Here is a 128033-nt window from a genome sequence, read left to right as displayed (position 1 = left end):
AATTTGTCTGTTCTCTCTGAGAGAACGCAGCGACTCAGAACATGCTGTCCCATTGTGCAGATCAGGATTTTTGACCAATGACATTTCGCTTTGAAACACGGCTACAGGTTGCCAGAAACCAAGAAACAAATAAAACGTTTCACTTGTTTCAGTCACACCTGGTTACGCAAAAAAATACCCAGATTTACACTGAGATTTAGCTTCTCATTTGTCACTTTATCTCATTGTGCCAGATTAAAACACTGTACAGCCTTGACTGCCTGACAGTCATCTAATCAGGTTTGCGGTTTTTATTTTAAAAATGCTTAAATGTCTTGGTTATTTACTTTGGTTATTTAAATACACATGCAAAAAACTGAAGCCAGCTCCTTAGTTTAAGAGTCAAGGGTGTCCAATTCTTCTCCTGAAGAGTTGAGCTCTGAATTGCTCCGACACACTTGCCTGAACTTTTCTAGTGTTTCTGAAGACCTTGAAAAGCTAGTTCAGGTGTGTTTCATGAGAAGTCTGCAGTTTAGTTGTCCTCCAAGAACAGGGGTCCGTTCTTTGTACCTTGCATAATACATCTAAGATGATTTGACAGATGCCAGATCTACTAATCGTGATAACTGATCTCTGGCGAATTGGTTTCTTCAAACGAATTTGCAGATTTGATTAAAATATCTGGATTAAACAAGAGTACTGCACGTTCTTGTGTTCATTGGAAAGGGCAGTATATATCGATACTCGAAACCATGATCGGCTATGCAGCGAATGGCTGGTGGCAACTTGGCAAGACAACGTAATGACATCATATTGAAAAAGACACCTGACGAAAAACTTTGCGTTTCTGGACCTTTATGAGGAAACAGCCAAGCGACCAAAACGACATAAGCCTTTTCCCGAGCAGGTTTGAGTTTACGGACCTGTTGCCATGGCAGCAACTCCGGGATGAGCTTCGGCGAACCAAACAATCCTGGATCATGTAAAATCATCAACAGTAAAATCCAGATAACGGAGTAATCCACTTACGGAGAATGGCGCCAAGAGTAGACACCCCCGATTTAAAACCGTAGTAATAATATACTTGTAATTATTAACGGTAACGTGTATTGAATTAGGATTTGAGTTAAACTCTGCAGGAAGGTTGTCCTCCAAGAGCAGGATTTGAAATCAATGACCCCTGCAGAAAATAAAACTCCACAAATGCCAGTCTTTAGAACAACCATTTTATTAAATTCTCTCAAGAGTGTACAATGTATAATATGTCAAGATATGCAATGCATATAAGGTACAAGTTATATTTTCCACTATGGAAAAGTTTTTTCTTCGAAAAAAAAAAAAAAAAACTAAGAAAGACCTAAATCTTGGATAAATATTCTGTTGAAGATTGTAATACATTTTCTGTGCCTGATCTGTCTGATTTGGATGATTGTTTTTCCACAATCATCCAAAAGGTACAAGTTATATTTTCCACTATGGAAAAGTTTTTTCTTCGAAAAAAAAAAAAAAAAAACTAAGAAAGACCTAAATCTTGGATAAATATTCTGTTGAAGATTGTAATAAATTTTCTGTGCCTGATCTAAAGAGCAGCATCTCCAGTAGATTATCATTTGTAACATACATAATATTCTGTTCCAAGAATAAGAACTAGACTTAGTTCTAATTTGTCCATCAAGAAATCATATTATTATCACACAAGTGTTTTTGGTAATGAACAGTAACTCTTGTTCTCCTCAAACATGTAACCTAAAGTACTGGACATTGCAGTGAGGTGACCTAACTGGTTCTTTGCAGGTTTTGGCGTGTAACGGTGGTGCAGCGTTGGAGTATCTCCTGAGCTTGGGGTCTGGGTGGCATCTTGGGGGTGGAGGGCATCTTGTTGAGACTGGGGTCTGATCGGCTGCTGATCATCTTGCCTTCTGTGGGACTTTCAACGCTCAGGCTGCGAGAAGACTCAAGCGTAGGGGTGCGACTCCGGCGGAATTGCTGTTCTGCGTCCAAACGATTTAGCGAATCGCTGCCGGAGAAGCTGCTTTCATCGCTGAACTCTTCGCTGTCCTCACTGAGACTTCTTTGCTGACCGTTCTCTGCAAATTGGACTCGGATTGATGGAGTCAGCCATGTCATACGAGCATCCGGCAGCCTACCCATTGAACGTGACATTAGCTTATCTCTAGGGTCCAGGGTGCTTCCTGGAACTAGATGCAGATTGCCCTGGGATTTGCTGAGCTTACGGTCAGAAGCCTGCAGGGAATTGTCTCCAATAGGTTGAAGCCGTGCCAAGTCAAGAGAGGAGCTGGTCATCTCCCTCTGAGCAGGCATCATGCGAATCCTTGGGTTATTGTACGGTTGCAGGTACATAGATGGTGCAAAGCCCGCCTTTCGATTGTACCTGAGGGATAGAGAAAAACTGCTGTTAATCATTGAGGAATGGGTAAAGGGTAGGTAAATTTCATTCAGTGGAAATGAACAAGGAAGAAGCATAGGCAGGGGTAGGCAACGTCGCTCCTAGAGAGCCACTGTCCTGCAGAGTTTAGCTCCAACCCAGAAAAAAATACTCAATGGCCTGTAGCCTTAGTAATCCTGAAAACCTTGAATAGCTTGTTCAGGTGTGTTTGATTAGAGTAGGCGGGCGCTAAACTCTGCAGGACAGCAGCTCTCTAGGACCGACGTTGCCTGCCCCTGGTCTGCACAAACTGCCAAAACTAGTCTGCAAAAATGAGAATGTAAAGCAAGTGCCAAGTTTCCCCAAGCTTCATCTACACGACACACGAGCAGATAAAACATTCCTGCCCTTTAGATAACTGGTGTTTATTTCAGCTGGTTATATCTGCTCTTTTTCAGGAGTAAACAATATTGAGATTTAGATTTACCTTACTATCCACCAGCCATTGTCAGACTTCTGTAACACCTCCACCACAGACCCAATCTCGACTGATATTTCATCACTGTTTATGGCTTTGAAACTTTTGGCAGCAACATAGAAAACACCTGAAAAAGGGAAACATAGTAAGATTTGTTAAAGAATGTCCTGGTCAACAAATGAGTCCATTATTAATATACAACAGCAAGGGTTTCCAAGAGAGTTTCCATGAGAATCCTGCAGAGTTTAGCTCCAATCCTAATAAAACACACCTGAACCAGCTAATCAAGGTTTTAGGATCCTTAGAAACTTCCAGGCGAGTGTGTTTGGGGGCATATTGGAGCTAAAGACTGCAGGATTTTGGCCTTCAGGAGCAGGATTGGACACCCCTGTACAAGGGTTATTTTTTTAGGCTGTTAGTTTTTATGTAAAGATGCATTCCCAGTGATTTCCAACAAGCAAGCGACCACAATTCAGTGGTCAATTTTCAGTGAGACTTAGCGGTGTACGCATAATTAGGTCAAATAAACTGTGGTTTCCAAAGAAATGTTGATTCAGAGCAAACAGAAGAATGCGAAACATCCACACTGCGGCAAAACCGGTTTTATTTCCAGATCAGTGTAGCCAGAACACACTAGAAACCACTAAACCATTTCTTACTTTCGCCATCCATCACATCAGGACCGTCATCAGCCATCTCGGCTCTCTGTAGATACGGAGCAGGAAACCAGGCGAGACGTTTGGCTTCGTTCTCCACCAGCCACCATCCTGACAAAAGTCAAAAACAACAAGGTCAGCAAACAACGAAGAGTATTCTTAGAAAACTCCCTTGCTTCTAGATGCTGTCTGTGTGGTTCGGCCAAATGAGTTCTCACCTTTTTGGTCTTTAATGAGGACATCCAAAATCTCATCCACTTCAACCTTGAAGGGGTGATTCTTGGTGTCCTTGGTCTCATAAGTAGCTACGCAGCGGTATGTTTCAGTAACAAAAGGTTGAGTAACCCCATTGTTCATTCCAACTTTACTACTGTCCAGAGTGGTCTCTGATGGCATGATCACGATACTGCAGAACAAAACAGAATCTTTAAATATCTTTGTAGTTTTGAAAATGATTATATGTATTTATTTTCTGCTTTGCTTGTTTTGCAGTATTAGCTTACCTGTTTTTTGCAAAGTCCGCATTGAGGTCCTGGGATTTGGGAAGCAGGAACTGGATGAGCTCCGGGCTCTGGCAGATAAGGGGATCGCTCTTCAGCAGTTCACTGCAGTATTCGTCCAGGGTCTTCAGTCTGAGCACCGACTTACTGGGACTCCACTTCTGCATGTTTTTCCGCAATCTTGCAGCTGCAAATGCATTTTTGTTTATTATTACTTAACAATGAGTACTTGAATTTGCATTGTTTAAGGGGAAACTAGCAGAGTATTTACCTTTAAATTTGGGAACAATCCTTGTCGACCTTTTAATGAGATTTGAAGGAGGGAATTTCTTCTTGAGTTGTCTCTGCAGAAATAAGCATGCTTATGTTATTCTACTCAACTAAAGTCAACATATATACTGTATTTATGCAGTAAAATAGGCCACACAAATTGTTTTCAAATATGATGGAGACTTACATGCAGTGTCTTGAAGTCTTCAAGCGATCTGTACACCGTGATCTCATTTTGATCTGACCAGAGAACAGTGGTCATGTACAACTGGGAAGAATGGGAAGAATGTGATTAGATGAATTTCAGTGCTTCTCTTTACATCAAAGCTCTCACTATACATTAGTCTGCATGTTATTGTGTATTTAGTTAGGTAAGGATGCCTACTGAATGAATTACCTACCATACATAAGATAGTCTATCTAGAAGCTGCTTTGATACAATCTGTATTGTAAAAAGCGTTTTATAAGTAAAGGTGACTTGACTATCCCTATTTCTATCTGATGTGACCCTTAAAAATGACATATTCCAATTTTAATAAGCCATGTTATCATAACTTACATTGGAAACACATGAAGCGTATTTTAGGTTAACTGACATAAAAAAAAAGTTTTCAATGTGAATTACTTTTAAATGTTTCATGGAGCTGATTGTAATTCCACATTATTTTTATGTTATTATTTCTCCAGTATATAAGTAAATATACTATTAAATCAATTAATTATACGATAGGCCTACTGAAACGTTTTATTAATATGTAAAATTGTAATATATTGGAACATTCTCAAACATCATCGAGAATTTCATTCAAAACAACGGTAATGTAGCTTTTTAATAATGCATGCAAAATGTAAAAAAAAAAGAACATGTCTTACTTTCGCTTCTTCTTTTTGCATCACTCCAACAAGCTGAATATTGACAGGATGTCTTTGCTCCTCCATATTGATCAGGTACAGGTTGCTGTTGTAGATGTGTTGTCTGTAGCTGTTGCTCTGATGTTTGACTGACTGCTGCTCTCTGTTGCGCTCTTTCTATTTATTACATCTCCAGTCAGAGGCGGAACATGCGCGGCGCGCGCGCTCCCGCTGCAATTTCACAAACCGGATAGTCCGCTATTACATCAACAATATTGCTTGAAAAAGAGCATGGAATCTCCAGGTAAGTGCCACGTCCTTATCATACGTTCAAATAACAGACCTCAATCAGAGGCACACCTACTGAGTGGGGCCCTAGGCAAAATTAATCAGTGATGCCCTTTTTTAAAATATATTTTATATAGGCCTATACGTTTTTTTTATAAAATATATTAATATATAATATGCTTTTTTGTCAATATATCTTTTATTAGCCTACCTAGAGATATGATTAAACAAAAAGTAGTCAAAACAAATCTAACAGAGCATAAGTTATTTCTTTTTTTACATTATGTTCTTATTTTTTTAATTAACTAAATGTTAATCTTCATCTTTATAACAGAAGATACAATACAATACAAAAATCTTCAAGATACAGTACAATATTCACATAACGGATTATACACCTTAAAAACAGTTATTGTGGTGGAACAAGCAATGCTAGATGGTTAGCATCTTAATAGTTATGCCAACTCAACTAATTTAATGTAAAGAGCTAGATAATTACTAATCAAATAATGTCAACTATAAATGTAGGCTATTGATTAGAGTTGCGGTAGACTAAAGATTTTTCTAGTTGACTAGTCATTAATTTAAGCGATTAGTCGACTAATTGCACGTTTATATTAATTTCTGCTTTAAATATTGGGTGCATGCGCTCAAGCACATGCATAAATCTGGCCGCAAAGCACCGGCAAAAGTAGGCTAATGATAATAAATGTGTCTGAAAAATTAAGGAACCATTTTAATTGTTTATTAATTAACTAGTGTTTTCTAAATCAGTGTAGGCTGCAAACACATCTCCATACATCTCCGCTGTAAAGTAGATGCACCTTTTATACGGACAGGATTACATAATCAGATGGTACCATATTTGCTTTCAAATCGATGTTTTTCGTTGGTGGACATTTCAAGCTTTATATTGGTATATTTCTCATGTCTGTGAGGCTAGTCTATACGCTGTTTTATTTATTTATTTATTTTCATTTTCGAGATGCGCTCCAGTTCACGAAAACCATGAAAGCGCCCGCTGTTTGTTTTCTTTTGATTTTACAAAAGCACAACGTTTTCTTGTTATTGTGAGTTTACACAAATAAAAGTAGTTGAATGATGTATTATTCTTACCGTAGTTTAACGCCATCTATAAATAATGCAATATACTTTTCCATTGCTTCACAAATAATGTTTGAAATACTCATTGTGGCCTGCTCAACACACTAATAGACAGTGTGAAGAGATAAAATGGTCACTTAAACACTGTAAAAAATTGCCAGGTAGGGGGGAGTGGGGTAAGATGAGCCAGTGGGTAAGTTGACCCACAACCTTTATCTTGGCAACTGTATACTTTTATTGTCGTGTGACGTATGTAATGTTATGGCTGTTACATCAAAGCAAATTTGTCGAGGTCTAAAAAATGTATATGATTCATAATGGCGATTTAGCAATGTAGCTACAAAACTTACTACGATACTTTTTTATTGTACTTTGTCTTAATTTTCTCCTATCTTGAGGACCACATAAGTGTTTTAAAAATGGCTCATCTTACCCCTCTCTCCCCTAAATGTGCTTCATATGAAAACATCTAAAGACTAATGAAAACACTTTTTACAGTGGATTTTATAGCCAATTTAATAGTTTAAGCCCTTCTCCACATCAAACGTCAACATCACTGTGTCATAGAACAATGTTGACATATTCATAAATCCCTGTTTGATGAGCTCGTACAAGGAAAAACCCTCGACATTCCAGGAAATAGAAGCTAATGTTTTATGTTATGGTTATAAGGAAGCGTAGGCAGGTTTCTTCTCAGAGGTGTGTCCAACACCTTTGTTTTCCTTTACATTTTTTCACACCTAACCCTGCTGTCAGTATTGACTCTCCAGTGTTGACTGACTCACTGAAAAACCCATTATTGAAATATCAGATTTTATTTTATGCAAATAGGCTTGTCTGTGCTGATGTTGTTTATTAAACTTCTTCATGACTCATGGTATTTACTAAAACCCTTATTGCTCGTATTTAGGAATATTTGAGGAAAAACAAAAACCTAATTCCACACTGTTTGTGCTAATTGATACCTTAATTCTGGTGGCTCATTAAAAAAAATGTGAGCTATTACCTATGATCAGATATGCTATTTTTTCCTGGCAGACATCAAAAATGACATGAGCATGAACCCGAGCTCTGGAACCACAATAGCCACATCCATGAGATCATTTAAAATAATGTTCATAGAGGGTCATAGGTCTGTTACGGCTTTCCACTAAGCCGCTGGTGTTGCAGGAGTGAGCAAGTATTTGACAAATACAAATTGAATCCATAAACACAGATGTAAAATGCAAATAGTGTCTTTCTTTATTGTGCTCCAATTAAAAAACATTGCTTTCGATTAGCTTCCTGTGGTGTCTCATTCTTTCAAGTTCATAGCATACAAATATGAAGTCCATACCTTGCAGATACTGCACACTCACAGTCCATATTGTTTCTTGAACATCACTCTTTACCAATCAAACATGATGAAATAACACCCAATAACAAAATCCTGCAAAAATTGTGTACTTCTCAACTATCAATACACACTTCTCCTTTCTTACAATGTCAGAACGCCACCTAATGGACAAATATATAATTGAATGAAAATGGCTCCTACAGGTCAGTTTCAAATGAGTTGAGCTGTTGAGCTGAGCTGAGCTGTTTTTAATGAGCTGTTTTTAATTCCAGAAGTATTACACTGATTCTTGAGATAAGGGACAAAACCTGTTTTAGATGTTAGTTTTTATTAATTAATAATACATCATTACTAATTGATATATTTATAAACAACGGTCTCAACTGATGCATGTAAAGGAACAGGTTTTTCTGATTTTTTTTTTTTTAATGTACATGTATTCACTTCATAACTTAAATGGTCAACTCCGTCAGACGCATTAAAAAGCATGCTATTTTAATTTGATTCATCCAAACACCGTGTAAAGTCTTTAATGTAATAGTGGTGTTCAGTAAAGGAGCTAAGTGAACAAAATTTATTCATTCAGAGTTTTTTTCCTGGGTTAGGGTTATTATGAACAATCGAGTTCCTAAATTACTTAATTCTCGATACCCTCCTTTTTAATATTAAACATGTAACTAATGCTCTTAAGTAAATCAGACATCATGTAGTTCAGTTGATGTTTTAATATTTTAACACAATAAATGGAAAAAATAGTCAAATATTTCTTTCAAAATGATCAGAAACCTGTATCTGACAGTGTTAAATATTCACAGAGTGGATAAAGGTTGAACTGAGGTTCCAACAACTGATTGACAAGACAACAAACTAAGTCAACTAACTAATTTTTAAGCTAATATTTAATTTAATACAATAATCCTTCCAGTGGTTTGTTTGTCTCATTTTAGTGGTACAGTACATCTCGTTCTGGGTCAGCTCACAGAATATAAGAAGCGTATGTTAGGTTGAGTGTAATGGTAAGCATTATTATGTGCTGCCTTGCAGCAACAGAAATGTTCCCAATGTGAATACAAAGGATCTGTAGCTGTACATACATTTTATTTGTGCCTGACATGCATAACTTAAGTACTGGGAAACTGCCGTCAGGCATGTTTGCTGTCTATAAATTCCATTATATCAGGGTTTACTATTGTTGTTATCTCATGTGAGTAACAGGTTGTAAAAAAAAAAGAAAAGAAAAAAAGTGCACAAATTAATTATTTATAACAGGGACTGCAATATTCCAAAAAAAAAAATAAGAATGATAGTAGATGTAAAGATGCTATAAGGCATGTACATCTGGCCAAATATGTAAATCATATCATGAATAAACATTACAATAATTCCCCATATGCAATCACTATATAAAGAGTTTTGTGAGCACTTGTCAAATCCATCAGTTTACAAGTCAACTTGTTCAGACATAAAACCTGATGGAGTTGACGTCTGACGGAGTTGACTAAACTTGAGTCCACCTTAACCACAATTTATACAGTGGAGCAATTTCTGTTCGCAGAGAACCAGGGTTACACAAGTAACCTAACATTTGCTAATACTGTGCATATTTACAGATTTTAAGATTATGACGACAGGAGTGAATGAGATGAAATATTATTGAGAGATGACAGAAATGTTGCCGTTTATGATGGATATATCCAGAAACATATACGTTTCCAAGGTGCAAGATCTATGGTCTTGTTTATTGAATGTGATTTTTTGGAAATGGACAATATAATTAAAATTCTTATTTTAATTGGGAAATATAATATACACAGAACAAATTATGTCAACTGTACTGAATGGTAGACAGTTCCCTTTCGAGAGGTTCCTCCTATTGCGTAATAGCTTACGCTATGGGAAAACTCCTTTTCTCGAGAAAATTGAAGTCTTTATGTAAAACGCATTGCAGCTGCACAGCATACAGCAATAAGCGAGGCAGCTCGGTCATTGGCTGTGCTGCGGCAACTGCACGAACCTATGACGGGGCGACTCTGAACCCGCTTCCAATGAGCGTGCTTCGCGCCCACGCGCGTCAGAGCCCACCAAGATGGGCGTGGCCAAGGGCTATATATTGGGCGCCCCGTCGTCTGAGTTCTTTAGATTTAATCTCCTTCAGCAAAGACCTTCTCTTCGCTGGATCCTCCAGATTTCTTGGAGTCTTTTCGCCGCCGCCGTCGACAAGCCTACAGCAGGACTGCTTCGAGGACGCCGGCGCCTTCAGCCGCCTTCGATCACCTTCTGCTAAGCCATCCGGCGCGCATCATCTTATATCCTTTTTCAAAGCTTTCAGTGTTCGCCCCCGCGACACTTTCTAAAAGAGCAAATTAACAAGGCGTTGTTTCAAATGCCTTCCTGCGCCTCGTGTCGAGGCCCTCTTCAGGACGGGGATCGTCACATCATCTGCGCCCGCTGCCTGGGACCGGACCACGCAGAGGCTGCCCTTACTCGAGGCGGATGTCCCGAGTGTGACGCCCTGGGCCTCACCGAGCTGCGCGCTCGCTTCGGCGTTTTCACCGCGAAAGAGCCCACCTCCTCCGTGCTGCCATCTCCTCTGGTCGAGCCGCACAAGAAAAAGCGCCGCTCACAGAGGCCGCCGGAGCACGCGGTTTGCAGTGATGTCACGCCGGGCCAATCCCCGCATGCTTCACCACCAGCCGAAGACTCCCCGCTGCCAGTCCAGTTCACACAGGCGGACCAGCACCCCTCCAGCGGAGCGATGGGGCTCGTCTCGTTTGACGCGTCAGGGGATGACGATGACAAGGATGACAGTTTTTCTGGTGATGCTGCATCCGACGACTGGCCGGGTTCGTCCTTCGACCCCGCGCCATCGACATTAGCGGGCACGAGCGTGGGCTCCAGCATGGACTCGGAGATCGTCCGCATCCTGTCTAAGGCCGTGGAAGACCTCGGGCTCGATTGGTCTTCCCCGGAAGAACCCGCACGCAGCCGACTGGACGAGTGGTTCCTGCAGGGGCGCTGACAGGCCCCTCGACAAAGACCCTCCCCCTTGTTCCCGGAAGTTCACGACGAACTCACGAAGTCGTGGAAAGCCCCGCACTCCGCTCGCCTGAAGCCTTCTTTTTCTTTGTCGCTCTCCTCTGTGGACGGCGTGAAAGAAAGAGGCTATGAGGGGACTCCGCCCCTCGAGGAGGCTGTGGCCAATCATCTGTGTCTACCCTCCAACGCTGGATGGAAAGCTAAAGCTTCTCATCCCTCGAGGCCTTGTCGGTCTACTTCAGCTCTCGCCGGTCGCGCAAACGCCGCCGCCGGCCAAGCTGCATCAGCGCTTCACTCTATGGCTGTCCTCCAGGTGTTTCAAGCTAAACTTCTCTGCAGTATGGACGAGTCTGGACCCGATCCTGAGGCATTCAAGGACCTGCGCAGCGCCACTGACATAGCACTGCTAGCTACAAAAGCCACCGCCCAATCCATCGGCCGTGCTATGGCTAACCTGATTGTCCTTGAGCGCCATCTGTGGCTGACGCTAACAGAGATGAAGGATGCAGATAAGGCGTCATTTCTCGACGCACCTATCTCCCAAAGCGGACTGTTTGGACCAGCGGTGAAGGAGTTCGCCGAGCGCTTCACCGAAGCCCGTAAGGATTCGCAGGCTATGCGTCACTTCCTGCCCAAGCGATCTAGCTCATCGCAGTGCCTCAGCAGCAGCGAGCTAAGATGGCGCCTCCCGTCTCTCAGCCCAGACCTGAAACGGATTTTCGACGCCGCTCGCGCTCTGCCAACAGGAAGCAACCGCCCGAGCGACGGGGACCTCGGCCCAAGATTGTGCTGAACCCAGAGCCTCGTAAGTCCTCCTAGCTACAGGGAGAAAAAGGGAGAGCGCGTGTCTCGCAAGAGCCGGACCGTTCTCTCCAAAACGTTTAAAACATTACCCAGTCCCCTTACAGGCGGCTGGAAATGTCTATACAGCAGCCAATGTGCCAGCCACACAGCTCGCCCACCTGCAAACAAACGCCGTTTTTACGGCGACACACAGAAATCACATAAAGAGCCATTTTCTGCCTGTGTCATTAAAGGGTCACGTGTCCACACCAAAGTGCGCATTCCCACATATCAAAACTGTCAACGCAGTGCCAAATGTTTTCCCAGCTCAGGCTGGACGCCCCATAAATGTAGATTGTGTGCCAACTGTCACGTATGCACCACTACACATAAGCACTGTTCCCACAGTTATAAACACTTCCCCAGTAAAAGCGGGAAGTTCTATAAGAGTAGCGCGTGTGCCCGCTGTTATGCACGCACCCCAACTCACAAACACTGTTTATATGGCCAAAAACCTCCCGCCACGAGCGGGAAGTTTTATGAAAGTGGCGCGCGTGCCTACCACAGTCTATGCACCCCCACCCATAAGCACTGTCCATACAGTGTTAAACATTTCCCCATCTCACTCTGTGAGCATTACGGCGAGCGTGCCTGTAATCTCACACGCACCCCTGCACTCCGCATTCAGCAAAGCTGCTCAGCGCGCGCCCGCGCCACTGAGAGCTGTAAGCTCGGTATTAGCACAGGGCGATTCGCTGGCGGGAGCCATACGTCACTGCGACACGCCCCCAGCCAGCATTCAGCCCATATCTGTGCGAGCGAAAGCTTGGGAAAATATCCCCGACATGCCGAAATGGGTTTTGAACATAATAAAACACGGTTACTCGCTTCAATTCGCTCGCAGACCACCCCGCTTCACAGCAGTGGTCGAGACGAAAGTGAGAAAAGATGTTTCACATGTTCTACGCACCGAGATGCTCAAACTGATAGAGAAAGGCGCTATAGAGACAGTCCCTCCCTCTATGAGCGAGGCAGGTTTTTACAGCCGCTATTTTCTCGTCCCGAAAAAAGGATGGCGGTCTCCGCCCCATTCTAGATCTCAGACATCTGAACAAAGCTTTAATGATTCGCTCGTTCAGAATGTTAACAACCAAGCATATCCTCGCGCAAGTTCGCCCGGGGGATTGGTTTCTATCAGTGGATCTGAAAGACGCTTACTTTCACATTCCGATAGCGCCTTATCACAGGCCTTTTCTGAGATTCGCTTTCGAGGGACAGTCATACCAGTACACAGTACTACCATTCGGCCTGTCACTGGCACCCCGTACATTTACGAAATGTATGGATGCAGCACTTTCCCCCCTGAGGCAGCGGGGAGTGCGAATACTAAATTATCTCGACGATTGGCTAATCCTAGTACATTTAGAGAGCCAGTTAGTGACACACAGGTCTTGGATTATCAGTCATCTAGATTGCCTGGGTCTAAGAATCAATTTTGCAAAGAGCGTGCTATCCCCCAGCCAGAATATTTCTTTTCTGGGAATAGTGCTAGACTCAGTGCAGATGATGGCCCGCCTCTCATCAGAGCGCGCGCTTACTATCCGGCGCCTTGCAACATCGTTCAGAGCGGGTGCGCGCGCCCCCGTCAAGCGATTTCAAAGGATGCTCGGTCTCATGGCCTCAGCATCAGCTGTACTCCAGCTAGGGTTGTTGCACATGCGTCCTCTCCAACGCTGGCTCAAAAGCCGTGTCCCCACTCACGCGTGGCGCTCGGGCCACTTTTTAATCAGAGCAAATCACGGCTGCATGAAAGCCCTGACGCCCTGGAAAGCTGTCGACTGGTATCAGTCCGGCGTGAGTTTGGGCGTGAACACAAGGAGAAAAATGATCACGACAGATGCCTCCAAAATAGGCTGGGGGGCCCTTTACGAGGGCAGGCCTGTCTCCGGCTTGTGGTCAAACCCGGAGAAGTGCCTACATATAAACTGTCTGGAATTGAAAGCGGTCGCTTTGGCTCTCAGAGCCCTGCTCCCGTACCTGAAGGACGAGTACGTCCTAGTCCGAACGGACAACATGACGGTAGTCTCGCATATAAATCGTCAGGGTGGACTCAGATCGAGCTCCCTGCACTCGATGGCCAGGGAGCTCCTCCTATGGTCCCAGCGCAACCTGCGCTCGCTGAGAGCAGCGCATGTGCCAGGTGTTCTGAACCAGGGAGCGGACATGCTGTCCAGAGACAAAGTTCTCCCAGGAGAATGGTCTCTCCACCCCCTGACGATTCAGTGGTTATGGCAAACCTTTGGCAGAGCAGAGGTCGACCTCTTTGCCTCCAAGGAAAATGCGCACTGCCCTCTCTTCTTTTCAAAGAGCACAGACGCGCTCGCCCAAATCTGGCCGAGCCGCCCGCTGTATGCCTTCCCTCCGGTCGCGATGCTACCTCAGGTCATCAGTCGGATCAGGGAGGAGAAATGTGCAGTGCTCCTAGTAGCCCCACTCTGGAAGAACCAGACGTGGTTTCCAGAACTGATGCAGATGATGCAATCTGCCCCATGGCCGATTCCACTGAGGCTAGACCTCCTCAGGCAGGCCAACGGGATGATCCTCCATCCCCGCCCCGATCTGTGGGCCCTCCATGCGTGGCCCCTCAACGGGAGCCTCCCCAGTGGAGTGTTGAGAACCATCACTGAGGCGCGAGCGCCCTCTACGAGGCGCTTATATGCCCAGAAATGGAAGGTGTTCAGTGACTGGTGTAAATCCAGGAACCTGAACCCTGAGACATGCGAAGTACCGAGTGTGCACGTTTTCTTACAAGAGCTGTTGGAGGCAGGCCGCACCCCCTCCACGCTCAAAGTATATGTGGCTGCCATAGCGGCATCACACGACCCTGTAGAAGGACGCACACTAGGAAAAAACTACCTAGTTGTTCGTTTCCTGAGGGGCGCCAGGAGGATAAATCCCCCACGCCCCCCCTCGGTGCCGATCTGGGACCTGGCCACGGTCCTGGACGCACTCAAGAGTGCCCCGTTCGAACCCCTCTGAACTGTGCACCTTAAACAGGTCTCGCTCAAAACTGCTCTCTTGCTGGCTCTCGCCTCGGTCAAGAGAGTGGGCGACCTGCGCGCGCTGTCATCAAGCGCTGCCTGCCTGGAGTTTGGACCTAACAACAGTAGGGTTGTCCTCAGGCCAAAACACGGGTATATTCCTAAGGTGCTCTCTACACCTTTCAGAGCACAGGTGATATCTTTGGCCGCGCTATCGTCACCAGCAGACGAAAGCGACGCTAATTTACTCTGCCCGGTCAGGGCGCTCAGAGTATATTTGGAACGTTCTGCCCTGTTCAGACAGACAGAGCAATTGTTCGTATGCTTTGGCGGCCGCACCAAGGGTCTCGCTGTTTCAAAGCAAAGAATATCGCGCTGGATAGTTGATGCTATAGCGCTGGCTTATGAAGCCAAGGGCCTTCAGTGCCCCTTGGGCATCAGAGCTCACTCTACAAGAGGCATGGCCTCCTCGTGGGCATGGTCGAGTGGGATACCCATTCAAGATATTTGTGCGGCAGCAGGCTGGGCCTCACCGTCAACATTTATCAGGTTTTATAACCTACAGGTCCCCTCAATGCACTCTAACATACTGTCGGTCTAACTATGCATAGGCTGGAGTGTGTACATTCTGAGCATTGTCTCCTCCCTCATAGAATCCGTCTCTGACTGATGTAGAGGATTTTTCATGCATGTCAGTACATAAAAATGTGCTTGTGTGTTTCTCTGGACGCCCATTGGGCCGTTCCACGTTGTCCTTTATAAAGCCCGCCTTCGGCTGGCTCGTTGGATAATTACTTTGCTTAAAGGCTCAGGCATCTGCCTCCGGCTTAATAGAGCGAAGTCAGCACGCACGGCGTTTTACATGGCGTTCCCATAGCGTAAGCTATTACGCAATAGGAGGAACCTCTCGAAAGGGAACGACTCGGTTACTAGCGTAACCTCGGTTCCCTGAGAGGAGGGAACGAGTATTGCGTAAGCTGCCGTGCTTGTGCTTGGTCAGTTTGCTTCAGTCGATTGAACCTAAAGAACTCAGACGACGGGGCGCCCAATATATAGCCCTTGGCCACGCCCATCTTGGCGGGCTCTGACGCGCGCGGACGCGAAGCACGCTCATTGGAAGCGGGTTCAGAGTCGCCCCGTCATAGGTTCGTGCAGTTGCCGCAGCACAGCCAATGACCGAGCTGCCTCGCTCACTGCTGTATGCTGTGCAGCTGCAATGCGTTTTACATAAAGACTTCAATATTTCTCGAGAAAAGGAGTTTTCCCATAGCGTAAGCTATTACGCAATACTCGTTCCCTCCTCTCAGGGAACCGAGGTTACGTTAGTAACCGAGTCGTTTTCCACTGACTTAAAAATCTTTTACCATTCCCTAACCTCAACAGAGGACATTAGTAAAGCTGTTAAGACATCTAGGCTGTTGAAAAGATAATTTGTGTTTTAGATGTATGATTTTGATAAGATGCAAAAATTGGATTTCATTGTTAAGTGTTTTTATGGCTCTTTATTTCCCTATTGTTAACTCAACAAAAAAAATTAAACCTAAATTCAATTTGTTCATCATAAAAATATTTATATATTTTTTTAAAGTGGCGTTGATATAAAAATAGCTGTATTCCCTAGTTGCTTGAAACATTGTTGTTAGTCATAATTACTTGGATCCGCATTGCAATCAGCAATTGACAAATTCGGTTTCAAATTCTAGACATGCCCCTGTGTCTGTGTATGCTGTGTCTCTTCATATTCTACACAGATTTTTGACAGTAGAGATCCACTTTCCTGTAGAGTTTAGGTGTAAGAGGTTATTCATAACTACAACTTGTAGACTTGGAATTTTCGGAGAGCTCCGACTTGTACCACATGATCGCTGTACCACCTGACCCTTGTCGTTGATAGTGTTGCCATAGAAACACTCAATCATCTTCTAATTATGTCATCTGGCGTGAACGCAGCTCCACTCCTCCAAACCTAATCAAACACACCTGAACAAGCTAATCAAGGTCTTCAAGATTAGGCTAGAAAGCTACACGCAGGTGAGTTTCATCAGGGTTGCCGTTACCCAGACTTCCTTGGATCTATAAATCTTTAGACAGCAATTTATCTTAAGGGATTCAGCAGCACATCTTTTCAGTGTAGTTTTGTGTGCCTCACTGTCTCCCCTGGCTGACTAATTCAGTGCATCTTCTAGCAGAGTTGATTGTTGTGAGATCGCAGGTCGAGAGGATGACATCTCGAGTGTACTGCTCGTTGAGTGTTGTTTTATTGTGTCTGTCTGCATGTTTGAGCACAAACCACGCTGGAGTCGTAGGTGAGAAGATCTTTTAGCTTCATTACACAGCCCGAATAAATGCATAAATAAGTTCCTTACAAAATATGATGTACAATACAATTAGTTGTAAAAGTAAACTTATGAACAACATATTAACTGGATATCTTCTATCTGCATTGTGCTTCTATAACACCTCACCAGTAGTGGGGTAGGTTGTAACGACACTCTGTCTTGAAACTAATCGACCATTTAGTTATAGGCCTAAATGGTACTTGATTTGAAGCAGATAAATACACAAATATGTTCAAGTTTGAGACGCACATTGCAAAACACCTGATTTACAAATACTGAAAATTACAAAAACACTCCTGTAGTGTCTGGTAAAGCTGACGGTCGGGCCGTGGAGGATGTACTTGTGATCGAGACTGCTCTGGAGGACAATGTTAACTAAATGTGAAGCTATAAAGTAGAAAGACTGAACTAGTATTTTCTTGTAAAACCTATTCTGATCTTTGACCACTTTTTTTCATATCACTGAATGCTGAAAGCCTCATTTACTGTATGTTTCTGTTATTTGTCTGTATCACAGCAAAGCAGGGACAGTGTCCAAGCACAAAATCTGGTGGAGGAAACTGTGCTGAGTTGTGTTCCTATGACCGTGATTGTCCCAACAATGAGAAATGTTGCAGCAATGGATGTGGACGTCAGTGTATGGCTCCATATACAGGTATTTATGTACTATTAGTGTTTGAGTCGGCTTTCTCGTTATATCAGTTGGTCTTATTTTCTCGTTATACGTGTCAAAAGTATTGAGCCGATAGCAACGTTTCAAGCAAAGGATTGCTTTACAAATTTAATAGATGAATAAGACTTAAAATACAATTCTTTCTGTAAGTAAAACTTACTGTTCATGCTTTGCGTGTTATGTGCTGTACATCTAAGACCTAAATGTTACTAAACGGACTGACTAAAGCTGACTATCTGAATCTCTGCAGTGAAGTCGGCAGCTGAACCGGCAAAGCCTGCAGTTTGTGCTGAAAACTGTCAAAAAGCTCACCCTGATGCCCAATGTTTTGGCCCTAAGGGGGGTCCTCCAGAGCCTGTAGTGATGCCTGCGGCCGAACCAGTGAAGCCTGCAGTATGTGCTGAAAACTGTCAAAAAACTCACCCTAATGCCCAATGTTCTGGCCCCAAGAGGGGCCCTCCAGAGCCTGTAGTGATGCCTGCGGCCGAACCAGCAAAGCCTCCAGTGAAGCATGTGGCCGAACCAGCAAAGCCTCCAGTGAAGCCTGTGGCCGAACCAGCAAAGCCTCCAGTGAAGCCTGTGGCCGAACCAGCAAAGCCTCCAGTGAAGCCTGTGGCCGAACCAGCAAAGCCTCCAGTGAAGCCTGTGGCCAAACCAGAAAAGCCTGCAGTATGTGCTGAAAACTGTAAAAAAACTCACCCTGATGCCCAATGTCCTGGTTTTAAGGGGGGTCCTCCTGGACATAAAGAAAGTGGCCATGCATGCAGTTAACAGTGTTGATTTTTACCAGTGATGTTTTCCCTGTTTAACAAATAAAAATAAAAAAGATAAACAAATTAATTTGCCTGAAGAGTTTCATTTATATAGCACATTTAATGCAACAGCTGTTGCCCAAAGTGCTTCACAATAACTAAACCCAAATAAGAGTACAGAGAAAAAAAAACAGACAAGGTAATGATCAAACACCCATCATATGAAGATGCCCAGGAAGTCTTTAAAAGATGTGCTTTGAACATGGCCTTACATTTCAATAGTGACTTTACTGACCTTACATAAATAGGGAGGTCATTCCAAAGTTTGGTTCTGACATGGGAAAATTATTTGTCGCCCTTATGTTTGTATTTTGTTTTGACAACACAGAAGATTTTTCTTTACGGATCTCAAAGATCTAGATGGATTCTACAGTTTCTAGCATACTAGAAAGATAAGTGGCAAAATTGTGTAACACTTTAAAAACAATCTTCTAGATAATTCTATCAAACCAGCAGCTATTTTAAAAACGGAGTAATTGACTCAAATTTCTTGGCTGATTTGAGAATTCTCGCCACATCTTATTTTTTTAAGATGTGCCAATGCTTTGTTAATTCCAAAGTAAATAGTTACAGTCGTGTGTAGCGTCTGGAGTGGACCAATCAAACACACAAATTATTCATATGTAATGAATCCAGCAAACTCACTCTCCCATCAAAGGTCTGTGGAACTTCACCCCAAAACTAACATCACAAATGAAGTCTATCCACTGGCAGAACCTGGTGTCCTGTTACAGGACACATTAAGACTGATACGTTTTACAACCCCAAAGGAATTTTCAGAGTTGTGACTCTCACTTAATTCTTGAGAAGGAAAAATTAACCCTGTTAATCCTATATATTCTATATATATCCACTTGAGAAATGCATAAACATGTATCTAATTTTCTCATCTCATGATTTTCCTTTATGTTGTTTGGTTAATGTTTCAGACTTTGCATACTGTGGTTAACCAAAATCATATGTGTGGCATGTTTGGTCTCTATAAACTCCAATCTTCGTCCCCCATTTGTTAATTTACATTACATTTTGCTAACTTTATGACGCATTAGAATTATAAGAATTTTGAAGATTCTTTTCTTAAAAACCCAATGAAATTAAACATTCAAATGGTCGTAAAAACTCCCTCCAAAGGGAACACTTCTTATTGGCTCACACACCTCCAGAGGGTCTGACATCTTCACGCTTTAAAAAAATCACTGATCACAAGATTAGCTGCTCTTGCTCTTAGCACTCTTAGCTTGCTTAACCTCTTGCTCTCTTGGCTTGGTCCTTCCTGAGAAGTCCTAATGTGAAGATGATGCTGAACTAGAAGTCCCCCAAGGACCCCCAAGCTTGCGCCAGGCTGCGGCCTTGTCTTTCCATACACCAAAGATCCTCTGACTCCCACTGGTCCTCTCTCATCAAGACCACATCAGCAAAGATCAACTGGAGCCTCAACAAATTGCATCAGGACAGTTTAATTCAAATGGACGAGACGTGCAAGTATCAAACTTAGTCTCATTATTTGATACATTAAGTATCCTTACCCCCTTTTAAGAAGGGCATGTTAGAACTAAACTGGTGGTTTGCTCAGGCTGTTGATCTGCTGAACATCAAACAACGCTATAACTTCTTGCTTTCCTGTATTCTGCTTCAGCTCTCTTTCCCTTAGTAAACTTAATGTAACTAGACTAAGTTTAAATGTTTAGTCTAGTTAATAAAGTCTTGTTCATATCACACGTAAAGTTGTCCGTGTCTCAAGGTCATATCTGGAGTCACTAATCATAGATTTCTGGCTACAGGCTCTGAATAGTACTCTACAGTAAGAAAGACATTGCCCATGCCCTGGAAATGTAAATATCTTAGAATTAATAACCAATATTGAGTGTTCACAGGATGAACCGAGTAATTGGTTGTCATGTTAATGTAGCTACATCAAGTTAACCCGATTAACTGATCCAAATATTCATAATCAATTATAACAAGTTTTATTAACAAGCTAATTTGCTACACAAAGAAAAATTTGATCAGAAAAATGGTTGGAGATTATGACATCTGGTTCCAAGCCTCTCACTTTAAGCTACACCAGCCAGCCTCAACAACCCCACACAGCATGAAATGAAGTGAGGGATCAAGGGCGTGTACTAGTAACGGACCTCCCTCACCAATGAGGGAAAGCCCATTGCAACGGATCACAAAGAGTCACCCTGGTGAAGATAGAAGGTGTGTTCGACTTCATGCAGCTCTGCGCAGACCGATCGGCGGCTGACGCATGCCGGCTGTGCATGCCGGTAAGAAATTTTGTCCGACTTGATGCAGCGCCGACGCCACATGACTGTGACGTACGCCATCAAAGTACCGCGAGAGTGTTTCGAGAGTAGCCGGAGGACTCAGCCAGCGCAGCTTCTCAAGAGCAGCTGCACAAGCTCTGATGACGACACAACTGTTCCACGATTGTCCGGATTCACCTCATGACAACGATCACGTGCGTTTCGTGTTTATTCTCACACCTTTAGTTCCACTAAAGCTCACAAATCAGTTTTTTATAACAGTAAACAGTCTTTTCATGTAGTCGCGATGTTATATTGTGTCATGTTTATCAAAATAAAACTGATTAAAAAACATTGACTCCACTTCATTGATATAGGCTTATTTTGAACTTTATTCTTGTTCAAACAGATGCTGTATGAAGCAGTAAAGTATTGAATGAAAATGTGTCTGAAATATGTTTATTTGGCAAATATAGCATTTATTTCACTTCAGCTGTGGTAAAGTATGCAAACACCACGTGAGCGGTCACTACGGGAACCAGAAATTGTCCGACTTCACGTCTCCGTTTGCAGCTCCTCCCCGCGGCAACTCTCGCCAATCGGTTACATCCAGCCGCAGCCGATGTTGAACACACCTAGAATGTCCATGGGGCGAACGAGATGATCAACACACCTGGTAGAAGATGTGAACTAACTAATGGTTTAAGTTTAGCAGAAATCTGCATTATAGGTCTATATACAAGGACAGGGAATACAGGACAGGGCAAAGCAATTAAAAAGGATTGCAACTTGAAACCACTGATTTGGAAAAGGAAAATTCCACATACAAACCTTCTGGCATTTTTCAACAGACCCTACCAGATTTATTTGTTAAATCCAATCTGACTTAGTCGCTATTGAGTCCATGTGCTGTCCTAACAATGATTTGAACTGATCACTTGATTTCTCAGTGGTTGGGGATTAACATAGTATTCCTTTGTGATTTTTCCTGACACAGGATAAACCACCTTAACATGAACTGTAAAAGCAGTTCACTCTCCCTGTTTGAGCAGAGAATAAATCTTCCTTACTATACAGAGAATGACTCTCTGGCATTGCAGGGAATAACGTTAACACAACCTTCCCTGATTAGACAGGATAAATCAACTTCCTTGACTATACGAAGGATGAAACACTGTCGACACAGGATAACCACATGTACTCCACAGAAATTTATTTTTGTACCAAAAACTCCAATAGATCAAAAACATTTCATTAAATATAAGATTTATTTGGTGATAAACAGGGAACATTCTATACGAATAAAGCACTGAATTGATCTGTAAAAGATCTTCAGCATGAGTTCCGCAAAAAGCAATGTCACGGCTTTTCGGCTGCAGGCTTTGGCGGCTCGGCCGCAGGCTTCACTGCAGGCTTTGGCGGCTCGGCCGCAGGCTTCACTGCAGGCTTTGGCGGCTCGGCCGCAGGCTTCACTGCAGGCTTTGGCGGCTCGGCCGCAGGCTTCACTGCAGGCTTTGGCGGCTCGGCCGCAGGCTTCACTGCAGGCTTTGGCGGCTCGGCCGCAGGATTTGGAGGCTCGGCCGCAGGCTTCACTGCAGGCTTTGGCGGCTCGGCCGCAGGCTTCACTGCAGGCTTTGGCGGCTCGGCCGCAGGATTTGGAGGCTCGGCCGCAGGCTTCACTGCAGGCTTTGGCGGCTCGGCCGCAGGCTTCACTGCAGGCTTTGGCGGCTCGGCCGCAGGCTTCACTGCAGGCTTTGGCGGCTCGGCCGCAGGCTTCACTGCAGGGATATAGATAGTCATCTTTAGTCGGTTCTTTCAGTGGCATTCGGCACAAAACTCAAATCATGAATAGCAAGTGTTTCAGAGTGAATTGTATTTTAAATATTCATCATTCATTTTGTAAAGCTATTCTGTGAAACTGTGCTACGTGTGCTAAATTGCAGTTATTTTTGTCATGGAGTAGGATGACGAGAACAGAATTATAAAAGACACACTGGGGTGGGGAGCTGACCCAAACACTCCATAAACAAGTATAATACAACTACCTGTATATGGAGCCATACACTGACGTCCACATCCATTGCTGCAACATTTCTCATTGTCCGGACAGTCACTGTCATAGTAACACAACTTGGCACAATTTCCTCCTCCAGTTTTGGAGCTTGGACACTCTCCTGGCTTTGCTGTTATGAAGACACGACAGAACACATCACTGAATGCTGAAGGTCTCATTTACGGTTTGAATATAAATATATATATTATATATATCAGTCTTTCTACTTCAAAGTTTCATATTTAGTTCAATGCATTACTTGCAGCTTCTTTGCAATTATTTGTGAAGTTCACTAGCAACATCTGAGTAAAAACTTTCAGTGTTTCTTTTGGGAGACCTCTAGCATCCATCATTAATTAAAACTCACTGAAAACAGGTGGCACACATGCAGGCCCACAGGAAAAATTGACAGCATTTATGTCCTCCAGAGCAGTCTCTATCAGAAGTACATCCTCGACTGGATGGCACGACTGTCAGCATCACCGGACACTGACCGGACTCTACAGAAGAGGATTCAAGAGGATTGGTAAAAGGGACCAGGGAGTGTTGTAATGGTTTCAGTATTTATAAGTCAGGGGTTTTGAAATATAGGTCTCAAAACTTGAAAATATGCATATCTGCTTACAATCAAGAATAAATTCCATTTAATCACTAAACTGTCAATCAGTTTTAAAGACAAAGTGCTGTTACAACCTACCCCACTACTGGTGAGATGTGTAATATAAGCACAATGCAGATAGAAGACATGGACAGTTAATGTGTTTCATAAATTTACTATTGCAACTAAATGTACTGTAGCTACATGTTCAAAAGAAGTCATTTTGTAAGGCACTTAATGCATTTCTTCAAACTGTGTAATGAAGCTAAAAGATCTTCTCACCTGCGACTTGTGTTGTGCACAAACATGCAGACAGGCACAATAAAACGACACTCAACGAGCAGTACACTCGAGCTGTCATCCTCTCGACCTGTGATCTCACAATGAGCTCTGCTGGAAAACGCGCTGAATTAGTCAGTCAGAAAGGACAGTGAGGAACACAAAACTACAATGCAAACATGTGCTGCTGAATCCCGCAACATAAATCGCTGTAGGGTCAATATATAATTGAGGGAGTTTTCATGTCCATGAGATTTATCTCGCAAACATGCTTATTAAAATAAAATTTTAAAAGTCTTCAGTGTTCTTCATGATCTTGTCTTTACAGATTCCATAGTTAATTATTATGGAAATAATCATTTATTTATAAAAATTTACTAGATATCCCTAAAATGTCAACTAAATAACCGTCCGAAAGGAATTACAACCACAATCTCATTACCTAAAAAAACATTTAAAAAACTTATTCAAAAACAGTTTTAATTATATTATTTACATTAAGTTGAGGTAATTGTGAACAATGTGTCTTTTTGGGCAATATGTCACATTTTCAATAGAAATTGACAAACTGAATATGTGTCCGAGAAGTCGCTGTCATCTAAGTTACCCATAGCAAATACACCCCTCAAGGAAGAGTGTGTTTTCCAAATCACATGACCTGCTCCACATGATGTCATTTCCTCCTGAAGAGAAAACTAGCAAGACTCCAATGTATGTTCTCCCTCCACATTTTCAGTTATTTCACCTAAAGTAGTGCTTGGGGCAAATGTGTACTTATCATATGTCAACAATGTTACTACAATGAATTCATAAATAACTTTGAATTTCAATTTTACTCAGTTGTACATATAATATTCAGAAGAACCTCTCCGTAAAATGCCATGTGGTGTCTGGTGCTAGGCAACCATTTTGATTTTATCCCTAAAAACAGCAAAAATGTCAACTAGGTTACCAGTCACCTATGTTACTCTGCAAAGGTAACTTAGTTGACCAAGAGTAACATAGTTGACATTCATGACATGTTCTTATAGTTTTCAGGAGTTCATTTAATATTCTAATTGTACAGTAACTATAAAATACTTTGCAATAAATATTATAAAAGTAAACTTGTTTTCAGGCAAATGCCACGATTATCTGCTGCAGAAAAGCAGCACCGAATTCGCCATTATAGCAGGTTCCCCTACGTTAGGCGACCAGACCCAATCAGTGTGTCAAGCCCTAGCCACACGGGTTCTAGCCTGGCAAGCTATCCCCGATGTGTCGAGTTGGGTCATAAACACTATAAAGCGAGGTTACTCGCTCCAATTCGCTAGCAGACCCCCGAAATTTCAGGCGGTTCTCGAGACTTCGGTGAGAAGCAACGTGGGTCACGTGCTTCGCACCGAAGTACAGAATCTATTAGCAAAAGGGGCGATAGAATTAGTCCCCCCCGCGCTAAAAAATATGGGTTTTTACAGCCGCTATTTTCTGATTCCGAAAAAAGACGGCGGTCTCCGACCCATTCTAGATTTAAGACATTTGAACAAAGCTCTCATGAGACGGCCATTCAAAATGTTAACGATCAAACATATCCTCATATCCCCTTAGTGACTGGATCCCCCTTGGATCTACCACCAAAGCAGATAAAAAGCTGTTCTGATTGTCTAAAAGACGCAGAACGCTCCCGATAGATTCTCAGCGCTCAGACAGGGCAGAGAAGATTAACCTCTCCATCCTCTGCAGAAGGAGGGAGGGCTGATAATGTCACCACCTGTGCTCTGAACAGTGTTGAGAGCACTTTAGGAACGTAACCATGCCTGGGCTTGAGGATGACTCTGGAGTCATCTGGACCCAACTCCAAACATGCAGGGCTCACAGAGAGCGCCTGCAGATCTCCCACTCGCTTGATAGATGCCAACGCCATAAGGAGAGCGGTCTTCAGCGAGAGGGTTTTTAGATCAACCGATTGGAGCGGTTCGAAAGGTGGACCTTTCAGAGCCCCCAGGACCGTGGAGAGGTCCAAAGGCGGCACAGACGGAGGTCTGGAGGGGTTCATTCTCCTCGCACCTTTCAGGAATCTTACGACCAGGACTTTTCTTCCCAGTGACTGGCCAGCCGTCAGAACATGATGTGCTGCTATGGCTGCCACATACACTTTGAGCGTGGACGGGGAGCAACCCGCGTCCAGCAGCTCCTGTAAGAATGAGCGAACCACAGATATCTCACATGACTCTGGGTCAGCCTGATTTTTCGAGCACCAGCTGGAAAAACCTGACCATTTTGAAGCATACAGGCGCCGAGTCGATGGGGCCCTGGCTTCAGATATAGTGCTTAAAACCTTCTTAGGAAGGTCCTTGGGTACCCGTTGAGGGGCCAAACATGGAGGGCCTATAAATCGGGTCTCGGATGCCACAATGTCCCGTTCGCCTGTGTGAGGAGGTCTTTCCTCAGTGGGACAGGCCATGGGATTGTGTCCGATAACTGAACCAGTTCCGGGAACCACGGTCTGCTTTTCCAGAGAGGGGCCACCAGAAGGACTGGGCACCCGCTCTCTCTGACCCGTTTGATGACTTGTGGAATCATCGAGACGGGGGGGAAAGGCATAAAGGGAACGGTTGGGCCAGCGCGTCCCTGTTCTCCGAGAAGAACAATTTGCAGTGGGTGTTGATTCTCGAGGCGAAAAGGTCGATTTTGGCCTCGCCAAACACCTTCCATATCAGACTGACCGTCTGTGGGTTCAGGGACCACTCGCCGAGGGGAGTGTTGCCCCGTGAAAGCATATCCGCGCCCACATTCTGGACGCCCGGGATATGCGCTGCTCTCAGAGAGCTCAGGTTGGTTTGTGCCCATATAGAGGAGGTCTCTCGCCATCGCATGCAGGTTCCCTGACCTGATGCCCCCCTGGCGATTCATGTAGGCCACCACTGACGTATTGTCTGTGCGGACTAAGACGTGGTGACCTCTGAGGTTCGACAGAAATGCCTTCAGGGCCAACCCAACTGCTTTCATCTCCAGACAGTTGATATGTAAGCTCTGCTCCGTGCTCGACCAGAGGCCGGATGCAGGCATGCCCTCGTGCAGCGCTCCCCAACCCAGGTTGGATGCATCTGTAAGAACCACTTTCCTCCTGGAAATTGTTCCCATTGTCACCCCCACGTGGTGCCAGTTCTGAGCCCGCCAGAGAATTAGGGTTCTTAAACAACCGTGATTCACCATATGCATATGAACCATTGCATGCGCGTGTAAGCTGCCTGACTGCCATGCATGAGTTGGCACATGGCGTGTCAGCCAATGCTGCATCGGGCGCATGCGTAGTAATCCCATGCGGAGTACTGGCGATGCTGCTGCCATGAGACCAAGCAGTTTCTGAAATTTCTTCAGTGGCGCGCGCTCGCGCAATCTGAAAGTGCCTGCAAGCACTTGCACCGAGAGCGCGCGCTCTGGTGTGAGTCGCGCTGTCATAGCTCTCGAGTCTAAAACTGTGCCCAGAAAGATCACGCTCTGGCTGGGGGTTAGTTTGCTTTTTGAAACATTGATTGTGAAACCCAGGCATTTTAGATGGCCGAGAATCAAATCCCTGTGAGCTAATAGCTCGATTCTCGACTGTGCCAGCACCAGCCAGTCGCCGAGATAATTTAACACGCGCACTCCCTGATGTCTCAGAGGAGAAAGCGCTGCATCCACACACTTCGTGAATGTACGGGGTGCCAACGATAGACCGAACGGCAGAACGGTGTATTGATAATCCCGGTCCTCGAAGGGGAATCTCAAGAATGGCCTGTGACGAGGATTTATTTGAATGTGAAAGTAAGCATCTTTCAGATCCATTGTGACAAACCAATCCCCCTGGGCGCACTTGCGCGAGGATATGTTTGATCGTTAACATTTTGAACGGCCGTCTCATGAGAGCTTTGTTCAAATGTCTTAAATCTAGAATGGGTCTGAGACCGCCGTCTTTTTTTCGGAATCAGAAAATAGCGGCTGTAAAAACCCATATTTTTTAGCGCGGGGGGGACTAATTCTATCGCCCCTTTTGCTAATAGATTCTGTACTTCGGTGCGAAGCACGTGACCCACGTTGCTTCTTACCGAAGTCTCGAGAACCGCCTGAAATTTCGGGGGTCTGCGAGCGAATTGGAGCGAGTAACCTCGCTTTATAGTGTTTATGACCCAACTCGACACATCGGGGATAGCTTGCCAGGCTAGAACCCGTGTGGCTAGGGCTTGACACACAGATTGGGGCTGGTCGCCTAATGTAGGGGGACCTGATACCCTCATATTGTGATTTGTGCACACATTGAGTATTGGACTGACTGTACAAGCATTTGATATATGTGCTTGTTAATAAAGTTGTGATTGATCCTTGTAAACTGATGTGTGTCTGTATTTCTCCTTTGTCATGAAGGCTATTCAACAGGTCTTGATTAAATGCAATAAAAGATTAGCTAACATATAATAATTGATATAGTTTAGGATTGTTTTTGTTAAATACATCATCCTACTTTGTCATGTCCAGTCAACTATGTTACTTTTGTCAACTATGATACTGGGCTGTCAATTAAGTTACCATTGTGTTTTTTAAAAAATATATGTATTTCAATGGTTCCGTAATCTCCAAGTAAATATTTAGAAACTGAGTAGCTGTCAAATATATACCTCAGCATAATTTCATCAAGAAAATTATCATGAATCAAGCAGTTTGGAAACAAAATATACAGACCGGTTACTTCAGTACTTGAATTTTGGGGTTTCAATTGAACAAAATGTGTATTTTCTTAATTAATTGGGTATTTTAATTGAAAAGGTAGGTAAATAGACACATATTCTTCCAAGAGTAATGATTTTTTTAAATGTCTGCCATTTACTTAAAGTTAAAACTTATAGGTTTTGTCCGTAACATAGTTGACCAAATAATGAGTAAACTTCTTGTTTTTAAAACTAAATATCTGAAATCAATTATGCCTGAGCTTGGCAATGACTAAAAACAAAATATTTCAGGGATGATTTATCAGGGAAGATAATAATATTTTGTAAATAAATATATTTTTTCCCAGAATTATTCAAACTCAAAATCTCCCACAATTATATATTGACCCTGTATAAAAGTTTTCTGAAAACGCGTTTTTAACGACCCAAGGAGGTCTGGGTAACTCCAACCCTGATCAAACTCACCTGCCTGTAGCTTTCTAGTAGCCTTATCTTGAAGACCTTGATTAGCTTGTTCAGGTGTGTTTGATTAGGTTTGGAGGAGCAGAGCACTTCGTTCACGCCAGATGTCGTAATAACCGTAATTAGTATTAGGCTATGATTAATACCTTGTCCAAATACCCACACTTGCTAGAAAAGAAGAAGATGGTGACATTCATTGCAGGAGTGATAAATGCAACATATGAGATCAAATCTAAAACTGGAGTGGGTTGGCTCCTGAAAATGGCTGAGTTGAGAGGAATGAGGTGTGATCCGGGAGGTGCAGGAAGTGAGGTGGATGAAGGAAGTGAGATTGAGGTAGACACGGGTAACGAGGGAAAATCAAACAACGAAGAATGGAGGATAGTGAATCGAAAAAAAATGAAAAGAAAGCAGAGAGAATCTGATGGAGAAAAAGGAGAGGAAGAACAAAGTTCTGAAATTAAAGTCATTCTGTGATTTCAATCCCCTTGTACATCAAATCCCTTGAAGGTTAGTGATGCAATATACAAATTGGTAGGTGAAGTACAGTTTGTTAAAACTCTAAGAGATGGGAATCTAATGATTATATGTAGAGATAGAGTTCAGCAGCATGGATTAATGAAGTGTAAATCATTGCTTGGGAAGGAGGTTAAACCACAAGTATGGGAAGACAGAAGGAAGGTTATGGGAGTAATATCTGGAGTATCAACTGAGATCACTGAAGAAGATATCAGGGATAATGTAAGAGGAGTGAGAGTAATGAGAGTTAAACGTTTACCTTTTACAAGAGATGGTGTTAAGGGGCCCAGCCTGTCTGTATTGTTGACTCTAGAGGAAGATAAAATTCCTGAAAGAATCAGAATTGGGTATGTCAGCTATATAGTAAGACCATATATCGCTCCCCCTATGAGATGCTTTAAATGCCAGCATTTTGGGCATATTGCAGCAGCTTGTAAGAGTAAACTACGTTGTGCCAAATGCGGAGGGGAACATGAATACGGGAAATGTGAGAGAGGAGCTAAAATCAAGTGTTGTAACTGTGGAGGAGAGCACAGTGCTGCTTACAAAGGATGTGATGCACATAAAAAAGCAGTTCAAATTCAGAATGTGAAGGTAAAATAAAAATTAACGTACGTTGAGGCAATTAGAAAGGTAAAATCTAATGAGGATAATAGTAGATTAGCACCTGTGACTCAATCCCCAGTTCAAAACTTGCATAAGTGTTGCAATATTACCAAGGATACACTTATAGTGGAGAAGAAAAAGTTCGTAGCATTTATGGTGGAAATCATTAACTGTTCTGCCCAAGCATGTAGCCGAACAGAGAGAATTAAGATAATTGCAAAAGCTGCAGAAAAATATTTTGAAATGGAAGAGATGTCAGTAGAGATCATCAATGCAACAATTAGAATGGTGATATCAGATTCACAATCAACATGTGGTGGTGGAGATTAATAATGATGCTAAGCATTCTACAGTGGAATGCGAGGAGTCTAATTGCGAACGGACAAGAATTAAAACAGCACATTCAGGAGCAATCTGTCAAACCTAACATAATTTGTATTCAGGAATCATGGTTAAAACCTTCACTTGATTTTATATTGTATGGATATACAGCAGTACGTAAGGATAGAACCCTTGCTATGGGTGGTGGAGTTATAACCTTCATCCAACATGGTGTTAATTATAGAGTTATCAACAGTCGTGAAGAGCTTGAGATAATTATAATTGAAGTATGGGTGAATAAAACAAAAAATAGAATAATAAATTTTTATAATCCTTGTAAAAAAATAACTAGAGATATGTTGGAGAGTATATGTGATGTGGAAAAATCCAAAGTTATAATATGTGGAGATTTTAATGCAAATAATACCCTGTGGGGAAGTGCTAGAACAGATGGAGATGGGGATATCATTGAGGAGTTTATGGATGATAATCAGTTAGTGTGTTTAAATGATGGAAGAGGCACTAGATATGATGTAGCTCATGGTGTAGAATCTGCAATTGATCTTACTTTTGTATCAAAACAACTAGCAGGTACTTGCATATGGGATGTGAGAAGTGATAATACAATGGGTAGCGATCATTATCCTATCTGGGTAAAGATAAGGAGTCAAAATGTTAATTTTGAAGAAAATTGGATTCCAAGATGGAGAATGAAAGAGGTCAATTGGGGGCTGTATAATTTTAAAACAAGCAGCAAATTAATTGAAATGATGCCAAATTTGAGTGAAGATATTGAGGAATTAAATAATTTGATTGTTAATATAATACATAAGTCAGCTGAGGAAACAATAGGTAAAACATCTGGAGCAAAGAAGAAGAAAATGGTACCATGGTGGTCTGATGAGTGTAGAGAGGCTGTTAAAAACAGGAATAAAGCTTTTAAAGTAGTTAAATCTAATCATTCTTTTGATAATTTAATGGAGTATAAAAGAACACAAGCTAAAACTAAAAGAATTATAAAAGAAACTAAAAGGAAATACTGGAGAGATTTCTGTAGTAATATTGGGACAGGAATTAAAATAAATGATATATGGGGAATGGTTAGAAAGATGGGTGGGATAAGAAGGGACTTTTCACTACCAATATTAAGAGATAGTGGTATTGAGGCAGTAACTAGTAGAGAAAAAGCTGAGATGCTAGCAAAATCTTTTGTTAAAATACATAGTTCACAGAACCTTTCCAGTGAAGAGCTAGATCTAAGAATGAGGACCATTGAAGAGAATAAAGATATGTTGGGGATGAAAGTGGTGGGGGAGAGCTCACTAGATGTAGATTTTACATTGTTTGAACTAAAAAGAGCATTGATTGGTGTAAAAAATACCTCACCAGGGAGAGACGGGATATGCTATAAAATGATTGAAGAAATATCTGATGTGGCAAAAAATGTGATACTGATTTTATATAATAAAATTTGGGAGGGAGGGAAATTGCCCACTGGGTGGAAACATTCAGTAATAGTCCCTATAGGGAAACCCGGAAAGGATAAAACGAATGTCAAAAGCTACAGACCAATAGCGTTAACGTCTAATTTATGTAAACTCATGGAGAGGATGATTACTAAAAGGTTAGGGTACACATTAGAAAGCAGAGGGCTGATCACACCATATCAGAGTGGTTTCCGTACTGGAAGAACAACTATGGATCCTGTAGTCTGACTAGAGAATGAGATACGTAAAGCACAGGTTAACAAAGAATCTGTGTTGGCAACCTTTTTTGATATAGAGAAGGCCTATGACATGCTGTGGAAAGAAGGACTTTTAATTAAGCTGAATAAATTGGAAATAGGAGGTAAAATGTTTAACTGGATTAAAGATTTTTTAAAGGATAGAACCATAGAGGTAAGGATAGGATCAGAGTTATCAAGTACATACACAATAGATAATGGCACCCCACAAGGTAGTGTATGCAGTCCTATTCTTTTTAATATAATGATTAATGATGTGTTTGATGGAGTGAATCAAAGGATAAACAGGGCATTATATGCAGATGATGGAGCATTGTGGGTGAGGGGCCGTAATATAGATAATTTACAGCAACGGATGCAAACAGCAATTAGTCAGGTTGGAAAATGGTCACTTGAATGGGGGTTTCACCTCTCAGTGGAAAAAACGCAATTCATCTGTTTTTCTAAGAAAAGGGTAAAACCAACAATAGATCTTAAGATATATGGGCAATCTCTCAAACAGGTTAATGAATTAAGATATCTTGGTGTGTGGTTTGATAGTAAACTCACTTTTAAAAATCATGTACAGAAAATGGTGGAAAAATGTAAGAAAGCAATTAATCTTTTAAAGTGTCTATCAGGTTATAATTGGGGGGCATCAGGCTCTTCTTTGAAAAGAATTTATATAGCAATAATCCGATCAGTGTTTGATTATGGATGTACAGTATATAAAACGGCAGCTAAAACTACATTGGCTGAATTGGACAGGGTGCAGGCCAAAGCTCTCCGGCTGTGTAGTGGAGCCTTCCGAACATCACCTATCCCAGCGCTGCAAGTAGAAGTAGGGGAGATGCCTTTAGATCTTAGGAGGTTAAAGCTCTCTCTAGCATACTGGGTAAACTTACAAGGGCATGAGAATATACATCCTACAAAATTGGTGTTAGAGGAATGTTGGGAATATGGACGCATTGTGGAAAATAGTTTTGGATGGAGTAGTAAAAAAGAGGCAGATGATATGGGAATCAGTATTATATCCTGCAGCAAAACTGTTAACTTGAGCATAACTCCACCTTGGTTTTTCTGCTATCCTGTAGTTAATATAGAAACTAAAAACATAGTTAAGACGGGATTGTATCAAAGTGTACAACAGTATATAGAAGTAAGATATAATGATACAGTACAAATATTTACAGATGCATCCAAAGAACCAGCAGGTAAAACGGGGGTGGCTGTATACATTCCTAAATATAAAGTTACAATACAAAAAAGAACCTCAAATCACCTCTCAATCTTCTCTGCAGAAATGATGGCCATCATAATGGCACTACAGTGGGTAGAAGAAGTGAAGCCATATAAATCGGTTATTTGTTCAGACTCTATGTCCTCCTTAACTAGCATACAGACTGGGAAATCTGAATGCAGGCAAGATCTTTTAGACAAAGTTCATCAGATGATATTCAGAATAACGCAACAGAAGCTAATAACACAGTTCACTTGGGTTCCAGCGCACACAGGTATTGAGGGGAATGAGAAGGCAGATGAGTTGGCAAAAGAAGCACTTAAAGCAGAACAAGTAGAAATACAGGTTCCACTCAGCAAATCAGAAATTAAAACAATAATTAAAGATTGTATTCATAAACTCTGGCAAGATAAATGGGATAAGGGGGAAAAAGGTAGGCATTTATATAGTATTCAACAAAATGTAACAGTTAAAAAATGAGTTCATTATCAAGACAGGAGGAAACATGGTTCACTAGGCTAAGGCTAGGACATACAGGCCTGAACAGCAACTTATATATAATAGGGAAACATGAGACGGGAATGTGCCCATATTGTATGGAAATTGAAACTGTGAAGCATGTACTTTTGACATGTAGGCAGTACCTTGAAGAGAGAGAAAAAATTAAGAGGGTAACAAAATCTGTTAATTTAAGCAACCTGTTGAAGCTACCAGGAACACACTCTACAATAAAAGCAGTGATAGAATTTCTTAAAAAAACACAGTTAGCAAGAAGACTTTAGTTTTAAGTTTATTTATTTATTTATTTATTATTATTTTTTTTTATTTTTATTTTATTTTATTATTATTATTTTTTTAAATTATTTATTTATTTATTATTATTATTTTTTTTATTTTTTCTATGGAGGTTGAGTTGAGGTTGAAGCTGGAGGAGCTAAACACGTAGCGCCAGCTGAAGCTTGGGCTCTAATTCAAACAGTTTATAGTTAGTAGAGGGGAAAAACCTGACATTGTGTGTATACAAGAATCCTGGTTAAAACCAAATTTGGATTTTGTTCTACATGGGTATGTAATTGTGAGGCAAGATAGGATAGGGGGGGTAGGAGGGGGATGTGTCACTTTTATAAAGCAGGGCATTCCTTACAGGATTTTAGGGATAGGAAGGGAACAAGAGTATGTGGTAGTGAAAATTTGGGCAAAGAAAGAAGTAACAGTTGTGAATTATTATAACCCGTGCAAGAAACTAGAATTAATGAAGCTGGAAGAGATAGAAGGGCAGGATAGTAGTAATATTGTTTGGTGTGGAGATTTTAATGGACATAACACATTATGGGGTGGTGATAGAACAGATACAAATGGGAAGGTGATAGAAGAGTTACTTGATGAAAAGAATTTAGTATGCTTAAATGATGGAAGTAACACTAGGATAGATGTAAATACAGGAAAATAATCTGTACTAGATCTTACTTTGGTATCAAATACCATGGCATCATTATGTGATTGGTCAGTGTATCATGAAGGAACTATAGGGAGTGATCATTATCCAATATGGTGCAAGATAAATATGGAAACACCACTGGTCATAGAGAATACAGGGGGGAAATGGATATTTGAGAAGGCTAATTGGGAGAAATTTCTTGATGTAAGTGATAGATATTTAAGTCAGCTTCATGAAGGGATGAATATAGAAGCAATGGACAGTAAATTAAAGCAAGGTATAATATTGGCTGCAATAGAATCAATTCCTAAAAGCAAAAGCAGAGCAAGACAGAAATTAGTACCATGGTGGGATGATGAATGTAAGGTAGCAGTGAAAAATAGAAATAAGGCATTTAAACTAGTTAAAAGAACTCATAATTTTCAACATTTGATTAAGTACAAGCAGGCACAGGCAGTAGTAAGAAGGACAATAAGGCAGGCAAAAAGAGTAAAATGGAGGGAGTATTGTAATTCTATTGGAAACTCAACTCAGGTTGGGGAAGTGTGGGGGATGATAAAAAAGATGGGGGGGGACAGGAGGGAATGGAATTATCCGGTTCTGTTTGAGGGAAATAAGACAGCAGTGACAAATAGGGAAAAGGCAGAGTTATTGGCAAAAATGTTTGTTACGATACATGGATCAAATAATTTGCAGGAAGAAGGTAGAAGAAAACAAAATCTGAAAATATGGAGGCTTTGGGTAGGAAAAGTAGTATGGAGAATGTTCAAAATGTCCCCTTTAGAATAGGAGAGTTAAAAAGGGCACTAGACAAAGCAGGACAAACAGCGCCAGGGAAAGATGAAATATGTTATAGTATGATGAAGCATCTAAGTGTGCAAGGTATGGAAAAATTATTGATGTTGTACAACAGAGTATGGATAGAGGGAATAATACCAGGGAGTTGGAAGGAGGCTATAATAATTCCAATAAGGAAGCCAGGAAAAGATGCCAGCAAACCTGGAAGCTATAGACCAATTGCTTTGACGTCCCATATCTGTAAGATAATGGAACGTATGGTGAATGAGAGGTTAACATACTTTTTGGAGAAAAGAGAAATGGTGGCTTCATATCAAAGCGGTTTCAGGAAGGGAAGGAGTACTATAGATTCAGTGATTAGGCTAGGAGATGAAATAAGGAAAGCTCAAATGAATAAAGAGACAATGGTTGCAGTATTTTTCGACGTGGAAAAGGCATATGATATGTTATGGAAGGAAGGATTGCTAATTAAACTGAATCTAATGGGTGTTGGAGGAAGAATATTTAATTGGATTATGGACTTTTTAAATGAAAGAACTATACAGGTGAAGATAGGAGCAGAATTATCAAGTCAATATACGGTAGAGAATGGGACACCTCAGGGGAGTGTAATAAGTCCAACTTTATTTTCCATTATGATAAATGATGTATTTGTAAACATTCCAAATGATATGGGGAGATCATTGTTTGCAGATGACGGAGCATTATGGAAAAGAGGGAGAAATGTGGAATATGTCATTAAAAAAATGCAAGATGGAATTAATCAAGTCGAGAAGTGGGGGACAGAATGGGGATTTAAGTTTTCAGTGGAAAAAACAAAAGTTATGTTCTTCACAAGAAAGAAAGTCAGGGAATGGTATCTGAAATTGTATGGGAATAAGTTAGAGAGAGTTGAAAGTTTTCGTTTTTTTGGGAGTATATTTTGATGTGAGATTAACATGGAGGGAGCATATCAGATATGTAATTGATAAGTGTAAAAAAGTTATAAATGTCATGAGGTGTCTTGCAGGATTGGAGTGGGGAGCGGATGTAGCATTGCTAAAATACATATATATAGCCTTAATAAGATCAAGGTTAGACTATGGAAGTATTGTATATGGTTCAGCAGCCAAATCTGTGTTGGCAGATCTGGATGTTATTCAAGCTCGGGCTTTAAGAGTGTGTGTAGGAGCGGTTAGAACTTCCCCAGTATGTGCTCTCCAAGATGAAGCAGGTGAAATGCCATTGTGGTTGAGGAGGAAGCAGCTGGGGGCTAATTATTGGGTTAATTTAAGAGGGCATGGAGATAGTCATCCAGCAAAAAAGGTGCTGCAGACATGCTGGGAGAAGGAGACAAATCAAAAAACAAGTTTTGGGTGGACAGGGGATCAAATGGCAAAAGATACAGGGGTTTATGATAAAGAGTTTGGCGCAAATGTGGTGTGGCCTATCAGACCTATCTGGGAATTAGAAATACCATGTGTAGATTTAGAGCTGCTTGAGATTAAACATAATAATAAGAATGCTGATTTAAATAGTGTATATTATAGTTATAAGGAATGTAAGTATAAGGAAAGTATTCAGATTTTCACAGATGGGTCAAAGGACATGCAAACATAAGCAACAGGGTCGGCAGTTGTTATTCCTAGATATAAAGTGGAAATTAGTAAAAGAACATCGGATTGTCTGAGTGTATTTGCAGTTGAAATGTTTGCCATATTGATGGCGTTAGAATGGACAGAACAAATTAGTGATAAAGAAATATTAATATGTAGTGACTCTGTATCAGCTCTAGTAAGCATGAAGACAGGTACATCTAGAAGTCACCTGGACCTGCTGTATGAAGTTTTATTTATGAACTCAAGAATAAATAGGCAGGGGAAAAATGTCATATTTATGTGGGTCCCTGCACACTTGGGAATACAGGGGAATGAGAAAGCAGATAAAGTGGCAAAAGAAGCAGTTAAAAAAGGAGAAGTTGAAGTAAATATTAAATTGTCTAAATCAGAGGGGAAAGGCATAGTGTGGAGAAGTGTAAATCAACAATGGCAACAAAGTTGGGATAATGCAACAAAAGGGAGACATTTATACGAAATTCAAAGAAAAGTAGGTATATCAAGAAGTAGGGGAACAAAGAGAAAAGAGCAGGTGATAATAAGCAGGTTGAGAATTGGGCATAGTAATCTTAATAGTACACTTTTAATTATAGGAAAACATCCTACAGGAATGTGTGAACAATGTCAGGAGGCTGAAACAGTAGAACATGTTCTTATAACATGTAGGAAATTTAATCAGGAAAGACAAGAAATGATAACACAGTTTAAAAATATAGGAAGGGTAGATGATACAGTAAAAAGTTTATTGGAGTATGGAGAGAGTGTGGGGGGTAGGAAATTGTTATTTGATTTTTTGAGGGGGACTGGATTAGATAGACGGATTTAGTATGAGTGAAAGTAAAGGGTAGATAAAGCCTGAAGATGGCAGTAATGCAACTCAATGGATGCCAACTGCCGTAAAAATCCAAAGAAGAAGAAGAAGAAGAAGAAGTACCCACACTTGCGGTCTTTGCATTCGACCACTTGTCTACTTGCATGACGTCTACTTGGCGCAAGTGTTCAAGTAGGCGTAAAGACTACAAGTGTAGAACTTTTGATTACTCGATTGGACACACTTATAGTCTTGCAAAAAATGCAAGTGTTTACAGAGCTTTTATTTATTATATTTTCAATGCTTTGCTTTTTTTTTTTTTTTAAACGTACACATGTCTGTTCAGTAGTCGGACGTTTCTTCAACTAGGGGCACTTTTAGCTTTGTGAAGTTGAATAAAACAAAAACTTGTTCAAAAGTCACGTAACACAGTCTCATAAGATTAAATAATTTTTCTAGTTTTAAGGTCTGTAAGATGACAAACTTAGATTACAAGAGAATTTTTTTATTTTTTTTCCGATCTGCCATGAACAAATGTCATTTCCACCACATCTCAATATACAGCTGTTATGTAAAAATAGAATAACTTATGCCACTCAAGAATTGTCAAAGATCATTTTTGTAACTAGTTTTCCACTATGTACATTTGTCAATGAGATAAATTAAATGCCCTAAGGACCAAATTCTGAACTGTACACTTGTCACACTCTAAAATGTAATATTGGTTTGGGCATGAGCTTATTAGAAAATACTTGAAAATATAGAACTTGAATTTCTATATTAAGTAGAGCATGATCTCATAAATTGTGGATACATTTTTAATGTGTGATGAGAACTTTTTAAATATTTAAAAAAAATGTGTGTGGTGATGGAAATGACAGGGTGTTGTGGAAATGACATTGAATTAACGTGAACGTATAAAAACAGTAGAGATATTTATTAGAAAAAAAATTAAACTTATCACACTCATTAAACTCTATTCACAAAGTCATTAAACATAACCACCTGTTTTTAGTGTACTGCTGAGTTTGATGTATAAAACTGATTTGTCTCACAGATGAATGCTTACAATGCATACTTAAATAAAAATAGATACAAATTAAATCAATTAATATTAAAAAAATAAAATTTAGAAATAAAAATAATATCATAATCCATCCATTCATACATCTTCTTCCGCTTATCTGGGGCCGGGTCAGGGGGGCAGGAGTCTAAGCAGAGACGCCCAGACTTCTTCCCTCTCCCTAGACACTTCCTCCAGCTCTTCCGGGGGGAATACCGATGCGTTCCCAGGCCAGCTGGGAGACATAATCCCTCAAGTGGGACGCGCCCGGAACACCTCCCCGGGAAGGCGTCTAGGAGTCATCCGGAACAGCTGCTCGAGCCACCTCAGCTGGCTCCTCTCGATGTGGAGGAGCAGCGGCTCTACTCTGAGCTCCTCCCGAGTGACCGAGCTCCTCACCCTATCTCTAAGTGAGCGCCCAGCCACCCTGCAGAGAAAGCTAATTTCGGCCGCCTATATCCGTGATCATGTCCTTTCGGTCATTACCCCTGGTAAATCGAGAGCTTCGTCTTGCAGCTCAGCTCTTTCTTCACCACGACAGGCCGGTACATCGACCGTGCTACTGTAGAAGCTGCACCGATCTGTCTGTCAATCTCCCGTTCCATCCTTCCCTCACTCATGAACAAGATCCCGAGATACTTGAACTCTTCTACCTGAGGCAGGAACTCTCCACCAACCTGAAGCGGGCAAACCACCCTTTTCCGACTGAGAAGCATGGGCTCAGAAGCTGCACCGATCCGTCTGTCAATCTCCCGTTCCATCCTTCCCTCACTCATGAACAAGACCCCAAGATACTTGAACTCCTCTACTTGAGGCAGGAACTCCCCACCAACCTGAAGCGGGCAAACCACCCTTTTCCGACTGAGAACCATGGGCTCAGACTTGGAGTTGTTGATTCTCATCCCAGCCGCTTCACACTCAGCTACAAACCGTCCCAGTGCATGCTGAAGGTCCTGGTCTGATAAGGCCAACACGACAACATCATCCACAAAAAGCAGAGACGAAATCGTGTGGTCCCCAAACCGGACACCCTCAGTGCCCTGGCTGCGCCTAGAAATTCTGTCCATAAAAATTATGAACAAAACCGGTGACAAAGGGCAGCCCTGCCGGAGTCCAACATGCAACGGGAACAAGTCTGACTTACTGCTGGCAATGCGAACCAAGCTCCTGCTTGTACAGGGACCGGATAGCCCTTAGCAAAAGGCCCTGGAACCCATACTCCCAGAGCACCCTCCACAGGACGCCACGAGGGACACAGTCGAAGGCCTACTCCAAATCCACAAAGCACATGTGGATTGGTGCAAACTCCCATGCACCCTCCAGCACCCTGGAGTGGGTATAGAGCTGGTCCAGTGTTCCACGACCGGGACGAAAAACCTTACTCTTCCCCTTGTAGTTGGAACACACCCTCCGGTCTCCCTTCTTGAAAAGAGGGACCACCACCCCGGTCTGCCATTCCAGAGGTACTGTCCCCAAACGCCACGCAATGTTGCAGAGGCGTGTCAGCCAAGACAGCCCCACAACATCCAGAGACTTCAGGTACTCAGGGCGGATCTCATCCACCCCCGGTCCCTTGCCACCGAGGAGCTTTTTCTTAACTACCTCGGTGACTTCAGCTTGGGTGATGGATGAGTCCACCTCCGAGCCCTCGGCCTCTGCTTCCTCATTGGAAGACGTGTCGGTGGGATTGAGAAGATCCTCGAAGTATTCCTTCCACCGTCCGACGATATCCCTAGTTGAGGTCAACAGCTGCAAGATTCCTCTTCGTAAACACCCAATGAAATTAAACATTCAAATGCCCTGCTAGAACACAAAGGGTCATAAAAACTCCCTCCAAAGGGACAGCTTCGTATTGGCTCACGCACCTCCAGAGGGTGTGTCATCTTCACGCTTTAAAAATCACTGATCACAAGATTAGCGCTCTTGCTCTCTCTTAGCTCTCTTAGCCTCTTGCTCTCTTACTCTCTTGGTCCTTCCTGAGAAGTCCTAATGTGAAGATGATGCTGAACTAGAAGTCTCCCAAGGACCCCCAAGCTTGCGCCAGGCTGCGGCCTTTTCTTTATCACCATTGAGTGTTCACAGGATGAACAGAGTAATTGGTTGTAATGTTAATGTAGCTACATCAAGTTAACCCGATTAACTGATCCAAATATTCATAATCAATTATAACAAGTTATGATTGATTATTAATATTTCATAGAGCAAATTCGCTGCACGTGAGTACAATGCTCTTGCACAGTCTGCGGGGGCGATCTCGAGGAAGCTTACTTTCATATAAGCATCTATCCTGCGCACAGGAAATATATCAGTTTTTTTCTTTCAGAGCGAAGTGTACACATTTTTTACTCTTCCATTCGGGCTCAGCCTAACTCTGCACGGGTTCAGCATGTGCATAGAGGCAGCTGTATCAGTGCTGAGAAACAATGGGCTCAGAATATCTGCTTATCTGGACGACTATCTTATATGCGCTCACTCACGGGTGTGTGCGGAATGGGACACCGAGATGCTCACTTCTCGTTTCACGAATCTGGGGACCAGAATCATCTACGCCAAAAGCCAGCTGATTCCATCTCAGGAGAGAACCTGGCATACCGCGCTATGCTCTTGGAAAGAATGATAATGGCGTTTTATCAGTGCCTAGCCCAGTTTCGCTGATTTTGGGGAACCTTGGTATTGTTCAGGACCTGACTCTTTTGGGCATGATGGCTTTTTCGCTGTCTGTGGTCCCGATGGGCTTGCTAAAAATGAGAGACTTCCAGCGATGGGTAGCAGCGAGGCGTCTGGGTCCTCGTCTGCACCTCGTGCGCAGAGTGAGAATATCCGCGGAGTGCGGGACGGCTCTTCATCAGTGGAGAGACCCCCGCTTATTCCAGACCGGGGTTCTGCTCGGGGGCGTTTCTCTGAGAAAAAAGGAGTTACAACGGATGCATCCCTGACGGGCTGGGGGCTGTTTTTCAGGGCAGATCGGTAAATGGTAGCTGGATGTCCCAGCTTCGCAAACTTCACAGAAATATGTTGGAGTTAATCCCAATCATTCCTGAAACATTCTTGAAAGGGTTTCATGTTCTGGTCAGGGAAGACAACACAACAGTGGTGGCATATATTAACAGCCAAGGGGGAACGCGTTCGTTGCAACTGCACAACTTCAGCTCACTGTGCACAACGCACATACCGGGAGTCCTAAAATTTAGGAACGGATATTCTTTCAAGGGGAAACTCGTGATAGGGAGAATGGGTACTCCAACCGCAGTTGGTGGATCGGATTTGGGGGATGTACAGCAGGGCTGCCGTAGATCTCTTCGCCTTGCAGGCAAACGCAAAGTGCCTGCTGTAGTGTACAGCTCGTGCTCGTTGAGTGTTAATTTATTGTGTCTGTCTGCATGTTTGAGCACAAACCACGCTGGAATCGTAGATGAGAAGATCTTTTAGCTTCATTACACAGCCCCTGCGGCCGAACCAGCAAAGCCTCCAGTGAAGCCTGTGGATGAACCAGCAAAGCCTGCAGTATGTTCTGAAAACTGTCAAAAAGCTCTCCCTGATGCCCAATGTTCTGGCCCTAAGAGGGGTCCTCCAGAGCCTGTAGTGATCCCTGCATCCGAACCAGAGAAGCCTGTGGCCGAACCAGCAAAGCCTCCAGTGAAGCCTGTGGCTGAACCAGCAAAGCCTGCAGTATGTTCTGAAAACTGTCAAAAAACTCACCCTGATGCACAATGTTCTGGCCCTAAGAGGGGTCCTCCAGAGCCTGTAGTGATGCCTGCGGCCGAACCAGTGAAGCCTGCAGTATGTGCTGAAAACTGTCAACAAACTCACCCTAATGCCCAATGTTCTGGCCCCAAGAGGGGCCCTCCAGAGCCTGTAGTGATGCCTGCGGCCGAACCAGCAAAGCCTGCAGTGTGTTCTGAAAACTGTCAAAAAACTCACCCTGATGCCCAATGTCCTGGTTCTAAGGGGGGTCCTCCTGGACATAAAGAAAGTGGCCATGCATGCAGTTAACAGTGTTGATTTTTACCATTGATGTTTTCCCTGTTTAAAAAAAAAAAAAAGATAAACAAATTAATTTGCCTGAAGAGTTTCATTTATATAGCACATTTAATGCAACAGCTGTTGCCCAAAGTGCTTCACAATAACTAAACCCAAATAAGAGTACAGAGAAAAAAAAAAACCTTGGACAAGGTAATGATCAGACACCCATCATATGAAGATGCCCAGGAAGACTTTAAAAGATGTGCTTTTAACATGGCCTTACATTTCAATAGTGACTTTACTGGCCTTACAGAAAGAGGGAGGTCATTCCAAAGTTTGGTTCTGACATGGGAAAATTCTTTGTCGCCCTTATGTTTATATTTTGTTCTGACAACACAGATTTTTATTTTCGTATCTCAAAGATCTAGATGGATTCTAAAATTCCAGCATATTAGAAAGATAAGTGGCAAACTTGTGTAACACCTTAAAAACAATCTTAAGGCCTGTTCACACCGGGACGAATTTCGCGCGATATTCGCCGACGGTTAACGCCTCGTGACTAAACAAAGGGCGCCAATGTGAGTGTGCACACCGACACGAAAAACGGCACGCGTAAAAGCGTCATTTAAAAAAAAAAAACGCCTCGGGTTAGTTTTTTTAGTTTGACGTGTCGCGTCAAAAACTATCCGACCAATGAGATTGGCGCTTTTGCTCACGTGTCTGGTGCTTCTGAAGTTACAGTAAAACACAACTTGGGGGCGCTCAAACACAAAACGGTCTTGCCGAGCACACATACGTAACGGCGAAGAAGATATACGCCAAGTAGCATCTACACTGCCGGAAAGAAATAAGACGAGGAAGATGCAAGGCAAGATGAATGTAGAGCTGCTGGTCTCGTTGGTGTCGGAACATTAAGAACTATATGACAAACACAACAGCGACTACAAAAATCTTTATAAAAGAGAATGTTATGGAGTGGTATTGCAGAGCAAATGGGCGCCATCTAATGTCAGGGAATGAATTTGCATGTTCACTCGGCTCATCGTCAGTGAAAATCGCTTGTGTGTGAACACAAAAAACGCGTTGAAAAACGCTGCCGAATAACGCGCGCCGATATTCGTCCCGGTGTGTACGAGCCTTTATAGATAATTCTATCGAACCAGCAACCATTTTAAAAACGGCGTAATTGGCTCAAATTTCTTGGCTGATTTGAGCATTCTCGCCAGCATTCTGGTTTTTTTTTTTTTAAGATGTGCCAATGCTTTGTTAATTCCAAAGTAAAGAGTTTCAGTCGTGAGCACAATGCTCTCGCTCACACAGTCTGCGGGGGTGATCTCAAGGAAGCTTACTTTCATATAAGCATCTATACTGCGCACAGGAAATATATCAGTTTTTCCTTTCAGAGCGAAGTGTACACATTTTTTACTCTTCCATTCGGGCTCAGCCTAACTCTGCACGGGTTCAGCTTGTGCATAGAGGCAGCTTTATCAGTGCTGAGACACAATGGGCTCAGAATATCTGCTTATCTGGATGCCTATCTTATATGCGCTCACTCACGGGAGTGTGCGGAATGGGACAACGAGATGCTCACTTCTCGTTTCACAAATCTGGGGTCCAGAATCATCTACGCCAAAAGCCAGCTGATTCCATCTCAGGAGAGACCGTGGCATACCGCGCTATGCTCTTGGAAAGAATGATAATGGCGTTTTATCAGTGCCTAGCCCAGTTTCGCAGGGGAACCTTGGTATTGTTCAGGACCTGACTCTTTTGGGCATGATGGCTTTTTCGCTGTCTGTGGTCCCGATGGGCTTGCTAACAATGAGAGACTTCCAGCGATGGGTAGCAGCGAGGCGTCTGTGTCCTCGTCTGCACCTCGTGCGCAGAGTGAGAATATCAAAATAGCTGTATTCCCTAGTTGCTTGAAATTACTTGGATCCGCATCGCAAGTCAATCAGCAATTGACAAATTCGGTTTCAAATTCTAGACATGCACCTGTGTCTGTGTTTGCTGTGTCTCTTCATATTCTACACAGATTTTTGCCAGTAGAGATCCACTTTCCTGTAGAGTTTAGGTGTAAGAGGTTATTCATAACTACAACTTGTAGACTTGGAATTTTCGGAGAGCTCCGACTTGTACCACATGATCGCTGTACCACCTGACCCTTGTCGTTGATAGTGTTGCCATAGTAACACTCAATCATCTTCTAATTATGTCATATGGCGTGAACGCAGCTCCACTCCTCCAAACCTAATCAAACACACCTGAACAAGCTAATCAAGGTCTTCAAGATTAGGCTAGAAAGCTACACGCAGGTGAGTTTCATCAGGGTTGCAGTTACCCAGACTTCCTTGGATCTATAAATCTTTAGACAGCAATTTATCTTAAGGGATTCAGCAGCACATCTTTTCAGTGTAGTTTTGTGTGCCTCACTGTCCCCCCTGGCTGACTAATTCAGTGCATCTTCTAGCAGAGTTGATTGTTGTGAGATCACAGGTTGAGAGGATGACATCTCGAGTGTACTGCTCGTTGAGTGTTGTTTTATTGTGTCTGTCTGCATGTTTGAGCACAAACCATGCTGGAGTCGTAGGTGAGAAGATCTTTTAGCTTCATTACACAGCCCGAATAAATGCATAAATAAGTTCCTTACAAAATATGATGTACAGTACAATTAGTTGTAAAAGTAAACTTATGAACAAATTAACTGGATATCTTCTATCTGCATTGTGCTTCTATAACACCTCACTAATAGTGGGGTAGGTTGTAACGGCACTCTGTCTTGAAACTAATCGACAATTTAGTTATAAATGGTATTTCTACTTGATTTGAAGCAGATAAATACACAAATATTTTTAAGTTTGAGACGCACATTGCAAAACACCTGATTTACAAATACTGAAAATATTACAAAAACACTCCTGTAGTGTCTGGTAAAGCTGACGGTCGTGCCGTGGTGGAGGATCTACTTGTGATCGAGACTGCTTTGGAGGACAATGTTAACTAAATGTGAAGCTATAAAGTAGAAAGACTGAACTAGTATTTTCTTGTAAAACCTATTCTCATATTTGACCACTTTTTTTCATATCACTGAATGCTGAAAGCCTCATTTACTGTATGTTTCTGTTATGTGTCTGTATCACAGCAAAGCCGGGACAGTGTCCAAGCACAAAATCTGGTGGAGTAAATTGTGCTGAGTTGTGTTCCTATGACCGTGATTGTCCCAACAATGAGAAATGTTGCAGCAATGGATGTGGACGTCAGTGTATTGATCCATATACAGGTATTTATGTACTATTAGTGTTTGAGTCGGCTTTCTCGTTATATCAGTTGGTCTTATTTTATCGTTATGTGTCAAAAGTATTGAGCCGATTGCACCGTTTCAAGCAAAGGATTGCTTTACAAATTTAATAGATGAATAATACTTAAAATAAAATTCTTTCTGTAAGTAAAACTTACTGTTCATGCTTTGTGTGTTATGTGCTGTACATCTAAGACCTAAATGTTACTAAACGGACTGACTAAAGCTGACTATCTGAATCTCTGCAGTGAAGTCGGCAGCTGAACCGGCAAAGCCTGCAGTTTGTGCTGAAAACTGTCAAAAAACTCACCCTGATGCCCAATGTTCTGGCCCTAAGGGGGGTCCTCCAGAGCCTGTAGTGATGGCTGCGTCCGAACCAGCAAAGCCTGCAGTGAAGCCTGTGGCTGAACCAGCAAAGCCTGCAGTGTGTTCTGAAAACTGTCAAAAAGCTCACCCCGATGCCCAATGTTTTGGCTCTAAGGGGGGTCCTCCAGAGCCTGTAGTGATGGCTGCGTCCGAACCAGCAAAGCCTCCAGTGAAGCCTGCAGTATGTGCTGAAAACTGTCAAAAAACTCACCCTAATGCCCAATGTTCTGGCCCCAAGAGGGGCCCTCCAGAGCCTGTAGTGATGCCTGCGGCCGAACCAGCAAAGCCTCCAGTGAAGCCTGTGGCCGAACCAGCAAAGCCTCCAGTGAAGCCTGTGGCCGAACCAGTGAAGCCTGCAGTATGTGCTGAAAATTGTCAAAAAACTCACCCTGATGCCCAATGTCCTGGTTCTAAGGGGGGTCCTCCTGGACATAAAGAAAGTGGCCATGCATGCAGTTAACAGTGTTGATTTTTACCAGTGATTTCCCTGTTTAACAAAAAATAAAAAAGATAAACAAATTAATTTGCCTAAAGAGTTTCATTTATATAGCACATTTAATGCAACAGCTGTTGCCCAAAGTGCTTCACAATAACTAAACCCAAATAAGAGTACAGAGAAAAAAAAAGACAAGGTAATGATCAAACACCCATCATATGAAGATGCCCAGGAAGTCTTTAAAAGATGTGCTTTTAACATGGCCTTACATTTCAATAGTGACTTTACTGACCTTACATAAATAGGGAGGTCATTCCAAAGTTTGGTTCTGACATGGGAAAATTATTTGTCGCCCTTATGTTTGTATTTTGTTTTGACAACACAGAAGATTTTTCTTTACGGATCTCAAAGATCTAGATGGATTCTACAGTTTCCAGCATACTAGAAAGATAAGTGGCAAAATTGTGTAACACCTTAAAAACAATCTTCTAGATAATTCTATCAAACCAGCAGCTATTTTAAAAACTGAGTAATTGACTCAAATTTCTTGGCTGATTTGAGAATTCTCGCCACATCTTATTTTTTTAAGATGTGCCAATGCTTTGTTAATTCCAAAGTAAATAGTTACAGTCGTGTGTAGCGTCTGGAGTGGACCAATCAAACACACAAATTATTCATATTTAATGAATCCAGCAAACTCACTCTCCCATCAAAGGTCTGTGGAACTTCCCCCAAAACTAACATCACAAATGAAGTCTACCCACTGGCAGAACCTGGTGTCCTGTTACAGGACACATTAATACTGATACGTTTTACAACCCCAAAGGAATTTTCAGAGTTGTGACTCTCACTTAATTCTTGCTGAGAAGGAGAAATTAACCCTGTTAATCCTATATATTCTATATATATCCACTTGAGAAATGCATAAACATGTATCTAATTTTCTCATCTCATGATTTTCCTTTACGTTGTTTGGTTAATGTTTCAGACTTTGCATACTATGGTTAACCAAAATCATATGTTTGGTCTCTATAAACTCCAATCTTCGTCCCCCATTTGTTAATTTACATTACGTTTTGCTAACTTTATACCGCATTAGAATTATACGAATTTTGAAGATTCTTTTCTTAAAAACCCAATGAAATTAAACATTCAAATGCTCTGCTAGAACACAATGGGTCGTAAAAACTCCCTCCAAAGGGAACACTTCTTGTTGGCTCACACACCTCCAGAGGGTCTGACATCTTCACGCTTTAAAAAAATCACTGATCACAAGATTAGCTGCTCTTGCTCTTAGCACTCTTAGCTTGCTTAACCTCTTGCTCTCTTACTCTCTTGGCTTGGTCCTTCCTGAGAAGTCCTAATGTGAAGATGATGCTGAACTAGAAGTCTCCCAAGGACCCCCAAGCTTGCGCCAGGCTGCGGCCTTGTCTTTCCATTCACCAAAGATCCTCTGACTCCCACTGGTCCTCTCTCATCAAGACCACATCAGCAAAGATCAACTGGAGCCTCAACAAATTGCATCAGGACAGTTTAATTCAAATGGACGAGACGTGCAAGTATCAAACTTAGTCTCATTATTTGATACATTAAGTATCCTTACCCCTTTGTAAGAAGGGCGTGCTAGAACTAAACTGGTGGTTTGCTCAGGCTGTTGATCTGCTGAACATCAAACAACGCTATAACTTCTTGCTTTCCTGTATTCTGCTTCAGCTCTCTTTCCCTTAGTAAACTTAATGTAACTAGACTAAGTTTAAATGTTTAGTCTAGTTAATAAAGTCTTGTTCATATCACACGTAAAGTTGTCCGTGTCTCAAGGTCATATCTGGAGTCACTAATCATAGATTTCTGGCTACAGGCTCTGAATAGTACTCTACAGTAAGAAAGACATTGCCCATGCCCTGGAAATGTAAATATCTTAGAATTAATAACCAATTTTGAGTGTTCACAGGATGAACCGAGTAATTGGTTGTCATGTTAATGTAGCTACATCAAGTTAACCCGATTAACTGATCCAAATATTCATAATCAATTATAACAAGTTTTATTAACAAGCTAATTTGCTACACAAAGAAAAATTTGATCAGAAAAATGGTTGGAGATTATGACATCTGGTTCCAAGCCTCTCACTTTAAGCTACACCAGCCAGCCTCAACAACCCCACACAGCATGAAATGAAGTGAGGGATCAAGGGCGTGTACTAGTAACGGACCTCCCTCACCAATGAGGGAAAGCCCATTGCAACGGATCACAAAGAGTCACCCTGGTGAAGATAGAAGGTGTGTTCGACTTCATGCAGCTCTGCGCAGACCGATCGGCGGCTGACGCATGCCGGCTGTGCATGCCGGTAAGAAATTTTGTCCGACTTGATGCAGCGCCGACGCCACATGACTGTGACGTACGCCATCAAAGTACCGCGAGAGTGTTTCGAGAGTAGCCGGAGGACTCAGCCAGCGCAGCTTCTCAAGAGCGGCTGCACAAGCTCTGATGACGACACAACTGTTCCACGATTGTCCGGATTCACCTCATGACAACGATCATGTGCGTTTCGTGTTTATTCTCACACCTTTAGTTCCACTAAAGCTCACAAATCAGTTTTTTATAACAGTAAACAGTCTTTTCATGTAGTCGCGATGTTATATTGTGTCATGTTTATCAAAATAAAACTGATTAAAAAACATTGACTCCACTTCATTGATATAGGCTTATTTTGAACTTTATTCTTGTTCAAACAGATGCTGTATGAAGCAGTAAAGTATTGAATGAAAATGTGTCTGAAATATGTTTATTTGGCAAATATAGCATTTATTTCACTTCAGCTGTGGTAAAGTATGCAAACACCACGTGAGCGGTCACTACGGGAACCAGAAATTGTCCGACTTCACGTCTCCGTTTGCAGCTCCTCCCCGCGGCAACTCTCGCCAATCGGTTACATCCAGCCGCAGCCGATGTTGAACACACCTAGAATGTCCATGGGGCGAACGAGATGATCAACACACCTGGTAGAAGATGTGAACTAACTAATGGTTTAAGTTTAGCAGAAATCTGCATTATAGGTCTATATACAAGGACAGGGAATACAGGACTGGGCAAAGCAATTAAAAAGGATTGCAACTTGAAACCACTGATTTGGAAAAGGAAAATTCCACATACAAACCCTCTGGCATTTTTCAACAGACCCTACCAGATTTATTTGTTAAATCCAATCTGACTTAGTCGCTATTGAGTCCATGTGCTGTCCTAACAATGATTTGAACTGATCACTTGATTTCTCAGTGGTTGGGGATTAACATAGCATTCCTTTGTGATTTTTCCTGACACAGGATAAACCACCTTAACATGAACTGTAAAAGCAGTTCACTCTCCCTGTTTGAGCAGAGAATAAATCTTCCTTACTATACAGAGAATGACTCTCTGGCATTGCAGGGGACAACGTTAACACAACCTTCCCTGATTAGACAGGATAAATCAACTTCCTTGACTATACGAAGGATGAAACACTTCTGTCGACACAGGATAACCACATGTACTCCACAGAAATTTATTTTTGTACCAAAAACTACAATAGATCAAAAACATTTCATTAAATATAAGATTTATTTGGTGATAAACAGGGAACATTCTATACGAATAAAGCACTGAATTGATCTGTAAAAGAACTTCAGCATGAGTTCCGCAAAAAGCAATGTCACGATTTACATTTGCCATCATGGTGATCGTGACCGTCATGGTGACCGTGACTGTCGTGGTGATCGTGACTGTCGTGGCCATCGTGACCGTGGCGGCCATCGTGACCGTGGCGGCCGTGACCATCGTGGCGACCGTGGCAGCCATTGTGACCGTGGCGGCCATCATGACGATCGTGACCGCCGTGGCCATGACCAAGGTGTCCGGCACACTCAGGGTGCCTTGGCAGTTCGGCTGCAGGATTTGGAGGCTCGGAGGCAGGCTTCACTGCAGGCTTTGGCGGCTCGGGCGCAGGCTTCACTGCAGGCTTTGGCGGCTCGGCCGCAGGCTTCACTGCAGGCTTTGGCGGCTCGGCCGCAGGCTTCACTGCAGGCTTTGGCGGCTCGGCCGCAGGCTTCACTGCAGGCTTTGGCGGCTCGGCCGCAGGCTTCACTGCAGGCTTTGGCGGCTCGGCCGCAGGCTTCACTGCAGGGATATAGATAGTCATCTTTAGTCGGTTCTTTCAGTGGCATTCGGCACAAAACTCAAATCATGAATAGCAAGTGTTTCAGAGTGAATTGTATTTTAAATATTCATCATTCATTTTGTAAAGCTATTCTGTGAAACTGTGCTACGTGTGCTAAATTGCAGTTATTTTTGTCATGGAGTAGGATGACGAGAACAGAATTATAAAAGACACACTGGGGTGGGGAGCTGACCCAAACACTCCATAAACAAGTATAATACAACTACCTGTATATGGAGCCATACACTGACGTCCACATCCATTGCTGCAACATTTCTCATTGTCCGGACAGTCACTGTCATAGTAACACAACTTGGCACAATTTCCTCCTCCAGTTTTGGAGCTTGGACACTCTCCTGGCTTTGCTGTTATGAAGACACGACAGAACACATCACTGAATGCTGAAGGTCTCATTTACGGTTTGAATATAAATATATATTATATATATATATATATATATATATATCAGTCTTTCTACTTCAAAGTTTCATATTTAGTTCAATGCATTACTTGCAGCTTCTTTGCAATTATTTGTGAAGTTCACTAGCAACGTCTGAGTAAAAACTTTCAGTGTTTCTTTTGGGAGACCTCTAGCATCCATCATTAATTAAAACTCACTGAAAACAGGTGGCACACATGCAGGCCCACAAGGAAATTGACAGCATTTATGTCCTCCAGAGCAGTCTCTATCAGAAGTACATCCTCGACTGGATGGCACGACTGTCAGCATCACCGGACACTGACCGGACTCTACAGAAGAGGATTCAAGAGGATTGGTAAAAGGGACCAGGGAGTGTTGTAATGGTTTCAGTATTTATAAGTCAGGGGTTTTGAAATATAGGTCTCAAAACTTGAAAATATGCATATCTGCTTACAATCAAGAATAAATTCCATTTAATCACTAAACTGTCAATCAGTTTTAAAGACAAAGTGCTGTTACAACCTACCCCACTACTGGTGAGATGTGTAATATAAGCACAATGCAGATAGAAGACATGGACAGTTAATGTGTTTCATAAATTTACTATTGCAACTAAATGTACTGTAGCTACATGTTCAAAAGAAGTCATTTTGTAAGGCACTTATTTATGCATTTCTTCAAACTGTGTAATGAAGCTAAAAGATCTTCTCACCTGCGACTTGTGTTGTGCACAGACATGCAGACAGGCACAATAAAACGACACTCAACGAGCAGTACACTCGAGCTGTCATCCTCTCGACCTGTGATCTGGTGATCTCACAATGAGCTCTGCTGGAAAACGCGCTGAATTAGTCAGTCAGAAAGGTTAGTGAGGAACACAAAACTACAATGCAAACATGTGCTGCTGAATCCCGCAACATAAATCACTGTATAAAAGTTTTCTGAAAACGCGTTTTTAACGATCCAAGGAGGTCTGGGTAACTCCAACCCTGATCAAACTCACCTGCCTGTAGCTTTCTAGTAGCCTTATCTTGAAGACTTTGATTAGCTTGTTCAGGTGTGTTTGATTAGGTTTGGAGGAGCAGAGCACTTCGTTCACGCCAGATGTCGTAATAACCGTAATTAGTATTAGGCTATGATGAATACCTTGTCCAAATACCCACACTTGCGGTCTTTGCACTTGACCACTTGTCTACTTGCATGACGTCTACTTGGCGCAAGTGTTCAAGTAGGCGTAAAGACTACAAGTGTAGAACTTTTGATTACTCGATTGGACACACTTATAGTCTTGCAAAAAATGCAAGTGTTTACAGAGCTTTTATTTATTATATTTTCAATGGTTTGCTTTTTTTTTTTTTTTAAACGTACACGTCTGTTCAGTAGTCGGACGTTTCTTCAACTAGGGGCACTTTTAGCTTTGTGAAGTTGAATAAAACAAAAACTTGTTCAAAAGTCACGTAACACAGCATAAGATTAAATAATTTTTCTAGTTTTAAGGTCTGTAAGATGACAAACTTAGATTACAAGAGAAATTTTTTTTTTTTTTTGATCTGCCATGAACAAATGTCATTTCCACCACATCTCAATATACAGCTGTTATGTAAAAATAGAATAACTTATGCCACTCAAGAATTGTCAAAGATCATTTTTGTAACTAGTTTTCCACTATGTACATTTGTCAATGAGATAAATTAAATGCCCTAAGGACCAAATTCTGAACTGTACACTTGTCACACTCTAAAATGTAATATTGGTTTGGGCATAAGCTTATTAGAAAATACTTGAAAATATAGAACTTGAATTTCTATATTAAGTAGAGCATGATCTCATAAATTGTGGATACATTTTTAATGTGTGATGAGAACTTTTTAAATATTTTAAAAAAATGTGTCTGGTGATGGAAATGACAGGGTGTTGTGGAAATGACATTGAATTAACGTGAACGTATAAAAACAGTAGAGATATTTTTTAGAAAAAAAATTAAACTTATCACACTCATTAAACTCTATTCAAAAAGTCATTAAACATAACCACCTGTTTTTAGTGTACTGCTGAGTTTGATGTATAAAACTGATTTGTCTCACAGATGAATGCTTACAATGCATACTTAAATAAAAATAGATACAAATTAAATCAATTAATATTAAAATAATACAATTTAGAAATAAAAATAATATCATAATCCATCCATTCATACATCTTCTTCCGCTTATCTGGGGCCGGGTCATAGGGGCAGCAGTCTGAGCAGAGACGCCCAGACTTCTTCCCTCTCCCTAGACACTTCCTCCAGCTCTTCCGGGGGAATACCGATGCGTTCCCAGGCCAGCTGGGAGACATAATCCCTCAAGTGGGACGCGCCCGGAACACCTCCCCGGGAAGGCGTCTAGGAGTCATCCGGAACAGCTGCTCGAGCCACCTCAGCTGGCTCCTCTCGATGTGGAGGAGCAGCGGCTCTACTCTGAGCTCCTCCCAGCCACCCTGCAGAGAAAGCTAATTTCGGCCGCCTATATCCGTGATCATGTCCTTTCAGTCATTACCCCTGGTAAATCGAGAGCTTCGTCTTGCAGCTCAGCTCTTTCTTCACCACGACAGGCCGGTACATCGACCGTGTTACTGTAGAAGCTGCACCGATCTGTCTGTCAATCTCCCGTTCCATCCTTCCCTCACTCATGAACAAGATCCTGAGATACTTGAACTCTTCTACCTGAGGCAGGAACTCTCCACCAACCTGAAGCGGGCAAACCACCCTTTTCCGACTGAGAAGCATGGGCTCAGAAGCTGCACCGATCCGTCTGTCAATCTCCCGTTCCATCCTTCCCTCACTCATGAACAAGACCCCAAGATACTTGAACTCCTCTACTTGAGGCAGGAACTCCCCACCAACCTGAAGCGGGCAAACCACCCTTTTCCGACTGAGAACCATGGGCTCAGACTTGGAGTTGTTGATTCTCATCCCAGCCGCTTCACACTCAGCTACAAACCGTCCCAGTGCATGCTGAAGGTCCTGGTCTGATAAGGCCAACACGACAACATCATCCACAAAAAGCAGAGACGAAATCGTGTGGTCCCCAAACCGGACACCCTCAGTGCCCTGGCTGCGCCTAGAAATTCTGTCCATAAAAATTATGAACAAAACTGGTGACAAAGGGCAGCCCTGCCGGAGTCCAACATGCAACGGGAACAAGTCTGACTTACTGCTGGCAATGCGAACCAAGCTCCTGCTTGTACAGGGACCGGATAGCCCTTAGCAAAAGGCCCCGGAACCCATACTCCCAGAGCACCCTCCACAGGACGCCACGAGGGACACAGTCGAAGGCCTACTCCAAATCCACAAAGCACATGTGGATTGGTGCAAACTCCCATGCACCCTCCAGCACCCTGGAGTGGGTATAGAGCTGGTCCAGTGTTCCACGACCGGGACGAAAAACCTTACTCTTCCCCTTGTAGTTGGAACACACCCTCCGGTCTCCCTTCTTGAAAAGAGGGACCACCAACCCGGTCTGCCAGTCCAGAGGTACTGTCCCCAAACGCCACGCAATGTTGCAGAGGCGTGTCAGCCAAGACAGCCCCACAACATCCAGAGACTTCAGGTACTCAGGGCGGATCTCATCCACCCCCGGTCCCTTGCCACCGAGGAGCTTTTTCTTAACTACCTCGGTGACTTCAGCTTGGGTGATGGATGAGTCCACCTCCGAGCCCTCGGCCTCTGCTTCCTCATTGGAAGACGTGTCGGTGGGATTGAGAAGATCCTCGAAGTATTCCTTCCACCGTCCGACGATATCCCTAGTTGAGGTCAACAGCTGCAAGATTCTTTTCGTAAACACCCAATGAAATTAAACATTCAAATGCCCTGCTAGAACACAAAGGGTCATAAAAACTCCCTCCAAAGGAACAGCTTCGTATTGGCTCACGTACCTCCAGAGGGTGTGTCATCTTCACGCTTTAAAAATCACTGATCACAAGATTAGCGCTCTTGCTCTCTCTTAGCTCTCTTAGCCTCTTGCTCTCTTACTCTCTTGGTCCTTCCTGAGAAGTCCTACTGTGAAGATGATGCTGAACTAGAAGTCTCCCAAGGACCCCCAAGCTTGCGCCAGGCTGCGGCCTTTTCTTTATCACCATTGACTGTTCACAGGATGAACAGAGTAATTGGTTGTAATGTTAATGTAGCTACATCAAGTTAACCCGATTAACTGATCCAAATATTCATAATCAATTTTAACAAGTTATGATTGATTATTAATATTTCATAGAGCAAATTCGCTGCACGTGAGTACAATGCTCTCGCTCACACAGTCTGCGGGGGCGATCTCGAGGAAGCTTACTTTCATATAAGCATCTATCCTGCGCACAGGAAATATATCAGTTTTTTTCTTTCAGAGCGAAGTGTACACATTTTTTACTCTTCCATTCGGGCTCAGCCTAACTCTGCACGGGTTCAGCATGTGCATAGAGGCAGCTTTATCAGTGCTGAGACACAATGGGCTCAGAATATCTGCTTATCTGGACGACTATCTTATATGCGCTCACTCACGGGTGTGTGCGGAATGGGACACCGAGATGCTCACTTCTCGTTTCACGAATCTGGGGACCAGAATCATCTACGCCAAAAGCCAGCTGATTCCATCTCAGGAGAGAACCTGGCATACCGCGCTATGCTCTTGGAAAGAATGATAATGGCGTTTTATCAGTGCCTAGCCCAGTTTCGCTGATTTTGGGGAACCTTGGTATTGTTCAGGACCTGACTCTTTTGGGCATGATGGCTTTTTCGCTGTCTGTGGTCCCGATGGGCTTGCTAAAAATGAGAGACTTCCAGCGATGGGTAGCAGCGAGGCGTCTGGGTCCTCGTCTGCACCTCGTGCGCAGAGTGAGAATATCCGCGGAGTGCGTGACGGCTCTTCATCAGTGGAGAGACCCCCGCTTATTCCAGACCGGGGTTCTGCTCGGGGGCGTTTCTCTGAGAAAAAAGGAGTTACAACGGATGCATCCCTGACGGGCTGGGGGCTGTTTTTCAGGGCAGATCGGTAAATGGTAGCTGGATGTCCCAGCTTCGCAAACTTCACAGAAATATGTTGGAGTTAATCCCAATCATTCCTGAAACATTCTTGAAAGGGTTTCATGTTCTGGTCAGGGAAGACAACACAACAGTGGTGGCATATATTAACAGCCAAGGGGGAACGCGTTCGTTGCAACTGCACAACTTCAGCTCACTGTGCACAACGCACATACCGGGAGTCCTAAAATTTAGGAACGGATATTCTTTCAAGGGGAAACTCGTAATACGGAGAATGGGTACTCCAACCGCAGTTGGTGGATCGGATTTGGGGGATGTACAGCAGGGCTGCCGTAGATCTCTTCGCCTTGCAGGCAAACGCAAAGTGCCTGCTGTAGTGTACAGCTCGAGTGTACTGCTCGTTGAGTGTTAATTTATTGTGTCTGTCTGCATGTTTGAGCACAAACCACGCTGGAGTCGTAGATGAGAAGATCTTTTAGCTTCATTACACAGCCCCTGCGGCCGAACCAGCAAAGCCTCCAGTGAAGCCTGTGGATGAACCAGCAAAGCCTGCAGTATGTTCTGAAAACTGTCAAAAAGCTCTCCCTGATGCCCAATGTTCTGGCCCTAAGAGGGGTCCTCCAGAGCCTGTAGAGATCCCTGCATCCGAACCAGAGAAGCCTGTGGCCGAACCAGCAAAGCCTCCAGTGAAGCCTGTGGCTGAACCAGCAAAGCCTGCAGTATGTTCTGAAAACTGTCAAAAAACTCACCCTGATGCACAATGTTCTGGCCCTAAGAGGGGTCCTCCAGAGCCTGTAGTGATGCCTGCGGCCGAACCAGTGAAGCCTGCAGTATGTGCTGAAAACTGTCAACAAACTCACCCTAATGCCCAATGTTCTGGCCCCAAGAGGGGCCCTCCAGAGCCTGTAGTGATGCCTGCGGCCGAACCAGCAAAGCCTCCAGTGAAGCCTGTGGCCGAACCAGCAAAGCCTGCAGTGTGTTCTGAAAACTGTCAAAAAACTCACCCTGATGCCCAATGTCCTGGTTCTAAGGGGGGTCCTCCTGGACATAAAGAAAGTGGCCATGCATGCAGTTAACAGTGTTGATTTTTACCATTGATGTTTTCCCTGTTTAAAAAAAAAAAAAAAAGATAAACAAATTAATTTGCCTGAAGAGTTTCATTTATATAGCACATTTAATGCAACAGCTGTTGCCCAAAGTGCTTCACAATAACTAAACCCAAATAAGAGTACAGAGAAAAAAAAAAACCTTGGACAAGGTAATGATCAGACACCCATCATATGAACATGCCCAGGAAGTCTTTAAAAGATGTGCTTTTAACATGGCCTTACATTTCAATAGTGACTTTACTGGCCTTACTGAAAGAGGGAGGTCATTCCAAAGTTTGGTTCTGACATGGGAAAATTATTTGTCGCCCTTATGTTTGTATTTTGTTCTGACAACACAGATTTTTATTTTCGTATCTCAAAGATCTAGATGGATTCTAAAATTCCAGCATATTAGAAAGATAAGTGGCAAACTTGTGTAACACCTTAAAAACAATCTTAAGGCCTGTTCACACCGGGACGAATTTCGCGCGATATTCGCCGACGGTTAACGCCTCGTGACAAAACAAAGGGCGCCAATGTGAGTGTGCACACGGACACGAAAAACGCCACGCGTAAAAGCGTCATTTAAAAAAAAAAACGCCTCAGGTTCGTTTTTTTAGTTTGACGCGTTGCGTCAAAAACTATCCGACCAATGAGATTGGCGCTTTTGCTCACGTGTCTGGTGCTTCTGAAGTTACAGTAAAACACAACTTGGGGGCGCTCAAACACAAAACGGTCTTGCCGAGCACACATACGTAACGGCGAAGAAGATATACGCCAAGTAGCATCTACACTGCCGGAAAGAAATAAGACGAGGAAGATGCAAGGCAAGATGAATGTAGAGCTGCTGGTCTCGTTGGTGTCGGAGCATTAAGAACTATATGACAAACACGACAGCGACTACAAAAATCTTTATAAAAGAGAATGTTATGGAGTGGTATTGCAGAGCAAATGGGCGCCATCTAATGTCAGGGAATGAATTTGCATGTTCACTCGGCTCATCGTCAGTGAAAATCGCTTGTGTGTGAACACAAAAAACGCGTTGAAAAACGCTGCCGAATAACGCGCGCCGATATTCGTCCCGGTGTGTACGAGCCTTTATAGATAATTCTATCGAACCAGCAACCATTTTAAAAACGGAGTAATTGACTCAAATTTCTTGGCTGATTTGAGCGTTCTCGCCAGCATTCTGTTTTTTTTTTTTTAAGATGTGCCAATGCTTTGTTAATTCCAAAGTAAAGAGTTTCAGTCGTGAGTACAATGCTCTTGCTCACAGTCTGCGGTGGCGATCTCAAGGAAGCTTACTTTCATATAAGCATCTATACTGCGCACAGGAAATATATCAGTTTTTCCTTTCAGAGCGAAGTGTACACATTTTTTACTCTTCCATTCGGGCTCAGCCTAACTCTGCACGGGTTCAGCTTGTGCATAGAGGCAGCTTTATCAGTGCTGAGACACAATGGGCTCAGAATATCTGCTTATCTGGACGCCTATCTTATATGCGCTCACTCACGGGAGTGTGCGGAATGGGACAACGAGATGCTCACTTCTCATTTCACAAATCTGGGGTCCAGAATCATCTACGCCAAAAGCCAGCTGATTCCATCTCAGGAGAGACCGCGGCATACCGCGCTATGCTCTTGGAAAGAATGATAATGGCGTTTTGTCAGTGCCTAGCCCAGTTTCGCAGGGGAACCTTGGTATTGTTCAGGACCTGACTCTTTTGGGCATGATGGCTTTTTCGCTGTCTGTGGTCCCGATGGGCAGAGCCGGACAGTAACGGAGTACATTTACTTGAGTACAGTACTTAAGTACAATTTTGAGGGATCTGTACTTTACTCGAGTATCATTTTTGGGGAGTACTCATGACTTTACTCAAGTACATTTGAGAGGCAAATATTGTACTCTTTACTCCAATACATTTCTATCCATAACCGTGAGTACCCGAGTAAAAAAAAAAAAGAAAAATCTCGGACACCCTCAATTTGTTGTTTCCCTCTCAAACGTGATTGGATTGTGCAGGCACACTGATTGGGACAGCCTATCAGCAATCACTTTCAGCTTTCCGCCAAAGTCAACTCCATGGTCAGATTTTATATTACACATTAATGTAAGCCAAGCATTTGGTTTGATGTTCTTGAGTATGTGGTGTGTTTAACACAGATGTGGCAGTGGTGTAGCCACGAGGGATTTCTGATTTCTTAAAAAAAAAACTTTAGGAGGCAAAATATATTTTTACTGATTATGTGAATTACACTGCGAAAACCAAAGTAGGCTACTACCCAGCGAATAAAGAAGGGTTGGCGCTCAGTCTCCACAGTACATAAAATATTAATTTTGTTTTATTTTATTTTTCGGGTTTGCATTTATGAGGAAAAAACAATGTTATGGATGTGTTCTCCGTTACGGACGTGAGCGCTCTGAAAGCGGCATAAAAAATGCTTTAAAGGGTCACTTCACCCATTTGCATTAAGGTTTGTATTGTTAGAAACCCAGTCATATATTATAATGATGGTGGAATTTTGCTTGTTTTTTTTCTGAGATGGGAGAAAAAAGGAATTAAGTGTTTTACTTCCGTCCTATCGTGACGTAAATATCGTCATTTTGCGTCACGATAGGACGGAAGATAAATTTCATTGCATATTAAGAAAACTACAGCCTTTAGCTCATTATTATTCAAGGGCGTGGGACCCACTCACCCCACCGGCCTATTACAGATCACTGGGTGGGACTAAACCTGAAGAAACTAAACTATTAATCCGCCATCTTGCTTGGAAGACAGCAAGCTAAGCTAACAAGCGCTCAAGGAGTTAGATTTACCATAATGCCTGAATTTACGACACACGATATGGAAGACGAGGATTTTGAAAATCTTTTGCTCGAAACTGATGTTCGTGGCTATTTATACGAGCCACAATATAGTGAAGAGCAGCTGAGGCTGATGGAGGAACAAGAGGCGGCGGCGGCTGCGGCAGCGGCCGCCACAGGAGACCAGCCCGGCGCAGACGAGAAGCCCGGGCTTGCTCGCGCTGTAGCGAATTGGTGGTGCTCGTGCTGTAACTGTGCGCCTATGGACACCGAGCTAGAGTCTGTCTGCTGCAAAGAATCTCTAAAATGCCAATTCATTCTAGAAGAAATGTCAGAGGCAGACACGGACATGGAGTTTTGTGCACACGGACGTTTGTGTTGTGATGTGAACCATCCTAGTGTCGCACCCCATATGCAGATTCCAGGTATCATGCAATAATTCACCATATAGAAAGAAATACAAACGAGGAGTAGCTGCTAATTCGCTAATGAGTTTGCCAATGTAACGGGGTTCGTTGTTGTGGGAAGAATGAGACGGGAATCGGCGAACATTTAAACATTTTAATAGTAAAATAAACAAATACAAAACAAAAGTATAAGCCAGCAGCCCCGCACTGCTGGCCACACACAACAGAAACAAAACACACCATAAAATCAGGCCTGTTCCTCTCTCGATCTGCCCTGTCGCTCCTCGTTTTATGCGTCCGCTCCTCGGTGAGAGACGCGAGAGAGACCAGTGCGTCTCACAGGTGTCGTTCATTATCACTCACGCCACCGGCCTCGCGCCGCTCTCACGTCCCTCGTCCTGCTCGCCACAGCCAACTAACTATACATTTTGTGTGAAATGAATTTCTAACTCTGTTGGCAGCTAACGTTAGCCCCGTAGAGTAGACGGAAAAGTGATTTCTCTGATGTTTGCGACTTTGCGCTGTTCTAGATTAGTGGGAGTGGCTTGCGGAGCTGTGCAACGTGGTGCATTCTGGGAGTTGTGGTCTTACACACAAATGCGCCCTAAAGTTATTTTCTGTCTTTTCTCGGTCAAGAGGGGACCAAATTCAAAATTTCTTTTACATTTCGACTACATATATGACTCACTTTCAATAAAGATTAATGTTGAAATGGGTGAAGTGCTCCTTTAAAACGTTCACAGAGACATCAAACAGAAAACACAAAACCTTTCTTTAACCTGAATTTTGTTTTGCATTAATTGTATCTTAATTTTAATCAATGTTTCATCAACCAATTGCCTGGGTTTAATAAATAAGAAGTAAATAGCAGACGATAGATAAGAAACGGAGGCGCCGGCCTGTGAACTGGATCTCGTCTCATAAATGAACCGAAACTCAGTGTATAAGGTAGCCTACTTGCCTCTCACAGACATGTCTACTTTTAAACAGAAAAATTCAAAACGAAAGAAAACAGACTACAGACTGCTCTCTGCTCATGTAATCCGTATGAAATGTGCATTTCTCTCTGGCGCGTTCACTACTGAAGATCGCGAGTCAGCATCGTCAACTTCATCTAGCCGACACTGACAAAGAAAACACCTGTTTATTTAACAAGTATTTATTAATAAACAATTAAAATATCTCCTTGCTATATTTTACATATTCATAATCATTCCTTTTGCCGGTTCTTTATGACAGCTTTTAGGTGCTTTATTGGCAGCGCCACCCTTACATGTGGTGTGTGTGTGTGTTGTCCCCGCATTTAAAATGGGACCCCCCAAAAAATTAATTAAATTAAATAAAGCAACATGGTAAAAAGATGAAAATGACTTGATTTTACTTTCAATTCCTTTTACATTCTCCAAGGTATTAACATTAACATTTTTCATAACTCCATGTAGGACGTTTCTGTGCATAAATGTAAGCACTGTGGCAGTAGATTAGTATGCAATATTTAGAAAATTTACTCTTGTACTCTTGATACTCAAGTACTTTTAAAAACAAGTACTTTAGTACTTTTACTTAAGTAGACATCTGAATGTAGTACTTTTACTTGTACTTGAGTAAAATTTAGCAAGGGGTATCTGTACTTTTACTCAAGTAACAAAGCTCTGTACTCTGTCCGCCTCTGCCGATGGGCTTGCTAACAATGAGAGACTTCCAGCGATGGGTAGCAGCGAGGCGTCTGTGTCCTCGTCTGCACCTCGTGCGCAGAGTGAGAATATCAAAATAGCTGTATTCCCTAATTGCTTTAAATTACTTGGATCCGCATCGCAAGTCAATCAGCAATTGACAAATTCGATTTCAAATTCTAGACATGCCCCTGTGTCTGTGTTTGCGGTGTCTCTTCATATTCTACACAGATTTTTGCCAGTAGAGATCCACTTTCCTGTAGAGTTTAGGTGTAAGAGGTTATTCATAACTACAACTTCTAGACTTGGAATTTTCGGAGAGCTCCGACTTGTACCACATGATCGCTGTACCACCTGACCCTTGTCGTTGATAGTGTTGCCATAGAAACACTCAATCATCTTCTAATTATGTCATCTGGCGTGAACGCAGCTCCACTCCTCCAAACCTAATCAAACACACCTGAACAAGCTAATCAAGGTCTTCAAGATTAGGCTAGAAAGCTACACGCAGGTGAGTTTCATCAGGGTTGCAGTTACCCAGACTTCCTTGGATCTATAAATCTTTAGACAGCAATTTATTTTAAGGGATTCAGCAGCGCATCTTTTCAGTGTAGTTTTGTGTGCCTCACTGTCCCCCCTGGCTGACTAATTCAGTGCATCTTCTAGCAGAGTTGATTGTTGTGAGATCGCAGGTCGAGAGGATGACATCTCGAGTGTACTGCTCGTTGAGTGTTGTTTTATTGTGTCTGTCTGCATGTTTGAGCACAAACCATGCTGGAGTCGTAGGTGAGAAGATATTTTAGCTTCATTACACAGCCCGAATAAATGCATAAATAAGTTCCTTACAAAATATGATGTACAGTACAATTAGTTGTAAAAGTAAAGTTATGAACAAATTAACTGGATATCTTCTATCTGCATTGTGCTTCTATAACACACCTCACTAATAGTGGGGTAGGTTGTAACGGCACTCTGTCTTGAAACTAATCGCAATTTAGTTATAAATGGTATTTCTACTTGATTTGAAGCAGATAAATACACAAATATTTTTGAGACACACATTGCAAAACACCTGACTTAAAAATACAGAAAATATTACAACAACACTCCTGTAGTGTCTGGTAAAGCTGACGGTCGGGCCGTGGAGGATGTACTTGTGATCGAGACTGCTCTGGAGGACAATGTTAACTAAATGTGAAGCTATAAAGTAAAAAGACTGAACTAGTATTTTCTTTTAAAACCTATTCTGATATTTGACCACTTTTTTTCATATCACTGAATGCTGAAAGCCTCATTTACTGTATGTTTCTGTTATGTGTCTGTATCACAGCAAAGCCGGGACAGTGTCCAAGCACAAAATCTGGTGGAGGAAAGTGCTGAGTTGTGTTCCTATGACCGTGATTGTCCCAACAATGAGAAATGTTGCAGCAATGGATGTGGACGTCAGTGTATTGATCCATATACAGGTATTTATGTACTATTAGTGTTTGAGTCGGCTTTCTCGTTATATCAGTTGGTCTTATTTTATCGTTATGTGTCAAAAGTATTGAGCCGATAGCACCGTTTCAAGCAAAGGATTGCTTTACAAATTTAATAGATGAATAATACTTAAAATAAAATTCTTTCTGTAAGTAAAACTTACTGTTCATGCTTTGTGTGTTATGTGCTGTACATCTAAGACCTAAATGTTACTAAACGGACTGACTAAAGCTGACTATCTGAATCTCTGCAGTGAAGTCGGCAGCTGAACCGGCAAAGCCTGCAGTTTGTGCTGAAAACTGTCAAAAAACTCACCCTGATGCCCAATGTTTTGGCCCTAAGGGGGGTCCTCCAGAGCCTGTAGTGATGCCTGCGGCCGAACCAGTGAAGCCTGCAGTATGTGCTGAAAACTGTCAAAAAACTCACCCTAATGCCCAATGTTCTGGCCCCAAGAGGGGCCCTCCAGAGCCTGTAGTGATGCCTGTGGCCGAACCACCAAAGCCTCCAGTGAAGCCTGTGGCCGAACCAGCAAAGCCTCCAGTGAAGCCTGTGGCCGAACCAGCAAAGCCTCCAGTGAAGCCTGTGGCCGAACCAGCAAAGCCTCCAGTGAAGCCTGTGGCCGAACCAGCAAAGCCTCCAGTGAAGCCTGTGGCCGAACCAGCAAAGCCTCCAGTGAAGCCTGTGGCCGAACCAGCAAAGCCTGCAGTATGTGCTGAAAACTGTAAAAAAAACTCACCCTGATGCCCAATGTCCTGGTTTTAAGGGGGGTCCTCCTGGACATAAAGAAAGTGGCCATGCATGCAGTTAACAGTGTTGATTTTTACCAGTGATGTTTTCCCTGTTTAACAAATAAAAATAAAAAAGATAAACAAATTAATTTGCCTGAAGAGTTTCATTTATATAGCACATTTAATGCAACAGCTGTTGCCCAAAGTGCTTCACAATAACTAAACCCAAATAAGATTACAGAGAAAAAAAAAGACAAGGTAATGATCAAACACCCATCATATGAAGATGCCCAGGAAGTCTTTAAAAGATGTGCTTTTAACATGGCCTTACATTTCAATAGTCACTTTACTGACCTTACATAAATAGGGAGGTCATTCCAAAGTTTGGTTCTGACATGGGGAAAATTATTTGTCGCCCTTATGTTTGTATTTTGTTTTGACAACACAGAAGACTTTTCTTTACGGATCTCAAAGATCTAGATGGATTCTACAGTTTCCAGCATACTAGAAAGATAAGTGGCAAAATTGTGTAACACCTTAAAAACAATCTTATAGATAATTCTATCAAACCAGCAGCTATTTTAAAAACTGAGTAATTGACTCAAATTTCTTGGCTGATTTGAGAATTCTCGCCACATCTTATTTTTTTAAGATGTGCCAATGCTTTGTTAATTCCAAAGTAAATAGTTACAGTCGTGTGTAGCGTCTGGAGTGGACCAATCAAACACACAAATTATTCATATGTAATGAATCCAGCAAACTCACTCTCCCATCAAAGGTCTGTGGAACTTCACCCCAAAACTAACATCACAAATGAAGTCTACCCACTGGCAGAACCTGGTGTCCTGTTACAGGACACATTAATACTGATACGTTTTACAACCCCAAAGGAATTTTCAGAGTTGTGACTCTCACTTAATTCTTGAGAAGGAGAAATTAACCCTGTTAATCCTATATATTCTATATATATCCACTTGAGAAATGCATAAACATGTATCTAATTTTCTCGTCTCATGATTTTCCTTTATGTTGTTTGGTTAATGTTTCAGACTTTGCATACTATGGTTAACCAAAATCATATGTGTGGCATGTTTGGTCTCTATAAACTCCAATCTTCGTCCCCCATTTGTTAATTTACATTACGTTTTGCTAACTTTATACCGCATTAGAATTATACGAATTTTGAAGATTATTTTCTTAAAAACCCAATGAAATTAAACATTCAAATGCCCTGCTAGAACACAATGGGTCGTAAAAACTCCCTCCAAAGGGAACACTTCTTATTGGCTCACACACCTCCAGAGGGTCTGACATCTTCACGCTTTAAAAATCACTGATCACAAGATTAGCTGCTCTTGCTCTTAGCACTCTTAGCTTGCTTAACCTCTTGCTCTCTTACTCTCTTGGCTTGGTCCTTCCTGAGAAGTCCTAATGTGAAGATGATGCTGAACTAGAAGTCTCCCAAGGACCCCCAAGCTTGCGCCAGGCTGCGGCCTTGTTTTTCCATTCACCAAAGATCCTCAGACTCCCACTGGTTCTCTCTCATCAAGACCACATCAGCAAAGATCAACTGGAGCCTCAACAAATTGCATCAGGACAGTTTCATTCAAATGGACGAGACGTGCAAGTATCAAACTTAGTCTCATTATTTGATACATTAAGTATCCTTACCCCTTTTAAGAAGGGCATGCTAGAACTAAACTGGTGGTTTGCTCAGGCTGTTGATCTGCTGAACATCAAACAACGCTATAACTTCTTGCTTTCCTGTATTCTGCTTCAGCTCTCTTTCCCTTAGTAAACTTAATGTAACTAGACTAAGTTTAAATGTTTAGTCTAGTTAATAAAGTCTTGTTCATATCACACGTAAAGTTGTCCGTGTCTCAAGGTCATATCTGGAGTCACTAATCATAGATTTCTGGCTACAGGCTCTGAATAGTACTCTACAGTAAGAAAGACATTGCCCATGCCCTGGAAATGTAAATATCTTAGAATTAATAACCAATATTGAGTGTTCACACGTTGAACCGAGTAATTGGTTGTCATGTTAATGTAGCTACATCAAGTTAACCCGATTAACTGATCCAAATATTCATAATCAATTTTAACAAGTTTTATTAACAAGCTAATTTGCTACACAAAGAAAAATTTGATCAGAAAAATGGTTGGAGATTATGACATCTGGTTCCAAGCCTCTCACTTTAAGCTACACCAGCCAGCCTCAACAACCCCACACAGCATGAAATGAAGTGAGGGATCAAGGGCGTGTACTAGTAACGGACCTCCCTCACCAATGAGGGAAAGCCCATTGCAACGGATCACAAAGAGTCACCCTGGTGAAGATAGAAGGTGTGTTCGACTTCATGCAGCTCTGCGCATACCGATCGGCGGCTGACCTGAAGCTGTGCATGCCGGTAAGAAATTTTGTCCGACTTGATGCAGCGCCGACGCCACATGACTGTGACGTACGCCATCAAAGTACCGCGAGAGTGTTTCGAGAGTAGCCGGAGGACTCAGCCAGCGCAGCTTCTCAAGAGCGGCTGCACAAGCTCTAATGACGACACAACTGTTCCACGATTGTCCGGATTCACCTCATGACAACGATCACGTGCGTTTCGTGTTTATTCTCACACCTTTAGTTCCACTAAAGCTCACAAATCAGTTTTTTATAACAGTAAACAGTCTTTTCATGTAAGCCGCGATGTTATATTGTGTCATGTTTATCAAAATAAAACTGATTAAAAAACTTTGACTCCACTTCATTGATATAGGCTTATTTTGAACTTTATTCTTGTTCAAACAGATGCTGTATGAAGCAGTAAAGTATTGAATGAAAATGTGTCTGAAATATGTTTATTTGGCAAATATAGCACTTATTTCACTTCAGCTGTGGTAAAGTATGCAAACACCACGTGAGCGGTCACTACGGGAACCAGAAATTGTCCGACTTCACGTCTCCGTTTGCAGCTCCTCCCCGCGGCAACTCTCGCCAATCGGTTACATCCAGCCGCAGCCGATGTTGAACACACCTAGAATGTCCATGGGGCGAACGAGATGATCAACACACCTGGTAGAAGATGTGAACTAACTAATGGTTTAAGTTTAGCAGGAATCTGCATTATAGGTCTATATACAAGGACAGGGAATACAGGACTGGGCAAAGCAATTAAAAAGGATTGCAACTTGAAACCACTGATTTGGAAAAGGAAAATTCCACATACAAACCTTCTGGCATTTTTCAACAGACCCTACCAGATTTATTTGTTAAATCCAATCTGACTTAGTCGCTATTGAGTCCATGTGCTGTCCTAACAATGATTTGAACTGATCACTTGATTTCTCAGTGGTTGGGGATTAACATAGCATTCCTTTGTGATTTTTCCTGACACAGGATAAACCACCTTAACATGAACTGTAAAAGCAGTTCACTCTCCCTGTTTGTGCAGAGAATAAATCTTCCTTACTATACAGAGAATGACTCTCTGGCATTGCAGGGGACAACGTTAACACAACCTTCCCTGATTAGACAGGATAAATCAACTTCCTTGACTATACGAAGGATGAAACACTTCTGTCGACACAGGATAACCACATGTACTCCACAGAAATTTATTTTTGTACCAAAAACTCCAATAGATCAAAAACATTTCATTAAATATAAGATTTATTTGGTGATAAACAGGGAACATTCTATACGAATAAAGCACTGAATTGATCTGTAAAAGAACTTCAGCATGAGTTCCGCAAAAAGCAATGTCACGATTTACATTTGCCATCATGGTGATCGTGACCGTCATGGTGACCGTGACTGTCGTGGTGATCGTGACCGTCGTGGCGATCGTGACCGTGGCGGCCATCGTGACCGTGGCGGCCGTGACCATCGTGGCGACCGTGGCAGCCATTGTGACCGTGGCGGCCATCATGACGATCGTGACCGCCGTGGCCATGACCAAGGTGTCCGGCACACTCAGGGTGCCTTGGCAGTTCGGCTGCAGGATTTGGAGGCTCGGGCGCAGGCTTCACTGCAGGCTTTGGCGGCTCGGCCGCAGGCTTCACTGCAGGCTTTGGCGGCTCGGCCGCAGGCTTCACTGCAGGCTTTGGCGGCTCGGCCGCAGGCTTCACTGCAGGCTTTGGCGGCTCGGCCGCAGGCTTCACTGCAGGCTTTGGCGGCTCGGCCGCAGGCTTCACTGCAGGCTTTGGCGGCTCGGCCGCAGGCTTCACTGCAGGCTTTGGCGGCTCGGCCGCAGGCTTCACTGCAGGCTTTGGCGGCTCGGCCGCAGGCTTCACTGCAGGGATATAGATAGTCATCTTTAGTCGGTCCTTTCAGTGGCATTCGGCACAAAACTCAAATCATGAATAGCGAGTGTTTCAGAGTGAATTGTATTTTAAATATTCATCATTCATTTTGTAAAGCTATTCTGTGAAACTGTGCTACGTGTGCTAAATTGCAGTTATTTTTGTCATTGAGTAGGATGACGAGAACAGAATTATAAAAGACACACTGGGGTGGGGAGCTGACCCAAACACTCCATAAACAAGTATAATACAACTACCTGTATATGGAGCCATACACTGACGTCCACATCCATTGCTGCAACATTTCTCATTGTCCGGACAGTCACTGTCATAGTAACACAACTTGGCACAATTTCCTCCTCCAGTTTTGGAGCTTGGACACTCTCCTGGCTTTGCTGTTATGAAGACACGACAGAACACATCACTGAATGCTGAAGGTCTCATTTACAGTTTGAATATAAATATTATATAGCTCAGTCTTTCTACTTCAAAGTTTCATATTTAGTTCAATGCATTACTTGCAGCTTCTTTGCAATTATTTGTGAAGTTCACTAGCAACGTCTGAGTAAAAACTTTCAGTGTTTCTTTTGGGAGACCTCTAGCATCCATCATTAATTGAAACTCACTGAAAACAGGTGGCACACATGCAGGCCCACAGGGAAATTGACAGCATTTATGTCCTCCAGAGCAGTCTCTATCAGAAGTACATCCTCGACTGGATGGCACGACTGTCAGCATCACCGGACACTGACCGGACTCTACAGAAGAGTATTCAAGAGGATTGTTAAAAGGGACCAGGGAGTGTTGTAATGGTTTCAGTATTTATAAGTCAGGGGTTTTGAAATATAGGTCTCAAACTTGAAAATATGCATATCTGCTTACAATCAAGAATAAATTCCATTTAATCACTAAACTGTCAATCAGTTTTAAAGACAAAGTGCTGTTACAACCTACCCCACTACTGGTAAGGTGTGTAATATAAGCACAATGCAGATAGAAGACATGGACAGTTAATGTGTTTCATAAATTTACTATTGCAACTAAATGTACTGTAGCTACATGTTCAAAAGAAGTCATTTTGTAAGGCACTTATTTATGCATTTCTTCAAACTGTGTAATGAAGCTAAAAGACCTTCTCACCTGCGACTTGTGTTGTGCACAAACATGCAGACAGGCACAATAAAACGACACTCAACGAGCAGTACACTCGAGCTGTCATCCTCTCGACCTGTGATGTCACAATGAGCTCTGCTGGAAAACGCGCTGAATTAGTCAGTCAGGAAGGACAGGGAGGAACACAAAACTACAATGCAAACATGTGCTGCTGAATCCCGCAACATAAATCGCTGTATAAAAGTTTTCTGAAAACGCGTTTTTAACGATCCAAGGAGGTCTGGGTAACTCCAACCCTGATCAAACTCACCTGCCTGTAGCTTTCTAGTAGCCTTATCTTGAAGACCTTGATTAGCTTGTTCAGGTGTGTTTGATTAGGTTTGGAGGAGCAGAGCACTTTGTTCACGCCAGATGTCGTAATAACCGTAATTAGTATTAGGCTATGATTAATACCTTGTCCAAATACCCACACTTGCGGTCTTTGCACTTGACCACTTGTCTACTGACGTCTACTTGGCGCAAGTGTTCAAGTAGGCGTGAAGACTACAAGTGTAGAACTTTTGATTACTCGATTGGACACACTTATAGTCTTGCAAAAAATGCAAGTGTTTACAGAGCTTTTATTTATTATATTTTCAATGCTTTGCATTTTTTTTAAAAACGTACACATGTCTGTTCAGTAGTCGGACGTTTCTTCAACTAGGGGCACTTTTAGCTTTGTGAAGTTGAATAAAAAAAAACTTGTTCAAAAGTCACGTAGGCCTAACACAGTCTCATAAGATTAAATAATTTTTCTAGTTTTAAGGTCTGTAAAATGACAAACTTAGATTACAAGAGAAATTATAATTTTTTTCCGATCTGCCATGAACAAATGTCATTTCCACCACATCTCAATATACAGCTGTTATGTAAAAATAGAATAACTTATGCCACTCAAGAATTGTCAAAGATCATTTTTGTAACTAGTTTTCCACTATGTACATTTGTCAATGAGATAAATTAAATGCCATAAGGACCAAATTCTGAACTGTACACTTGTCACACTCTAAAATGTAATATTGGTTTGGGCATAAGCTTATTAGAAAATACTTGAAAATATAGAACTTGAATTTCTATATTAAGTAGAGCATGATCTCATAAATTGTGGATACATTTTTAATGTGTGATGAGAACTTTTTAAATATTTTTAAAAAATGTGTGTTGATGGAAATGACAGGGTGTTGTGGAAATGACATTGAATTAACGTGAACGTATAAAAACAGAAGAGATATTTATTAGGAAAAAAATTTAACTTATCACACTCCTTAAACTCTATTCACAAAGTCATTAAACATAACCACCTGTTCTTAGTGTACTGCTGAGTTTGATGTATAAAACTGATCTGTCTCACAGATGAATGGTTACAATGCATACTTAAATAAAATGCATACATAATCCATCCATTCATACATCTTCTTATTAAGTTCTCAGATCCCGTCAAACGGACTGCTGGTCCTTGTCATAGAAGAAGAAAACGTGGCATTTCTCTGTCTTCTTCTTCCCCCTCTCTTGTTGAAATCCGAAAGCGTTGCCGTCGCCATTCTCCCCTTGGTGTTTCCGGCCGTGAGAGTGCCTTTCTCATGAAACATTATCCGGGAGAAAAATCGGCTTCTATACATGCTTCCTCGTCAAACACCCCGATGATGACTGATGACGTCATACACCTGGATTTCCCTTCAATATTACCAAACCCGATGGCAATCATCTCTGGGGAGACACTGCCCTCTGGCCTTCTGGAGACAAAACCCCCTGGTACTTTTACTCTTTCTGCCAATCTTGCTGTTTTTTTATATAAGGACACTTTTTCTCCACAACTTCTCTTGCTTGGGGACTCAATAGTTAAGGAAATTAGACTCCCAGAAGCCATCACATACTCGCTCAGTGATGGAAAGGTCAGTGATTTTGTCCTTCTTTTACCTAAACTTCTTAATCTTCACCCTTCTGTAAAATCAGTTATTGTACATGCTGGAGCAAATGATGTAATGGACAGGCAGTCAGCAAAACTGTACCAAGACTTTGAGAACCTCTGTATTAAAGCTGATTCCCTTGGTAAACAACTCATCAAATCAGGTCCCATTCCATTGCCCTCTAGGGGATGTGAGTTTTTTAGCCGCCTTTTTGGATTGCACATATGGTTAAAAAAAATTTGTATTGCTGCTGGTTTTAATTTCGTTGGGAATTTTGATTATTTTTGGACTAGATATGATCTGTTTGGAAGCGATGGCCTTCATCCAAATAGAGAAGGAGTCAAAAAATTTACTTTTATCCTTCTAAATTATATAGCCTTTGGTATACATTGACAGTTTTTCCAGCAAGACACTATTTCTATGCCCTCAGATATTTCTCAATCTACAAGTTCTGAAGGTCCTGCTGGAAATGAATATTCCTTCTCTCTCTGTCCATCCATTCAGTTTGTGTCATCTTGTGCTAGTGTCCCAAACAGCCCTATCCCAGTAATAATAAGTGATAGAAGGAATCGATTACATCCAGCCCATGGGGTAAATCCGGCAAATCTTCAAAGAGTAACTATACAAACTCAGATTTCTAAACCAGATCATATCAAGATAGTTAAATTTGCTCTTTTAAATATCAGATCCTTACTTAATAAGTCCTTTTTAATAAATGATCTCATTTGTGCATATAACCTTGATTTCCTATTTCTAACTGAAACCTGGTTAGACTTGGCAAATAATGTGCCTACCCTCATTGAATCAGCCCCTCCTAATTATAATTTTATGAGTGCCATTTGTTCTAACAAAAAAGGAGGTGGAATAGCCACAATTTTTAATTCATCTTTTGAATGCAAACAGTTATCCTCTGGCGAGTTTGTTTCTTTTGAGTATTTGAGCGGAATTATTAAGGGTTCCCCTCAAATTCTACTACTGGTCATCTACAGACCACCTAAGCACTCTCCTAGAGTTTTTCTTGATGAACTGGGTGAACTATTGTCTTTTATTTGTTTAGATTTTGACTGTGTTTTAATTACTGGGGATTTCAATTTGCATGTTGATAATCCAGATAACAACTATGCTAGTGAACTACTTTCACTGTTTAATACATTCAACTTAACTCAACATGTACAGGAAAAAACACACTTCCTTGGTCATACACTTGACCTGGTGATCACAAGGGGTATTGATATTTCTGTGACTGTAAAGGACTTAGCATTGTCTGATCATTTCTGCATTTTCTTTGATGTTTTTATGTCTCCTCATAAGTCTAACACCTCTGTGATGATAGAAAAAAGAATTATTAATGATCATAACAATGCTCTCTTTGAACAAGTTTTTTTCTCTCAATTTTTGAGCCACACATCTAAATCAGTAGATGATTTGATGGATCATTTTAATTCACAAATGTTAGATATTATGGATAATATAGCACCATTCAAACTTAAGAAAGTCAGTAAAAAACAGAAAGCCCCATGGAAGCTTAATTCAGCAGTTAAGCTCTTAAAGAGAGAATGTAGGAAGACAGAAAGACAGTGGCGAAAAACCAAACTCCCAGTACATTACAATTTATATAAGGAAAAGCTTAAAAATGTTAATACTGAAACTGGTAAAGCTAGACAGTTGTTCTTTTCTAACATTATCAATCAAAACATAAATAATGCTCGAGTTCTTTTCTCGACAGTGGAAAAACTGACAATTCCTCCACAAAAACTGCCACCTGAATTCATCTCGACCATAAAATGCAATGAGTGTGCGTTATTTTTTAAATCTAAAATTGATCAAATAAGACTGAATATAATAAATCAAAAGCATTTCACTATGCAACCAGAACAAATAACTACAGGAACATTAAACAGGATGGCTAACTTTAGTTTGATTGATACTGAAATACTTAATAATACAGTACAAAACCTCACCTCTTCCACTTGTACACTAGATATTTTACCTACCACTTTTTTAAAATCTGTTCTTCATACTCTAGCACCAGAACTGCTTAACATCATAAATTCATCCTTACAAATGGGCACATTTCCTAAATCTCTGAAGACTGCTGTTATAAAACCACTTCTCAAAAAGAATAACTTAGACACATTTATATTAAGCAACTATAGGCCGATTTCAAACCTACCGTTCATTGGCAAAATCATTGAAAAGATAGTTTTTAATCAACTGACATCTTTTTTAACACTTAACAACTGCCTTGACAATTTTCAGTCAGGTTTCCGGACCCACCATAGTACAGAAACAGCTCTTGCTAAAGTTACAAGTGACATCCGGTTAAATGTAGATGCAGGCAAGGCATCTATCTTAGTATTATTAGATCTTAGTGCAGCCTTCGACACTGTTGACCATTATATATTGCTTCATCGATTGGAACATTGGGTTGGTTTCACTGGTGTTGTGATTAGCTGGCTAAAATCGTATCTTAGTGATAGGAGTTTTATTGTTAAAATTGGAAATTGTTCCTCAACACTAACATCTTTGTCCTGTGGAGTTCCCCAGGGCTCAATTTTGGGTCCTTTATTATTCAATCTTTACATGCTACCACTTGGTAAACTCATAATGAAAAATTCAATCTTCTACCACAGTTATGCTGATGACACACACATTTATTTACCTCTAATGCCTAATGACTATACCCCCATTGAAACTCTCTGTCAGTGCATTGAAGAAATAGATACTTGGATGTCACAGAACTTTCTCCAGCTTAATAAAAATAAAACTGAGGTTATCGTGTTTGGAAGAAATGAGGAAAAATTTAAAATCTCTACCCTGCTCGAAAAAAAGGGTTTGGAAGCAAAGGAAGTGGTAAGAAACCTTGGTGTCTTAATAGATAATAATCTAAAATTTGATAGTCACATAAAAACAATCACAAAATCAGCATATTTTCATCTTAAGAATATCAATAAACTTAAAAAATGTATGTCTAAGGAGGATCTTGAAAAGATCATACATGCTTTTATTTCTAGTAGGATTGATTATTGTAATGTGCTTTTAACTGGACTCCCCAAAAAGACTTTAAAACCTCTCCAAATGGTACAGAATAGTGCAGCCAGGATCCTTACAAAAACTAAAAGAATAGATCATATAACTCCAATTTTAAAGTCCTTACACTGGCTCCCAATTAGATACAGGATTAATTTTAAGGCACTCTTATTAGTTTTTAAGTCAATAAAGGGGATGGGACCTAAATATCTTCATGATATGTTTCAACAGTATACTCAACCAAGACCCCTTAGATCACAGCATAAACAGCTTCTACTAAAACCCATTGTTAGAACAAAACAAGGGGAAGCTGCTTTTGAATATTTTGGTGTCCATCTCTGGAACCAGCTTCCAGAAAACATAAAAAATGCTCCAACTATTACAATTTTTAAAAATAGATTAAAGACCAAGCTTTTTTCAGATGCTTTTTGTAGTTAATGCATAATGAATGCATGTGTGTATGTGTATGTGTATGTATATGTATATGTGTGTATATGTATGTATATGTATGTTGGTTCATTATTTAATATTTTTGTGTATTAATCTTTTTAATGTCTTTTGCTGGTGTTTTATATATATATATCATTTTAACTATTTATGCCAGTGGTCTCAAACTCGCGGCCCGCGGGGTGATATTTTGTGGCCCCCTACTTGACATTAAATTTTAATGTTAGTGCGGCCCGTCGTTGCGTGTGCCGCGTTTAAATTTTTAATTTTTTTTTTTATCCCTTATGGGCTACCATAGATAGTCTCGTGACAGCTTACGGTGGGTTTGTTGTCAATAGTTGTCATAGACAACCGCGAAGTACAAACATCTGCGCCTGGAAAAAATGAGCGCGTCGCTTCAATTATGAGGGCGCTTGCCGCGCGCCTACATTTGAAATAACGAACTTGAGCGCGCAAAATATGTGAGCGCGATATGCGAACGGCCCCTTGTCGAGCTACCACCAATCAGGCCACGAGCTACTGATAGCTCGCGAGCGTCGTGTTGGAGAGAGACCCTGCTCTAAAACAATGTGAGAATAATCATTTTGAGCTTGTAATATGTGTCCAACAGGTTGATAAGAAGGTTTGCTTTGATTTGTGCAGTCAGTAATTTGAGACACTATACATGTGTAGAAAGAATTCAATAAGACGGGCAGACATGACTGCAAATATTTGTATTTCAAAAGCAATAATTGTTTTTCTAAGTATAATAAAAGGAAATGTGCCTTCCAAAAAAAACATTCAATATCATTAATGTGTTGTATAAAGAAAATAAAAAGGACATAAGCAAATATAAATATCACAAATATGTGTTATAGACAAAGAAAGTTTGTAAAATGAACTTCAACTGTCAGAAGGACAGCTCATGAAGAACCAATCATGTACAGAAAGGAATGTTCAAATTCAGAGGAACAGTTCAGAAGAAACGTTAATAATAAAGATTGAGAAGATTGGATCAGTTGTGCTCCTTTTTTGGAATACTTGAATACTATTTTTTGTGGAATACTTGATGCGGCCCAGCCTGACCCCAACTCTACCTCCAGCGGCCCCCAGTTAAGTTGAGTTTGAGACCCCTGATTTATGCCATATTGTGTGAAGCGCATTGTATTGCTGCTATGTATGAAATGCGCTATACAAATAAAATTGCCTTGCCTTGCCTTGCCTTCTTCCGCTTATCTGGGGCCGGGTCACGGGGGCAGCAGTCTAAGCAGAGACGCCCAGACTTCTTCCCTCTCCCTAGACACTTCCTCCAGCTCTTCCAATAGTGGGGTAGGTTGTACCTGCACTCTCTGTGTCTTGAAACTAATCGACCATTTAGTTATAAATGTTATTTCTACTTTGAAGCAGATAAATACACAAATATTTTTAAGTTTGAGATGCACATTGCAAAACACCTGACTTACAAATACTGAAAATTTTACAACAACACTCCTGTAGTGTCTGGTAAAGCTGACGGTCGGGCCGTGGAGGATGTACTTGTGATCGAGACTGCTCTGGAGGACAATGTTAACTAAATGTGAAGCTATAAAGTAGAAAGACTGAACTAGCATTTTCTTGTAAAACCTATTTTGATTTGATCACTTTTTTTTTTCATATCACTGAATGCTGAAAGTCTCATTTACTGTATGTTTCTGTTATGTTTGTATCACAGCAAAGCCAGGACAGTGTCCAAGCACAAAATCTGGTGGAGTAAATTGTGCTGAGTTGTGTTCCTATGACCGTGACTGTCCCAACAATGAGAAATGTTGCAGCAATGGATGTGGACGTCAGTGTATGGCTCCATATACAGGTATTTATGTTATTCTATTAGTGTTTGAGTCGGCTTTCTCGTTATATCAGTTGGTCTTATTTTATCGTTCTACGTTTTAAAAGTATTGAGCTGATAGCACCGTTTCAAGAACAGGATTGCTTTACAATTTTAATAGATGAATAATACTTAAAATACAATTCTTTCTGTAAGTAAAACTTACTGTTCATGCTTTGCGTGTTTTGTGCTGTACATCTAAGACCTAAATGTTACTAAACGGATTGACTAAAGCTGACTATCTGAATCTATGCAGTGAAGCCTGCAGCTGAACCGGCAAAACCAGCAGTGTGTGCTGAAAACTGTCAAAAAGCTCACCCTGATGCCCAATGTTCTGGCCCAAAGAGGGGTCCTCCAGAGCCTGTAGTGAAGCCTGTGGCCGAACCAGTGAAGCCTCCAGTGAAGCCTGTGGCTGAACCAGCAAAACCTGCAGTGTGTTCTGAAAACTGTCAAAAAACTCACCCTGATAGCCAATGTCCTGGCTCTAAGGGGGGTCCTCCTGGCCATAAAGAAAGTGGCCATGCATGCAGTTAACAGTGTTGATTTTTACCATTGATGGTTTCCCTGTTTAACAAATAAAGTAAAAATGGAAAAACAAATTAATTTGCCTGAAGAGTTTCATTATATAGCACATTTAATGCAACCGCTGTTGCCCAAAGTGCTTCACAATAACTAAACACAAATAAGAGTACAGAGAAAAAAAAAAACATAGACAAGGTAATGATCAAACACCCATCATATGAAGATGCCCAGGAAGTCTTTAAAAGATGTGTTTTTAACATGGCCTTACATTTCAGTAGTGATTTTACTGACCTTACAGAAAGAGGGAGGTCATTCCAAAGTTTGGTTCTGACATGGGAAAATGCTTTGCCGCCCTTATGTTTGTATTTGGTTCTGACAACACAGAAGATTTTTATTTTGGTATCTCAAAGATCTAGATGGATTATAAAATTCCAGCATAAACATAAGTGGCAAAATTGTGTTACCCCTTAAAAACAATCTTATAGCTAATTCTATCGAATCAGCAACTATTTTAAAAATGGAGTAATTGACTCAAATTTCTTGGCTGATTTGAGCGTTCTCGCCAGCATTTTTATAAAAAAATTTTTAGGATGATGCTTTGTTAATTCCAAAGTAAAGAATTTCAGTCATGAGTACAATGCTCTCGCTTACACAGTCTGCGGTGGCGATCTCAAGGAAGCTTACTTTCATATAAGCATCTATCCTGCACACAGGAAATATATCAGTTTTTCCTTTCAGTGCGAAGTGTACACATTTTTTCAAGTCCTCCAACCCATACGACCATTTAGGTCGTTTGTAGTCTCGCGTAGCCAGACCTTCAGACTGACGGCTGAAGGTCTGGAATTCATAGCAGCTTTCGTTGGCCAAGGCCCGCCCATAAGGCCGTTTGACCGACATGTAAAACAACCAATTACAGTTCGTTTCGTTCAGCGTCACGTTTCGGGGCGTGGAAATGTCCCCACAACAACAGACCTGCGTGCAACAAGTCAGTCAGCATAGAAAATCAAAGAAGGAAAAGAAAACTTCAAGAGTCTATGCCGTGAACCTCGCATACTTTTGAGAATCCTACGTTTAGCTGATCTTGATAAATGCTCATTGTCACTCATGTAAACACAACAGTTTTTCTTCCGCAATCACACGTCTGCGCTTTGTTTCCCGGCGGACCGAAAACAAACGCGACACTCGCGCCCCCCAGAAATCCGATAAAATTCAACCAATCAGATGACGACTTCGACATTCCTGAAGTGTTTCCAGTTAAGTGTACCATATGCATCAGACGTTTAGCCAACGTTCCGTGGGCGTGTCGTCTGAGGCTGAGACTAGGTCGTTTGTGACTACCTTCAAATACGACACATATTGAGCGTTTCCTAAATTTGCGCCCCTACCGGCAGCTGGAGATATGGAGAAATGCATTATAAACTTTGACTTTCGCCTCAATGCATTATGGGTTTTTTTATTATCTACCTGCTAACGTTACCAGTTTACGTCAAACTCTCACAGGTATTCAAAGTAGTTTATTGCTATAAAAATATATATTTTTGATGACTTCATCACACGTACAGGTAGGGTTTCCTTTTTTATTGTGTACTATTGTAGTTAAAGCACAGTAACACAAGACTTAACATGTTTTTTTACCAGTTACTGTAGTTGCAATGTGTCATTTGTAATTAAAACACAGTAATTTACCATGATTTTGTAGGTAAAGCACAGTAACCACAGCACTTGCCATGGTTTTACCACAGTAACCATAGTTTTACCGTTGTGTTTGTAGTTGAAACAGTAACACAACACTTACCATGGTTTTACCACAGTAACCATAGTTTTACTGTGGTGTTTATAGTTGAAACAGTAACACAACACTTGCCATGGTTTTACCACAATAATCACAACACTGGCCATACCTTTAATACCTTTTTGTAATGTAAATGTAAATGTAATTGTAATTCAATATTCTTTTTCTGTCTTGCAGTTACTTCAGATCACATACTCCTCCATCTCCCACAACAACCTTTAATCCAACAGCTCTTTTAAGAGGCCATCTCTCGCAAAAACTCTGTCTCTCTCTCTCTCTCTCTGTTTTTTTTTTTACTGTAATTAATTTACACATTTTTTTGCTCTCTTTCTTTCTCTTCTTCATCATGGAATATGTTTAAAAATCAAAATTTGATCAATTCTGTCAGAAAGCTGCTATTAACAGGGAACTTGAACTCAAAGCTCCCAGTGCTGATCTTGAAGAAGCTGCCAGGGAGGCTGAACAGGTCCTTCAAATTAGGTAATGTTGAACACATTTAGTTATAGCTGATTTGCTTTCATGAATGTATCCTTATTGTATGTTTTTTTTTAACTTTCCTTAAAGTCCTTCCTCTCAAATAATTTGGTCACGGATCATTTTTAACACACTGTCTCAACATGTATATATTTCTCTTTGTTTCAGCTGAAAAGGAAGTGCTGTCAAGGGCTTGTTAAACCTGTCTTCGTGGAGAGGGATGAATTCGGCCATCTTGTGCGTTTATGGAGAAGGAAAAAAGCTGCAAAGGCAAATGTTTCCAATGGTATGTCTGTGTTGGTCTTAACCCTTGATTGAACATTACTGCAGTTACGTTTTGCACAGCATTTGATGTTTCTTAAACTTTGTTTTACATACTACACTACCCCATCAGTAAGAACCCACAATAAAGCGTCATGTTGATGTAGTAATAGTTCATACAATTGACCAAGTCAGCAAATTCATATGATATTGTGCAAGTGCACTCGTACAAAATTCTATGACTTTTACTCCAGCTGCTGTCATTGGCCATTGCCTCAACTCTCTTGCAGATTGTGCCCATTGTAAGTAGTCGGGACGTTTATATCAGAAAGTTCATATCAAGTCCATTGTATTCTTTATTAACCTTTACATATTGGCGCCGTCTCTTCTCGTACCAACAGTACATGATATCTTTCCACATGTTGATTTTTATTGACCACATCTGTTTAAGAAGCAAGAGTCTGGAAATGCTAGTTTAACAAGTTACGTGACACATCAGATCTTCAAATAACTTGTCCTAATCAGATCACTTAAACGATTAGTTCACCCAAAAATGAAAATTCTGTCAGTAATTACTCACCCTCACCCTCATGTTGTTCCAACCCCGTAAGACTTTCATTCATCTTCAGAACACAAATTAAGATATTTTTGATTAAATCTGAGAGCTGTCTCACTCCTCCATAGAAGCTAAGGGATCGAAACTTGCCAGCCTAGAAAGTTAGAAAAGACAATGTTTAAAATAGTCCAAGTGACTACAGTGGCTCAACCTTGAGTTTATCCAGCGACGAGAATACTTTTTGTGCGCAAAAATAACGACTTATTTAACTCTTCATTTTCTTCTCTGTGGGCCTCTGAGTGAGTTTACGTAGTGTAACAGCGCAGCGCTTCTGTGTTGCACATCAGAACGTAGGCTCGCTATTGGCCGACGCAGGTCATGTGTGTGATGCGTGTGACGTACAACACAGAAGCGCTGCGCTGTTACAATACGTGGCTCACTCAGAGGCCCACACAGAAGAAAATGAAGAGTTGAATAAAGTCATATTTTTGCTTGTTTTTGCGCACAAAAAGTATTCTCGTGGCTTGATAAACTTATGGTTGATTGACGAAAGTCTTACAGGGTTGGAACTTGGAACAACATGAGAGTGAGTAATTACTGACAGAACCTTCCGACCTTGTGACGTCACAGGCTCGAACGGCTCGATTTGAGGCAGGGGAAAACATATAAGGAGATTAAAACAAAACCACTGGATGGATTTTTATCATTATATGATGGTTGTGTACAGGCACTGCCAACACACATTTCAGTACAATCAACTTGTAAAAGTGCATGTACCATTATATGACCCCTTTAACCCCTAGTTGCTCCAGAGGCGTGCGACCTCTGACATATATAGCAATTGTAAGTCGCTTTGGATAAAAGCGTCAGCTAAATGAATAAATGTTAAATGTAAATGTATTCTACTTTAATCACCAATAAAAACCTAATTTCTAATAAGTAGAAAAAAACAATGGTCAGTTTCTATACGGGACGTCCCATACAGTGTGCACACCTCATATCTAACCATTTTACTGTAGCATTTTGGAGAAATGTCACATTATTCGACTTCAGAGGCCCATAAATACGTCATTTCTGATAAGTAGAAAAAAACTCATGGTCAGTTCTTATAGGGGACGTCCCATACAGTAAACACACCTCATATCAAACCATTTTACTGTAGCATTTTGGAGAAATGTCACATTAATCGACTTCAGAGGCCCATAAATACGTCATTTCTAATAAGTAGAAAAAAACGAATGGTCAGTTCTTGTAGGGGACAGTTCCCTGGCAGCCTTGTCTGTTTTGTTGTGGTTTCATGTTTCTGTGTTTGTTTTGTGTTAGAGCACATGGCTCTGTCTTGGTCTGTGTTTGCCATGTGCTCCTCATGTCCCGCCTCCTTGTTTCCTGTTACCACGCCCCTTTTTTTAGTCCACGTCTTGTCCTCGTTTCACTAATTGTGCTCACCTGATCCTCATGTTCTCTGGTCCCTTTATATTGTGCCTCCCCTCATGTCTTTGCTGGTTTGTCTTGTGTGCTTTGTGGGTTATGCCTGTGTGTATGGTTAATCCTAGTCCTTGTTGCAATTAGTGATGGGCAGATCGAGGCTTCGTGAAGCAATGAAACAGTTGAACCAAATGGTCCATATTGTTTCGAGGCTTCGAATCAATCCGACACCCGTCTCCACTGTGACACCTAGTGGTCACTTGCAGGTGTTGATCTGAAACAACCTTGACGAGCCATTAAAAAATGTTTTTTTTTTATTATTGTACTTTTCTAATATGTGAATCTTGCAACCTATAGCCTCCTCACTGTGCATAATGTTATTTTGGTCCTGCAAAATGAATATTAATAAAATAAATCTAGCCACAATGTCTCACTTTTTTACATATTTTTATTCAAAAATATTAATTTCTCTGCTGTGGAAGGACTTAGCCTACTTCTTTTTTTACAGATAATTTCTCCAGCCTTTAAAAAAATCCTCTCACAAGGGACACTTGTTGCTGGCATGCAAAGATATTTTTTAGCGAATACATACAAATGAGGAAAGATTACTGCTCTCTCTTTCCAGTAAGTTAGTGGATCATGAGTTCTGGGCAAATATGCATCGTTGATGTATTTTTTCACTTCCACTGTGGCATCAGCTGTAGCATTGTGTATCATCTGGGTTTGATGGATACGAGTATCAAAAAGTTCCCATAAACTGTCCTGTGTTTCTACTGGATGATGTATTGTTGCAGTAGGCGAGCTGCGATCACAATACACACATGTCACTTTATTTGGAGTTTCTAAATGGAAATGCTCCCACACCACAGATGTACGGCATCTCTTCTGGGGAGCCTCCATTTTATCTATACGTATATCCAAATCTATCTAGATATGTATCTCTAATCTATCTATGTAATTAGATATATGTATCTACAATCTATCTATGTATTTAGATATGTATATATAACATGTATCTATAAACTATGTATCCATAATCTATGTATTTAGATATGTATCTATAATCTATGTATTTATATTATGTAGCCTACCTTTAATCTATCTGTATCTATCTATCTATTAATCTAGCCGTCTATATATATTTATATCTAATGTGTCACTATATGTATACTCTGTGTCTCTAGCCTGTTAGTCAATGTGTTGTGTACATTTAAGCCTAAATATAACTAAACAAATCGCACTATAAATGTCACTATATCACCAAAAATCCGCTATCTCAAAATCAAACTCCTCTCACAAAAACCCACGAGGTCAATATGCGTTGATTTCACTTTTATACAGATGTGCGATTGTGTGGTCTGTTCCCAACCGTGTCAATCAAACGCTGATTCGGCGGATCACACCTGATGAAACACTTAGTGAAACACTTCGAGGCTTCGTTTGGCCATAGTCACGTGACATGGGTGTTTTGAATCACGCTTCGAATCAGTGTTTCGAAACATCTGCGCTTCGGGATCTCGCAAAGCTTCGGAACGACTGTTTCGCGGCAGCCATCCCTAGTTGCAATATTGACCTTTCTAGCTCTAGTGTATCATTTTGCCTTTTTCCTTGTCTTGTTCTAGGTAGTATTAGTCTTTTGTTTTTTATCTTTTGATTTTATTTGTATTCTAGATTATCGTGTCTAGTTCCCTGTCAGTTTGTTTTACCTTTTTTTTTTTATTGCTGGTTTCAGTCATTTTATTCCTAGTTCTTTTGTTTGGCTTCACTAGTCATTGTTTTGCTTCAGTCTTTATTTAATATTTCCTGTTTAATTACTTTCTTGTCTTGCTCTGTTATCTTGTTGTGTCTTGTTCATTGTGACTTGTGAGTCTTGTGTTTGTCCCTGCCCTGCATCCTGAGCCTTCCAGACCACTGACATTCACTACATGGCAGTTTGACTGGTGTTTCAGCTAACAGATCTACAAGCCTCTGGTTCTTAGTGTTCCTGCCTGGTCTTCCTCACCATCACTCCACCTGGTGCCGCCTTCTCTTCTGCTGCCCTCAAGCCTGTGTCTCCCAGGACTGGTTTCAGTGGTCTTCCTCCTCCCCTGTCTTCGCGTCGTCAGCCTGAACTGTTTCTCACCTCATTCTCCTTGTTGTGCCCTGTCTATAGTCTTGTCAATAAAACCCCTTGTCTGCTCTTTTGCATCTGGGTCCTATTTCTTGCAGCATCTGACACATACAGTATAAGCACCTCATATCAAACCATTTTACTGCAGCATTTTGGAGATATGTCACATTATATTACTTCAGAGGCCTATAAAGACCGCATTTCTAATAAGCAGAAAAAACTAAAGGCCAGTTCTTATAGGGGATGTCCCATACAGTATAAGCACCTAATTTAAAACCATTTTGCTGCAGCATTTTGGAGTTATGTCACATTTTACTTCTTCAGAGTCCTATAAAGATCTATTTTCTAATAAGTAGAAAAAAGCAATGGTCAATTTTTATATGGGACGTCCCATACAGTATACACCTCATATCAAGCCATTTTACTAGAGCATTTTGGAGATATGTCACATTAATTGACTTCAGGGGTGTATAAAGACCTCATTTCAAATAAGTAGAAATTCAGAATTCGTGGAGTGGGTGCTGGCGTCTTGTGGATTGCTACTCACCATCGGAACTGTGGACAACAACGCCAGTCCCACTCACAACCCAGTTCCCAGCTAAGACCACCCAGACTCTGAGGATCAACAGCATGAGCCCACCGCAAGCAGCGAGGGGGAATCCGCTGGTCCCGCCCAACCTCCCTCTCCCACCACCTCTCCAAACCACTTGTAATAAACTTGTATATTTCCTCGGTATCTGTCTGTCTCTGCAGTCCCAAGACACTCCTGCCACCCAGTTATCTCTTCCTCCCATCAGTCCCGCAGTGCAACTAAGCCTCCTCTCTGTGACACGGCTACATCTTTTGCCTGCTGGGAGCCACCTCCTCCTGGGAGACTGTGGCTCCGCCTCCAGCCTTTGAGTGCTCCGCCTCCGCTCCACCTTTACCCGTCGCCCTGGCTCCTGTGCTCTTACCACCCTCGACTACAGCGTGGACCATCGGCTATTCGGCCTCCCTGGGCTCCCTCGGTTGGACATTACACCTTCTTCGCCATGGACTTAAGGCCCATTCGCTGCCCTACGGCCCTCCACCTCTTTCGGCTTTGGCTAGCTCCGCCCTACCTCAGGTTCCACCTCCACCTATGGTTGCTGCAGCTCAGCCTCTAACCTCAGGATCACTGCTTCCACTTCAGGGGGTCGGCACTGTGGCCTAGTCGCGGTCGCCTAGGTCTTTGTGTCTCACTGCCTCATCATCGCTACATACATATAGTATGGGGCGTTGAAGTAGTAAAATATAACATATCTTTAAAATGCTGCAGTAAAATGTATACTAAATGTATACTATATATATACTACATCCCCTAAAAAACTGACCATTCGTTTTTTCTACTTATTGAAAATTAGGTCTTTATAGTCCTCTGAATTTGAATAATGTGACATACTGTATCTCCATAACGCTGCAGTAAAATGGTTTGATAAGTGTTTTACATACTCTATGGGACGTCCCCTATAAGAACTGGCAAATAGTTTTTTTCTACTTGTTAGAAATTAGTTCTTTATAGACATCTGAACGTAGTAAATTGTGACATAAGTGCAAAATGCTACAGTAAAATGGTTTGATATAAGGTGTGCACACTGTATGGGACGTCCACCAGGAGAACTGACCATTAGTTTTTTCTACTTATTAGAAATGAGGACTTTATGGGCCTCTGAAGTCGAAAAATGTGACATAACTCCAAAATGCTGCAGTAAAATGGTTTTATATGAGGTGCTTATACTGTATGGGACGTCCCCTACAAGAACTGACCTTGTTTTTTTCTACTTATTAGAAATGAGGTATGGGCCTCTGAAGTCGAATAATGTGACATATCTCCAAAATGCTACAGTAAAATGGTTAGATATGAGGGGTGTATACTGTATGGGACGTCCCCTACAAGAACTGACCATTAGTTTTTTCTACTTCTTAGAAATGAGGCCTTTATTGGCCTCTGAAGTCAAATAATGTGACATTTCTCCAAAACGCTGCAGTAAAATGGTTAGATATGAGGTGTGCACACTGTATGGGACGTCCCGTAAAGAAACTGACCATTGTTTTCTTCTACTTATTAGAAATGAGGTTTTTATAGGTGTTTAGAGTAGAATAATGGCCTGTATCTCCAAAACGCTGCAGTAAAATGGTTAGATATGAGGTGTGCACACTGTATGGGACGTCCCCTTTAGAAACTGACCATTGTTTTCTTCTACTTATTAGAAATTAGGTTTTTATAGGTGTTTAAAGTAGAATAATGGCCTATATCTCTAAAACGCTGCAGTAAATAGGTATATGAGGTGTGCATACTGTATGGGACGTCCCGTATAGAAACTGACCATTGTTTTTTTCTACTTATTAGAAATGAGGTTTTTATAGGTGTTTAAAGTAGAATAATGGCCTATATCTCCAAAACGCTGCAGTAAAATGGTTAGATATGAGGTGTGCACACTGTATGGGACGTCCCGTATATAAAATGACCATTGTTTACTTCTACTTATTAGAAATGAGATTTTTATAGGTGTTTAAAGTACAATAATGGCTTATATCTCCAAAACGCTGCAGTAAAATGGTTAGACTTGAGGTGTGCACACTGTATGGGACGTCCCGTATAGAAACTGACCATCCATTTCTTCTACTTATTAGAAATTAGGTTTTTATGGGTGTTTAAAGTAGAATAATGGCCTATATCTCCAAAACGCTGCAGTAAAATGTTTAGATATGAGGTGTGCATACTGTATGGGACGTCCCGTATAGAAACTGACCATCCATTTCTTCTACTTATTAGAAATGAGGTTTTTATAGGTGTTTAAAGTAGAATAATGGCCTATATCTCCAAAATGCTGCAGTAAAATGGTTAGATATGAGGTGTGCACACTGTATGGGACGTCCCCTTTAGAAACTGACCATAGTTTTCTTCTACTTATTAGAAATGAGGTTTTTATTGGTGTTTAAAGTAGAATAATGGCCTATATCTCCAAAACGCTGCAGTAAAATGGTTAGATATGAGGTGGGCACACTTTATGGGACATACCGTATAGAAACTGACCATTGTTTTCTTCTATTTATTAGAAATGCGGTTTTTATAGGTGTTTAAAGTAGAATAATGGCCTATATCCAAAACGCTGCAGTAAAATGGTTAGATATGAGGTGTGCACACACTATGGGACGTCCCGTATAGAAACTGACCATTGTTTTCTTCTACTTATTAGAAATGCGGTTTTTATAGGTGTTTAAAGTAGAATAATGGCATATATCTCCAAAACGCTGCAGTAAAATGGTTTGATATGAGGTGTGCACACTTTATGGGACGTCCCGTATAGAAACTGACCATTGTTTTCTTCTACTTATTAGAAATTAGGTTTTTATAGGTGTTTAAAGTAGAATAATGGCCTATATCTCCAAAACGCTGCAGTAAAATGGTTTGATATGAGGTGTGCACACTGTATGGGACGTCCCGTATAGAAACTGACCATTGTTTTTTTCTACTTATTAGAAATGAGGTTTTTATAGGTGTTTAAAGTACAATAATGGCTTATATCTCCAAAACGCTGCAGTAAAATGGTTAGATATGAGGTGTGCACACTGTATGGGACGTCCCGTATAGAAACTGACCATTGTTTTCTTCTACTTATTAGAAATTAGGTTTTTATAGGTGTTTAAAGTAGAATAAAGGCCTCTATCTCCAAAACGCTGCAGTAAAATGGTTAGATATGAGGTGTGCACACTGTTTGGGACGTCCCGTATAGAAACTGACCATTGTTTTCTTCTACTTATTAGAAATGAGGTTTTTGAAGATCACTTGACCCTCCGGTAGCAATGGCTGTGTAGTTCGACTGCTCCATGACTCGGTATCCTTATTTTACTTGTTCTCGGTAAAACTATCAACTTTTGGTTAGTTTTGAGTGCTCTGATTACAGTGTAACAAATGAAGATGGCAAAACGTCAGTTAACGTTGGCTTCCCCGGAGAAAAAGCGAGTTAAAGATCCTAATGGTGCTCCTGAGGGGGAACTTCGCGCCATTGTTGCTGACGAGTTAAAGATGCACCTTAGCTTCGTCAGGGAACTGTTTAAGGAAGAATTTGCCCCGATCGCGGATAGGCTTGGAGTCCTGGAAGAGGGCGTTCGGCTGATAAGAAACAACTTTGACAATATGCAGGCAGCTCTTCGTAACACAAAAAAAGACACCATGGAGGTTAAGCTAGCAGTGGATTCTCTTCAGGAAAAGTTGGCGAGAATCGAAGACAAAAGCCGCGAGTCCAATGTACGTCTAGTGGGACTCAAAGAGGGTGTAGAAGGAGATGACCCGCGGCGATTTATACAGAATAATCTTCTTAAATGGATTCCCTCTCTAGCTGGCAAGGTATTGGAGATTGAAAGAGCTCATCGTATCTACAGCGGGGAGCGTGCGAAATCTACCCCTCGCACGTTCATCTTTAAGATGCTGCGCTATCAAGATCGGAATGCAATACTGAATGGAGCTCGTGCTGCTGCTGCTTGACAAATTCTCCATAATGGATCTCCACTGCTTTTTTCCCCAGACTACAGTACTCACACCGCGTCTAAGAGGAGAGCGATGGCACTGGCGAGGAAGAAGCTAACCCAGTTGGGAATTACATCTTTTTTGCTATATCCCGCGGTAGTGAAAGTGATCCACCGAGGGAAGATTTCACTTCTTGAGACACCGACAGAGGTTGAAAAGTTTGTCCTCAATCGGGATCCCATCGCAAAACCACCTCTGAAGGAAGCTGAGGCGGCCAGGTTACGAGAATCCGAGGTGAATGAGCATGAATCGGCAGTTCCCATGGAGGACCTTACTGAGTGAGACGGATTGATTTTATTCCATCCGAAAAATGACCGGGTCAGGTGAATTGACGGACGAGCCGGACTGCTAGTTGGTCACGTATCCAAAGTCTGTTATGTTAAAGGCAGGTAGAAGAGTGTGTTTTAACTCTTTGCTTACTGCCCATTTCTTTAATGTTCTTGTTTGTTTGTTTTTTTCTGTTCCATGCCCGAGTCTGCCCAAGTTTAATTTGTTTCATGCAGGTATTTATATACTGTATTTGTATAGTTCGTATTTCTTGATTGCCGACCGCTCTCTTTTTTGGGGACTATGCTCTTTGGTCTTCCAGTCTTGTTCTGGTTGGTCTGCAAATGGCTGTTACTCATTAACTTATGGCTGTAAATATATTGTCATGGAACGTTAATGGGTTAAATAGCCCCATCAAGCGAACCAAATGCTTAGATTATCTAAGATGTAAAAATGTCTCTTTTGCCCTGATACAAGAGTCTCATTTGAAGTCAGCTGACGTGCATCGCTTTCAAAACAGATACTTTAAAATGCTGTCTTCCTCTTCGGCCGTCAATAAATCTAAAGGGGTGCTGATATTGTCTAGGCGTTCTACTAATTTTTCAATTACACGTTCTGGTGGGGATAAGGAAGGCCGAATCACCTATGTTGTTGGTTCTCTTAATAACACTAAATACGCTTTTGTGTCTGTATATGCTCCCAATGAAGGTGATCCCTTATTTTTTCAAGAATTATTACGCTTAGTTGTGAGTTTGGAGGACTGTCTCGTGGTGTTAGGGGGCGATTTTAATGCTGTATTAGATCCTCAGTTAGATAGATCTCACGCTTCTAAGGCTGATTCAAGGATCTCTGAATGTTTTAACTCCTTTTTGCGACATTCTAACATATGCGATGTCTGGCGTTTGCAAAACGGTGGCTCTAGGGACTATACATTTTTTTCAGCTCGTCATAAGAGCTATTCGAGGATCGACTATATACTTATGTCTCCCTCTCTAATTCCTTATATTAATAAAGTAGATATTTTGCCACTTCTTTTATCTGATCATTCCCCAATAATTGCCACTTTAACTCCTGTATCGTTGGGCTCCAGACACAATCGTTGGAGATTTAATACTTCCTTGTTACAGGATAGTATATTTGTGGCTGAATTACGCAACTCCCTGAAGGAGTTTTTGCAGATTAATAGGGATTCAGTTTCTAACCCTCAAGTATTGTGGGAAACCACTAAATGTTTTATTAGGGGTAAATGTATAAGTTTTTCATCCTTTAGTAAAAAGTGTAGAGAGAGCCGTAAAATGGAATTAGAAAAACAAATTAATATCCAGGAATTAAAAGGTGAATTTTCAGAGATCAAAGCCAAAGCAGTAAACGTCCTTAAATCAGAATTAAAATCCATATATCTCCATAGAGCTGAATTTCTCATGCACCGCACTAGACAATTTTATTATTTCAATAACGCCCTTCTAAGCTTTTGGCTTTGAGGTTGAAGGATGGTGAGTCTAAGGCCAACATATCTGCTATTAGGCATGAGGGTTCAGTATATACTAAACCTAAGGATGTAAATAGAATATTTGTATCCTATTATCAACATCTATATACTTCAGAATACAGCACAGACTCAACAAATTTAGATTTATTCCTTAAACACTTAAATCTTCCCAAATTAAATGATTCTCAGCGCGACATATTGGACAGTCCTTTGACAATTAAAGAATTGAAATCAGCCTTGGATTAGATGAATAGTAATAAAGCCCCTGGGTTAGATGGGATTCCCCCAGAGTTATTGAAGACGTTATGGGACATAGTGGCCCCCTTGATTCTTAATTCTTTTAATTTTGCTTTAGGAAAAGGTGCTATGCATAGGGACCAAAACACAGCTTTAATAACTTTGCTTTTGAAGAAAGGGAAGGATCCTCTTGAGTGTTCTACAGGCCGATTAGCCTTTTATCCACAGATTCAAAACTGATGGCAAAAGTCTTGGCCTTAAGATTGGAGCGGTGTGTAGGAGACCTGATCAAATATGATCAGTCAGGTTTTCTTAGGGGGAGATTTGCTGCTGACAATATACGTAGGCTTCTTCATATTATACAACAAGCAGACTCGTACACAGCTTCTTCTGCAGTCCTTTCTCTGGATGCAGAAAAAGCATTCGACATAATTGAGTGGAATTTTTCCTGGAACGTTTTGGATTTGGTTATTTTTTCCTGCAAGCTGTCAAAACTCTCTATTTTGATTGTTCAGCCAGAGTTCTTACTAGTCCTCACATTTCTCCTCCCTTCCACCTTGGCAGAGGCACTCGCCAAGGATGTCTCCTGTCACCTTTGCTTTTTAATTTATCATTAGAGCCTTTGGCCCAAGCGATTAGACAATGTTCTGCAATAGCCCCTATAAGCTGTATTAACACTTCCCATAAGATTTCACTATATGCTGATGACATTCTTTTGTATCTATCAAATATCACAGATTCGGTTGAAGAATGCTTAAAATTATTTGATACCTTTGGTAAACTGTCTGGTTATAAAATTAACTGGAGTAAATCTGTACTTTTGCCCCTTAAAGCTGCCGTCGGCAACATTTTTTTGATCATATTCAGTGAAATCGACACTATAATCTGACAGAACAACATAAATAAAGTGGTTTTAGAAAAAAACCCGAGCTTCTAACTCCACCTGGAGCTTGTTATTTGTTTTGCAAAAATCCACAGCTCCCGGTTCATCATGTCCAATCAGCGCAGGGGGGTGTGAGATCTGACTGTCAATCACAGATCGGGCACACGCCACCCCTCGCGCACGTTACAATCACATGCACACGCCTGAAGTTCGCGGAAGTTCGCGCAGTAACGAAGAGTGATGGCGGAAAATCAAGTAAGCTCATTTAGAGTATAAATGACGTTAGCAATTGCAATCTATCGGTAGATTAGCCAGGACAGCATACCTCCAAATACTCCATGGTGTTGATGGATGCTGATGAGACGGGCGCGTTCCAGGGCTCTCAAGTTTTGAAGACAGGTAAGAGTGACACCCAGCCGACGGGGGGTTGGATACATTTTTGTCATTGGTTGTTGCGTTAAATCTTACCCAGATACAATAGTGCTATTTTCTGATTGGCTATTGTGTAGCTCGACGAACAACACCAGAGGAAACGCGCTTGATTCATGCCGGTTCCACAGTGAGAGCGGCGCGGCCAGAGTTTTGGGCGCTGCGGCATATTAAATATATTACGAATAGTTTTTCAGCGTGAGAAATACAATGTGTGGCGGGAGAGCGTGACAAAAGACCGAAATGAGTGACTGTCACGCTCAATGCGTGACACTTGAGAGCCCTGGTGTTCACTGAAAATCTGGTGCACACGCACTGACGAGCATGAACTGGGTGGGAGGGTATCCGTTGATAGTGGGGGAGGGGCATGAGAGTTGTAAACATTCAAAATTTTCCTAAATCCACTCAATCTGCCAGACTTGCCGACTGGAGCTTTAATTTAGCTGCTAAATCAGAGATTCAGGCCTTACCCGCTATGATTCCAATCAGCGATCAGTTTAATTATCTTGGGATTAGAGTTTTTTCTTCTCTATCTCGCATTTCTAAGTGGAACTATCAGTCCCTTCTGGATAAGCTTTCGAGTAATCTTCAGTGTTGGTCTCCACTCTCCTTGGCTCTTCATGGTAGGATGGCCACTATTAAGATGAATATACTTCCGAGGCTGAGTTTTCTATTTTCAACTTTACCTCTAGCACCACCCATTGGTTACTTTAAAGAGCTTCGTAAAGCAGTAACTAAATTCTTATGGAATTACAAACGGCCTAGAGTTCGTCTCAAATTTATGCACAGGCTAAAACCTCATGGAGGCTTATCGCTACCAGATTTTTGGTCCTATTATTTAGCATACCAAATAAGACCACTTAGGACTTGGATTGATGTTGACTCCCCTGTACCATGGCGGGCCATAGAAATGAATATTATTCTCCCATTACGTCTACAGGATTTACTTTTTACTGGGATACATAAGAAGGTTCTGGAAAAGTTTGGTCCAATTATAGGTCATTCTATCAAAACCTGGAGAATGGCAGAAAAGATCATGGGAGCTTCAGATTTATACTGCGATTCTACCCCCATTTGGCATAATAATAATCTCTGTACGGGTAACAACCCCTTTGTTTACAAGTGCTGGGCCAAATGTGGGGTTTATACCCTGAAAGATATGTACAGTGATTATGGGCTTAAGTCCTTTCAAATCCTAAAGGATGAATTCTCTCTTCCAGGATTCTCCTTCTTTCTGTATTTAAGATTGAGGTCGGCGCTAAAAGCCTATGGAGTACCCTGGTCAACTAAAATATCTTCTCATCCTATGATAGACTGGATAGACTCCAGTATGGCTTCTAGAGGTATGGTGAGCATAATTTATAAATCGCTTTTGGTACGACAGTACGTGAACATCCCGACTGAGGACTTCTGGGAAAGACAACTTAGCACAGTGATTGACTGGGACACTGTCTGGGGGAATTGTTTTGCTACCTCAAAAAATCCAGCTCACCAAATGATACATTTCAAGTTAAAATGTAAGGCGTATGCCACACCTTGTTTGCTATATAAAATGAAAAGAAAATCTGATCCCTTTTATCACCTGTGTAAATGCGCGAATGTTGGTACATATATGCATATGTTCTGGGACTGTTCTCTAATTGTGCCGATCTGGTCTGCAGTCCAGGACCTACTGACAGATCTTCTGAAGATTCCGATCCAAAAGGATCCTCTGGTTTTTCTTTTGCTGGATGATTCCTCACTGTCATTGTCTGTCGATCAAAGGAGGATTCTGTCCGCTGCTCTCACTGCTGCTAAAAAAGTTGTCCTAAAACTGTGGGTGGAACCAACTACCCCTGCAACGTTTATCTGGATGTCCTATCTGCTTGATATTGTTCGTCTGGAGTGTACCACAGCTAAAGTGCTTGGCGGCAACAGAAAGACAATACAATTCTGGCTGGACCTTATTGAGACTCTATCCAAAAGACTCTGAGATCCTTCTATGTGTAGTTTTGTCAAATTGTATTCTTATTTCATGTCATATTTATTATTTATTTGATTTTGGTCCTAGGATTATGGGCAGAACTTGGGCATTGTTGTAAATAGTTTTATACACACAAAATGTTTAATAAATAAAGAATCACAAAAGAAATGAGGTTTTTATAGGTGTTTAAAGTAGAATAATGGCATATATCCCCAAAACGCTGCAGTAAAATGGTTAGATATGAGGTGTGCACACTGTATGGGACGTCCCGTATAGAAACTGACCATTGGTTTTTTCTACTTATTAGAAATTAGGTTTTTATAGGTGTTTAAAGTTCAATAATGGCTTGTATCTCCAAAACGCTGCAGTAAAATGGTTAGATATGAGGTGTGCACACTGTATGGAACGTCCCGTATAGAAACTGACCATTGTTTTCTTCTACTTAGTAGAAATTAGTTTTTTATAGGTGTTTAAAGTAGAATAATGGCCTATATCTCCAAAACGCTGCAGTAAAATGGTTAGATATGAGGTGTGCACACTGTATGGGACGTCCCGTATAGAAACTGACCATCCATTTCTTCTACTTATTAGAAATGAGGTTTTTATAGGTGTTTAAAGTAGAATAATGTCATATATCTCCAAAATGCTGCAGTAAAATGGTTTCAAAAGAGGAGTGCATACTGAATGGGACATTGAATTCAAGAGAAACTGTCATTGTAATACTGTAAAAAATTTAAAAAGAGGCATTTTGAAAGAGTGTATACTTTATTTGATCTGCTTTTTGCGAATAATTATGCTGTAAAACTCTAAATAAAAAATGTCTTGAGGTGTTACCTCTAAAGAAAAAAACAAAACAGATAGAGAGATAGAGAGATAGATAGATAGATAGATAGATAGATAGATAGATAGATAGATAGATAGATAGATAGATAGATAGATAGATAAAAGAAAGAAAGGAATAAAGAAAGAAAGAAGAAAAAAGAAAGAAAACAAGAAAGAAAGAAAAAAAAGAAGAAAGTAAGAAGATAGATGGAAAGGAAGAAAGAAAAAAAAGAAAAAGAAAGAAAGAAAGAAAGAAAGAAAGAAAGAAAGAAAGATAGAAAGATAGATAGATAGATAGATAGATAGATAGATAGATAGATAGATAGATAGATAGATAGATAGAAAAAAAGAAAGAAAAAAGAAATATAGATAGAAAGAAACAAGAAAGAAAGAAAAAAGAAAGATAGATAAAAAGAAAACAGAAAGAAAGATAGATAGATAGATAGAAAGAAAGAAAAGAAAAAAGAAAGAAAGAAGAATAAAAAAGAAAGAAAGAAAGAAAGAAAGAAAAAAGAAAGAGATAGATAGAAAGAAAAAAGAAATAAAGAAAAAAGTAAGATAGATAGAAAGAAAAAAGGAAGAAAGAAAAAAGAAAGATAGATAGAAAGAAAAAAGATAGATAGAAAGAAAAAAAGAAAGAGAAAAGAAAGAAAAAATAGAAAGAAAAAAGAAAGAGAAAAGAAAGAAAGATAGATAGAAAGAAAAAAGAATAAAAAAGAAAGAAAGATAGATAGAAAGAGAAAAGAAAGATAGATAGAAAGAAAAAAGAATGAAAAATGATAGATAGATAGATAGATAGATAGATAGATAGATAGATAGATAGATAGATAGATAGATAGATAGATAGATAGATAGATAGATAGATAGATAGATAGATAGATAGATAGATAGATAGATAGATAGATAGATAGATAGATCTGGGTAACTCAAGAGCCATGAAATCGCGTTCTCTCTCTGCTGTTACTGAAGTTACCGTATTCATAGTAATAGGCGCACACGTTTGTTTGTTTTTTGGCGGCTGGCTTGACCGTGTATTTTCAAACTGCGGCTGGCTTGACCGCGGTTTACAACCTTGGGTTGTTGCGTCCGAGTCTGGTTTTTGAACAAACATAAAAAAACGACTCATTGCTCTGATTTTCCATTTCTCTGTGTTTTGCTCGAGGTTGGACCGTACCAGTTCCGCCGGGGATGGAGCGAGCGGGGGGTGCACGTGGATGCATTTACGCAGAGCGCTGTAGCGTTATGTAGGGTAGACTGAGTACAGAACACTTTTTGCGTTTTGATTTTTCACACAAAAATAGATAATGAAAAGAAGTGAATTTCTACATGACATGCCACATGACATTTCATTAGCTTGTAGACTAAGATATTATCAATCAATAATACCCATAAGTAGTTTATATTTTCCACAATTAGCTCATAAAAATAAGGTGCTTTTTGTCTCAACTTTGTCTCAACTGTACCCTTATGTGGTACAGTTGAGACAGTAGCCTACCATGGTACAGTTGAGACACCCATTTTTAATGATGTAAAGGTAACTAAATGTTCATTGCAAATATAACAAATAAAGAAAAAAATCAATTGGGCAACATGTTTATTTATTCATCCATTTAAATTCATTAATTTATTTTATATATTAATTAATAATTACATAAATAATATCTAAATCATACAAAATTATTATTCTAAATAAGCATTACTAAAAGCCAGACGATTTTGTCTTTAAAAATCATCTGCTATGTAGTGACCTTTAATTTGGAGTAGAAACAGGTGGAGTCACTTTATTGCATCAGACATGTGTCACTTTGCTCACAGCTGATTGGTCCAAGTTCGGTTTGCAACCTCTTACCTGGAACATAACCTGCCCTGGACCAGGTTAGCCATGGAGCGTAAGTTACTATGGCGATAGATATACACTGCTAAAAGCCAAACCACTTTCATGGTGCCTAAAACCCAGGGTTGGCGCAAACTAAACTGAAACATACCTGGCTAGCCACCTAAACCGGCTTCATGGTATAGACCCCTGGTTGAGGATGGCCGCCGCTTATCCTTCTCCTGCACCTTTTTGCCGTTTTTGTTTCCTTATGCTCGACACCTCATATCTTGTTGCATACATTTTTATGTCTCAACCTAACATCTATACTGACTTTATTTAACTTACGTTGTTCATTCTTTATCTTTAATAAATATATTTCTTTATATGAAAATTCCACGTGGTCTTCCCTCTCTTTTTACATAGCCTAGAATAGGCAGGATGTAACAACACATGTAGGCTACTACAGAGGCCTGTAGGCCTATCATGTTTCCCAATTATGATTGAGTGCGGTATGTCCTATACAGATACGAGAAATTACTGTATCTTCTCTTCTATTTCCACACACCTTTCTCTCCCTTTGTAATCTATACAAGCTGTCTATAGGCTACCTTTTTCCTCTGTATCCCACATTTCTTGCCACATTCCTTTTATTGCTCTTTTTATTAACCCTTTGATTTCACATTGTGCAATGTTTAACCTTTTGTTTCTCGCTCTTTATCCCCCTATTTCTTTCATAAATCCTCTTTCTTAAATATATATCATATATATTATTTTCTTTCATTCTGTTTTGAATGTTATAAATATATAATATTTCACTCTGCCTAGAGCAGGTGTATGTCTCCTGGTGGGTCACTGCAGAGTTTTGCTCCAACCCCTATTAAACACACCTGAACCAGATAATCAAGCTCTTCAGGGATTATAGAAATTTCCAGGCTGGGGTTAGCTGGTTGGAGATATACGATGCAGTCGTGGCCTAATGGTTTGAGACTTGGACTTGTAACCCAAGGGTGGTTTGAGTCTCAGTACTGGAAGGAATTGTTGGAGGAGGGAGTGAATGTACCACGACTGAGGTGAGACCCTTGAGCAAGGTACCGAACCCCCAACAGCTCCCCAGCCGCCGCAGCAAAAAATGGCTGCCCACTCCGGGTGTGTGTTCATGGTGTGTGTCTGCTCACTGGTTTGTGTGTGCACTTGGATGGGATAAGTGCAGAGTTCAAATTCCAAATATGGGACACCATACTTTGCTATATGTCACGTGACGTCACTGCAGGACAGTGGCCCTCCAGGAACTAAGTGAACCCCTTCTTTGCTACCTTATCCGCAGCTTCAATTCCAGAAATCCCTTTATGTGAATCTGACTGTCCTTCAAAAGCATAAATATATCATTTCTCAAATCTTTTCTAAGCGATTTCTGAGCAGATATTGTTTTTAATGATGATGCTGAACCACAGTATCACTACTCATGCTTTATTTCTACTACCCATGTTAATCCTATAACTCACCTGCTTCAGCTATAAATCAGAATATTATTTGAAAACAGTGTTGGAGCAGGGTTGTGTCCCTCAGGAACCCCTGGATTGCATGGCTTTTGAAATTCCTGTGGTTCCTGCAATTGGATCTTTTGATCTGTCTGTATTTGTATAGCCTTAAATTTTACAACCACAGCTGCAATTGAGCAGCTTATATAGACAACATCCTTATTGTCTAGCATTTTATTATTATCTGACATCATATTGTATCTCTCTCTCTCTAGAAATGTGTCTTGGAGTGACTTAGAAAACCCTGAATTCACCCTATACAGTAGGCCTATATATAAATACCTAAAACAATAATTAGCCTACTAATGATGACTTGTATAATAAATCCTTATTTTATTTAATAATCGGTGATGTCTTATTCTGTTTGTCGACAACTTATGAACACATTATAAAAGAGATAAGATAATTCTATAAAAAATATTGAGATTGAATCAAAAGGACCAAGATTGCACGTGCACTCGCAATAAAAAGCGCGCCCCGAGATTCGTGTGAGAGTGAATTCGCCTGCGCAGAGAGTCGCTCTCGCGCATTAACATCCACTCTAAATTACATTGCACTAAATGATTTCATGGTCAGACTCACACGTGCCATATACATAACGCTACAGCGCTCTGCGTAAATGCATCCACGTGCACCCCCCGCTCCATCCCCGGCGGAACTGGTACGGTCCAACCGCGAGCAAAACACAGAGAAATGGAAAATCATTTCTAAAGTTTTTTTTATGTTTGTTCAAAAACCAGACTCGGACGCAACAACCCAAGCTTGTAGAATTGAAAATTAAACTGAGAGACAATTATCCGTGACCGTTTGTGAATTATTCAAAACAAATGGAAAATGAAAGTTCGAAGCCAATTTTTCATTTGGTTAATTTTGATGGTGCAAATTGAACAAAGAACTGCAAAGCGTTACTCGGACCCTATGTGCTTTATGAAGTGCTTTATACATAAATATGATATGAAATGAAAATATGGATTTTGAACTGATTAATTCACTTTGTTTTCTTTGTTTTGTCCCAGCTCTCATGGCCAATGCAATTGAAATATATAATAAATACACTACTTTTTTTTAAAGAAGTATCTTATGCTTACCAAAACACAGTAAAATACCAATATTGTGAAATTATTACAATTTATAATAACTGTTTTCTATTTCAACGTATTGTAAAATGTAATTTATTCCTGTGATGTAAAGCTGAATTTTCAGCATCATTACTCCAGTCTTCAGTGTCACATGATCCTTCAGAAATCATTCTAATATGATGATTTGATGATCAGAAAACACTTATCAATGTTGAAAACAGTTTTGCTGCTTCATATTTTTGTGGAAACTATGATAAAGGATTCTTTGATGGATACAAAGTTGAAAAGAACAGCATTTATAAAATCTGTAACATTATAAATGTCTTTACTGTCACTGATCAAATTAATGCATCCTTGCTGAATATATATATATATATATATATATATATATATATTAAAAGTCATATAATAAAATATAATGTTGTTACTTTTGTAAAAAAATAAAAAAAATAATTTGTCCTATGTAAAATTATAGGCTACTTGTTGTCCAGTACAAAATCATCAAGCAAAAACAATTAAGAACCACTTATGTATGGCCTTAAATGAGCAAAGTCAGCTAATAGCCATTCATTTTTTCCATTTTGCTGCCTTCAACATGATGTCCGTACTGCTGTTACAGATGTGGCTCGGCCATCTGTCGCTCTTCTCTCTCCGCAGCCCAGAGCTCTGAGGTACGTGCTCGTGACCTCTGTCTATTACTACATTCAACGACTGTTGTGATGTTTGTATTCAGACACATTAGGAGGTCGTGTCTTTCATATAATTGGTTTCCTCCTTGTGTAATGGGGCCAATTGCTGGTGCCATTTGGGAGGAGGAAATTAATCTGTCATATGAGCAGGAGAACATTGCATTTATATGTATGAATACATAGGTTGGTGGAACGTAATAACTGGGGATTGAGCCATTTACAATAAAGTCCGTTTTGTCAAAATAGTCCTAGTTGCATCTGATTAGTCGGGGACAGAAAATAGTTCGAACAGCTCTGAAGTCTGAAACCCTTCCATTACTTTCAGAATATGTTCTCTCGCGTTAGACGGGAGGCGTCTGTTACGCGTAAATTGTTTTCCACGTACTCTGGCCTCTACAAATATAGGCAATCAATCATGGCTGCAGTCAGCATTAGTCATTAATCTATGCATTAGTCATCATTGCCGAATGACTGGGGGACCGCTTACCTCCTCGTTACTATAAGAACAGGTCAGGAGGTCACTTTCCTCTCCGAACCGAAACAGGGACATGAACATAATCACTTCCTATTTCAATTACGCATTTTATTCACCGACTCCACTGGGGAAAGCTATAAGAAGTCAATCAGCACTATCTAGCACGGTGAGAGGTGTCCTGGTTTAGGTTTTAAATGGTTCCTGCAAACAACATGCTGGAGAAAATTGCTCTAAGCTAAGACTGTGTTTGAATATGTAGGTACAAATGTTCCAATCAAAGCATTTTTTTTAATGGTTAGTCTACAGTTATGAGGAACGGGACTTTGGACCAGTGAGTGGACGGGGGTATCAGCACCTCAGAAATAGCTACATATTGTCAGGATTTGACTAGTTAACATAGTCAGTTAACTAGTGCATCCTTCGTCATTAACAGCCATTCAAATAGACCTGTAGTTTTTTTGCAAGTAAAATATAATGGCAAATGTATCATTGCATTCTAGATGTTTTACCCAGTGACCTTTTTGGGGGAACTAATGGACAGTGTGAAATAAACTTTAAAAATGATGCATGATGACACCCAGATTGTGCCCTTCCTTTCATGAGTAAATGAGAGAGAGAGAGAGAGAGAGAGAGAGAGAGAGAGAGAGAGAGAGAGAGAGAGAGAGAGAGAGAGAGAGAGAGAGAGAGAGAGAGAACGAGAGAGAGAGAGAGAGAACGAGAGAGAGAGAGAGAACGAGAGAGAGAGAGAACGAGAGAGAGAGAGAGAGAGAGAGAGAGAGAGAACGAGAGAGAGAGAACGAGAGAGAGAGAGAGGAGAGAGAGAGAGAGAGAGAGAGAGAGAGAGAGAGAGAGAGAGAGAGAGAATGAGAGAGAGAATGAGAGAGAGAGAGAGAGAGAGAGAGAGAGAGAGAGAGAGAGAGAGAGATGAGAGAGAGAATGAGAGAGAGAGAGAGAGAGAGAGAGAGAGAGAGAGAGAGAGAGAGAGAGAGAGAGAGAGAGAGAGAGAGAGAGAGAATGAGAGAGAGAACGAGAGAGAGAGAACGAGAGAGAGAGAACGAGAGAGAGAGAGAGAGAACGAGAGAGAGAGAGAACGAGAGAGACTTTTTTTTGACTTTTAAAACTCTTTTAATCAAACAACTAATTTAAAAACAATATTTGCACCACACAAAAAGAAAAAAAAGAAATTAATTAATTAATAATAATGATAGTAAATCACAATTTTACCAATTAAACCATAACTCTCCAAAACCATTTCTCACCACAAGAGCATTTTTCACACTCCACCTTGCATAAAAAAAAACCATATTATTTGTTAATTTACAATAGGCATATTCTACAGCAACCCTGAACTTTACTAATGATTTGAACATTCCAACCAAATCAATGTGTTTCCCCTCATTTTTACATGTGTGGGACTTTAGAATTGCCAGCTTTGCCTGTCCTAATAGAAAGTTACCCAGAGTGCACTGTGCTTTCCATTCTTTCTTGTATTTCAAGCCCAAAATAAACAGATTATTTGTAAAAATAAACCCAAGTTCAGTGATTATTTTTTCCAACAGTTCAAACAAAGGAGTTAATCTAAAACAATCAGAAAAAAAATGAAAAACAGTATCAAGAACATTACAAAACGGACATGTAGATGAAACCATAGCATTAAATTTTGACACAAGGCTATTTGTTGCCACAGCACAATGGAGTATTCTCCATTGGAGATCTCCAGCTCTCTTAGGAATAGGGGGTTTATACAAACACCTCCATGACGGAGTTAGTTCTGAAGAAATTAACAAATATTCTCTCCATTTTGTATCAGTCCGTCTTTTCAATTGAGCAAAAAATAAAGATTTCACACACATTCCATACAACATCTTTTTTTCCACATTCTGAAAGAATACATTTTTAAATCCCTTTAATAACAAAGTATTATTTAAATCTTCATCCAATTCAAATCCTATTTCCACTCTAAGATCTGGAAAGGTCAGGGACTTTTCACCATTTTCAAAAAAAGTTTTTACAGAGGTCAAGAAAGACTGAGGAAAAGATTTTTTAAGATCCTCCACTAACCCTTCAACATATCTTTCTGATCTAAGCCCAACTTGATCAGCTATTGATACAGTCGCACGCCATTGACCTTTTGTAGAGTCAATTAAGTCCATTACAGTAGCTATTCCAGTCTTTAAGAACATATCAACTACTGTACCTGAAATCGATGAGTTTATTTTAAAGAGGGAATTAAAGAATAATGGTTCCAAAACACCATAATGTTCACACTCCTTTCTAACCTTCTTTAACAATTGCCAAGCTTTAAACACAGACTCATAAAACTTTAAAAGACAACAACTTACTTTAGAAACAAAAGATTTCTCAATTAAGAACAACTGCTTATCTATTCCGATTCCTCCTATATCTTGTAGAATAGACAAGCTATATGCAATCCAGGGAATCTTATCTGAACAGTATAGCAATTTCTGTAATGTTTGAAGTCTCATTGTTTTAATTCTTGCTTCTAAATCTATGAGTCCTTGTCCTCCTTCATTCACTGGGAGATATAAAACCCCAGGAGGAAGCCAATGAAAACCATCCCAGAAAAAATTTACAAAACTTTTTTGAATTATAACAAGTATCTCTTCAGGAGGATCCAGCACTGTAAACCTGTGCCACAACATTGAGGCCGCCAAGTTATTAACAATTAAACATCTCCCTCTATAAGATAACTTCGGAAGGATCCACCTCCACTTTTGTAGTCTACCCGTAACTTTATCAGCTAGACCTTCCCAATTCTTTTTCATGTAAAGGTCAGTTCCCAAATATACCCCAAGAACCTTAAAACCATCCTTAATCCATTTACATTGTTGTGGAAGCCGAGAAGGGTCTATATTTTGCCACTCACCTAGTAGCAGGGATGTACACTTATCCCAATTAATTTTAGCAGATGTTGCTTTTTGAAATATTTCCAAGCTAGAAATCAAGGCAGATATATCATCAGTATTTCTGATACATACAGTCACATCATCTGCATATGCTGTGAGTTTTACAGGTGGAATTTCTGGAAACCTAGGAACTACAAGTCCATGCAATCGTCTCCTTAAAGATGACAGAAAAGGTTCAATAGAAATTGAGTACAAAAGTCCAGAAAGAGGGCATCCTTGCCTTATGCCTCTAGTTACTGCAAAAGGTCTAGTCAGGCAACCATTAATTCTCAGCATACTAGATGTTTCACTGTATAATAATTTAACACAGGAGATAAATTGTGGACCAAAGCCAAAAGCCTTCAAAGTCTTTAGTAAGTATAAATGGTCCACTCTGTCAAAAGCTTTCTCTTGATCTAGAGATAAGAGTCCAATATCAATTTGATGTGTTTTGGCAACTGTAATAATGTCTCTTAACAAAAATAGGTTGTCGAAAATTGTTCTTTTGGGGATACAGTATGACTGATCCTCATGAATTATAGTTGCCATACATTTCTTCAACCTATTAGTTATAGCTTTTGACAGTATTTTAAAATCAGTACACAGTAATGAAACAGGTCGCCAATTCTTCAAGTATCCAAGATCTCCTTTTTTGGGTATTAATGTCAGCACCGCTCTTCGACAGCTCAAGGGTAAGATACCTTGGTTAAAGGACTCCAGAAAAACATGATACAAGTCTTGTCCAAGCACATTCCAAAAACCTTTGTAGAACTCTGCAGACAGACCATCCAGCCCAGGTGATCTGCCACTGTTCAGCCCCAGCACAGCACTTGACAGCTCAGCAAAAGTCGGAAATCCCTCCAGCTCCTTCTTCTCAGTCGTTGACAACTGTGGAAAACCTTGAAGAAGTTCTTCAACTGCTCCTTCCTCACAGTGTTCTGACTGGTAGAGGTTCTCATAAAAAGAAATAGCAGAAGCTATAATTTCTCGCTGGTCAGTAGTTTCACTGCCATTAGAAAATTTCAGCTTATGGAAAAATTTCTGCTCTTTTGGCTTTTTCTCCAGTCCAAAAAAAAAGGCAGTTGGAGCATCCATTTCATTGTGCTTCAAATATCTTGTTCTCACAAGAGTTTCCTTTTCCTGTTCATCCAATAAATCCTTCAAAAGGCTTTTATTCGCTTTCATGATGTCAGCTGACAATAATCTCCCTCCTTCGTTGATGTAGCTTTGCTGAAGTATTTCTTGTTCCAAAATCTTCATTTTCATTTTCAAATTTTCTGTATTATGTGCAGTGTATTGTTGGCAAAAGTTTTTTTATCTGCACTTTTCCCAGGTCCCACCACTGATTTAAAGATGTATAGCTAAATCTCTCTTCTCTCCAAGATTTCCACAAGAGATCAAAAGAGTGCACAAAGATGTGATCGTGCAGTAATCTGCTATTAAAGTGCCAGTGTGTCTGATAGGGTTTAGACGACAGGACAGATATAGACATAGAAATAAAATGGTGATCTGACATAGGTGTTGGTGAGATACAACTGCCATAAAATCTTCCTTTGCTACCCTTTTCAACATAAAAACGCTCCAGTCTCGCAGCAGAGACCTTATTTAAACTCATTTTCAACCAAGTGTACTGTTTAACATGAGGGTAAGCCTCTCTCCACAAATCTACCAGATTGTGTCTATTAATTAAAGATCTAAAAACAACCGCTGAACTAGGATGAGGTTCCTCATGGTTTCTATCTAATTTGTGATCTACAGTACAATTGAAATCACCACCTAATATAACAATGTTATTCTGAGGACATTTCAACAATTCCTCAGAAAGTTTTCCAAAAAAAACACTTCGTTCAGTTCCTATATTAGGAGCATAAATATTAAAAAAAGAAAAACTATTACTGTCTATTGTTATATCAGCACGCAATAGGCGTCCAGGTATTATTTCTAGAAAGTCTGGATCATTTTTTACACGTTTTGAAATTAAAAACGCAACACCAGCACTCAGATTTGTGCCATGACTAAGGCCAATGTTACCCGACCATTCATTTGTCCAGTCAACTTCATTACAGGCATCGGTATGTGTCTCCTGTAACATAGTTACATCTGCTTTCTTTAGGTGTAAATACTTAAATAAAGTAGTTCTCTTCTGTACATCCCTACAGCCATTTATATTTAAAGATCCGATGTTAAAGGATGCCATCAGGATTAAAAAAGAGAAAAGATACATAATCCAATATTTCCTGTTCATCATGACTCTTCAAGGGTTTTTTTAAAGTTTTTTCCTGACAGCACTCACAAACTTTTTAAGGCGGTAACGCTTAGGCTGATCTAGTTCCTCTAAAGTGGCTTTCTTCATAGCAATCAGCGAGGACTCAACAAAAAGCCTTAAATCAGCAAAGAACAATTCAATATCTGGCTTTCTCTGATTTTTTGTGGCATCTAAAAAGTCATTTAGTTGTTCCACCGTATAATGTCGAGACTTTACAAATTTACCAACAGTACTTCCCTGTGAATTAACTTCAGACAATTCATCAGCAATCGACTCTGAACAATCACTGTCCGAATCACTATCCATTACTTGCGATTTTGAAGCATCAATGTCAGACACATTACTACTTAATGCCTGCGTCTCATTCAAGCCATCACTCACTTTAGGCTGATCTTGTTCTCTAGATTTCTCTAACTCAACAATAGCCTGCCCACTCTCGTTGGTTTCACTCTGTCCAGCATCAGCTATTTTAGCAACAGTCTCAGTGATAACAACACTACAACCTTGATGCAACTGCTCCCCGATGTCAGTAAGCGCGGACCTTTCAGCGCTCGGACCGGGCGCTGCGCTTTCACTAATCACTTCAGCCGGGCGGTTACTCTCTGGAGCATTCAAAGTCTGCCCTGAATCAGATTCAACTCCATTTCTTGCCGTTTGAGCCTCTTTAACCAGAGGACAGGCTATTTTAATGTGACCATATTTTCCACAAACAAAACATTTCATGGACTCAGTGCTGATAAAAATCGTGTAATCTTTTCCAAGCACCGTTAGTTTAACCGACACCTCAAGCGTTGCGAATTCAGCACTCAGTATCATAATAGCCTGACGTCTGAATGACATGACATGTTTCAACTCTGGGGTTTTCAAACCGAGAGAAATCATCTTAATCGTCCCAACCAATTTTCCATAACGAGCCAAAATACCCTCAAGCGCTTTATCAGAGATAAACGGAGGTACGTTTAATAACAATACCTTTTTTGAGAGGTTCGACAAGGGTAATACAGGAATAAAAACACCATGAACAGTCAAACCACACTCCACTAAATGATTAACCATTTCAACTTCTTTCAGAAAAACAACCATTGCTTTATTCATTCTAGAAGCAGACATGATGTTTTGTGCACCTATTTCTCTGCCAATTGCAACCAAAACGTTCTCAATAGACACTGATGCATCTGCCGGCATGCACTTGCACGCATGCCGAGCAGACAAACAGGAAAAACCATCGGAGTTTGAGCCCATCTCTGTCAGCTATGCTGACAGAAGTCAGCACTCCGACTCTCTGTCCTCTAATCCAAAGCAATATTCAAAAGGAATAAACCCAGAAAAGAAGTGAAAGTTTGAAACTCACTCAAGAACGCCACACACTCTTCCGCTCACACGCTCCCCACAGACACTCCGCACATGCGCACGAGAGAGAGAGAGAGAGAGAGAGAGAGAGAGAGAGAGAGAGGGGGAGAGAGAGATAGAGAGAGAACGAGAGAGAACTTCAGGAAACAAATATTCTGGAAAAACAGACCAAGTAAGGCAATACGACACACGCTATATAATTAAAATTCTTATTTTAATTGGGAAATATAGTATACACAAAATTATGTCAACTGTACTGAATGGTAGACAGTTTTCCACTAACTTAAAAATCTTTTACCATTCCCTAACCTCAACAGAGGACATTAGTAAAGCTGTTAAGACATCTAGGCTGTTGAAAAAGATAACTTGTGTTTTAGATGTATGATTTTGATACAAGATGCAAAATTTGGATTTCATTGTTTTATAGATTCAAGTGTTTTTATGGCTCTGTATTTCCCTATTGTTACCTCAATAAAAAATGTTTAAGCCTAAATTCATTTTGTTCATCATAAAAATATTTATATATTTTTTTTAAAGTGGCGTTGATATAAAAATAGCTGTACTCCCTAACTTGCTTGAAACATTGTTGTTAGTCACAATTACTTGGATCCGCATTGCAAGTCAATCAGGAATTGACGAATTCAGTTTCAAATTCTAGACATGCCCCTGTGTCTGTGTTTGCTGAGTCTCTTCATATTCTATACAGATTTTTGCCAGTAGAGATCCACTTTCCTGTAGAGTTTAGGTGTAAGAGGTTATTCATAACTACAACTTGTAGACTTGGAATTTTCGGAGAGCTCCGACTTGTACCACATGATCGCTGTACCACCTGACCCTTTTCGTTTATAGTGTTGCCATAGAAACACTCAATCATCTTCTAATTATGTCATTGTTGTGTTCTATACTGTAATTCCTAATGCGACCTTTAGAGACGCTGTGTTGTAAGAGGTTAGAAGAGGGGGTGGAAGAAGAAGAAGTAAAGGGTTAGACATGAGAGTTACGGTCAACACATGTGAGGTTAAGATGGAAATAAATACGAGTCATTGAAGATATACGGTGTCGTACTTACTATCCACCTAGAACATAACAAATTGGCGACGAGGATACTAAGTTTGGTATAAAGTTATTGATCAACCATGTCCGTGCATGTCTCTGCACCGTCAATGTTCCTGGCTTGCCCGGGAGAGCCTACCATGCCATTCGACATGTGGTTGCGCATGTTTGAGAACTATTTGACGGTAATCAACGCAGTGGGTGATGCATGGCCTGTAGCTAGGAGGAGGGCTACATTACTTCACTGTTTGGGCGCAGAGGGCCAACGGATCTTTTACGCATTGCCAGACACCGGTGAGACATACGATTCTGCTGTTGATGCTTTGAAAAGACACTTCATGCCTAAAATTAATGTTGTCGTGGAACGGCATACGTTCAGAAAAAGAGTACAAGCCTCGCACGAAAAACATACAACAGTACGTTGCTGCTTTGCATGCACTTTCTGCTAACTGTGACTTTGGTGATAAAGGGGATGATATGATCCGTGATCAATTGCTGGAACATTTGCACAGTGATGATATTAGACAGAGACTGTTACTCGAGCCGGACCTAACATTACAGAAAGCAACTACCCTTGCAACACAATTAGAAACCGCGGCTGAGCACGCAAAGAGAATGACGGCCGATAGAGATGCTCCAGTGCGAGCTGTACAAGTCAAGTCACAACACACGAGCGGGAAACCCTGGTCACATCCGACTGCTGCTCCCGCTTCTTTAACCCGTAAGTCATGTTTCAGATGCGGTTCAGACAGACACCTAGCTAACTCGGCACAGTGTCCAGCTGCAAAGGTGTTTTGTAAATTATGCAACAAGAAGGGACATTTTGCTCGTGTGTGTCGTTCAGCCTCAGCGAGTGATGTGCGCGAGGTGCAAGTACATGACGTCACAGTGCTGTATCTAGAGAACTCTGCCGAAGTGCCAAAGAAACTGCATTGCAAAGTGACTGTCACTTCTCCTGCTTCATCTGGCACCACAGTAAAATTCGTTGTGGATACAGGTTCTTCTGTGTCTATACTGCCTCTTCACATCTATAAACATCACTTCAGTGCCACACAATTATCAACACCTGCCATCCGTCTGGTGACTTATACACAGGAATGCAAACCTGTACTCGGATGCCTGCAAGCACAAGCGTGTGTATCAAACGCGTCAGCTGCTGCCACATTCTTCGTTGTGGATAAAGGGACTGCTTTGTTAGGCATGGACTTGATTTCTGCCCTACAACTTCAAATAAAGGGCGATAATGCCTGCACTTCTGTCATGGCCACCAATACCACATCCCTGACGGATACTGAAATAGGATGTGTAAAGAACTTTGTCCACAAAGCAAAAATTGACCACACAGTAAAACCTGTGCGTCAGAAATTGCGACGCTTACCTTTTGCAGTCAGAGCGTCTGTTTCAGCTGAATTAGACCGTCTGCTAAAAGCGGGTGTCATCGAACGTGTGGATGCTTCAGCCTGGGTGTCCCCCATCGTTGTTACTGGGAAGAAAACACGTGGAATACGAATGTGTGCAGACTTAAGAGAAGTTAACAAAGCTGTCATTACTGACTGTTATCCATTACCACACATTGATGAAATGCTTACCAGCCTCAGGGGTGCTACAGTATTTTCTACTATTGATCTGGCTAATGCATACTATCAGCTTCCCCTGCATGAGGATTGTAGAGATATTACAGCTTTTATCACTCATGACGGTCTGTTCAGATATTGCAGGGTTCCCTATGGCCTGGCGTCGGCACCCTCTGCTTTCCAAAAGATGATGGCAACCATCCTGGAGGGCGTGCCAGGTGCAAAAAATTACTTGGATGATGTTATCGTGTATGGAGAATCGGCTGAGGACCATGACTTCAACCTCAGTACTGTATTGCAGAAATTGAAAGAGTCTGGGCTGGTGTTAAATGATAAAAAATGCAATTTCAAACAGACTTCACTGCGGTTCCTGGGCCATGTAATCAGCGCTAATGGAATCCTACCTGATCGAGAGCATCTGGATGCGGTCCGTGAAGCTCCGCCCCCATTTGATGCAGCATCTCTTCAATCCTTTCTAGGATTAGTGTCCTGGTACTCAAAATTCCTTCCTGGGTTTGCGACAGTGGTTGCCCCAATGCGTGAGTGCGCTAAAGAAAAGGGACAATTTTCTTGGACGCCTGCTGCTCAAAGCAGTTTTGAGAACATTAAACAAATGCTTGTGTCCAGTTCAGCTCTTACCATTTATGACCCCACACTGCATTCAGTCATTTCAACGGATGCCAGCGACTACGGGTTGGGCGCAGTGTTCACCCAAGTGCAATTAGACGGAACAGAAAAACCAGTGGCTTTCGCTTCTCGCACACTCAGTGATGCTGAAAAGAAATATTCTACAGTGGAGAAGGAGGCCCTGGCATGTGTGTGGGCTACTGAGAAATGGCGAACGTACGTGTGGGGCCATCGCTTTACACTTCGCACAGACCATCAGGCACTCACCACCTTACTCACTACAAAAGGCATGGGGAGGGCCGGAATGCGGATTGCTCGTTGGGCGGCATGTCTGCTATGTTTTGATTATGACGTTGTCTATAGGCCGGGCTCCCAGAACCACACAGCAGACTGCTTGTCTCGTCTTCCCATTCCGTCATATGATGATGACTTCGCTGATTTAGAGCCTGAAATTGTTGCATTAATTTCCTCCACATTATGTTCTCTTTCAGTGACTGACTTTGAAACTGCCTGTGCTACCTGTCCTGAACTGGAGATGCTGCGAAAGCAAATTACACATGGCTGGTCACCCTCCATCAAAGCAGTGAGTCAGGACATGATTCCATACTTCAGAGTGAGAGATGAGCTTGCCGTGAAAGATGCTTTCATTTTCAGAGGAACAAGGTTGTTAGTTCCTGTAGCCCAGTGTTTCTCAACCTCTCCTGCAGGGACCCCCTGACAGGCCATGTTTCTGTTTTAACCCTGAAATGGCACACCTGATTCAAGTCATTAAAGGCTTAATGAGTAGTTGACTAATTGATTAATTGAACTATTCCTACTCTAATTACTCATTAAGCCTTTAATTACTTGAATCAGGTGTGCCATTTCAGAGTTAAAACAAAAACATGGCCTGTCAGGGGGTCCCTGCAGGAGAGGTTGAGAAACACTGCTGTAGCCCTACGACACACCTTGATTTCCTTGGCACACGAGTCTCATCAGGGAATAGTCCGCACAAAACAGAGGTTGCGGGATCTTTACTGGTGGCCGCAAATGGACTCTCAGGTCCAGTCAACTATCGCTTCATGCATTCCCTGCCAGTCCAATGACAAATCTGCTGTGACGCATCCAGCACCTCTGCAGCCAGTTCAGTTTCCTGAGGGTCCGTGGAAAAAACTGGGTCTGGATGTAGTCGGACCATTTGAAACCGCCACCCCTGCTTGCAGATATGCTATAACACTCACAGACTATCACTCCAAGTGGCCTGAGCTTGCATTTGCTAGCAGTGCAACTACTGTGGATGTTATAAAATTTCTGAGTACAGTTTTTAGTCGTCATGGCAACCCAGAGGGTATTGTTACGGACAATGGTACACAGTTCACCTCAGCTGCCTTCGCCGAGTTTTTGAAGGAACGAGATATTAAACACATCCGTACATCTGTGTACTATCCTGCATCTAACGGTGCTGTTGAAAGATTTCACCGTGCACTGAAAGGTTGTATCCAGACAGCCATTCAACACTCACAACCATGGAACAAAGCCGTTACAGAGTGGCTCCAGGTGTACCGTGCAACCCCTCACGCTACTACGGGTGTGTCACCATATGAGCTCTTATATGGGAGGAAGATGCGAACCAAGCTTAACATCCTGCCTTTACAGGGGGAGGGCAAATGTGATCTCGCTGCGGTCCGTGAAAATGTAAAAAAGAAACAGGACAAAATGAAACTATACACTGATCACAGACGCGGTGCTCGCAATCCTCTCTTTGGTGTGGGAGGGAGAGTGAGAATAAGACTTCCTCGTGCAACCCCAAAAGGTCATCCTAGATTTTCTGCTCCGGTAAGAGTAGAGGAGAGAGTGGGAACCAACACATTTCTGCTCAGTGATGGAAAAAAGTGGAATGCTGCTCACCTGTCATACTCACCTGAATTGAGTGACTGTGCCAGTAACACAGCGCAGCCAACACACAACACTACACATAGTGCTGTGAAAGTCTCGCGTATGAGACGTAAGCCTGTTTGGCACAAGGACTATGAGATACACTAAACAGGACTGTTTACATCCAAGTTGCGCAAGTATAGATCAAGAAAGAAAAACTGTTCTGAGAGAGTTAACCACGTCTTGGTTTATAATAGTGGTTGAAGTAACAGTAAAGAAAGGTTATTAAGATGTTCCAATGTCAACTGACTGTTTATGCTGACCGTTCTTGTATTATGTCGTGAGTTAGGTAACCGATATGTCACTGTTTTATATACATTGAATGTAATATACGGACTGTTACTGGATAGTTGTCTAGGTTGTCACAACTACTTTATTCAGAGTACATGTTTCCTTCTAGTTGGGTTAAGAACAATGTTTTCACAAAGAGGGGAAATGTTGTGTTCTATACTGTAATTCCTAATGCGACCTTTAGAGACGCTGTGTTGTAAGAGGTTAGAAGAGGGGGTGGAAGAAGAAGAAGTAAAGGGTTAGACATGAGAGTTACGGTCAACACATGTGAGGTAGTGATGTTACATATGACACTGAAGCTTCGATGTGCGTATCGCGAAAGCGAAGCAATTTCTATTGAAGCCCCGTATCGGGGGGTGTATTGGTTTCCCAGAGGTCACGTGATCGATGACAAATGAAGCCTCACTTTCTGTCCAATCAGGTGCGTGTCTCGCTTTGGGTGTCAGAAGCTATGGTCAGAAGGCTCGAAGGTCCTTGTTGGCTCAGTCTGGTTGATGGGTTTGTGAGGAGAGTGCTGTACTTTGAAAGTTAATCAATACATTACATTTAAATAACCAAAACTACTTATTATTTTGTTGTTGTTGTTGTGTCTTTTTGTTTTTGTAAGATCGTTGCACTTTTGGTGTTTTTTAGGTAATTTGGTGTTGGTATTTGGGTGTTTGGTGACGGGTTTGTATTTACAGCAATGGGAACAGCCAAAAAAAGGAAGACTTCCCCTAACTGGGAATATTTTGAGCTTATAGCTTCCAATGTATGAATGCATTTCTAAAAAAGAAATAAAGAAATATTTATTTATTTATTTATTTGGTATTATTTTATTTTTTATCATTGTATTCTAAAATTGTTGACCGTTGATGTGTCTTATATTCAGTCAATGTACATGTACAGTCACTCCCAACAAAAAAAATGTATCCTCACACTTCTGAGGTGGAAACCTTTGGCTTCTGTTGGACAGTGCTGTAGACCAGCGCAAACAAAGCTCAAATGCCACTTCTGATGCGATCGTAGAAGTGGATAAATACCTTACAGAGACAAACATACAAAGAGCTGAAGATCCACTTGAATACTGGAGAATGCAGAAACATGTCTACCCCCATCTATATACATTGGCATTACAGAATAATTAAAATCTTTATCACCTTTCTGTCATTCAGTTACATAAGCACTATCACTGCCAAGTGTCAGATGAACAGATGATCCTATCACACAATGTCCTTATTCACTATATGTGTGTGTGTGTGTGTGTGTGTGTGTGTGTGTGTGTGTGTGTGTGTGTGTGTGTGTGTGTGTGTGTGTGTGTGTGTGTGTGTGTGTGTGTGTGTGTGTGTGTGTGTGTGTGTGTGTGTGTGTGTGTGTGTGTGTGTGTGTGTGTGTGGAGAGAGAGAGAGTAGGCCTACATTAAATCTTATTAAATCATATGCTCATTTTATATTTTATTGTCACACTTTAATGGGTAAAATAATGTATTTATTAATGGACAAATCAAACACAAACGTGTAAGGCTTTTTATTTCTACACATAACATTGAAATTATGGAGTGTGTTGTGGTTGCTTCATCTGACAGAGCTTTTAACACAGGCTTCTGGCTGCTTTATTTTAAATAAGCACCAGATGGCGCTGTTCTCGACACTCTCGAAGCTTTGAATCTTTTCCCGGAACAGTCAGGGGAAAGCCTCATTGATTCACGAGGCTTCATTTCCCCCATCCCTAATGTGAGGTTAAGATGGAAATAAATACGAGTCATTGAAGATATACGGTGTCGTACTTACTATCCACCTAGAACATAACAGTCATCTGGCGTGAACGCAGCTCCACTCCTCCAGACCTAATCAAACACACCTGAACAAGCTAATCATGGTCTTCAAGATTAGGCTAGAAAGCTACACGCAGGTGAGTTTCATCAGGGTTGCAGTTACCCAGACTTCCTTGGATCTATAAATCTTTAGACAGCAATTTATCTTAAGGGATTCAGCAGCACATCTATTCAGTGTAACGTTAGTTTTGTGTGCCTCACTGTCTCCCCTGGCTGACTAATTCAGTGCATCTTCTAGCAGAGTTGATTGTTGTGAGATCGCAGGTCGAGAGGATGACATCTCGAGTGTACTGCTCGTTGAGTGTTGTTTTAGTGTGTCTGTCTGCATGTTTGAGCACAAACCACGCTGGAGTCGTAGGTGAGAAGATATTTTAGCTTCATTTCACAGCCCGAATAAATGCATAAATAAGTGCCTTTCAAAATATGATGTACAGTACAATTAGTTGTAAAAGTAAACTTATGAACAACGTATTAACTGGATATCTTCTATCTGCATTGTGCTTCTATAACACACCTCACCAATAGTGGGGTAGGTTGTAACGGCACGGCACTCTGTCTTGAAACTAATCGACCATTTAGTTATAAATGGTATTTCTACTTGATTTGAAGCAGATAAATGCATAAATATTTTTAAGTTTGGAAAAATGGACATTGCAAAACACCTGACTTACAAATAATGAAAATATTACAACAACACTCCTGTAGTGTCTGGTAAAGCTGACGGTCGTGCCGTGGAGGATGTACTTGTGATCGAGACTGTTCTGGAGGACAATGTTAACTAAATGTGAAGCTATAAAGTAAAAAAGACTGAACTAGTATTTTCTTGTAAAACCTATTCTGATCTTTAACCACTTTTTCATATCACTGAGTGCTGAAAGTCTCATTTACTGTATGTTTCTGTTATGTTTGTATCACAGCAAAGCCGGGACAGTGTCCAAGCTCAAAATCTGGTGGAGGAAATTGTGCTGAGTTGTGTTCCTATGACCGTGACTGTCCCAACAATGAGAAATGTTGCAGCAATGGATGTGGACGTCAGTGTATGGCTCCATATACAGGTATTTATGTTCTATGACTATTAGTGTTTGAGTCGGCTTTCTCGTTATATCAGTTGGTCTTATTTTATCATTGTGTCAAAAGTATTGAGCCGATAGCACCGTTTCAAGCAAAGGATTGCTTTACAAATTTAATAGATGAATAATACTTAAAATACAATTCTTTCTGTAAGTAAAACGTACTGTTCATGCTTTGCGTGTTTTGTGCTGTTCATCTAAGACCTAAATGTTACTAAACGGACTGACTAAAGCTGACTATCTGAATCTATGCAGTGAAGCCTGCAGCTGAACCGGCAAAGCCTGCAGTTTGTGCTGAAAACTGTCAAAAAACTCACCCTAATGCCCAATGTTCTGGCCCCAAGAGGGGCCCTCCAGAGCCTGTAGTGAAGCCTGTGGCCGAACCAGTGAAGCCTGTGGCTGAACCAGCAAAGCCTGCAGTATGTGCTGAAAACTGTCAAAAAACTCACCCTAATGCCCAATGTTCTGGCCCAAAGAGGGGTCCTCCAGACCCTGTACTGATCCCTGTGGCCGAACCAGCAAAGCCTCCAGTGAAGCCTGCGGCTGAACCGGCAAAGCCAGCAGTGTGTTCTGAAAACTGTCAAAAAACTCACCCTGATGCCCAATGTCCTGGTTCTAAGGGGGGTCCTCCTGGACATAAAGAAAATGGCCATGCATGCAGTTAACAGTGTTGATTTTTACGATTGATGTTTTCCCTGTTTAACAAATAAATAAATGGAAAAACAAATTAATTTGCCTGAAGAGTTTCATTTATATAGCACATTTAATGCAACAGCTGTTGCCCAAAGTGCTTCACAATAACTAAACCCAAATAAGAGTATAGAGAAAAAAAAACATAGACAAGGTAATGATCAAACACCCATCATATGAAGAGGCCCAGGAAGTCTTTAAAAGATGTGTTTTTAACATGGCCTTACATTTCAGTAGTGATTTTACTGACCTTACAGAAAGAGGGAGGTCATTCCAAAGTTTGGTTCTGACATGGGAAAATGCTTTGCCGCCCTTATGTTTGTATTTTGTTCTGACAACACAGAATATTTTTATTTTGGTATCTCAAAGATCTAGATGGATTATAAAATTCCAGCATAAACCTAAGTGGCAAAATTGTGTAACCCCTTAAAAACAATCTTATAGATAATTCTATCGAATCAGCAACTGTAAAATATTATGGGACCCCAGCATAAAACCAAAGGGCTTATTTGGTGGTCACCTGAATATACGTAGTCTCATATCTAAAAATGAACAAATTCGACATTTGTTAATGGACTCTAATTTGGATTTCTTATGTCTGTCCGAAACCTGGCTTCATGAGAATTCACCCTTTGCAGCTATCACCATACCAGGTTATCAAATTTATAGAAATGATAGAGTGAGATCTAAAGGTGGTGGTGTTTTGGTGTATTTAAAAAATAACATTCAATGTGAGGAAATTAACTTGTCAAATTGTGACTTGGAATGTATTGGATTGAAAATTATATTATCGCCACAAATGTTTTTTAGTTTGATTGTAGTCTATCGCCCTCCCTCTGCCAAAGTTGATTTTTATGAAAATTTTCGTAGTATGCTTCTAAGATGCAACTTTGAAAAAGAGGTATTAATAATGGGGGATTTTAATGTTAATTGGGAAGATAGAGTAGCCAGGAAAAATCTTAAACAAATATGTGATAATTTTGATTTAACACAGGTAGTCAAGGGTCCTACAAGAAAAACTCATAATACTGAAACGCAGATTGACTTAATCTTTTGCAATAAGCCAGAAAGAATTACAAAATCCTTTAATATGATCACAGGACTATCGGACCATAATCTAGTTCTGGTAACTAGAAAGTTAACTAGCAGAAGGTTTTGTATTTCAACTGTTAAGGAGAAAGAAGTATCTATAATACCCAACAAAGTACGGGGTCATTTTATAGATACAATAAACAGGTTTAACTGGAGTAATTTGCTAGCTGGGAAAGATATACATGATGGAAGTACAGTGCTTACAAGTAGACTGCAGTATTTTATTAAGGAGTTTACCCAAAAATTTAGAAACAGAAATTATAAGAATAGTCTCCCATGGATTACTGCTGAAATTTTTAATATGATGAAAGAACGTGATCTTGCAAAAAAAAAGGCTAATAATTCTAAATTAAGTACTGATAAACACCGTTTTGCAATGTTGAGAAATAAAGTTACATCTCAGTTAAGAAAGTCAAGGGCTGATTTTTTTCTGACTATTATAAACAATGCAGGGGGCAATTCAAAATTGATTTGGGATCAATTAAATAAATTGCTGGGGCAGGAACATAAAGACAGAAAACCTGTTGATCTTATGTTAAATGGGAAAAGTATTTCTGATCCAATCGTGGTTGCTACAGCTTTTAACAACTATTTTGGAGACTCTGTGGCATCTATTGCACAGGGTTTCTCACACATAGATATTAGTAAATGCCCTATCTTGTCGTCAGAGCACAGCCTTGTGTTTTCCAGCGCTACCGAAAGTAATATAGAATCTTTAATCAGTTCACTTAATATTTCTAAAGCGAAAGATGTCTTTGGTATGGATAATACAATGTTGAAAGAATTAGGCTCGTCATTGATTATCCCGATCACAAAAATTATAAATCAATCGATCTCTGTGGGGGAATTCCCAAATGCTTGGAAATTAGCTATTGTTTCCCCTTTATTTAAATCAGGAGACAGACAAATTATTTCCAACTATAGACCTATTAGCATTCTGCCAGTAATATCTAAGGTTTTAGAAAAATGGGTGTTTCAACAGATTAGGGATCACTTGAATAACTCGGTATGTTCCCTTCATCCATTACAATTTGGATTTAGGTCAAATTACTCCACTGAGACAGCGAACTGTTTTTTTATCGAAAATATTAAATCATTGCTTGATAGGCACAAGTTTGTTGGAGCTATTTTTTTTAGATCTTAGGAAAGCCTTTGACACTGTTAATCACAATATTTTACTGTCTAAACTATCTCATTTTAATTTTTCAAATAATGCTCTTAAGTGGGTAGAATCTTATCTTTCTCAACGATCTCAAACTGTACGTATTGGCAGCTTTCAATCTGAACCTCTTCAGTTGTCCACTGGAGTGCCCCAAGGGTCTATATTGGGCCCCCTTTTGTTTTGCATGTATATTAATGACTTGCCGCGTGCGTGCCCAGAAGTGAGAGTTCAAATGTATGCAGACGACACTGTTTTATACATACATGGAACATCAAAAGCAGCAGTGGCATCCAAACTTACAAATGCTATGGTTAAAATTAGTGAATGGTTAAACCACAGTAGCCTTCAGTTAAATCTCTCCAAAACAGTGGGTTTGTTTTTTAGTAAAACCACCAACTCTGCAGTTGATCCGGACATATTTATTACCGGTAAAAAAATTGAAATTGTTTCAGAATTTAAATATCTTGGTATTATCATTGACTCCAAACTTAAGTTTAATTCTCACATTTCAAAAACTGTCAAGAAAATAAAATACAATTTATCTAATTTTCGATATATCAGGAATTCAATGTCTACCCAAGCTGCCAAAATGTTTATGCACTCTATGATATTCTCACATATGAATTATTGTCTCACTACTTGGTCTCAGGCTAAACACTCCACCTTGCTACCAATACAGACTTTATATAAACAAACGCTAAAATGTTTTGATAAGAAACCACGTCATTTTCATCATTGTAACATTTTATCTAAATATAAATTGTTGAGTTGGGAAAACTTTGTTAAGTTTTCAAATGGCTGTTTAGCTTATAAAATTCTTAATGGCCTGGCCCCACCACCTCTTAGTGAGTTTCTGAGTTTAAGATCGGATAACAGTCGTCTCACTAGAGGTTCACTTAGAAGGGACTGTGTAATTAATTTCAGGAAAACCGCTTTTAGCCAGTCTGCCTTCTCCATTAAAGCCTCAAAAGAATGGAATGACATCCCAACATCAGTTAGAGAATTAAATAGTTATAATGAATTTCGTTCTTCTTTTAAAACTTGGCTTTTTAGCATGCAAATATGTCAACATTGATATTTTTTTGGGTTTTGGAAATTGTATGGTTTGTTGTATTCTGTTATGTTTTAAATTGTTGTATTACAATGTATTTTTAGGTTGCCTATTGTACATCTGGCCTAGGACTGCAGATGAAAACTAGCCTTTTGGCTAACTCTGGCATATTTTGACTTGTCATGTTAATATGCATTGTCCTTGTAATAATAAAGAATTTAAAAATGGAGTAATTGACTCAAATTTCTTGGCTGATTTGAGCATTCTCGCCAGCATTTTTATTAAAAAAAATTTAGGATGTGCCAATGCTTTGTTAATTCCAAAGTAAAGAATTTCAGTCATGAGTAGGCTACAATGCTCTTGGTGAGAGTGAATTCGCCTGCGCAGAGAGTCGCTCTCGCGCATTAACATCCACTCTAAATTACATTGCACTAAATGATTTCATGGTCAGACTCACACGTGCCATATACATAACGCTACAGCGCTCTGCGTAAATGCATCCACGTGCACACCCCGCTCCATCCCCGGCGGAACTGTTACGGTCCAACCGCGAGCAAAACACAGAGAAATGGAAAATCATTTCTAAAGTTTTTTATGTTTGTTCAAAAACCAGACTCGGACGCAACAACCCAAGCTTGTAGAATTGAAAATTAAACTGAGAGACAATTATCCGTTTGTGAATTATTAAAAAAAAATGGAAAATGAAAGTTCGAAGCCAATTTTTCATTTGGTTAATTTTGATGGTGCAAATTGAACAAAGAACTGCAAAGCGTTACTCGGACCCTAAGTGCTTTATGAAGTGATTTATACATAAATATGATATGAAATGAAAATATGGATTTTGAACTGATTAATTCACTTTTTTTTCTTTGTTTTGTCCCAGCTCTCATGACCAATGCAATTGAAATATATAATAAATACACTACTTTTTTTTAAAGAAGTATCTTATGCTTACCAAAACACAGTAAAATACCAATATTGTGAAATTATTACAATTTATAATAACTGTTTTCTATTTCAACGTATTGTAAAATGTAATTTATTCCTGTGATGTAAAGCTGAATTTTCAGCATCATTACTCCAGTCTTCAGTGTCACATGATCCTTCAGAAATCATTCTAATATGATGATTTGATGATCAGAAAACACTTATCAATGTTGAAAACAGTTTTGCTGCTTCATATTTTTGTGGAAACTATGATAAAGGATTCTTTGATGGATACAAAGTTGAAAAGAACAGCATTGATAAAATCTGTAACATTATAAATGTCTTTACTGTCACTGATCAAATTAATGCATCCTTGCTGAATATATATATATATATATATATATATATATATATATATATATATATATATTAAAAGTCATATAATAAAATATAATGTTGTTACTTTTGTAAAAAAATAAAATAATAATTTGTCCTATGTAAAATTATAGGCTACTTGTTGTCCAGTACAAAATCATCAAGCAAAAACAATTAAGAACCACTTATGTATGGCCTTAAATCAGCAAAGCTCTAAATGAGCAAAGTCAGCTAATAGCCATTCATTTTTTCCATTTTGCTGCCTTCAACATGATGTCCGTACGGCTGTTACAGATGTGGCTCGGCCATCTGTCGCTCTTCTCTCTCCGCAGCCCAGAGCTCTGAGGTACGTGCTCGTGACCTCTGTCTATTACTACATTCAGCGACTGTTGTGATGTTTGTATTCAGACACATTAGGAGGTCGTGTCTTTCATATAATTGGTTTCCTCCTTGTGTAATGGGGCCAATTGCTGGTGCCATTTGGGAGGAGGAAATTAATCTGTCATATGAGCAGGAGAACATTGCATTTATATGTATGAATACATAGGTTGGTGGAACGTAATAACTGGGGATTGAGCCATTTACAATAAAGTCCGTTGTGTCAAAATAGTCCTAGTTGCATCTGATTAGTCGGGGACAGAAAATAGTTTGAACAGCTCTGAAGTCTGAAACCCTTCCATTACTTTCAGAATATGTTCTCTCGCGTTAGACGGGAGGCGTCTGTTACGTGTAAATTGTTTTCCACGTACTCTGGCCTCTACAAATATAGGCAATCAATCATGGCTGCAGTCAGCATTAGTCATTAATCAATGCATTAGTCATCATTGCCGAATGACTGGGGACCGCTTACCTCCTCGTTACTATAAGAACAGGTCAGGAGGTCACTTTCCTCTCCGAACCGAAACAGGGACATGAACATAATCACTTATTTCAATTACGCATTTTATTCACCGGCTCCACTGGGGAAAAGCTATAAGAAGTCAATCAGCACTATCTAGCACGGTGATGGGGGCCTGGTTTAGGTTTTAAATGGTTCTGCAAAACTACATGCTGGAGAAAATTGCTCTAAGCTAAGACTGTGTTTGAATATGTAGGTACAAATGTTCCAATCAAAGCATTTTTTTAATGGTTAGTCTACAGTTATGAGGAATGGGACTTTGGACCAGTGAGTGGACGGGGCTATCCAGCACCTCAGAAATAGCAACATATTGTCAGGATTTGACTAGTTAACATAGTCAGTTAACTAGTGCATCCTTCGTTGTTAACAGCCATTCAAAATAGACCTGTAGTTTTTTTGCAAGCAAAATATAATGGCAAATGTATCATTGCATTCTAGATGTTTTACCCAGTGACCTTTTTTGGGGGAACTAATGGACAGTGTGAAATAAACTTTAAAAATGATGCATGATGACACCCAGATTGTGCCCTTCCTTTCATGAGTAAATGTGAGAGAGAGAGAGAGAGAGAAGAGAGAGAGAGAGAGAGAGAGAGAGAGAGAGAGAGAGAGAGAGAGAGAGAGAGAGAGAGAGAGAGAGAGAGAGAGAGAGAGAGAGAGAGAGAGAGAGAGAGAGAGAGAGAGAGAGAGAGAGAGAGAGAGAGAGAGAGAGAGAGAGAGAGAGAGAGAGAGAGAGAGAGCGCTTCAGGAAACAAATACTCTGGAAAAACAGACCAAGTAAGGCAATACGACACACGCTATGTGTTATTGATGTACTGTAACTATGGTAAAATCATTCAAATACTAGCTTCATATATGTATATGATTGCTTCTATGTAATGTGGTGTAGGCTATAGGCTACCTGGTCATATTGCTGTTGGTTATGTTTTACGTGATGGTACGTGCTGCGCGAATAGAGTATACGATTATTATAAATATGTAGAGTAATAATAATTGTCCCCTCCCATGCATTATATGCCCCCCTTAAGACTGAGGTCTGGCGACGGGTCTGGTTGAGCTGTTGTGTGTTTGTGTCTCTCTGTATTCATGCAGTAAGATGGCAGAAGCCAGAATTTCAGTGGATCAGAATGAGTTCATGTGTTCAGTGTGTCTGGATCTCCTGAAGGATCCAGTGACTATCCTCTGCGGACACAGTTACTGTAAGATCTGTATTTCTGGCTGCTGGGATCAGGAGGATGGGAAGAGAGTCTACAGCTGCCCTCAGTGCAGACAGACCTTCAGTCCAAGACCTGCTTTAGCTAAAAACACCATGCTAGCTGAAGTGGAGAAACTGAAGAAGACTAAACTTCCTGCTGACTGTTACGCTGGAGCTGGAGACATGGAGTGTGACGTCTGTACTGGAAGAAAACACAAAGCCGTCAAGTCCTGTCTGGTGTGTCAGGAGTCTTACTGTCAAACTCATTTTGACCGTCATGAGGAATTTCACTCTCGTAAACCACACAAAGTGATTGATGCCACTGGACGACTGCAGGACATGATCTGCCGCAAACATGATAAAGAGCTAGAAATGTTCTGTATCACTGATCAAGAATGCATTTGTGTGTGGTGTAAGGAGTATGAACATAAAAACCACAACACTGTATCAACTGCAGCGCAGAGGACCGAGAAACAGGTATGAGCTGAGAGGGATTGATCACGCAGAAATGAAAGTGCTGTCTTTATTTACTCACCGTCATGCCGTTCCTAACCGGTTTGAAGAAGATATTTTGAAGAAGGTCTCAACTATTTTAGCCTAAACATTGAAAGTACAAAAGTTTCAAGCTCCAAAAAGGAGACAAAGTTAAAAGTAATTTAAACAACTCCAGTGGTTTAAAAACCTAGTGCGCTTAATTTTATTGAATGCGCACTTGTAGTGTAGGCCTACTTCAAATCTTAAAACTATATTTTGAAATCTGTACTTGCAGATAATATAATATTCATGAAATAAAAGGCTACTTAAGTGCACTTAAAGAAAGCACACTTTCATGATTGTTTCTTAACAAACTTAAGTACACTTATAAAAAGTTATGTCAAATTATTATTGTTTTTACTTTAAAGGACATTTTAATCATGATTAATATTTCAGATTAATGAGCTTTTGTCATGCTTTAAAGAAGTGCACTTATTTTGATGTGTGGACTGACATACTAAAGCTCATGTAAAGTACTTAATAATTTTAACTGTAGTGTGTTGTTCAATATCATATTTAAAGTTAATATATTTTAAATGTATTAAAGTGCAACATCATCATTACAACTGTGCCAATACAAATATATTTAAATACATTTCCTATAAATATTTGTCAGTAAACAGTAAAGTAAACGGTAATCTTTAACCATATGTCAAAGTCCTGCTTAAGAGGCTCAAAAAACACTCTAAAGTTAACCTTTTAATATAAATTTAAACATATACATTTTCATTTAATCATGCAGAGAAGTGTCTGAATACATTACGTTCAGTTCAGACTTAAGTTGTTGTTTTAAAGTATATTATTTCAATAAGAATGCTAAAGTCAAGTGTATGTTTTTTCTAAACTAGGAGCCTAATTTTGATTCACAAATCAAATCAAATCAAATCATTGATCAACTCATTTATACGAGCCTAAATTAAATATGGTGACATCAGAAACATCAAACTTCACTGGTGCTTGTGTCATGACATCATGATGTTAAGTCATGTGACTTGGACATGCAATAACCAGTGAGGTTTGATGTTATTGATGCATCACCATATTTATGGCTGAGATATTCTTCAAAATATCTTCTGTTGTGTCCCGCAATAGACAGAAATTCACACAGATTTGGAACGACATGAGGGCGAGTAAATGATGACAGAATTAAAACTTTAGGGTGAATTCATATTTGAAATAATGCTGACACTGGCTTCATATTCATTCATAATCTCATTTCAGGAAACTATGAATCTGTGGTTTGATCCTACAGTATATCCTTACCATGCTGGATCTTTAACCACTCCATCAATTCTGGATTTATGTAACTTTAACTTTCTTTTGTTGTAGTAGTTTTACGTGTCATTCCCTGTCATTGGTGTGTCCTCCAGAAACAGCTGAAGGAGACGCAGATGAAGATCCGTCAGAGAATCCAGCAGAGACAGAAAGATCTTCATCAGCTGAGAGAGGATGTGGAGTCTCATAAGGTGAGTCTGGAGAAGAAGAGAAGTGTGAGACGTCTCAGTTTGGACTCACTGAACTCACTGTGTGATTGTGATGTGTGTGTGACAGCGCTCTGCACACACAGCAGTGGAGGACAGTGAGAAGATATTCACTGAGATCATCCGCTCCATTGAGAGAAGCCTCTCTGAGGCGACACAGCGGATCAGAGATCAGGAAAAGACTGCAGTGAGTCGAGCTGAAGGACGACTGGAGCGACTGGAGCAGGAGATCAATGATCTGAGGAGGAGAGACGCTGAGCTGGAGCAGCTTTCACACACACACCATCACATCCAGTTCCTGCAGGTAACAGAGATCGAGGAGAACTGGATCATAGTGGACTTGAGCAAGAGACTCACAGAGAAACATTTCATGAGAGCAGAATGAGACCAACTTAAGCAGAGCAACAACAAAACACTCTAAAGTTCAGCTATTTGCATTTAATACACAAATTAAACTATTCCACATTCATTTAATTGCAAATAACATGGAATTAAGTTTCTGAAAACATCAGAAACTTAGAAACTTACATCTAATCTGCATGTTTTATTGTATATTATTTCTGTTATAAGTACGGTACTCTTTTTAAAAGTGTTCTTTCTTTTTCACAAGGAGTGAAAGTGACAAAAACAGGAGATTGTAAAATTAATGTCATAATGAATAAGAGAAGAAAGTGTCTGATTTTGTGAAAGTGCTGGATTGAAGCGAGTCACTGAAGAGAAGTCAAGTCTACAAGAGCCGCACAGATCTGATATAGTGAAGGTTATTGGCTGAAGTGTGGAGATGATGAGGTTTGATTTGTGTTTTCTGTAGAGTTTCCAGTCTCTCTCAGCTCCTCCTGAATCTACAGACGAACCCGACGTTCCCTTCGGTTCTCTCTCCTCTTTTAATGGCGTGAGAGAGTCTGTCCGTCAGCTGAGAGACAAACTGGAGGATTTCTGCAAAGAGGAGATCAAGAAGATCTCAGACGGAGGTAAAGTCCTGCGCTCGTTTATACAGACGTGTGTAGAATGATCCGAAATGTGAACGTACAACAGTTTCTGAAATGTTCCTATGATTTATAAAACATCCATACGCACAAATAATTTTCCTAAATGAATCCAACTTTATAAATCACAGTTCAGCTTTAATTCAAGTGCAACGTGAGCAAGTGCATCAACTCTACAGAACAGCCACAAACATCCCTTGATGGTTTAGAAGTAATATATACATATTTGACGTAGAATTGAAATTTAGGATTGAATCCGATACGAGTGTTTTATAAATGAGGCATCTGGAGATTAATCTGTTCTCAGAAATGAGTCCTGCATCATCAAATATTATAATATCAGATTAAATTGGATGCATTTTATCTGTCATTTCTCTTCACACTGTTCATGTCTGTTTATTTCCACAGTCACATTCACCAACATGAATCCCAAGACCAGGAACGACTTCCTACAATGTAAGTCACTAAGAAACAAGCAGAAAAACTCACTGAATGTGTTCATGTTCTTCATGTAGAAGGAGAAATAAACATGATTATTATAATTGATCATGTAAATGATGATTTGCACAGGATATCTGATCAGCTGTACTGAGACACTGATGATACATTGAACATCGAGTCATGAAGAGTTCAGAGACATTAAAATATCAGAGAGATTCATAATTCCTGATTCTGATGTGTTTCTCTCCATCAGATTCCCATCAGCTCTCTCTGGATCTGAACACAGTGAATAAATGCCTCCGTCTGTCTAAGAGGAACAGAGTTATTACTGACACTGACAGAGTCCAGCCGTATCCTGATCATCCAGACAGATTTGATCAGTGGTGTCAGGTGTTGTGTAGAGAGAGTGTGTGTGGACGCTGTTACTGGGAGATTGAGTGGAGTGGGAGATGTGTGTTTATATCAGTGTCATATAAGAGCATCAGCAGGAAGGGACAGGGTATTGAGTGTGTGTTTGGACGTAATGATCAGTCGTGGAGTTTGTTCTGCTCTTCCTCCAGATACTCATTCTGGCACAATAAGATAGAGACTGTTCTCCCTGTAAAGTCCATCAGCAGAAGAATAGGAGTGTGTGTGGATCACAGTGCAGGAACTCTGTCCTTCTACAGCGTCTCTGACACAATGAGCCTCATCCACACAGTCCAGACCACATTCACTCAGCCGCTCTATCCTGGGTTTAATGTTGGTTATAAATCATCAGTGAAACTGTGTTAATGTTTCAGAATAGAGAGATTTTACCCATAATACTTTGAGCTGCATGATAAATCAGTAACAGTAAGATGTTTTCGACTCTCTTATTTTCTCTTACATTTTCACATGATTTTTGTAAACCTCAAGATGTGAGTAAACAAGATGCATCATCTACTATCTTATTGGACTAATATGTGAATTTAAAATGATTGAATAACTGTTGAGTATCATTACACACCTTTATCTAGCCTTTCAAAGCATTTACACACCAGAGAGGTTAGTGAGATTGGTAGTTAGTCATCAAGCTCTTGTGTTTGTTGATCTTAGGAACAGGTGTAATAGTTGACGTTTCTATACATTATATGATATAAAATTGTGTTAGACCAGAGGTTTTCAAACCGGGGACCTGACCGGAAGAGTGACATGGTCTGTGGAAAAGTTTAAAAAAAAATAAAATAAAAAAAAATAAGACTAAAATAAATATATACATTTCAATAAAATAAATAATACATAAATAAAAATGTAATTAAAATAATGACAACTTTTAGTTAGTTATTAATCTTTTGAAAATATTCATATAAATAATAAATAGGCCTTGAATAAATAAAAATTTCATAAAAAAATACATCTAACAGTACATTGAGTGAGTTGAATATATATATAATAAATGTAACTTAATAGAAAGTAATTTTTAGACTTATA

At 40.7% G+C, this 128033-nt stretch overlaps 8 protein-coding genes across 9 annotated transcripts; 5 read left to right on the top strand and 3 right to left on the bottom strand.

The window, feature by feature from the left end:
- Positions 1-1479: 1479 nt before the first annotated feature.
- Positions 1480-5249, bottom strand: noxo1a (NADPH oxidase organizer 1a). The gene is made up of 8 exons (XM_056251719.1): positions 5143-5249; positions 4457-4537; positions 4271-4343; positions 4003-4186; positions 3718-3905; positions 3503-3610; positions 2853-2970; positions 1480-2371 (listed from the first exon to the last, which is right to left on the bottom strand). Exons 1-8 carry the CDS (start codon positions 5206-5208, stop codon positions 1756-1758), a joined length of 1434 nt encoding a protein of 477 aa, XP_056107694.1. The 5' UTR covers positions 5209-5249; the 3' UTR covers positions 1480-1755.
- Positions 5250-16813: 11564 nt separating this feature from the next.
- LOC130084992 (transcriptional regulatory protein AlgP-like) lies at positions 16814-18492 on the top strand. Its single transcript, XM_056250544.1, has 3 exons — positions 16814-17015; positions 17566-17703; positions 17972-18492. The coding sequence occupies exons 1-3, from the start codon at positions 16931-16933 to the stop codon at positions 18490-18492; spliced, it is 744 nt and encodes a 247-aa protein (XP_056106519.1). The 5' UTR covers positions 16814-16930.
- A 3649-nt stretch (positions 18493-22141) lies between these two features.
- Positions 22142-23918, bottom strand: LOC130084986 (transcriptional regulatory protein AlgP-like). Its single transcript, XM_056250531.1, has 3 exons — positions 23716-23918; positions 22828-22965; positions 22142-22560 (listed from the first exon to the last, which is right to left on the bottom strand). The coding sequence occupies exons 1-3, from the start codon at positions 23792-23794 to the stop codon at positions 22142-22144; spliced, it is 636 nt and encodes a 211-aa protein (XP_056106506.1). The 5' UTR covers positions 23795-23918.
- Positions 23919-45244: 21326 nt separating this feature from the next.
- On the top strand, positions 45245-50371 carry LOC130084976 (transcriptional regulatory protein AlgP-like). Its single transcript, XM_056250520.1, has 4 exons — positions 45245-45523; positions 46076-46213; positions 46480-46955; positions 50357-50371. Exons 1-4 carry the CDS (start codon positions 45439-45441, stop codon positions 50369-50371), a joined length of 714 nt encoding a protein of 237 aa, XP_056106495.1. The 5' UTR covers positions 45245-45438.
- A 12710-nt stretch (positions 50372-63081) lies between these two features.
- LOC130085792 (transcriptional regulatory protein AlgP-like) lies at positions 63082-64895 on the top strand. Of its 2 annotated transcripts, none has more exons than XR_008807179.1 (2): positions 63082-63419; positions 64774-64895. XR_008807179.1 is itself a non-coding variant. In XM_056251750.1 (2 exons), the coding sequence occupies exons 1-2, from the start codon at positions 63335-63337 to the stop codon at positions 64851-64853; spliced, it is 573 nt and encodes a 190-aa protein (XP_056107725.1). In that variant the 5' UTR covers positions 63214-63334; the 3' UTR covers positions 64854-64895. The 2 variants fall into 2 exon arrangements, 1 of the variants encoding a protein (XP_056107725.1); XM_056251750.1 differs by having other exon boundaries at positions 63214-63419; positions 64366-64895.
- Positions 64896-68593: 3698 nt separating this feature from the next.
- Positions 68594-70525, bottom strand: LOC130084965 (transcriptional regulatory protein AlgP-like). Its single transcript, XM_056250512.1, has 3 exons — positions 70274-70525; positions 69391-69528; positions 68594-69123 (listed from the first exon to the last, which is right to left on the bottom strand). Exons 1-3 carry the CDS (start codon positions 70350-70352, stop codon positions 68594-68596), a joined length of 747 nt encoding a protein of 248 aa, XP_056106487.1. The 5' UTR covers positions 70353-70525.
- Positions 70526-114894: 44369 nt separating this feature from the next.
- LOC130085779 (whey acidic protein-like) lies at positions 114895-116427 on the top strand. The gene is made up of 3 exons (XM_056251741.1): positions 114895-115040; positions 115600-115737; positions 116008-116427. Exons 1-3 carry the CDS (start codon positions 114956-114958, stop codon positions 116415-116417), a joined length of 633 nt encoding a protein of 210 aa, XP_056107716.1. The 5' UTR covers positions 114895-114955; the 3' UTR covers positions 116418-116427.
- Positions 116428-123006: 6579 nt separating this feature from the next.
- LOC130085753 (tripartite motif-containing protein 16-like) lies at positions 123007-127495 on the top strand. Its single transcript, XM_056251707.1, has 6 exons — positions 123007-123616; positions 125044-125139; positions 125225-125458; positions 125966-126125; positions 126549-126596; positions 126835-127495. The coding sequence occupies exons 1-6, from the start codon at positions 123041-123043 to the stop codon at positions 127353-127355; spliced, it is 1635 nt and encodes a 544-aa protein (XP_056107682.1). The 5' UTR covers positions 123007-123040; the 3' UTR covers positions 127356-127495.
- Positions 127496-128033: the final 538 nt, after the last annotated feature.

Source organism: Rhinichthys klamathensis, unplaced genomic scaffold (assembly GCF_029890125.1).
Source record: "Rhinichthys klamathensis goyatoka isolate OS25496 unplaced genomic scaffold, OSU_Roscu_1.1 h1tg000004l_1, whole genome shotgun sequence".
In the NCBI taxonomy this organism is placed as follows: domain Eukaryota; kingdom Metazoa; phylum Chordata; class Actinopteri; order Cypriniformes; family Leuciscidae; genus Rhinichthys; species Rhinichthys klamathensis.
Note: the sequence above shows the minus strand (reverse complement) of the source record. Positions and strands in the feature narration are given on the sequence as shown.

Coding starts and splice junctions, on each gene's coding strand:
- noxo1a (XM_056251719.1), bottom strand. CDS start 5,208: ATGGAGGAGCAAAGACATCCTGTCAATATTCAGCTTGTTGGAGTGATG. Junction 4,344..4,456: donor AAGACTTCAAGACACTGCAT/GTAAGTCTCCAT, acceptor TTATTTCTGCAG/AGACAACTCAAGAAGAAATT. Junction 3,906..4,002: donor GCGGACTTTGCAAAAAACAG/GTAAGCTAATAC, acceptor TTTGTTCTGCAG/TATCGTGATCATGCCATCAG.
- LOC130084992 (XM_056250544.1), top strand. CDS start 16,931: ATGACATCTCGAGTGTACTGCTCGTTGAGTGTTGTTTTATTGTGTCTG. Junction 17,016..17,565: donor AAACCACGCTGGAGTCGTAG/GTGAGAAGATCT, acceptor TCTGTATCACAG/CAAAGCAGGGACAGTGTCCA. Junction 17,704..17,971: donor GTGTATGGCTCCATATACAG/GTATTTATGTAC, acceptor GAATCTCTGCAG/TGAAGTCGGCAGCTGAACCG.
- LOC130084986 (XM_056250531.1), bottom strand. CDS start 23,794: ATGACAGCTCGAGTGTACTGCTCGTTGAGTGTCGTTTTATTGTGCCTG. Junction 22,966..23,715: donor GTGCACAACACAAGTCGCAG/GTGAGAAGATCT, acceptor TCTTCATAACAG/CAAAGCCAGGAGAGTGTCCA. Junction 22,561..22,827: donor GTGTATGGCTCCATATACAG/GTAGTTGTATTA, acceptor ATATCCCTGCAG/TGAAGCCTGCGGCCGAGCCG.
- LOC130084976 (XM_056250520.1), top strand. CDS start 45,439: ATGACATCTCGAGTGTACTGCTCGTTGAGTGTTGTTTTATTGTGTCTG. Junction 45,524..46,075: donor AAACCATGCTGGAGTCGTAG/GTGAGAAGATCT, acceptor TCTGTATCACAG/CAAAGCCGGGACAGTGTCCA. Junction 46,214..46,479: donor GTGTATTGATCCATATACAG/GTATTTATGTAC, acceptor GAATCTCTGCAG/TGAAGTCGGCAGCTGAACCG.
- LOC130085792 (XM_056251750.1), top strand. CDS start 63,335: ATGACATCTCGAGTGTACTGCTCGTTGAGTGTTGTTTTATTGTGTCTG. Junction 63,420..64,365: donor AAACCATGCTGGAGTCGTAG/GTGAGAAGATAT, acceptor GAATCTCTGCAG/TGAAGTCGGCAGCTGAACCG.
- LOC130084965 (XM_056250512.1), bottom strand. CDS start 70,352: ATGACAGCTCGAGTGTACTGCTCGTTGAGTGTCGTTTTATTGTGCCTG. Junction 69,529..70,273: donor GTGCACAACACAAGTCGCAG/GTGAGAAGGTCT, acceptor TCTTCATAACAG/CAAAGCCAGGAGAGTGTCCA. Junction 69,124..69,390: donor GTGTATGGCTCCATATACAG/GTAGTTGTATTA, acceptor ATATCCCTGCAG/TGAAGCCTGCGGCCGAGCCG.
- LOC130085779 (XM_056251741.1), top strand. CDS start 114,956: ATGACATCTCGAGTGTACTGCTCGTTGAGTGTTGTTTTAGTGTGTCTG. Junction 115,041..115,599: donor AAACCACGCTGGAGTCGTAG/GTGAGAAGATAT, acceptor TTTGTATCACAG/CAAAGCCGGGACAGTGTCCA. Junction 115,738..116,007: donor GTGTATGGCTCCATATACAG/GTATTTATGTTC, acceptor GAATCTATGCAG/TGAAGCCTGCAGCTGAACCG.
- LOC130085753 (XM_056251707.1), top strand. CDS start 123,041: ATGGCAGAAGCCAGAATTTCAGTGGATCAGAATGAGTTCATGTGTTCA. Junction 123,617..125,043: donor CGCAGAGGACCGAGAAACAG/GTATGAGCTGAG, acceptor TGTGTCCTCCAG/AAACAGCTGAAGGAGACGCA. Junction 125,140..125,224: donor AGGATGTGGAGTCTCATAAG/GTGAGTCTGGAG, acceptor TGTGTGTGACAG/CGCTCTGCACACACAGCAGT.